Below are 144179 nucleotides of genomic sequence, written 5' to 3'. Positions count from 1 at the left end.
TACCCTTGCAATTTCTAATTGGCATAAGATTTCAAGTAGTCTCAAGTTTCAAACTGCACTCAGAAATATTCTGAAAGAAAGCGGCCATAGAAAAAAATGTGAACTACTTGTTTTTAACAGAATCTGGTGAAATAAGTGACTAGAAGGGAATTTCCATTTATAGTACTCTGTGTACTGCTGTGGCTGTAGGACTACCTCTGACAGTGGGATGATTTCACGTTTAAAAGCGTATCTATCATTTTTAATCCTGTTTTGGTACAATAACACAGTAAAATGTCAACATTTGGAGGAGGAGGAGCTGCAGCCAGGCAGTTTTTATGAAGTGTGATGGTCAATAGCTGTGAGCACCTGGCTGGGATGGGGCTGAAACCCACACCCCTGTGAAATGCAGCTGCCTGATAACTTTCTCCAGTCTACACCTGAGAATTCAAGAGTTTTCCTATTTTTGCACAGCAAAGGGAGGAACACACTGACAGTGCAGCTGGGATTCTGTGTCAGGCAGGATCTGAGCACTCTGCCTAGTGCAACAGGTAGTGCTCACACTTTTGGTGGTATAGTTTCTCTAGCTACACATCTCTCACTGCTCCCATAGATTTTCATTGCAGTCACCATCAGGTTACACAAACCGTTAATTAGATATTGAACCACACTCACAGAAGCAAAACCAACATTGTTATATGCACATTAACCATCACGTTACCTGAGACCATCAGAATCACTTGAACATGCAACTATCAGTGATATCAATGTTAATCTGGTGTCAGAAGGCACCTTTCAGTAACTTGGATGTACAAAATCGAACATAAGCAAAACTGGTCATAGAATGTCCTCGGTTGGAAGTGACCCATATGATCGAGTCCAACTCCTGTCCCTGCACAGAACAACCCCACAGTTCACACCATGTGTCTGAGGGTGTTGTCCAGTCTCTTCTTGAAAAGTGTCAGGCTAGGGGCCGTGACACCTCCCTGGTGAGCCTGTTCTAGTGCTCCACCATGACCACAATGTCCTAAAGCTCTGGAAAGGAAGTGGGGAGAAAGGACAGTTCCCTGTGACACAGACGACCAACCCTGGCAATCAGTCAAGATTGGATCCCCTGCTACAATAAGCATTTGGCTGCCTGAGGTCACCATCACCACCACCACCCACCCAACGCACAAACATAGGTTACAGGTGTTACATTTCTACTTAAAAATAAATAAATTAATAAAATAATAAATTAATAAATTAATAAACAAACAAATAAATAAATAAATAAGGATGAATTAGGAGTTCCTATGGAGGAATTAGAAGTTTCTACTTACAGAGTTGAGCCCCAGGAGGTTGTTTGGGAGAGAAGAGGTGACTCCTGACAGAATAGCTGTGGCCACCACTGCCCCCAGGCACTGGGCAATGATGTACATGAGCGCCTTGAAGATGCTGATCTGGCAGCTCAGCAGGAGGCCCAGGGTGACAGCCGGGTTCAGGTGTGCACCACTAATGTGGCCCACGCTCTGTGCCATGGTAGCGATGGATAACCCAAAAGCCAGCGAAACCTTCACGTTGTCCTGAGACCTTGTGGATGTTTTGTTGCCCACCACTGGGAAGCTAAAACCCAGAGCCGAGCCAATGCTGATAAAAATAAAAAGGCTCATGGCAAGGAACTCAGCCACCACTGCCCTCCAGAAGATTTTCTTTTTGAATTCACTAGCCATCTTTCCTCTCTCTCCCCTCCTCACTTTCCCTTCTCCCTCTCTCCCTTCTCTTGCCTGATATTTTTCCTTTGAGGTCTGTACAGAAATCTAGAGAAAAAATACAGTCCCTGGATTATTTATAGGGTTTTGGGTGGTCTGTAGGAGGGAAGGGGTGTTGCACAAAAGGAGGAAAGAACGTCTACATAGATGCTGACTGCTAGATTGATGTAAGGCACTGTATGCCTGCCAAAGTTTTTTCTTCCTTTTTTTTTTCCTTTCCCCTCCCTTAACAGCGTTCGATCTCTGCTGCCGTTTTTAAGAGGCTTTTTAAGATTCTTCTACAAGTCTTTAGGAGTGTCGCAGGAATTTTACCCTCACTTCTTTAACTCCTGTATCATCACTGAGCACAGGGTTTGGAATGAAAACTTTTTACGGGATTTCTGTCTCAAGCTGGACTGAAACAAAAAAAAGCAAAGTTATCTGTGCAGGCTGGTAAGTTATTCACGCTCAGCTCCACCGGTGGCAGATAACATCCGAAAGTAGTAAATAAACGTGACAACTAAATCCACATTCTAGATACTGAAGTAGCGCTGTTTTATTTAAAAACAGGTAGAAATGTCTCTTTTGCTGGCTCCGTGGGGATCGTGTTTCTGATGCCAAGCCTAACGGCTGTGCAGACAAACACACGTATTTACACAGGCTCACATAAGCTGGTGTTAACTGATGAATGGTAGGGATCAGTTTTAATCTCTGCGACCACCATGTAAATCTGACATAACACTGCAAGTAAGCTGGAAGCTTTATATGGATGCAGATTGGATGTTAAAGGGTTTGTTTTGATTTGGTTTTGTTTGGTTTGTTGTTTGTACATTTTTTAGTTTGTTTGTTTGTTTCTTTTAAGTTTACCATATTTCTTCACTTTTTTTTTTTTACTTTCAAACACAGAGGTTTCTCAGGGTTTCCCCAGACTTGCTCTCTTGCATTCCTGCTAACCAGCAGGAAAAAAGCCAATTTGGGGGTTTCCTAGCCCACGTCCTGCAGTGATCACGTATCTCACATGGCTCTGCTGAAGGTCGGCTGTCCTGATTGTCACCAGGGAGACTTGCCACTGCCACCGATGAGCCACGGGACTGGCCAGAGACAGAGACAGAAGGGGAGAGCCAGGGAGAAAGGAAATTACATGCTTGATTTTGCAGACAAAATGAATCTCCAGGCAGTGCCGAAGTGTCTTTCAGAGCAAAAGGTCTAACTGCCTCTGTTTTTATCACAGCAGGACTTGTATACACACCTCACGTTAACCCCTGTGTTATCACATCTCTGCCTATTTTAACGGCTGGTGGTAGATTAATCTTTAAATCAGAGGGTTTGTTGTGACTTCGAACCAGGCAAAATCTGTCTGTAAGTCAGAAACTGACTCCCCATGTGCAAGTCTTGAAAGATGGATATTTAAAATCGTCCTGCTTCTCTGCCTCTTCTTTTTTTTCTCCCTCTTCTTACTTTAATACACTAGTGTCAACTTTTAAATTGTACTTAAATTAATTCAAGATTTTTTACACTTGGACAATATGTCATTATGAAGATAAAATCAAATACACACCTGGATAGCATTAGACAGTCAAGAATGGTTTTTAATATATATTCACTTTTCAAAATATGATTCAGATATGAAGCTGAAGACTGTTTAAATAAAAATCCAGATGTCTGCAGCCTGTCATCCCCAAGTTCTTATTCTTTCTAGACATCAGATGTTCTTGATTTTCCCTATAAGCAATTTTATTTCCTTCTGTTTTATAATATGTTTACACAACAGAACTGTACCAGTGAAAAAAATGAAAAAGCAAAGAAATGGGAACAAATTAATTATTGGTTTGTTAATTAATTATTGGAACTGCTCAATAGGCAAATTAAAAAAAAAAAATAGCCAAACATAGTCATGGTGGAATTTTACTATAAGATACAGTTGATGCTGCTTGTATTCTGTTCAGTGAAGCTTTTTATAGACTGGCGTCTCTAAGACTTGAAGACCATTAGTGCCCAGTTTCTCTGGTCCTACCAAGCAGATGCCCAAGACACATCACACACCACAAGGAACCAGAGAAAACAGAGCTCTATCAATAGTTTACAAGAGTTTTCATGTGTCCCAAGTTGGCACCGGTGGGATGGAGCTGCCTATATGTTCATCTGTGTCACCAGGAAATTCCCTCTTTACTCACTTCTTCCTACAATTAGGATCTGGATGACCAAACAATCTCTGTACCAGGACTGATAAAGTGACAAGAAATCCCTCAAAGGAAAATTTCTAGGGCCAGGAAAATAAGCTGGTGAAGTATTACAAAATGCTTCCCTGATTTCTGCAGTCTCCCCTAGGTGCCCACTGTACCAGAAACAGGGTACCAGACACCTTTAGTCTGGCCATTGGAATTGCCTTGGCATACGTGAACAACACACAAATGTGCCTTGAGAGCAGCAGATCAGTTACCATCCTTGAGAGTTAGTTAACATGCTTATATTTTAATCTTGAGACTCTCCATTTGTCTCTTCATAACTACTTATCAACATTCATTTTATATTTTGGAACTAGATGCCACCAGAAAGGTATAAATTAATAAAAATATCATGCAGACAGGGAAAAAAAAAAGGCAGATGAAATAAACTAAAGACAAATCTGTTACATAAAAACAGAGAAAATACACATCTAAAAAAAAATCAGTGGAACTATTAGCCAGTCTTACCCATCTACAGTCTGATATGAACAAGATCATGATCACCACTGTTGTGTTGTTATTAATTGCTTGCATGTTGATGATACCCAAGGCCCCCACGCCTTCAGTGCTGCTCAGAGAAAGAAAGCAGAGACAGCCTGGTCCTGTGTGCAGAACCACCACCACATGGGGAAACAGAAGGACACAGCAACAAAAGAACAAATATTCTGCATGAGAAGCAGAGGAAATTGGTAGAGTGGACAAATTAAATCAACCATATAAGCATAATGAGGAAAGAGGATAGAGAAGCAGTGAGCAGAGCAGCAACATGTCAGTTGGATCTCTTCAGAAATGTCCTCCACAATGCATCGTGCCACATCTGCACAAAATGAGCTCCATCCTGCTTTACTCGGGCTGATGGCAAACACTTCCCTACTTGGCCAAGTGCTTGAAGGCCTGTATATCCAGTCTCCATAAATCACCAAGAATCAGAAAGGGTAAAATCCATCATCCTTCATATCAGACAAGCTGGGTTTTGTGCAGACAGCTTTTCTAGGCATGGTTTTAGCTTCTGTGTCAAACCACACTCAAAAATGAGGTTTATTTTTTTTCTGGAATTAGATATCTAGAAATAGAGAGAGATGACTGCCAATCTTATGTAAGTGTTTAGGACAAGCAATGAAGAACATATCTGATGGGAAGAAGAGGGAGAAAGTAGCTTTTGAGCTGTGGGCTGATTCTTCACAGATGATTTAAACCACTGTACTCTCAACAACTCTCTAATTTAGTTACACTAGAGACAGTTGAGTGAAAAATCAAGCTCACAGTACTGGATATTTAATTGCCAAGATCCCAGGGACAACTCATTTTTTGTCTGAAACAAATCAGGTTTTGAAGGGCTGCAGTGCAATCCTCGCTTAACATTTCAGTCAGAAAACGAATGTACTTGTTGGTTAAGTGGTAGGCTTTGTTCTCTGCTCCCACACGTCAAACTGCTTAGGATCTCTCTACTATTTGAACAAGAAACAAATGTCAGTGACTGCAAGTTTGGTCTTGGCTAACATGAGTTCTCTGGGAATTTTCCACGTAGGTGAAGGACAGTCAAAGTTGAAGGGCAGAAGGAACATATGTCAGTTCAGCAGCCAAATGATTAGAAGAACCAGGGAAACCTCAACAAACTACAATTATTCTTCTCTTGGAAAGAGTTAGTTATTCTGTGACCCTGTTAGCCAAGTCTTTTAGCAAGCAAGTGGCAATTGCTAAGAAAACCCTATTATTCTCAGTTTCAGAGACAACAGCAATTCCTACTTTTTGCCCATAGACTTTCATCCCTCTGAGGCATCACTGACACTTAGCACTGTGAAGAGCAAAGCCAAAAAGCAGGTAAGGGCTAGAGAGTCCTTGTGTTCTTGCCCCATCATCTCAGAAATTGAAAGGAGTATAGCACTGCCAATTGGAATTAAAATGTTTTTTTCCATGTTTTCTGTTCCACATTGACCATACAGAAAGTTGGAAGTCAGATATGGGGATTCCCATAAGCAAAATGTCACTGACTTAAACAGATTTACACCAATATTTGGGAGATGCTTCCTGGGCTCAGCTCACTTTCCAGCTAGAAGGGAAACCTGTCCCATTTTGCAACAAGACTGGTGAAGGGACTTGAACACAAGACCTATGGGGAGAGGCTGAAGGAGCTGGGGTTGTTTAGTCTGGAGAAGACGAGGCTTAGATGTGAGCTCAGCACTCTCTATAACTACCTGAAGGGCAGTTGTAGCCAGGTGGGGACTGGTCTTTTCTCCCAGGCAGTCAGCAATAGGACAAGGGGCCATGGGCTTAAGCTCTGCCAGGGGAAATTTAGGCTGGAGATTAGAAAGCAATTTTTTGCAGAGAGAGTGGTCAGGCATTGGAATGGCTGCCCAGGGAGGTGCTGGATTCACCGTCCTGGAGGTGTTTAAACTGAGATTGGACATGGCACTTAGTGCCATGATCTAGTCAATGGACTGGAGTTGGACCAAGGGTTGGACTCGATGATCTCTGAGGTCTTTTCCAACCCAGTCGACCTAAATTGCTTCGTGAAAGTGGACCTGAATTCTCAAAAACTCATCTGGGAGGATCAGCAGTGATTCGTCAGCCACATGAATCACCTGCTGCACCAGGAACCAAGATGATGTGTCACCCTCTAATGAGAAAGATCCAAAGGCGTAAAGTTCACATGATTAATTTTCATTTGGGTATTTCATGATTCAGTGAAATCAAAGCAGGTTCTAAAAACTAATCAAGTTTTTCCTTTTCTCAGGAACAAAAAGTATCTGTACATTCCTCTATGTTCATCTAGTTATCATAATTCTATTTTGATAGATTCTCTTAAAAAAAAATCATAAAGATCACTACATATGAATATGTGAGTCTCCCTGCTACAACTCTTCCCTGTTACTGCTCTTCATTATCCTTTTTCTTTTATTCTTTCCTTCAGGCCATAATAAAAAGTAGAAGAGAAAAGTTTATCAGTATACACAATGGGACAAAATCTGCGATTGTACAACTGAATGAATGAAATTCAATATCAGCAGAGGCAAACTTATTTATATGAATGACCAGTTCAGTCCAGATAGATGGAGAAGGTGATTTAAAAACCATTTTCTTATGAAGGAGGTATTGAAAGCATCTGAACAGAAAATCACTCATTAATGTCCTTGGAGAGTTTCCTTTAAACTTGCTTCACGTTGTTCTCTTTTCTGAGAGTGAAAGACTCTACTGCACTTCCTGAAAATGTACACAGTGCAGTGACAAACGTGTTAGCACAGCACAATTTTTTATCACAAGGACAACAAAGCCATGTAGGTAGCATTTGTCTCCCCTAATTGTAGGTATCTACCATGAAAATGGCTCAAACTGGGCTGATGTCCCTTGTCTGACTCATAGTGAGTGCATAGTGTGTGCATTTTCAGAATGTGATCACAGCCCTCGATTTTGGGCATCTACACTCCACTGGCTCCATTTACATAACTATTTAGGCTGTCTAGGTGGTCTGTCTCCAGAGTCAGCACTTACCTTTCTCTGAAAATCCCAATTCTATGGCCATGAGAGCTGTACAGCTGCCAACCTTGTCAGTGAAAGGACTGTTATTACACTTTCTTACACTTCTGGGACATGAAATTGTGAAGTCTTCCAACTGGGACAGAAAAGAGAATTTCCCAGATAACTGCTAAATCAGACAGCACATCAGGAACCAGATTTTTCTTTCAGCCTGATTATTTTGTACCACCAATCTGACAGCAGCACCCCTCCAAAGGAGGCGGCATTGTGGTCTTTACCACTGCTTCTGCTCCTGACACACAGCATGTAGGACTAGAGAAAAGATACTGAAAATTTGACTTTCATCAGGGTCATCTTTTGTCTGAAGGCATCTTCCAAAAAAGGTAGTTTTTCCCTCAAACTTGTGCTGGAAAGAGAAACCACACTCTGTTGCTTCGCAGCAGGCAACTTGCAGCAGCATCAATACGCCAAGCAATGTCCCTCTTGTAATAGAAATGGATGTCGACCAAACGACCATCAATGCAGTTAAGGAGCTAGACATTTGTGTGAGAAAGTGGCTATGAATTGCTTACCATTAAATGGGAGAAAATCTTAGGTTTTTCTCAAATAAAAATTCTCATATATGTATATTTAAACACAGTTTTCTTGTGGAATGGTTGGTTTCTCTGGCAATCCTAGAAAATGTCACGACATTGAGGGTTAAATTCCAATTATTAGTTTTTTTTCTAAGTGAGTATATTTAGCAACAATTGTCCTTTTGAGTTTCCTGTGCCCAGTGCATCACTGGGAGGTTGACCAATTTTTTTTTAATTATTATTATTTTTTTATGCCCTGCACATTGTGTTACATAAAATAACAAGTCTGCCAGGAATACTGGGCATGACACATCAGTGATTGTGCTAATTAAAGCCTTGGTAGTTCATTATAAACACAGGAGGTGAATAAACCATTAATATTGCTGCAGGAAAGTTTTCAGTATGCATCACAGTTCACTTGTTTTTTTTAATGTGCAAGGAGAAATCAGGTCCAACTTTCTACTGCCATAAGCTGCAAAGCTCCACTGGAGCAATGCCGATTATTTGGTTGTTTTGAGGGAGGCTTTTAAATTTAATTCTTGTGAATTTTGTTACCCAGATTTCATCACTGCTGTAAACTCTCTGCTCTTTTTCACCATGGCTCAGCTGCTCAGGCTCACAGCTTGTCTTTGGCACAGTCCGAGGTGCTGATTCAACATCAGAGACTTCTTTATAATACTGATTTTCTTTTAACTGCCAAGTGTTATAGGGCACTGGATGTTGAGCTGATATGAAAATAAAAGGGAGACCTTGAGGTGAAACTTGTGACCTATTTCCCAAGCAGGAAAAATCCCTGAGGTGAACTTTGTCAAGTTTATCGCACAGCCACAGTCTGTGGAGTGTCAGCTAGACTTGTCAAATCTATGAGATCACATTGCAGCAGTAAACTAGCTCACCATCTTAATACAGGCTGCAGAAATAAAGCAGTAAAACATAGTAACCATGGGCAGGGCACTTGTAATGTCTTACTGAATGCTGTGCCAGAACTTCAGAGTAAATGGATCATCTTGGGAGGTTCCTGCATCTCCAGTTACACTTACAACCCTCCTAACAGCGTTTTATCTAGTCTGTCTTAAAGATCTTTCTTGAGGATTGTGATTCTTGTACCCTTTAGGTGATAATTCCAGTGCTTACCATTACAAAGGTTTCCTAACATCCAAACTTCCCAAATCTCCCTCGTTGCAATTAAAGCTCACCAACATGCATCTAGAGCTTGTTGTAGTGGTTTAAGACATGCCTGTTGCCATCACTGCTTTGAACATTCCCAATCCCACAGGTAAATTGGACTTAGGGTCTGTGTTCAGAGGGCATTCAAACATGCTCACAAAGCAGCGACTTAAAATAAACCCTTTGCCTTGGGCAGAAATAGATGACAAATGTTCACACTGTGTGGTGGGTCTCAGCTGCCTGGGTAGAAACTTTCCTTTCACAAATGGTAGAAGACAGCCCCAGAGGATCCTACTATGGTTAATGTGGCATGAAGGGAGCTGGGCCACACCCTTAATTTGTGCATTCATTCCCTTCATTCAATGAAGGTTGGGATAATTATACCCCCCACCAGGGTTTGCAGAGCTCTCAGTAATTCCAGACTAAGTGTTTATATTCTGCTGTGAAAGTGTGTGTATGTGTTTATATCATGCTATTTTCTGAGCTTTTTCTTCCATTGGTACTATCGGAATATGTGTGAGGTGTTCAAATGACATCTTTGTATGTGCTCATTACTGTTCAGCCAACTACAGCATTTAGCCAAAAAAAAAAGTATTGAATGGATCTATTAAATTCCCAGAAAGTTAATTAAGAAGTAAAACAAAAACATCATTGCCATATGCCACAAGATTGCTTTAAAGGAAATAAGAGATTCTGAGAAATAAGGCTTGTAAAGCAAAACCTAAATAAAGTCAAGTCAGCAGTAGGCATATAAATTTAAAATCTGAATGTGTGGCAATAGAAAGAGTGGCTTAAATGAGCTGCTTTTGAGTGAATTGCAGGAGTTTGCAGGCTTTAGAGATTCATCCCTGCTCTGCATTCGCACTTTGTCATGTGGATCACATGGCAGGAACACATGGAGAGTGGAAAAATAGGAGGAACAATGACACACAATGACTAAGACTTTCTGAACAAGGAAGAAAAAAGAAATAATCAGACAGCTGTCTGGTTCATTTCAAATCTAACAGTTGGACTCCATGATATTGAGGGTTTCTTCCAGCCAAAATGATTCTATGATTGTATGAAATAGCAGTCCTTTCCCTCACAAAACAAGTCTCACTCCAATGAGATTTCTGCCAGAATAATATGGGATAGGATGTCCACAAGTTCCAAGACAGGGAGAAAAGGGAGAAGACTTTGTCAACATTCATCTCCCACTGATGTAAGAAAGGAGCAATGGACTTGGATGACAGTTGGATCAGACCATCATAGAATTGAATGGATATTGACTCTTTTTGCATGTACTGTCTCTGCATCTTCTTTGTGCCTTTGCTGGGCAGGAGAAGAGATGGGCATGTCCTAACAAGTCCCTTTGGTTGGCCTGAAGGAAAGAGGAGAAGCCTCCTAGTCTGGTGGCATCCAGTGTAACTATTCAGAGTTTGAGATTTAGCTTCCAAGGGATTTCTGAGGCAAGCATTTAGACCCCTGCCCCCTAGTCTGCTCCATTGGGTGGAAGAAGGAGCCATCTGGGATGGAAATATGGAGAATGACCAGGGATTTCAGCATTTTTGCTAAGATGTGTGTCCTGGAAGGACATGTCTCTGCTTGGGTGGTTATTTGCAACACAGGAGAGCACCAGAGGCTACACAGTGTTCCATAAATTAATTCTTCCCCAGTAGTTAATTTGCTTCCTCATAGTGACTGCAGCAATGGCAGAAGGAAAAGAATGAGACTGGGTGATTTTCTCTGTTCTGAAAGATGACACAAATAATAGAATTTGGCAGGTTTGGGTAAGCACATAGGTTGGACCAGTGGGTGAACAGCATGAATGTATATCGTAGCTATGGAGGCTTCTTATATTGACTGTTCTAGAATTCGAAGCCTCCCAAGGTTTTTAAGGCACAACTGGACTCCTTGAAAGTCAGAGAGAGTTGCCACTGTCACAAAGTAGTGACATTTATATTAGATTAGCAAAGAAAAAGCAGATCTGGATTAGGGTGTGATCCTGTTTTCTTTGGTTATCCACCACCATAGATCCAGGCAAGTGAAGAGCTAGGAAGGGAAAGCTAATAATCAAGCAAATGAGCATTGTAAAGTTGGGCTCAGCTGTGAATGTTTCATATTAGAATTATTCTAGGAATGAATATAGTGGAAGGAAAAATGTCAGTTTATCTGAGAGTGGGAACCTCAAGGGAAGTAAAAAAGGAATAGCTGGACTCTGTTTCTTGAATATGCAGGCAGTTTTGGCTGGTAATCTTGTTGCACAAATTGAGATGTAAACATCAGATGAATCTTAGGAGATCTCGCTAAATAGCTACTCCCAAAATCAAGAATGCACTGGCTCTCTGGGAATACCAAGTGTGCCTTCCAGACTACAGTCCTCTTAGTGCTCCAGAGGTATAAGACCAACCATAGCTTGGTTCGTCATCATTCTGAATCCATGTCTAGGTCATCAAACTGATATAATGATTTTGGCTCTATGGACAATGAATTGCAATGGCTGAAAGAGCATTTCCCTCTGTCTGGCTGACACCCCATGATGGGGAGTGGGACTCACACAGACTGATGTTCAAGTCATTTAAAATACATTATGCCAACTGTAGCCCTCACTCTTTCTTCCTCTCTCCCTGTGCAATGTGAGAAGCCTGAAATGGAACTGAGATGGCCAGTAAACAGGTAAACTGAACAATTTCACACCAACTAAATGCATGTTCTTCAATAATATTTCAGAAGCCAAGTTTTCCAAAGGATTGACAGTTTTCATTATTTTGTTTACATTTAATATCTTCTACTCCTAAAAAGTGAGAGATGTTAGAGATGTATTGTGGACACAGAAAAAAAGTAGATGGTTATCTCTAGAATATCTCCTGACATCTGGACAGCCTGAACATCCAATAAGAGGTAAGATTTGGATAGAAACTGCTGGTGCCTCACCCTATCCCAAAATATAGTTGAACTCAGTTACTTAAAGGTGTTAAGACTCTAGTGTTTATTATCATTTTGTATTTTCATCTACTGGAGAACCACATATTAAGCCTGCTACAGTATTTCTCCAGTTTGCTCAAAGAGATGGGGATGGTAGTTCCAGGTAGAGCTATTGGGACAGCTTAAGGTTGTGAGCCAAGAGTTTTTAACATCAGATGGAATTGTGCTTTAGCCTTCCCTGCAACAAGTTGAAAAAAATCAAGCTTTTTAGGCTTCATAGTGAAAGATTTGGTTTCCTGAACTGTCTTTGCAGTTCTCCTTTGAACTCTCTCCATTGTTTAGAAGTCTTTTCTGAACCATGTACTCCAGAGCTGGGTACATAATTTTACAAATGTTTTAAATAGTGTTGTTTATAGAGGTAATGTGATTTCCTATCTTCTACTGAATATTCTCCACGTGCATCAAAAAGCTGGACTCTTTCTTAGTAACAGTTGATGTCAAGACAGTTATTGATGCTTCATTTGCCACTTGCCAGATAAATGTCTTCCCTCCCACACATAGAACCTGCAGTCTTGTCTTTATTTATTAAAATAAATTTGTCTGGACTGTGAATATTTAGACATTCCTGTCCTATTGAATATTTATTAATCTACTTTAGTTATGATGCCAGCAAACTGATCTCACAAAGATATTATATTCTCATGGGGTGTTGCATTGGACCAAGATTATCTTCAGCTTTCCTTTTTTCCCTTAGGTGCTTTCCTGAAGCTCTGAGAACTTGAAAGGTTTCTGGAAAACTGGATGATGTAAAACCATTGGTTGACATGATAAATCACCTTCAATACAGTTCTGTCGGCTACAGGATCTTGTTTGTTCTTGACATAGAGTTCTTAATTTTCTTATCAAGGGAGAAGATAACTGTACTGCTGATGGCTTATTTAGTAACATTCTGCCCAGACTTTCATTTTTTAATATATAACCTTTATTATTTTACCACAAGGAGAATTTGTCTTTCATAACCAGTTCTGGAAGGCTTTTTAGTTCTGCCTAATGATACTGAGTTTAAGCTAAACAATTTCTCAGTTGTCTCATTCGTATCCATGTCTCTAACTTTTCCTATGGCAGGTTCTTCAGACTGTTTTCTACAAATGCTTTATTCATTGCTTCTGGTTTTGAAGATATACTTTGTTTTTTCCAAGTCTTATGTTCCTAATATTTGCATGTTCCACAGTCTGCCCTTATGTCTTTACTCTTTTGCCCTCATGTACAATCTTCAGCAGGATTAGGAAATTAACTATATATATATATATATATATATGCAAGTCATTCATTCATATTCTTTGCAAGGTTTGACTCTCACAGAAGTTTCCAGGATTTTCTGTATGAATCTTTATGTTGGAAGCTATAGTTACAAATAGGCAGGATCTTGTGCTAAATCAGACCTGCAGAACAAGTAATGGGTGAAATTACATCTCTGGCTTCCTGCACTGTGTGTACCGGGTATGGAGGGTGGGTGAGGAATGGCTGGGGTTCAAGTCTCACACTCCTCTCCTTCCATGTGCTCAGCAACACTCCAAAACTCTCCAGCGATTCCAGTGTTATGGGTTTCACTCGTGATAAGGACGGGAATCAGGGCACTTGAGAGGTGGGACCTCAGGGTCTCACAATGTTGTTGAGGCCCAGCTGAACCTGTTGACCTTCTAAATGTACATTTGCACTGACTTTTCCAGGATAGATGCTCGGAGTGGCTCACTCTAAGCATAAAATCTATGAAAGAAGGGGAGAATAATACATAATACAGAGTCCTAAATGATGAAGGTCTTTTATAATAACAAGAATTTTTGCTTGCGTAGTGGTGGGTACTGAATTGCCCAGAGAGCATATACACTGCCAATTAACTAAAGTCTTGATATCTTTGGCAGGATTGATTAAATAATATTTCCCCTAGAATAACATGTTCTTGAACTGTTTCGCCAGTGTATTTTTTGCACATATGTTTCCCATCAGTAGCAGACAGTGAAGTCTTACCAGAGAGCACTTGCATATGCAGTTTACAGAGATAAAAAGAAGAAAAATGAAAGATTTCTAATACCGTCTTTGATTCTGGTTTCAAAATGTTCTGATCTGCCTCATGCTTCTCTATTGTTGTATATGTGTTAAAGAACATGAAGCTTGTGCAAGACTTTGATGCTCTAGGACCACTTCCCACACTAGATAAATCTGTAGGTTAGGAGTTAAACAAAATATTAAATACCATTATCATTGCAATATTATTGCATCATAAAAAATAGAACCCCTCTACATCAGTCACTGTGAGGTAACCCCAGCTTAAGTGGATATGGAGGTAGAAAAATGCTGGTGGATTAGTAGGTATTTACTAGGAACACTCTGCATGGAAACTTCATATTACCCAATGAATTTAGACAGCACAGTCAGTGGAGTCTGGGGAGTCAGTCAGCAGATCAGTACATGGTGCAATTCTTCTGCCTAAATATAATTATCTGGCACCTTTTCAAGTATTGCAGTCTCTAGCCTGGCCTCCAGCAGCTATGCCAGAAATATGAGGTCTCCTTGTGCTGTCTCGCTGTCATATCTGCCAGCCTTATGTGGATATCTCCACTACCTAATGACAAAGAGTTTCCCAGCTTAAATGGCTAGCTAACAATGTGTGGGAATTCAGAATTAGTTTCCAGGTGTTGTGTGGGCCCCCTTTATTGACAACCAATATAAACTCAGTGAGATGGTAATGCACCCTGTCCCAGTAGAGTGACACAAACTGTTCTCTGAAGTAACAGTTTCTCCCTGGAGAGAAATCTGCTCCTTCATTTCAGATGGATGAAGGTGAGATGGATCCGAAGCTTTACATCACACTCAGCGAACATTTGTCCAATAATGTTGTACTTACCAGGAGAGGATGAAATGCAAGTCAGCCATAAGGAACCACTTCAGCCTCACCTAGTTCCTTTGGAAGCCTCTTTGGCACACACACAGGCTTGTGCTAGCACTTTCCACCCTGACAAACATACAGGACTGACACAATCTCATTCCAGGGTTGGAAACATAATTAATGGTGTGTCAGAATGACTCACATCATCACTTACCTCATGTTTCCCCTTCTACATCTTAACTGTGCATACTCTCATTTTCCAGCTGCCACCCCTGTGCAGGTGGCATACGGACCTGTCCACTCTGAATCCTCACCCTGATCAGTGTGTCTTCACTTCACTTCACTTCACTTCACTTCACTTCACTTCACTTCACTTCACTTTGAGGAACTAGAGATAGACTGTGAAGTTTCATAGTTTTCAAAATTCCCATGTTATTGGGAAAGACTCTCATGTAATTAGCTGTCCCATCTTGCCCCAGTAACTATATTATTGGAAATTACTTTTTCTGTCCATCCAGAGAAGGTCAGGTGTCATTTGGGCTCTTATCATCTTGTATCTCTTGTCTCAGATCTTAATCTATGCAACCTTACTTTGCTACTACACATCCTGAATTTTCCTCCACCTTTCATTTACTGGGAGTATTGTTATATCTCCTCTGATTCCTCGTCTCACTCCTTTTCTATCATATGAAACAAACTGCTTGTTTTCAGTCTCAGAGTGTTTCATGGAGGATATTTATCTTCTTCACTTTCAGTATTAATGAGCCAATACAAGCCTGTAAGCAGGTAGTGAGGACAAACCTCTTTATCTGTTTCATTTTCAAGTGATCTCATCTTAGACTTTTTTCCAGGTTATGTTTTGCACACCAAAAAATTATTTGTATGTACACTCAAAACATTTTCATTGTTTTTTTACTCACCTTTTCCCAGAATCTCAGAATAGTTGAGGTTGGAAGGGACCTCTGGAGATCCAACACCTCTGCTCAAGCAAGGTCACCTAGAGCTGGTTGCCCAGGACTGTGTTCACATGGGTTTTGAATATCTCCAAGGACAGATACTCCAAAACCTTTCTCTTTGAAACCAGTTTTCCACTATGAAGCCTGTAAAACGCATGAGAACAGATAGCTTTTGATAGGCTAGGAGTCAACCAGTCAGTGTCGCTCTGTAAGAGAGAAGCCACCTTGTCCTTTTCACAGCTATAGCCCACTCCATAAAGGATGGTTCAAATCTTCAAATATCTGTAACAATAAAATCAACAAAATGTGTCTTAATATTTTATTTGACTCCACATTTCAAAGGGTTAGTAACAACCACAAGCTCAGGGAACACAATTTCCAAGATCTCACTTCATGTGATGTACCCCTCAGATAATACACAGCTAGGATTTTGGGGAGAGACCCAATAGTGCAGTATTGTGATTGAAATACATACCTTTTTTTCCCCCATAGGAATTCATTTTTTTGTTATTGGTAGCCCTATAATTCCCCTTCCAAGATCAGCTAAGAATTAATGAGATTCACATCTTAAACTGAACATCCCAAAAAACCTGCCAAAAGAAACAAATCTGTATGTTTAAAAATTTATTACCTATGTCAAAATTTGTGCAGTTGTTAGGAACCTCATGATTTTTTTCTTTATTTTTTATTAATGGCTGTTTCTGGTGGCACTCAGCTCACATCTACATGTAAACTAGTTGCCTATGAATCCCTTACCTTGAGATCTGGGATTTAATTGTTACCTTAATATAGGCATCAAGGTGGCATAATTTTGTTCCAAGGGCATTTGAGATTCCTTCTTCCACCTGATAACCAATTGCCAGTCCATAAATTTGTAGATACTCTGTAATAACCACTGGTTCTTACTATCCTTTGTAGATTCATCTCAAATGGCACCAAACCCTATTTTTAGGCAACTGAATCAATTACTAAAACTAATGGAACCTACCTAGGGACTTCTGAAGCTTATGTGGTAGAAAATTAATACATTTGAGCAGTCAAACTATTCTGTAGACTTCACTGATTATATTGATGAGACATCCACAGGTTACGATGGGAGATGGGACACAGTTCCATGTAGACATGTAGAAATAAACATCTAAATATGAGAGTCTTAATCTCTGAGGTGAAACCCAACACGTATTCCTGGACAACTTGCTTCAGTGTGCTGTCTGCATCCCATTATATTTCTTGAGAAAGCACAGGTTCAAGTAACAGCTAAAAAACCCCACATGTAGAAGAAAAATATCAGATATTTTATATTTGTCAGATATTCTTTTGCAGGGTTTTTTTATAAGGTTTGGAGACCTTTCAAGGAGATCTTCCAAGGAAACTGTAGTCAGTATATATTAGGTTTAGTTCAACAACAGTTACTGATTATTCCAATCATAAACAAAACTGAAAGAATCATATTGAAAGGGTCAATTTATTTCTTGTTCCAAGAAACTCCTCAGAAATAATACCTGAATACAAAAATTAAGAACATTCACTCAGACTATTATGAGTCTCCTTTAATTGTAAGATTTATATATCAACTGTACACTTGCTTATTACAGTATTTTTGTACTCCTCTGTCCAAGCTGAATTTGGACCTCTTAAATGTGAACAGGTATTTACTAGCCTTGGAAAACTAAAACTGTTCCAGGACCTGAAAGATCTCGCTATTATAAAGTTGTTAATTGGACTAAATTTAAATTACTTTTTCCTTCCTTTCTGTTCCATCCTCTACTGCGTTAGTAGTGCAGAATCCTTTTTCCTCCTTTGCATTTATCCCTCTCATTACTTGAAGATTGCTCTCAGGCCCCTCAACCATTGTTGGATGAGGTTATTTATAACACTTTTTTCTTTTTTTTCTTTTCATAAATCTTAGCCCTTTCAGAGCCTTTGTTGTTTCTCTGAATTCATTACAGTCTGTCTCTGTCTAGATGTTTTACTTTTAGAATAACGTAGTTCACAACAGCTTTTCTAGCCATAGTATGTCATGTATAAATATTAAGTATTAAAAATTTTCTGTGGATTACCTGTCTGTATTTTAGGATTATGATGTTGCTACTTCCTACATACCTAGTGCCTTCCATTATTTGACAAACACAAAAATTCTAAGTGCCTAAGTTCTGTGTTGCATTTGTTTTATATCAAATGTTCTCTTCTGTAAGGAGCTGTATCTTTTCTGAAGAGAAATGAGAGGTTTTCCATCATGGATTTACAGTACCATTTGGCAAAGTAATATGCCAGTTATTCATAAGAACAAAAACACAGTGAACTCAAAATATCCAGCCTATTTTTTTTTTTCTTACCACAGGTTAAAATTAGAATAAAATAATCGGCTAGATATAAACTTGGTGAACTTACAGTTTCCAGCTACATTTTTCCTTTACCACCTGAAAATGTGAAGCTAACTGCCCTGGGTCTGCTTTTGAATCTGTTTACCCAGATGTAAATAAGCAATAACAGCATTGAAACAGAACATATGGAATGTAAGAATAGTAAGTTGGGACCCCTAAGTGATATTATTTGCCAACATATTTTTCCAGTACAATAAATGGAAATGATCCAAGAGAAGAAAACAATGAAGCTATCTATGGTGGTGTACTATGAAAGAAAAACAGAGAAAGAGCATTGTTGTTGGAGAAAGCAGCTGGAGTTGTAAGGCTGCCCTTCTCGCAATGTATTTGTGATGCTGTAATCAATTCTTTAAAAAACAGAGCGTTAATGAATGGGCTATTATACAGCAACTTACTCCAAGGCCTGGTTCTTTTCCAAGTGATTGTCAGTGTCACCCTGCCTACGGTGTGTGTTGGCCTGGGGCCCCGGATTCAAACCTAAAAGTACTCCTCAAAATGCTCCGTCGCAGCGCAATTCTCACATACACTACAAATTTCAGATTCATGGTTAGTTATTCTGCTGCTGACCACAGAAGGTCATGGTCTACAGCAAAGCCTATATTCAGAGAGATTAAATAACATTTAGGGCTTTCTTTAGGGCAACACTACACCATGCAAATAATATACTAAGACCTTCCTTGCTATGTGGCAAATCCATCCTCTGATTTATGTTTCCTAGCAGACTAGAACTCCTCTTGTCTAGGGTCACAAGAAAACATGCTTAGGAAGGTAACCTTTGATTTTCAGGGGCCACGTCATTTTTTCTGAAAATATTACTATAACCACTGATACAGATTGAAAAACTCCCTTTGATTTTGCTGCGCTTGTTATGAAGTACCCATAAAATGTTAAGTTACAGCAAAGTAGTCTCAATCACAATTTCTGAAATAGTGTCAATAGCAATTTCTGTTATGCCAATGCATGGAAATAGAATTGGAGAAAAGAGACAAAAGAGACTGCTAGAAGATGAGAAACAGAAATTAATCAGTGACACATGGCCTTGTTGAGCACACAGAGTGAAAGCAGATTTCTTGCATTGTTTTGAAGGTTTCAAAGAAGGGAAGAAAAAAAAAGCATATTTCAGGCTAGGGTTTAACTGCTGTTTGGAAGACTTCCAGTGGTCACTGACTGATTGAGCCTCGTGCTTTAAAATAAAATACAAATGGCTTGACAAACCACTAGGAATTTGTGTAGCCAAAAGGAAAAGAGGGGTAGGGAGTAGAGAAGGGGACAGAGGCACATTCCTAACTCTCATCTCTTTGGGTTGTTAAAGTGCACCAGTCTTTGCCTTATGTCAAACTTTTCTTGTAAAAGCAAGTCTGGGTATGTAAAGGACATAGGGACCACAGAGCTCAGAGTATTCCCTGCATGATCCAATACCCAGGGCTCAGTCTTACTGCTCTGCACATCCACTTTCTGTAAAGGCATTCAGAATTTCTGTTTACATTTTGAGCATGCTAAATAATAAATGCACAAGACAGATGTGCTTAAATGATAAGAATTCAAACACTGTTTTCTAGGATTACTAAATACTTCTATTCAGTATAGAGAATTAAACCCTGAAAATTATTCTTCAAAAGAAAATCGTTTAAAGTATTTAAAAAAACCCAAAAAGGACGTGAAGGTAGATGATGCAGATATCGATTTTGGTTGAGTTGTCAGTGCTAAGGGACAGATAGAATGCACTGATATATGCTAATAATCATACAGATCAGTTTTTAATACACTAACTGTCCACATGAAAAGAAAAGCATGATAGTTAATCTATTGTCACTTTCTATTATTTTAATTAATTGCTGCTGGGAAACGTGTATTATTGGGACCGTACTACACATTAGAAGTAGTGAGTGTTCAACTGATCATGACCCCATGTGATGAAAAAAAGCATATTTTTAACTTTCTGCTCCTTACTTTTCTGTATTCTCTTCTGTATTCAAAAGTAACTTTGAGAGTATAGTGTCACACTAAAATTGTGTACCTATACAAGTGTATACAGCATGAGCTGTTCAAGAGAATAATACATGAACCACAATCTTGTAGGCTCAATTTCTCTGTATGTTAAGTGGAGAAACCAAGACCAAGATATCATTAGAAATTTAGCTAGATGTCTTCAACCAATACAGGTGAGAAACCAGTGAACTACACATCCCATTCTCACAACTATGGGTAGGGCCTGCAACAACAAGGTTCTCATCTTCAGTGTTTCAGCCAAGAAGTTTGGTAGGTTGAAATCCTTCTCTGGTGTTTCTGAAGAGTTTTTAGCCTTCCTCTTCCAGTGGGGAGTCTGGGAATTCAGCTGCATCATGCTGGAGATGATTGTAGTAACTTAATTATATAAATGGTTGTCTGTTGAAGGCATAACCCAGGACCTGGACCCATTCAGTTTGCTAGCACAAACACAGGGAATTTCAGTTGCCTTGATCCAGAAGGTACCGTTACAGGAGATGAGGTGGTGCGATTTGTAGCTGGAACTCCTCTATGGACTTTTAGCAGGACAAGCTTTTAATTCACCTAAGCAGGCAGTAGGATGATGTGAAATATTCCCCATTCTAACATCTGTGCCACAGCAGGAGAACCAAGATAGTATCAGCAGCAAAAGAAATACTGGATGAACATCCTCAGGGCAGACATTTGATTTGGAGGATTCTTGTTACTTCTGCAGTTGAGGGTAGATTATGCAGTTCCTGTCCCAAAGGCTTGCTCCTAACTCCTCGAGGGAAGGATCTCTGCTATACCTCACCGTAATAATCTCTCATCCTTCTGAGTAGGCTGCTGTGTTTTTCCATTTCCATTAGTTGGGTTGGCCACAGGCCTTCTGCATTTTTTCATTTGCTTTTATGCAACAAGAATATCAGGTAGTTAGATCAAGTGGCTTGATGCCTGTCACTTAGGTTTATTAACTAAGATAGTCATTGTGGAGCATTAAAGGAAGAGGTGGGTAGAGAAGAGATTAGTCTGAGATATTATTTCCAGATTCTTTATCTTTGTATTGTATTCAGTGTTCAAAAGCAAGAAAAAACAGAGTCTCTCCACACTGTAAAATGAAAATAAAATTTCTCTACTTTTGACTTTTCTGAAATACAGGATTAATATAGCAGTACTAGTATACTAGCAGTATATATACTAGCAGTGTACTAGTAGTAGCCTACTTGTGAAGAGTAGAAATACAATTAAAAAGAACTAGAAAAATGTTCATGATGACAGCAAAAGATTTGTACAGTACAGGAGATAGGAATAAATGATCCTAGAGTCTGGCCTTGAAAGTCATGTAAGTATAATGCAGCTTGAAATCCCTCAGGTCCACCAAAGACTCTAAGAAGAACAGCTGTATTAAATTGGACTTAAAAGCCACCATCCTTGGCACTGACCAGTGGTCTCTAGCACAGAGGAGAGAGTAGTGTAATTTCAAAATGGGATAATTTATGACCTGCTTCCAGTTTTTACTCTACTATTTCAAATTCATGAGCTGATTGAAAAAATGGCTCTGATATTGCTGAATGCAATAAATTGGGCTGTGGTGCAATAGTCCAGGGTATACATCCACATAAATTAGACTGAGATAACTATGTAATTTTACAGAATATAAAACAGCCTCTTCATTTGCTGAGAACTGCAGCCTGATTTCAAAAGCTGTCCTCTGCTGAAATCTTCCATATCCTGTCCCTAATCTCCTAAACCATCTCTACCCTCGAGCACAAACATTAGAGAAAAACAGGGAGATACATTTTCATTCCATGTGCTTCCTCTGCCTGGATGTGAATGGTGTTCAAAATACCTCAGCTAGCCCATGTGCAAAGAGGACATGTGCTTTTGTCAGCATCTGTTTCTTGGAAGTGAAATGAGCTGCATGACCTCTTCCATCATCAATTCAATTCGCCACTGTTGAAAAGAATCTGTACTGTGTTCTTGGTTCAGTAAATACATAAAGCTCCATCTTACAAGCAGTTAGCTCTTTCTCTCCTTCCTCTGTTTCTCCCATTAGAATGCTGTTCTTGAACCTCAGTGGAAGTATGGCTAGGAGCATCTAATTTAAAAATACATGCATAACACTTTTTCAGATAATCCCCACTATGCCTGTGCCATGCTTTACCTTAAATAATTCTTCTCTTTCTCTCTTTCATCTTCCCTCAAAGTAATTGCAAAAAACAGCCAAAGCATTTCTTAGTAATTTCTTTTACGTAAGTTTTATACTCTCTACTCTGAAGCCACGATGATCAATTTAGAACAGACATAGAAATGTTCTGGAGAGGAGCTTTCTAAATTCGCAAGATTTAAAAATTTGTAAACATGAGCTTTGCCTCAAATTAAATTGTATTTCTATTAAAGTTCATCCTGTTTGCTCACATATCCATTCAAACCGCCTATAATTTCTGCAAGTCCTATGATTATCAAGTATTCTAGCACTGAACTTCGCAGTCAGTCTGGTTTCTCAGGCTAATCTAAGCTACTTCCATACAGGGCATCCTTTGGTATCATGTGAAGAACCTGACAACGTACTTACACAGTTTGGATTACACTTTATATGAAAAAAATAATTATGCTTGGGGAAAACAAACAAGCAAACAAACTTTCCTTGCTTAATATGTTTTCTTCCTTTTTTCCTTCCACTGCCCATGCTCCTGGTGATATTAAGGGTTCACTGTGTCCAGAGAAGCACCTCTTTGCTGGCAGGTTAGAGATGTATTTCTCTCTCTTGTTTTTCAGATAGTTGAACTAAATTATCAGCAAAATGCCTTTTCTATCCCCAAACTAAGAAAATTAGGTGGCCTGTTTCAGACCTAACCCGGTACTACTTTTTATTGAGGTGAATAAATCAATTTTCTTCCATATTTTTAACACGAATAAGAAAGAAGGATGCTGGATCAGATTCCTCCTGGATGATCTGAGCCAGATGATGGATTTGGGACCTGCACAATCTAAGCATACTGTGCAGAATAAAGTGGAAGGTGATGACCCATTAATGCGCCCCTGGATAAAATATCCCCATCTATGTGTTGTTTGCATAACTTTGCATAGCCACAGCTTTCAGACCTTTTTTCTCCTTGGCTCTCACATGTAGAATATAATTTTTAGATGTGCTCTGGATATTGTCCTTGGATGATTACCAAGACTGTCATCACTTTGTTGGTCTCAGAGACTTTTAGCTGTTCACTTGGAGTAAGTGTTTTCCACTGAGCAGGGGAGCAGGATATTGGGGTCAAGATGAAGTCCCCCCCATCTCCCAGAACTGAACCAAATAAAATCTTCTTCCACCCACACACTGCTGTCTCAGCTTAACAACAAAAACAACCTGCCAATCTCTCCCCACACAGAAACCTTCAGACTTTTCATCAAAAGTAAAGGTACTGCAAAATTTCTCAAGCACATCAGGCAGAAATTGCCATCATTCCTTTCAAATCATCTGCTATTGTTTTCATTGAAACCACTGGATGAATCAGTTCAGAAGAAAGGGAGTGGGGTGTTTCCTATACCAAAAACATGCTACAAATAAAGACAAGAAAGTTTTACTCCCCACTAGAGGAACACTTGTTGGCCAGAACTGTCAATGTTTGCTGTGCAAAAAACTTCAGTCTGGAAAGTGAGAGAGACAAATGTGAACGGTAGCCTTTAAATGCAGATGTAGGTATGGGGGAAACTAATATAGGAAAGGCTACCAACACACACACACAAAATAAATTCAAGAAGGACCTACTCTAAACAGGCACAAGAAAAGAGACAGGAAAATAACACAGAGATAAAGCTGAGATGACCAGGGAAAAGAAAAGAATCCAAAACATTAACACTGACAAGAAACAAAGAGAACTAAAAATGAATTGTCAGAGTATGATGGAAAGAATTTGGCAAAGCAAGGAATTTAGGTCTTCCCAAGCCTCATTATTACTGTAGCCATGGGACTTACCAGAAGCAAGCTGGAGAAATTAATGAATATTAATAAGGGACTCATAAGCTTTATTCAAGCTGTAGGCTGTGCAGTGCTTTGAGATATGTGTTAAAAAAACACAGTCAGGACTTCATTTGAAACATTTACATTATTTTAAACCTTCCTCAGCATGCATCTCTCTAATCTGCAAATGTGCACTCAGCCCATTGATTTATCTGGATCATCCTCATGGCTTCATTGGTCACATCCACACTGGTGAATAACAGAGAGATTAGAGATCATTCTCAGGACAAGATATGGCCAAAGCTAAAATCTTCATCGTCCTTCTGCTCCCTTGCTGGCTTTATCCCTATCACCCCTTGTGAACCTGTGGTTTGTGTTCCCCACCCAAAGAGTATCCATGCTGCTCATTCCAGACCAAAAAAACAATTAGGGATTGTGCTGGAAAGTTACTCAGTGTGGAGAATTTTTAGAAGGTTACTGAGTCCTTCTCCTAGCCCTCCACACCTCAATGGTATAGGTATAGTTTATAGGGTAGACATCCAGCTGTGTCAAACTGAGGGGCATCAGCATATCACAGTATCACAGTATGTTTGGGATTGGAAGGGACCTCAAAGGATCATCCAGTCCAATCTCCCTGCTGGAGCAGGAACGCCTAGGTGAGGTTGCACAGGAACATGTCCAGGTGGGTTTTGAATGTCTCCAGAGAAGGAGACTCCACAACCTCCCTGGGCAGCCCGGTCCAGTGCTCTATCACCCTCACTGAGAAGTTTTTTCTCAAATTTAAGTGGAACCTCTTGTGTTCCAGCTTGATCCCATTACCCCTTGTCCTATCATTGTTTGCCACCGAGAAGAGCCTGGCTCCATCCTCGTGGCACTCACTCTTTATATATTTATAAACATTAATAAGGTCACCCCTCAGTCTCCTCCTCTCCAAACTAGAGACCCAGCTCCCTCAGCCTTTCTTCATAAGGGAGGTGCTCCACTCCCTTAATCACCTTTGTTGCCCTACGCTGGACCCTCTCCAGCAGTTCCCTGTCCTGCTGGAACTGAGAGGCCCAGAACTGGATGCAATATTCCAGATGTGGTCTCACTAGGGCAGAGTAGAGGGGAACGAGGACCTCTCTCGATCTACTAACCACCCCCGATAAAGGTGACACTTCAGTAAGTCATCACAAGCAGCAATAGCCCTTATGGGCATGCCTTTTGCTGAGTGGATAGAGGATGCTGGAAGATGCACATGTTTGACCACAACTTCTCTCTCACCTGTCAGTCACTTACCAAATTCGGGTTTTTTTCCATGTCCTTTACCACTGCTATTAGACAAGATTAATTACAAACTGCATGGGATTATTCTTTGAAACAACTTTTTCAGATTTCTTTTTTTTCAGCTCTGTGTACTATGCTGTGATGCCAAGTGGACAAAACAGATCCTTCAAGCCCATTTCACCTGTTTCTTTTTTGGGTAGTTTTGATGCCATATGAGTGTGTGTATAAATTGCTGTACATGTGGTTTTGTTCATCTAAACATGCATTGTGTGGTTTCAACCAAATTTAAAATAAAAGTGGAAAACTCAGAGATGGTAAATTCCTCAAACACTTATTAAAAGAGGCAGCTGGGTATAAAAGTCCTCTTAGTGAAATTTAACTATGTTTCTAGACCTCATAAAAACTATGTATTGGGGAAAATAAATAAGAAAACGTATACAAACATGATGGGTGCAAACCAATCTTTATCTGTTCTACTGCTCATAGAACAAGTACTTTTTTGCTTTAAATTAAAGTCTCATTGCACCATTAGTCCTTTGGTAATTCATGCAAATTGTCACACAGGAAAGTACATTAATCTAAGATTCCCAACTGTGACACAGTTTCTGACATTTATATTGAAGTGAAATCTGTGAGGAATATGAAGCCAATTGCTAAGTGTGTTGCATATGTGAGAAATAAACTGTATCATTAACATTTGGAGTGTTTTAGACCTCCTTTTCTGCTATTGACATAAGATAGATTCTATAGAACCCAGTTGTAATTTGCTGACAGCTTTCTACTACTTAAACTTAGAAACTGGAAAACAGTATTTCATTTATTCATCTAGGACATTTTCTATTAACAGTGCTGCTGAAAAGTAGACCTGCACTTAAAAAAAACCCAACCAACCAAACAAAAAAACCCACAAACACAACAACAGAACTAGTAAAATGTATATATACGCATGTATATAAATAAATATATAAATATAGATATAGATATAGATATATGTACATCCTTAGGAAGAGAAAATCTAGAACAAATTATCAAGGTGGATGGGAAACCTTCCCAACAAGACTAAGCAACCTGTCACCGTGAGCCTAGAGTGGAAGTGATTAATACCATGTAATATCTGGCTGTACTATCCATGCTGGTCTGCTATAAAGACCTATGCCCTGTCATTTACAAAGAAATTCATTAATTTCTTATGAATTTGATAAGGAAAATTCAGATAAACAAAGATGAAGAAAATAAAAACTGATGAGGCATGGCAACAACATTTTAACTTTTTTTCCAAATTTTCTTTCCATTGCATCTCTGTTGACCACCCTATCTCCAGGCCTTGGTCTGCAACCAGATAGCCAAGAGCAGTAGCTCTGCTCAACAAACAAGCTGTGTACCCACTGCATGTGTGTTTTGCTTGTGAATCACCTTCTGATGTTGTTCCAGTTCTTTTCTGTGCATTTATTAAAAACTATTCCAAGACTGGGATGGACATCAGATGAAAGATGGCTTGGTAGAAAAAGCTGTAATTTCATATGGAATTGCTTCAGGACTTATCAGTCTGAGGCAACGGCACAGATGTTGGATTTCCAAGCATTAACTTATCACCGAATAGGCACCGTTTCAACATAATTTATGTTTCAGTCTTGGGATTTCCCTGACAACCTCCTCCAAATCATTTCTAGCTGTTAATGTCCTGTCAGATTTAATGACTCTGGCTTCTCTGACAGTTTTATCCTTAATGTGAAATAAATGTCTTCCTGATGCTTCACTCTGTGTTGCTAATGGGGTGATAGCTTAGCATTTTTATTCATGTTTGTCTTTTGGTCTTCAGAGGCTAATCAAAGCTGACCACTGCAGGTCATGAAATGGATCCTGCTCGCTTCAGTGGAAGTTCAACAAGTCTCCTGGCCATGTGGGACCGCAATGGTCACTGAGGCAGATGTGGAGGGGAATAAATCTCAAAGAAGCCACTTTTACTGGATGACTAGAGATAGGCAAGTTACTTGAGAGACAAAATATTTTTACCCGAGGAAGAAGAAAGAAGGGAAGGTATTGGGGCTCTTAGGACACCACAGGCGCAGGATCAGCTACATTAAGTATAGACTAGGGGAAGGTAAGTTTTTGCTCACTAAAATGCCTTTCACTCTACAACCTAATATCCAGGTTTCACAGTGCACACAATCTACTCACAATACCACATCCTGAATAAACAGCCCTCATGTATCAAACACAAGGATTTACTCCAGACACAAAGAGGTCTGGCATTTTGTTTACTTAGGTCAGAAATCCTCCACAAGACTGTACTTATAACCCAAGTTTCTGTAATGTAGGAGAAACGTCTTTCCAATTGAGGAGAACCTTCTTTCCTTTGAGATGCCAGAGCCTGGACCAGGCTGCCCAGAGAGGTTGTGGAGTCTCCTTCTCTGGAGACATTCAACCTCCCCTGGACCTTCCTGTGTGATCTGCTCTGGTGAACCTGCTTTAACAGGTCCAGAGGTCCCTTCCCACCCCAACCATCCTATGATTCTATGAGAAAACCTGTTCAAAAGCATTTTTAACCTACACTTCCCTGATCTGTGAAATATTTGATTCAGCAAGACTGGGTCCATTCTGATGTCAGCAGAAGAAAATCATCTTCTCTAGGAAGTTATAATCTTTGCAGAGACTAAATCTGTTCCTCGACATTTCCCTTGACTGGCCTGGAAATCTCTATACCATAGTCCCTAGGGACTAATTATTATGGGAAGAGGACACTAGTTGGACTTGTCTCCTAGATGGCTGGTGTAAAGAGAAGTTCCTCCAGAGGTTGTCACCAAATACTCATCCCTCTCCTTCATACAGGGAGAAATACATGGAACCTAAACTGCTGACTTTTGTGCCAAACTTTGAAAATCAAGTGATATGAATATCTCCCTCTCCACAGTGTCTCTGTTACAATCAGTTTTCATAAGGACCCAGAAAATCTGAGATCCTTAACCACAGTGGTGGAAGAGAGTGTTTCCATCAAGAAAATGGTGGTCCAGGTGACACAGATGTATGGAATACTTGAAACATTGGCAGCACACTCTAATATTGATAGAAGACAGAAAATTCTAACCCAGATTTCAAGGAGTACAAATTCTCTTCCCCTATATTATGCAGGCTACTGAGGGATGGCCCTTGTTCTACAAACACAATGAGAGAAAAGCAAGACACTCAAAGAAACATTTTTCCCATGGAAAGACTTGATTCTGCCTTATTTGGGTGATTTTCTGTGCCTGCTTAATGTGATCAAAGCATCTTGAGACCAAGAAAACAATCTGGCCCAGAAGCACAAAATGTGAGGTACAAAATGGACTCTTGTCTCTAACGAAGCAAATATTTTGGAGAACTTCATTTTTCATGCTCAACATTTCCTTCTCTGATATTTTAATCTTTTTTTTTTCTTTTTTTTTTTTTTCTTTTTCATAGAATAAGCCAGACCAAAAAAACCCTCCCAAAACCTTCTCAAAAGGTCAGAATGAATAATATTTCATACTGTAGGTTGTGGAGTCATTGCATTCCTTTTCAGCTACACCAGAACCACATGAGAAAGTTTGCAAATAGCATTTAAGATAGCAAGGAATGAGTCGTCTTACATAGGACCTCACTGTCTTATTTAGGTAATACTCAGCCTCACTAAAATTGTAATAACTGGTACCAGCTATCACTATTAGTAACAAATACTCCATAGCCGAGTTATCCCTTAATCTGCGAGTGCCATTGCCAACATTTAATTAATCTGTCTAATGATCTGGTGCTGTCTCAGTGGGGTAAAGGAATGTTTTCTCATTTATTTAAAGCTAAAACATAAACTATTTGCCATTTTTGGTCACTTGAACACTGTCTGATTTTCCAGATGGGCAACACCATTCATTTCAATTGCACAGCCAGTTAGCTGATTTCTAAACAGAATTGGAAGTCTAATTTCTTGAGCTGACAACAAATTTTTTTTGTAATATCTGTAATGTTTAAATACCTGGCACTCCAAACATCCTGTATCATCATTATTTTTCTTCATTTTGTATATTAATATTCGTGAAATAATTAATTGCCAGGGCACAATGGTCCTATAAACTACTTGATTCACATGCAGTTTATATACATGAGAAACTCCAGGTTTACAACTTTTCCTTCTTTCCCAATTCATTTCTCCTACTGGATGGGCATTTGTTCCACAAACCAGTCTGGTATGAAACTTATTCAACTCATAGGCTGTGAATGGAAAATACTGATATCTATATGAAGTGCTCACATCGTGTGTCCTTATGTGTTGGCCCATTTAATTTTTGAACTTAAAAGACACCACTATATGTGTAGTTACTGTTTTGTCACAGTAATAGTCGTGTGTGTGTGTGTGTGGTATAAGCGGCATGTTCAGCAATCACAATAACAAAGTGAAGTAATTTATGCCCACTATGTCTCAATTTCATACAAATCCTTTCTCAAACTAATTTCTGAATGAATCTTTTCTTTCGAAAACAACAATAAGTAACGTTATAATATTCTTGGGATTCTCTAACAATCGGTAACTCAGAAACACAGGAAATAATAACAAAATTACTTCAAAAAAAAAAGCATGTAGATTTGCAAACTCCTCCGTTTCGGCCACTGACCACACCCAGCACAACCTGGAGTTCATCCTGTGTCCATTTGTTTAAACAACCAAAGAACAATGAAACATTTCTGGACATTCCTGCAATTGCCTTCGATCCATCAGCTCTGGCAGCTGCTTGGCAACTCTTGACTTGGACTCCAAAGCAAACCCACCCTCTGAAGAAAACACTGCAAACCTCTACAGCCAGCCTGTTTGCCTGCAAAGTGATTAATTTTTGAGCGTCTTGAAACCAAAGCCAGTGTGCTGATAACGTGAAGCAAACAGAGGGAGCCGAGTGTTGAACGGCGCGGAACAAACTGTTCCTGTTTTGCAAGCCAGGCTGATATTCTCACCACACATTAGGTTTTCAAATGGATGGAAAATGGGCACCCCGGGTGAGTTTGAAAGGCTCGAGAGGAGATTTTCCTCGTTATCCACCTCCTCATCTCTGTGATTGTGGAGACACTCTTTGATAAATATACATTAAAGCTCTTCATGTTTCTAAAGATCAAACTCTCTGCTGAAATTCAGGGGCTTCCCTTTCAGAGACATCCCTGAAAATTCTTTCCATTATTCTATTGATAAAACAGGAATATTTCATGTAATAACATATACTGATAAGACACAAAGGTTGAGATGAAGAGGCCTCTTATGAAACCCAGTTAAGAAACACTTGGGTTATCTCAACCAGATGTTATTAAACTCAGCACAGGAATTACTGGCTTAGATATGCTGGCCTGTGTTAAGAAACATTCAAGCCACATGATTAAAACAGTCTCTTTTAGCTTTAAAATCCACATATCTTTGCAGCTATTGAACTTGCTGACTCCGTCTCTGGAATTCATGGGACAATGTCAAGTTATACCTTATTTTCAGAAAAGTGTTTGCAAAGAAAAGCCTAAAAGCATAAAGAGAACAAAAGATTCCCTTTTCCTTTAATAATTTTCAAGTCAATGTTACAGTCTGGAGGGATATGCCTCAGGATTTATGAGTGATATGAAAAGTTAACCTACTTACCTACCATGTAAGCTTTCATCTAATGCTCATCCCGTAGTTTCTGGACATGACCAGTTCTAGCCAAGGAAAACTTAATTAATCTTGACTTAAGTCAAGGTAAACAATTTAAAGCATTTTAAAATGCTCTCTGAGGCTGAAAAAAAAGCAAACAAACTTCACTAATGGAATACATGATTTCATTCCACAAGCCGCTGCCGAGGTTTCTTCAATTTGGTTGAACATCTATCATGATTTTCCAAAAATAAAGCAATAACTTATTTGTACCTAGAGGGCTTGTTTTCTTGTCCTGTCTGATTTTTCCTGACAGTCCTCAAGATTCTCTCCACTCCTTCCTTCATGTACAGCAAAGCATCCTGAAGAATCATGACAGACAAGGAATGGAGGTGTCACCTGCTTGCTTGTTTTAACTGTGCACTCACAGTATGTTATACATGACATCAGAGGCATGCATGGGGATGGTATATGTAAGATCCCTCTAGTACATTGAGTTCCTCTTGCCTAAGTGTTTTTGGAAGGACACCAACATGATGTATCGTTACAACCAGCTTCCAGCATGCACCTGTGTTTACTTAACTTCAAAATGAAGTCTGTGCTGGACATTGCTGGGTAAGGTGTTATCCTCTAAAAGCTAGTTAAACTCCTTGTTCTCCTTAGAAAAACACTGAAATTGAGTTGTCCTGAATACATTTTGGAGCATACTGAAGGTAATCTAAGTGGGTGGCTTACAGTTCATCGAACTATCACACATTTGCTGGAAAGATTTCCAAGAGATACAAACCAGAGAGACAGGACGGAGCAAGAAGGTGTCAGAGAGCTCACCAGGACTGCTTACATTGCTGTCAAGACCCAGGCCTGACCAAAGGCAAGAGAGTGACCTGAGAAAGGTGCTCACATTGAGATCGATGAGCGGGGGCCAGAGACCATCTATGAACAGCAACTTTAAAAGCCTCCAATGACTTTTGCTGGCATTAGGTGATGCCATTGGGAATCTAATAATGGCTTACAGCTCCATCTTTCCTATGCAGATAACAACAATCCATTTCTGTTTTGTCTTGAACCTCAAAAGTACAAGGTTCATCTCATCAAATTACCCCATACAAGGCCATCTCTTAGAGAGACCGGAATACAGCTCCTAAGGGACTCAAAGGAAAAAGTTTTATCTACTGGTCTGTCTTGGGCCTTGGCATCTTGAAAAGGTTATGGAAACTCTACCCTAAGCAAAATTTGAAAGCAGGTAAAAGATGTTTTTTTGTTTGTTTGTTTGTTTTCAAATGTAAAATAAAGGGAATCCCCTGTTGGCTTATGCAGGGTTGTACAGTTCTGGGCAACGAAAGCTAGTGACACTCAATTTCAATGCCCAGGAAATCACATCTTTAAAAGGGGGGTGAAAATTCCCCTTTAAAATTCCTAAACAGTCTTAAGATTTGCCATGCACAATGTCAAGATCATCAGAATAATAGCTGCAAACTGCTCTTCCATGTAAAATATCTTCAGGGAAAAGAAACACAGAGATATTATTTGTCCTCTTTCTGCCAGATATGGAAAGGAGAAGGAGAATTATTTTAGGGTAAAGTGACATTTTCATTTTGAATAAAAGTCCACATTCTGTTAGTCATCATAAAGGAAATATGGTGTAGATCAGCCATAGTTAGTTGAGTTCTGCATTATTCTAAATTTTGTTTTAATGAAAATTGATTTAGAAATGAAAGAATAAAAAGAAATACTGTCCTGGTGGCATACATATGCTACACTTCTGAGCACTGTTATTCATTCATTTTGATAAAATCTTTTATTTTAAAAGACCGATTAGTTAGTTCTGACAGGTGACATATGCCCTGTTTGTTTTAGGATTCTTTTTTTAAATGAACTTAAGGATGCTTTAAAAATGTAAATGTAAAAGATGTCTATGAAAAAATAAGATGAAAATGTAATATGAAATGTCCTGTTTCTGTGGAATTATACTCTTCTGGATAAAATATCAGACCTACCATTGACTTTGTGTTTCTTTTACTTCATGATAACTGTCTAAGCCATAAACACACACAATTCTAAAACATCAAGAAAATATCCAACCTTTGCTGAAGAAAAGTTTCCTGTTTAGTGATGTAGAGGGGGAGGAGAAAACATTTATCTATTTCTAACATGAGCTGTAAGCTTCCAGTGTCACAGCAACGGGCACTTGCTTGAAAACAGTCCACACATTTATTACAGCCTATAAAAGCAATGTCCTGTTGCAGCATGGAGCATGTTAGTCTCTTCTCCCAAGTAGCAAGAGATAGGACAAGAGGAAATGGCCTCAAGTTGCACCAGAGGAGGTTTAGATTGGATGTTAGGAAAAAAATTATTCATGGAAACAGCTGTTGGGCATTGGAACAGGCTGCCCAAGCAAGTGGTGGAGTCACCATCCCTGGAGGGGTTTAAAAGGTGTTTAGATGAGGTTCTTAGGGACGTGGTTTAATGCTAGAGTTAGGTTATGGTTGAACACAATGATCCTGGCGGTCTCTTTCAACTGAAACAATTCTATGACTCTATGAGCAGTGAATGCCAGCATAGCAGCATTGGTGTGTGGTGTACCAGTTCAAAATATCCCTTGGCAGAATAATTACCCTATGCTGGGCTCATGGCTGCTTCACCTCCAGAATGAGAGCTGGCTTGGCTGAAGGTGTGAGCTACACTGAGTGTATAGGGTATAAATATGTGCTGTGACACCAGATGTGTCTCATTTACAGTGCACAGGAAGACTTTAGAGTCAAATTTCCGTTTATGCATTGCAAACGGGGGTTTACTAATGTAAGGAAGCTGTTTGGAAGGAGATTTAAGCAACCAGCATTTCACAGTAGGAACTGAAGATCTACATTATTGCAACATCAGAAAGGGGAGGTTTGGGATTCCTAAAATCTCAAGTTCGATCTACATATAGTGGAAAGTGGGAAAAGAAAATGTGAAAGAAGTTTATTTTCCAAGCTGCCCACATATCATCCTTGACTTGCCCTTCCTGTTCATGGGTGCAAAACTTTTCCCTCCATCCTCAATGAAATGCCAGAAGCTCCTATAAACCTTCCACCTAGCAAAGCCCCTGAAACAGGCTGCTATCATTTATTATTCTCCTCCTGCAAAAAAAAAAAAAAACAACTCCATCCATCTGTTCTACTGTACATCAACAAAACAGATAGTAAAGATGCCAAAAAATATTATTTTCTGATTTTTTTTTTCTTCCCATTTTACACAGCTTCTGTGAAAACACTTGACAGGTGGTTTGAATAAAACATCCCATGTGCTTTCTCTTTTTCATCCAAAGACTGACAAAGAATGGCTTGTCTGTCATATCCCTCTTGCGATGTCACTACTGTGAGTGGCGTTTTTGGAAGCAACAGTGCTCCCAAGCATTTCTCGGTGGCTGGCCTAAACACCATGTATGTGGAGATATATATATCAAACTGTTCTGATGCAGTGCAAGCCAATACCTTCTCTACAAGTCAACCAGGGCTAACATGGATTTATTACAATTGAGCCTTGGCCAGTGGGTGTCACCAAAAATTAGCTGTAAGGGAAATTAAAAAAAAAAAAAAAAAAAAGCATGAGGGCAAGAGAACTTGAATATTAAAAAAGCATTTCCAAACTTATTTTTGGCCCCAAGCCTTGTTTTGAATCCTTCCTTTGGTCAAACAATGGCAGTGAGATCAGAGCCAGGCATCTAGTGCCCGCTAATTACTATCTGAACTGACGCTTGCAGTGAATAGCTGGTAGGCGGCCCGGATAGGATGGGAAATGATTTGGCTGAAGTATCCCATGTGGATTCTCTGGTGGTGGTGGCATGTTTCTTCATGGGCTTCCTACGCTGCTCTCCCTCACGCAGTGGTGGAACGCCAGCCAGGTGACTCACTGAGATTCTGCCCCGTGTTTACTTCAAGAGCTTTCTCCACAGGGACTTGCTCTACTGTGTGGAGCCTGATTTTCCCAAGAACACCTCAAAGGGCTAATTTTAAATTAACAAAAGCTTTGGAAGGCAGGGAGAAGGCAAGGGGGAGGGGGATTGCAGGAGGAAAGAGATGGCAGAAATAGACTCCTTCCTTTTTCCTTTCTCTTGTCCAAGATAAGGAAACATCACACACTAAAGGCAATTTAAAAACAACTTAAAAGGCAGATAAATTTAGTCACAAGTATTCTGCTGGGTGGACAACCAAGATATAGAACAAGTCTTCAGCCATGTTTTTAGGAAAAACTACCTGTGGTCAAAGTAAAGGGGCAAAAATCAAGGAAATCAGGTTGATATTAAAACTACAATAGAACCAGGCCATAAATCCCTTCAGAGAAAAGACGGTGTAGTAGTTAACACAATGGAATTTAACTTATGCATTCCACCCAGGTCTCCTGGTCCAGTCAAGGCTTCCTCTTTGACAAAATCACTGCAGCTTTTCTGTGGCTTCTTTCTCTGCTCATAACATAATACTATTAACATGAATATGGCCAGGACCAATGTATGAACAACTATGACCCTGCTGAAATTATCATTATATTAATGAGAAGTTGCACTCAGGTCTCAAGATGCTTATTGTACCATAAAAAAATAAGAAAAGGTTGGAGGATTTCATCAAATAATACATTGGGGATTTTGAATATTCCTGTTACTTTCCAGTTCATAGTCCAAGTTTCTAACTCATTAATATAGACTAAAACATGAGACCTGAAAAGTGGTACCGTAAATGATTAGATTTGCTTCCTGAGCATATGAAGCTAATGGCATACTTTCATTGTGTGTCTCCTGGAAAGCTGGAAGCCAACTCATTCACCCATGGAAAAGGAAAGCTGAATTGGGATGCCTTGATGTATTTTGATTGGAAATGCCCTTCTGTAGAAGGTGTGGACTGGCACATGATAAGCATAAATGTGTAATCTTTAAAGAGCCTAAGAGACGTCCTCTATCATATGAAAGAGTTCATGTTCCAGTTTTATCAAGACTGAAACTTTTTCAAATCTCTAAAAAGGTGAAGAAATTCTTTATTCAAGGAGACAAAAACTGATGAACGAATTTCACAGGCGCTGCTAGAGTCTGATGGTTCTTCTGTCAAAGCTTGAAGAGACTTGTAGCTCTGAGGCAAGATGTCATCAAAAAATGACACTGGCAGCTACTCAGCAGAAGTAGATGTTTTGCATGGAAACACATCTAATACAGTCACACTCCAGATTTAACACAAAGATTACAGTAAATTCCTCTCCTTTTATGTCCTTGTCAGCTGTCCTTTTGCTACTATTATTGACTGTTTTTTCAGTGGTCTTTGGGTAATATACAATTTGAGCCAACTTCTAAGGTTCAGTGGGCCAACAAAGATATTCTATCCATTATTGTGGTAAACATGTTTTAGCCACAGGTCAGCACTAGCTTGAGTATGTCTGTATAATGCTCCATTGCACTAAGTAAACATCTATTTAATCTCTCTGTACCATCTGGATAATAATATTTATTTGATTTTTCCCTTTCGATTTTCTTTTCTGTTGAGATTACAAATATTAAAAGTCAAGCTCTTTCTCTTGTTACACAAGGATACATGAATACAAGTAGGACAAACAGGCCAAGACCTCTTCTTTGGCCTTGAAGGCGAATGGTGTGATTCATCTCATGGCTGTATGGCTGAACTTTCCTCCATGTGAAAAAAGCATGGCCTCACCCATACTGCCCGTTGGGAACAGTCTCTGACCCGTGATATTACTTGAACCATCTCTGAGCATTTCCTGGAAAAGAAGAAAATTGCATGGAGCAAAACTGTTTTGGGGAGGGAGCTAATCGTCGATCGCTATGGAAGAGTGCAAATTCAGCCCTCATCTTTAACATCCTAGACACAATTTAGTGTACAATACCCAAGACAAAGGGCCACAAGGGTGATTGGGGGCCTGTAGGTACTACCATAAAACAAGAAACACCAGTAGTTTTCAAAGTTACTTTTTAATTTGACTTCTATTAGTTCAAATCACTAGTCATGAGCACTTCCCTGAAGGAAAATACTAACTTGAAGGCAATATGAAATCTCTATATAATCACGCCTCTAGCAAATGTTCTTGGCCATTCCCAGCAATTCTCTGCTAGTTTTGCAGCTGTGTAAAATCAGCACGATATGTTACACCAGTGTATGAGAGGAAAATGCCATTAAGCACATGGCTCTCTTGACAGAGAGGTAGAGCTGTGTATTGCTTGGCTTGACTATGGTACATTCCTTTGATGCCTTTGAAACTTGGGACTGTGAGAGAGCATCACTCAGATAATCCTTCCCAAGTGTAGTGAGAAGGAACTGCTAGTGCCACAGAGCAAAAAAATGTGTCCAAATCCTGATTCTAATATCCTCATTTTTAAAAATAAATTGTTCATCTGCAGCTAATCGTGTTTGCACCTTTTGTTGTCGCCAAGAGCAACATTTTCCAAGGTGTTTTTAATGAACTGAACAGCCTCTCAAAAGCTCATGAGAGACAGAGAGACTGTCAGAGACAAATTGCTTTACTTGATTATGCTTCACAAGATCTTGGTACATTCTTAACTGAAAAGAACACAACAAAGATTGATCCTCCTCCTACTCAAACAAGTTGGACTTTTTCTCTAAGGTGGAATCAGAGCCAGGACGTATTAATTAGAAATGTGTTTTGATGAAATGTTGCCATGTAGTGTGACCTGTGTAACCAGAAAAGCAGATCAGATTACCTCCTGATGTAGCTGGAGGTGACTTCCAGAGGGAAAAGGGACAGGAGAGGTCAAAGTGGTGGGTTTCAGGATGGAGAGCACAGTAAGGACCATCCACACAACCTCAAACTCACCTCTCGTGGGGGCTTCTGACTGGTAGGACATAGTTCTATAACCCCACCTACATTCTCAATAGCTTTGCCAATAGATAAAGGCATTTATTTGTAATGAACTATTTCATGTGCCTTGGCAGAAAAGCACATAGCTGCTGAACAGTTGGGAAAGTGTTTTGTCAGAGCCAGTCTGGCTGAAGACTTGCCTATAACACTGTTTGCTGGAGCTCTGTTGGGCTATATTTCTCATTTACAGTCTACTCTGCTTTTGCTGGTTTGTTGTCTTCTATTATTCCTTTTAATCTGCCTAAAAGAGTACTCTTCCCCAAACTCAGATGAAATTTTCAAAATCTTAATTTAGTTCATCAGTAAATTCTTCTAACTGCCCACAGGTAACATGGTCTTGATAGCAGGAAATTTCACAAACTTGACAGAAATCGCAACAAGAAACCTGCAATTCTAGGTGCAGTCTGTGGTTTGTCTGTCAGTGTTTCTCTCACTTTCACTCTGTCTCTTTCTGGAAGCCAAATATTGCACAAAATTTGAGCATAGAATTTGAATCACTTTGACATAAACTGAAACATTGTCAATAGTTTGTTCACAAGGTATAGATTCAGTCCTAGAGAAAAAATAGACTTTCCTTTCTGCTCCATCCTTTTGATGATAAACTGCTTTTGTACAAATTAAAAACCACTTAAGTTTTCATCTGTACCTTTCCTGACAAGTGAAAAATTGACACATTCCATGAAATAATGTTTTCTCTTACATGTTTTCTTTCTTTGGTACAACTGAGATTTGGCCAGGACAGAACATCAATCTGCCAGAATTATGCGGAAGGCGTAGGATTCATGGTATTTCAGATCCAGTCAACACAATTAAGCAAGCTTTGTTCTATTTTAAATTCAGAGAACATGTCCATCAACTTCCAGAAAGTTTTGTTTTGTTTTGTTTTGCTTTGTTTTGTTTTGTTCTTAAACCATGCTAGTTCCAGGCTGATGTCCAGAACATTTATAAGAACACAAATAAGAACCTCTGAGGAATCATCTGAGCTGAACCTCCAGGTCTTTGACAAGACTTACCTGTTGAGAATAGACAGATGTTCTCCGCACACAGAGTTCTGTTGAGCTTCAGGCCTCCCTGTAAGATCTTCTTCCATCACTGCAAAATTAAAACTTTCAGCATTATCTAGATTCTCTATGAGAAATATAGATCAAAAAGCTTCAACAACCGCGACCAAGCTTCTTAGGCAAATGAAAGATAAAATAATCTCAATTCAATGTTCCAACAGTGCTGATCTACGCTGATGTAAAAAAATATCTCAGTTGCCTGCATTAAAAAGTATGAGTCATTACTCTATGTTTTTGTATTCGATTATAAACTCATTCAAACTGTATCAGGTTAAATCTAACTCAGCCTTTTCAGAGCTATAATAACCACAAAGAAAATTACATCCTCAGTTTGCTGACAGGAGTCTTAAGGGTCGGAACTCTCAATTCCATCACTTTGGTGTAGCGCCAGGGATTTTGGAAAGGAAAAAGAAATCAAGTAAGCTCCATACGGCTCTTAACAGATGCAAGTAATTTTAATAAAACTAAACTGTTGCCTAGGACTATGTGCACCCTGGAGACCCATCTATGTTTTATTCTGACATGTAGCATAAAACCTAATGAGAAGTTACCATAGATTTATGAGAAGAGAAAGGAGATCATTATTTTTATCTAATTTCCAAGCTGTTGTGGAGCTTGTAAGGAACAAGAATGATTTGTGCCAGATACTGTGATGTACAGTTTATACTGTGGTTACGGAATGTTGGTTATTATATAATATCAGCAGAAAGACATGGAGAAGCAATAATTACAAGGCATCTTCTGGGCTTGCTGTACTCTGAGTTTCCAGAAGATTTTTTATAAGCATTATGAATTTAACTGCTATTTACCTACTCAGTCTTAATGGTTCAAAATTACAAAGCAGGTTACCACATTTTCATTATCAAATATGTCAAGTAAAAGCCTTATCTATATATATGGGTAGGTAAATGTTCAGGAAGAAAGGCACTTCTGAAAGTCATATCACTTTTCTTGAGAGGTTTGAGTTTGGAATAAAGCATCTAACTCAAGAAGTCAAATTTTGGTCAGTGTTTTTGTTTTTTTCATTATTGGTTGGTTTGGGGTTTGTTTGTGGGTGAGGTTTTATTGTTTGTTGTTTGTTTTTCCTGATGGCAATTTAACACTGGCATGGAGTGTTTTCTGATATTTGTCATCCATGTTTTCCCTTACAATTTTCAATCAATTGTTTACAAAATGTATCTTGTGGCATTTCCTAAGCTATTAGTGTATTTTAAGAAAATTATTCAGATACCACTGACCCAATTTGCTGCAGGTGACAGAAATAAGGGAATTCTGTGAAACTTTTTGCTTACTTATGTTTTTATTGGAGGAAAACCCATGACATTGTGATTCAAAGCATGGAAGCTGATCACTTGGACTCCATTATCTGGCAACAATCTTATTGAGAATGTGATATTTGAATGTGATATTTGAATGGGATATTTGAATGTGATATTTGAATAATTTTTTTGACATAATACTGGAAGCATAAGGCAACTATACCATAACTTACATAGCTCAATCAGATGTTTAAGTGGAAATGGGATCAATCTGGTCCATTGTTTCCCAGCACAAAGGTGGAAAGCGAGGGAATCCTGTCATTTTAACAACAGCCCCTATAGCTCTCATAATCTTGACCGCTCTAAAGTTCTGAAAACAATTTTTAAAAGTCACTAATTTATCCAGAAACGTCTTTAAAAAGGAGGGAGCTGGGTTGTCTTGAGGATTCTGGTATTAAAGTGAATCACGTGTGACAGATTTCTGTTCTCAGTTCTTATTCTTACAGAATAAACCCAGGGAGAGGCTGATTAAATGCAGCAGATACAGAGTAATGATTCTTTTTGCTCCTTGCCATGAGAGAGCTTCAAGGATCATCCACTCCACACAGCTTCCCTAAAAGGAGAGGAGTAGAACATGCATTGCTCTCTATAAATTGCTTCCCATGGAACATTAAGTGAGTGTTTAGGTAGTAATGATTCTCTTGTGCCTCCTTGGACAGGGAAGGGTCACGTTTGCTCTGGCCCAGACTAATTTTTCAGCGCATTTGCCTTGGTAGCAGCACTGCCTTTTTTCACATCCCTATTTTCTGTTGAATCAGTGATTTGGTTGTTTCAGTTCCAAGTTTTCTTAATGTCTTTTTTTTTTTTTTCTTTTCCCGTGAACCTTGGTAAACAATCCTTCATTTGTCAAGTCATGGCTGATTATTTTCACCTGGCTGATGACTCTGCTTTTTTTCCTTCTTTGGTAAAAAATGCACGGAGGTAGCAATGTGTTCCCTGTTGCAAAAGTTTTCATTCTAGTTAAAGGATAAAAAAAAATATCTTGGTGTAGCTTTTTCTTTAGTCAAATAGCCAGAGCTTTTTACATCAAATGAACAGAATTTTCCATTTAAATCAAGATTATATTTTGTCTAGGAATCTGTAACTGCTCGCTCACCCAATTAATCCATCTGAAAGTGGCCATATGACCATTTGTGTGGGGAACCATACATCATTGATCAGGATCCTCAGCTCAGCACTGACAGTGCACCATGGCCATAAAACTGAATTCATCTGAACTAGACTAGACCAACAGACTAACACACAGATCTTCGACTTCAGTTGGCTTACACACTATTTTATTTATTTAATACTTCAGGAGCTTCCAAATTAAGAACCTACTCACAGTTACATACTTGTATTTGATTCCATGTACCTCATAGCTGATTTTTTTTTTTTGTGAAATCCCATTAATTTTTAAATCAAATCATACAGGAATGGAATTTCACCTTAAAAGCCTTTTAATGCAACATTCAACCTTTAAATGGAGTTAGTTTCCTTCATTCCTTGTCATAACTTGGGGTTTTTTCATCAAAGAAGCACATGGGTAGAGATGCAGTCAGCCTCATCAGCTGGTCATTAAAATGTGTAGGCCTGTAAGGCTCTGTTATGAATTACTCTACACATCTTATGCCAATATTGACAGGAGGTATTTAAGACATCATGATACTGATGAACACTGGAAAGTGCTTATACACAAGTCAGAAGTTCTCTGATTAATTCCCATAGAATTGTTCAATTTCAAATTTTACACTATCTGCTCAAATTCACACAGGATATTTTTTTTTTTATTTTGCAATGAGATCCTTCTTGTTAGAGCACAAAGTTGTTAGTTTTATTCTCAAACTCCATGTTGTCAAGAAATAAGAAAGGAAAAAACAAACTCAGCCAAAAAAGGTTTTCCTGGATATCCTTAAGTGTATCAGGACAGAAATGAACATAAGATAATTGAACAATAGTAGTCTATAAGTCCTTGAATTGAAGTTAGGCTCTTCTCTCAATTACCCTTCACCTTACTGGAATCATATGTATTGTTATTGTAATTATTTTTTTTCTTGTATTTTTCAAAGTACAGAAATGCAACCAGGAAGTTTTTGTTATTCGCTTACAATTTTGCTTTTTTATTTTACATATAGCAATATTTTCATTGACATTCAACACAGACTTGGTTTTCCTTTTGCACATTTACTGTGAGTTTTGGAGTGAAAACCACTAAAACATCACAGCTTGTTCATCTGTTCATTTTAAATGGGATTCTGAATTGGTAGTATGGAACTGCTTAAAAATTTCTGAGATTTATTCATTTTCTCACCACCAGCTTAGAGCTCCAATGCTCTAAGCAAATGGTGTTTGCTTGGAGCTGTTCTGCTTTGTGACCTGCTGTGCTCAGGGATCATTAAGAGCTTCGTCTCTCTGAATTTCTCAGGTACAGAGGGCTAGATGGACAAAATGATTAATTTTGTGTACTGTGACTATCCTAGCACAACTGCTTGCTGTTATCTACTTAGGTCTTTGTATTGAAGCTGTTAATTTCAGATGTCTTTTCTCTTGCTTGCTTCCCCAAGCTTAATAAACTATTAACAAGTTAATAATAAACTGTCAAGTATTAACAAGTTAGTAATAAATTGTAGTGTCACCTACAACACGGGTGCAGTCAGAAACACATACACCATCTTAAGTGGGGATGCCACAGGTTGTTAATTTTGGATAAAGCAGCAGTTTTATACTTCAGCTCCGGGGAATGTTACAGGCGTTTACGGTTCTCACTCCTAATTTGCACAAAGGGCAACTGCAGCATGGTTTAATTTATTTGTTATAGTAGCAATCATTTTGGCACATGCTGGCACTACCACTGAAAGCAGAATAATGTCACCAGAGGCCGTTTCCTACACCAGGCACTGGAATTGCTCAAAAATCTCAGCTGGAAAACAGCCCGCTGAGGCCTGAGATCATAAAGGGCTTCTCGTGCGTAAATGAGGCTGATCCTGATGCTGGAACAAGGAGTTAAACCCTTTCCAAGCTCAGAAAGAGCACGGAGAAAAAGCCCAGAAAGTTACACTCGATTTTGTAATATATATATTTTTTTTTTCACCCAACTATTTTCTGCACACAGATGCCACTGGCTATGATCCCTGTAAGGAAAGGGAGAAGATTTTAAAAAAGTCTTCTATAGCCAATATAGTTGCAAGCAGAGAGTCCCTTGAAACATCCTCTGAAGTAACAATTTGTCTTGTATGATGTGCTTCACTTTCAAAAATGTATTTATGTTTTGCTAAAGTAGCTGTAAATGGCAGGTCAGGAAGAGGGATCCATTCATCTGACCCTAAAAGATGTCTAAGGTGATGAGTTCAGATATAACATTTCAAGGATAAAATTGAGATTGACAGCTTCCACCTCAAGAAGAAAATAGCATTTAACAAAATTATGTTATTCGTGTGTCAGTCACTGTTAGGGGTGCTCCAGACCAGACCCTCACTTCACACACACTCACAGCCCAAGATAACCATGTCTTTCATAAGGGGATGAAAAAGTAAAGCTTTTTCCCTCCTTTTGCTCCCTTTCTGGTATACAATGGAAAACAGACTAGTGCTGTAGTAAAAAAAAATGTAATTTTAACTTGAAGGGACACTTATTTTCAAGCATAGCAGTGATTACAAGAACGTGATAGACATGGTTTTAGCTCAGAAATTGTTAAAATCTTCTGCATAATTATCACTTTCCCTCTTGGCATGGTTTGTTTCTCCAGTCATTCTTTGTTTTCACACCTAATGTTTTTATGATTCACAGACTTATATAGCAGAACAACTGACCATAAGAGCCTTTCTGAGAAACTATGATTGAGATGTGTTTCTGAGTTTGTTCATTCAAAATCCTTAGAAATAAACTGGAAAGCAGAAACCACACATGAAATAAAGGTCATGCACTGGTAAACAACAGATAAGCACATCTAAGCATAAAATATTTCCGAACGTGAAGAACAGAAGAAGAAAGCAAATGTGCATTTACTGTAAGACCATGGGCAGTGGTTTAACTTTGGATTTTGATCATAGGCTAAAGTTAGCCCTGACATAAATTCTCTTTGCTTGACTCTGCCTAGATGTTGAAAGTTTTCTGGTAAGGAGAATATTTTTATATTATATGCCATTAAAAAGCACCCTCCAGTAGCCAACTTGCTGGTCTCCATGGCCATGGTGTCTCCCATGCCTGGTTCCCAAGCCTTTAACCTTGCTCTCCAGCTATTCTGGTTTCATAGAATCACAGAATGGTTTGGGTTGGAAGGGACCTTCAAAGCTCATCTACTCCAACCCCTGCCATGAGCAGGGACATCTTCACCCAGATCAGGTTGCTCAGAGCCCTGTCCAACCTAGCCTGGGATGTCTCCAGGGATGAGACATCTACCACCTCACTAGGCAGCCTGTTCTGGCTTGAAGCTTGCTAAAATATTGGGCATACCCACATGCACACACACAGGACTGCGGTTCCTTAGGGAAACACTCACCCACCCTGGTCTCTCCAGTTCCTGGGCCCACAGACACATGAGCCCTGTGAGCTACGGCCCCTTCTCCAGCTTCTGGCACCCAGACCCCATACACACATGTACCCAGGGCACACAGAACCCTTCACCCAGGAAAATATTGGGAAATAGAGTTTAACAAGGAAAAAGGACAGACTGAGGTGAGCAAGCACAGAGCACAGCCAGCCCTGGTTTATACATGTTCAGCTGCTTTTATCCCCTTATCCCTCTGTTTTCCCACACTTGCTCCTCCCCAGGACACACTGATTGGTTCTTCCCCAAAACATGCTATGATAAGCCTCACACACTCACACAATTCCTGTAGAAACATCCCACAATAAGTTTTACACAGTCTTCAAATGCTCCTCCCCTGCATCCCACCATACGTCCTGTTCGGATGAAGTCAGTAAACCATGTGGCTTTCAAGGCCAGTTGGGAAATGTCTCTTTGGCCAAGCCAAGCCATCTAGGTGGGGCTCAGCCCTGCCCATGGGCTGATCACCCTCCCTGGGCAGCCCCAGGAGTGACTGAGCCAGAGAACTCCATTGGCATGAGTTATGTTATTGGGGTTTCTCTACTTATTATAGTTCCTCAACTCCTTGATGAGCCTTTGTGTTTATGGTGATTAGCTCTTAATCACAGATGCTAATGGATTAGGGAAACATCCTGCCTGCTGATGAATTTATTGCTCTTCTGGCCAGTCCTTGCATGGCGCCTGGCATGATTTGCCCACCTGCTGCTCCAACAATATCACGCTCTGCCCCCTCCCATTGTCCAGGCTCCTTTGAGTTCCCAAGGTCTGGGGAACCCTGTCTGGTCACCATCTCACTGTGCTTTCTTCCTTTCAGCCACTCTGTGTTAATCATCAGCTTCTCCTCACCCACATCTGTGAAAGTTTTGAGATTCTGGTATACAAATTCTGTCTCATTTGTTGTTTTGTGCCTTTCCCTTTGTCTCCTTTCCTCCAATCGAGACACTAGTCTTTCCTCTGGGTTTCCTTCTCATTTGCTCAAAAATGTGTGACTCCTAGAACTCTGACTCATTCACATCCCTACTCAAAACACCATTTCCCTGGAAGACTCACCAAATCAGCTAGCGAAACATCTTCTCCCCCTGCGCTGTGAGATATAAGGGCAAGAATGAGTAGATCAGTGAAAAATAGATCAAGCAGGTTTTCTAGATTTCACAGATTGGTTTTAAGGCAAAGAAATCAGTTTTGAAGCAGGGTCCACATGAATAATTTTCCCTTTCCCAAACCTGGTAACAAACATGAAGGTACATTCTCTTTTCCTTCCAGATGCCACAGAATCCACACAACCCTTCTTCTGCCCCCAAGACCAACCGCAATTGGGGCAAGGCAAAGAAAAAGGTCCACCTCCAGAGTCATGTATCATAAAATTTAGCAGCACCCCAACATACCTTCTCCAAAGCTAATACTTTGAAGACCCCAATAAGAACAAATTGTTCAGTTTCGCTCTTTATTTTACCAGCCATTGTAGGGCATACTTTTTCCATACTCTTAGAATCTCTACTTAAGCAGGAACTATGCTCTGAGGTGTGGCAATGGTACAATTCAACTGAAGTCAGAGGATTTACGCAGACCTGGCCCTACATTTCACCTTGGCCTTTCCAACATGCTGATTTAATTTAACCCAAGGCCAGGAATTAGAATAAAAAACAACAATTCATGCCTGGTTACATTTGTGCTTGTGACCTACGCCTGTCCGAACAGGAGTCGGACAGGACAAAGCACAATGCACTTCCTCGCTTTTATTGCTTTCGTTCACTTCATGTCATGCCAAAGAAGGTTGATTTAGGAAGTTCTAGTAATTAACTGCTGATGTTTTTGACTGCTGTTCCCAAGAGACTTAGAATGACTTGTAATGGTTGTTCTGTAGGAAACTCTTTCTGGAATGATTGTAGATAACATATTCTCCGCATGGCTTTACTTTTACTTGATTATTTTTTTTAAGCAAGGAACATAATTTTTCCTTTAAGCAAAAGTCACCTGTTCCCTGCATCCTGGAAACCTTGTAAATCACCCTTCTCCTCTCAGACCACACAGACATTTTGCTGTCAGAGTCCACAAAAGAACGAGACTTCCTAATTCAGCTACACATTAGACATAGGATATGTAAAGTGGACAAAATGAGCAAGGAAAGAGTAAAAATTAATGCTGCCTTTATACTGTAAGTTATGGATGCCTTTCATTGCTCTTAGCAGTTGAGAAAGTTCAAAAGGAGCAAGCACAGCAGCAATGTGCTTTTGGAGAGCACAAGTTCTTAGAAGAAATTAGATCCAAGCTGGTGCAATTAAGCAAGATTCTAAGAGCCCTTAACATGGTCTAATGGCTATTCAGTCTCTCACTCTTTAGGATGCTGCCCTGTATTTTTAACCCACTGTTTTGCTAAAAATTAGTGGATGCCTCAGCACTGTTGCATAAAGCCTAACAAATTACATGCAAAATTAAAAGAAATACAATAATTGTCATTCTAATTAAATTTTCTGTGTCCTCTGCTACTCACACACAGAGGTATTTCTCAAAGCATATGGCATGCAGCCATTGGACAGCTATTTTCTCTCCTAGATAACTAAATGTTTGCATACCCATGGCTATGTTTCATACTGTAAAGAAAAAAAAGGCCTGCTTTTCAGATTTTCACCTACTATGTTCATCTACGATGCCTGAAAAATAATACCATAAAAGCAGGGCAGATTCTAATGCATGTTGTATTTGTCAGGTTTGCAAACTAGAATCATAATGTTAATAAAACTGGAGTATTTCTTGCAGAACTGACTTGACCAAGAGTGACTCAGGAAGGATATTGTGCATGATAGGAATCCAGCCCTGAGAAGGATGTCAGTAATAATAAATCTGTTCTGTATTGAAGCGCTCGTAAAAGAAAGGCTTTCTTCACACGCCATTGTAAAGCATTATTCATTTGTCACACTATCTAGGACTGACATTTACCAGCTACAATTTGCTATTGTCATATTTTCCCCTTTTACTTCCATTAACCAAGCGCAAACAACATATGACAGCAGATTTGAAATCGTATCAACAATGTATTACAGCCACTTAAAAACAGGAATACAGAGATGTATCATAGACAATAAGACATTAAGACACAAACTGTGAACCTTTTTCTCAGCCAAAATGTAATAGCGTGCAAGACAGTTATCTTCTGTGTGAGATAAATGGAAATATGGAGCACAATGAAAACAGTATTTAGCTGATTTGCACTTGGCATGACTTTGGCCCTTACTATGTTTTTCTCCTGAATCTAACAGTCAATAAAGCAAATTAAGCATAGGCCTAGAAGTGCATCACAAAGAAGAAAAAAAATCTGAGTAACACAAAAATCAGTGATTCACGATGTCCTGTACTTCCAGATTAAAACTATTAGTAGCCCCTTCCATGTTCAATTCTTGAGATGGATTTTTCCTTTTTACTCATGTTACTTAAATTCATTTACTATTGCACCTTGCACATCCACTTATAAGGATGCCTTTCTAATGTTTAGGATTTAATCCCTATCAAAACTACACTAATGTGGCCCATGTCGTGCACAGCTGACTGAGTGGCAACTCAGTAACTGTGATTTTCAGTTGGGGTTTTAACTTCTCTTTGGAAATAACCTTGAAGAAACCTAGACATCCTCAGGGAAATACGCCATACAGATCTGGACAGGTGGAGACTATGGACCACTCCCTTCTCTTAGCCAGAACTTATATTTTTCCATGTTCCTTGCAGCAATGATCCAGAATTCAAGGTCTGGAGACCTTGGCTCATATCCACAACACTTAACAAACTAAGGTATGTTTGCGGAATGTAACTTTTAACCTCGTAGTCTTTGTGTATTGTACAGAGAAGAGATGAACAATTTTATACTTTTTGTGGTTACACGTTCTTTGCTAGTGTTTTTTTCAATTAATAAATATTTGCTGAATTCCAGTGCACGAAGTATTTTTACAAATGCCCAGAATTTTTCTTAGATTAATTCGGAAGTCCTTTGCCAAATGATAAGATAATGATAAGAAAATAAGCAGAACACCACCACAAGGTACAGATATCTTGTGTGTTTTACCAGGATTTAGGATTGTGACACAGTCATAGTGCTGTTATCCAAGACATTTATGCTTGAAAAGTCTCATGTGCAGGACACCTTCCAGGTCTCAACTCTGATATACCTCCTGCGTGCCCACATGAGCAACCAAATTTAATCAGCAGCTCTTTCTCCAAACACTGGTAAATTCCTGCTGCTCAACCCTGTGATTTCTTTCAAAAGGAGATGTTTCTCTATCTGACAGCTGTGAAGTGGAAGACAGAATGGTGCAGGAGCCAGTAGGAATCTCTAAACCAATCATCTCATTCCCTTGTTTTGTCAAGGATATGGGTCTATAAACATATTCTTCCTCTTTTCTGACTTCACCATTCATACACAGTGGGATTAATTTGAACAAGTCATCCCAGGGCCCCGATAGTCAATGTAATCGGTGGAGATACAGCCAGCAGCAGGCTGGAAACTGAAAAATGCAATTCACTTCACAGACACCTAAACCAGGCCAGATGGTTCTTGCCCATATTGTGCCTATTTCTCAGCGGTAGCTTTAAAGATAGTCCTGGATCACTGCTTTCCATGGATTGATCTACCCTGTAGACACCTCTGACTAGATTAGATGGATCCTGCCTGAGATTCGCAGATGAGATTGAACTTCCTGCAGCAGGAAGCTGCCTGAGCAGAATTACTATTGCCAAGACTGATTGACAATGCTGGAAGCTTTTGGGTTGGGATGACCATTTTCAGACACAAGAAAGACATTTGTTTTGAGATTTGTGGATGCTCATGACTTTCCCATGCCCTTATAGGCAATGGTACATCAACCAAACAAATCGTGTTACAAACATCCCCTAGTAAGTGATGCATGGACCAGCTGTGAAAATGAACTATGTAGCATCAGAACTCATTAGCCTTGCTGCATCTCACCCAATTAGTCTCCATAAAAGAATAAGGGTTTACAAGTTCAGCTTCAGACCCATATTAATATCACGCTCTTGCTTCCAGGTTTACTATCTCTGAGTATCTGAATCCATATTCTCTGCACATCTCAAGCTCACGAGATGAAACACTGATGCCAAGAGCCAGAGACCAACAAAACAGTTCTCTGGTTTGGGGGTCTAGCAAAAGTCTCAATGTTATCATTCTTGTGGATACCTAAGAGTTGTGGCTTTAAGCACAACTTCCATGAAATGTCAGCTGTTAAAATTTTGCAATTTAGCATAATTCCTTCGAGCAAACAAAACCAAAACAACAACAAAAAAGAACTACAGCAGATGAAATTTGAAATGTTGGACTACTTATAAATATTTATCTTAGAAAAAAGTCACTTTGCATTCTTGAGAGGGTTTTTCTTTTTAAAATCTGTGCTTGTTTCCATGTTGATATAGCCAACAGCTATTGTTAATGAGGGACATCACAAAAATAGGTTGTTTTTCACTGTAACAATAATCCCCCCCCCACCTTGGTTGAAATGACAAATAAAATGTCATTGAAAGTGCCCTTTTTCCTTCTCTGGTTTTATAAACAAAGCTCCTAAGGAGAAACTGCTTCCTTATTTCAGAGCTAATGTTGGATTTACTATCTTTTAGCCAATGAAAACAAATAAATGAAGAGCGCTAGTATATACAAAGTGTTTTTAATAGGATGAGTGTTCCTTAGCTTATGCAGCAGACTGGGCCCTGGATCGTACAGACATGCAGGAGGAATCGTTTTCTCTCCATGAAGAAACCTCTCTATTTCCTTATCTTATTGATGAACAGAAAAATAAAATAATGCACATCAGTGATAAAGGCTTTGGTGTTTGATTCTTAAGTTTTATGTGTCTACAAATATGAACTGAAAAAAAATATACAAGCTAAACTTTGGTGTGGGTTAACTTTTTATCACCTACTCCACATAACTGTTCATATACCAGGTGTGGTCAATGTCAAATAATTCAGGGCAGTTTCCTCCATAGTAAATTTGCCCTGGGACAGGAGAATAAAACAGAGTTACCAAAATAATATAAATCTATATTTTGTGTCACATTACACTTTTGTGAACATACCCAAATTCATGTAGGCACTTCGAAGAACTGACTATTTTAAGCCTTCAAAAGATTGGTACCAGCATTTTCAGTGATTTGAGGTCCTTGTGGTTTAATGAAGGTCCCAACCACCCCCAGAAAATTGTGCCTTCTTCAAGTACTTCTCAGCAACTGAATGTTTAGAGCCCATAAGCCACTCATCACTTCTTAAAAATCAGGTTTTGGCTGTGTCATATTTCCAAGCTCTTCAGCTTTTCTCTGATTTCTGAAGTGACCATTTCCTGTTATTTCAAATGAGCCCATTAGATAGATCAGGAACAAAGCAAAAATAAAACTGCCTCTGAAAAGAGAAGACTTGCAAATCAACAGACTCAAGCTGTCATATTTACCTTGGAACAAAACACATAGTGACAGCAGAGATTCATTCATGATAGTCTTCATATCTCAAAGTTTTCCCAGATTCAACCAGCATGATAAGGGCAGATATGTAGAAAAACAAACACCACTATGGTTCCTCTCAAAGAAGAGAAGGTTTACCTGTTGTTATTATTCCACTGACCTGATGAGGCCCATGAAACATATACACTCTAATATCCCAGAATAATTTCCACTAACAAATGAATTATTTAAAAAATGAGAGGTGTTGCTATTAACATTGCTTTAAATGTTTTATTTTTAAGGAACATTCTGTACAAGACAAAGTTAAATATACATACATTTTGTACAAAGGTGACATATGACACCTTACCAAAACAGTGCCTCTGCTTAGATATTAATCTACTTACACAATATGCCACGTCTGTTGTTAGCTATGGGGTCAATTTTCAGCAAAGAGTACATTTATTTATGCCACAGAGGAAAAGAGAATTAAATTAAGACATCATGCAGACCAAGTGCCAATGTCACTGGTGTCTTTTCACGCTTGGTAATCAAACAGTTGCTGCTTTGTTTATCTCAGGAAGTCACATTCATTGGGCAGTGAAAATGAGAAACAATGAAGAGGAAAACATAATTAAAAAAATACATACATGCTGCTGGAACAGGATACGATTCTACACTGATCTGTGCAAATGTTTTTGCATTGCTGTATAACATTTTGCATTGCCTTATCTGATTGACTTAAAAATCCCTTTAAAGTCTTAAGCGAAATAAATTCTGGTGCTTTATGTCAAATGAAAATATGCAAGTTTTCTTGATGGAGACCGTGACCAAGGTAATGCTCTGTCATTTTTCTGCAGAAGAATGAGATCTTAATGAATGTTTTAGTTGCACATTTCCTTCTTACGGAAGAATGCGCTAGCAAATCTCAGCAGCCACCTCTCTTGCTGATTAAAGGCATTGCCATTCAACATGCTGGTTTCAGGCTCCACCAGGCTTGGTGGAATTACCCTACACATGTGGTTGATTGTTGAAGTGATCCAAGTGCTTTATTTCATTTGTGGGTGAGAACACAGGTGAATCTGGAGTTGTTTAATCTTAAACAGGCAACAGGTGGGGTTTGCAGAACAAATGCTCGTAGACATAATTACAGATAATGAGTAAGAAAGGTCTGTCTCTCTGAGATACTATTGTCACCAAAACTAAGTTTCAACAAAAATACTCTACATCACCAGTGAGGAAGAAGCCTCAAAGTTCTTTGGAGCCTATTTTAAAAAGAAGGTCATAGTGCAGGGCCAATCCTCATTGTCATGTATCCTCTAAAATAAACCATAAACCACAATCTATTTCCAAGCCATGTGCACTAATCTATACTCTTTCTTATACCCTGAAAAATCCTTCACCCATCTTCATGGGTGAAACCCATTTGAGGTGATCCTCTTGGGCTCCCTTTATACTTACCATCCCACAGTCTGGAGCATAGTTCTTCTCATCCTAAAGCAAAGACACATCACACCCTGATATCTCCTCTCTGAACAGAGGAGAACAGTTCCTTTGAACACGTCTGCACTGTAGATATCCATATTTTAGCTAGATGAAATCTCGCCTGTCACAAAGCAGCTCCCTCCTTCCCCACATGAACACTTATCTCTGCAGCCCTTCTATCAGGGAGTGGAAGGTTATCTCCAAACTGACATACTTTAAAGCAGTGATTTAAAGTAAAAGCAGTGCTTTAAAGTATATGGTGCACATTTGCCTGACTGGAAAATTTAGAAAGGAATTTTTTCTTAAGCCTGGTTCCAAAAATCTTCCCCCATTTTTCATCTCTACACTATTTGCTGTTCAAATGCATTCCGCAAAAAGTCTTATTTCATGTTATACATGTCCTGTGAGGTAAGTGGGGAAATCAAACTATATTTGCTTCATGAAATAAAGTGTAGACTGTAGGTTATAGAAACTTCAAGAGGAACAAAGGTTTTGGATCTGGGATCTTTGAGTGGAATCCCCCACTCCCAGAAACACTGAAGCTCACACTGAGCCAAGCTCTCCCAGGGGAATCTGCAGTGCTTGAAGAATTGATGATGAGAGTATCTTAAAGGCAGTGTTGAGTCCACCTATAACTGACAGTGCAAACATATCCCTATATACACAGGGATTAAAGGGTTTGCCAAAGGCCGTGTAACATCCCTGCAGTAGAGTCAGGAATGACCTCAAATCTGATGTGGTCTCTACCTCAGAGGCTGAATGGGAGATCTTAATCTCACAAAATTTAAAGAACTTTGCCTATCTGATCTGAACCAAATTACATTACACTGAATTAAGTAAAATTAAAATAGCTGCAACTCTGAGATGCTTCACTGCATACAGACAGTTCGACATGAATGGAAAGCAAAGGGGGAGACAGATGTTCATTTGAAGACCATCTAAAGCTTTCTGGTACTCCATTATGGCTTATATTCAGGTTGGTTTCCAAACGTAGCTCAAGTGCTAAATCCCCGAGATTCGCATTTGCATAGCAAGCTTGGTATCTCCACACTACACACACATTAGGACATTGCATTTTTATTGGAAACTGATTTTGGAAAGAGCAACTAGTTTATCAGGACTCGGAGGAGTTTGAGTACTGACTAGGAAGAATGTGCTATGAAAAATATCAGAAAGTAGAAGTTCTTTATTAAATTCTCATGAAATACTCACTCTCAAGAGAGAGAAATAATTCTAGAAACACCATTTATCCGCCTTTTTTTCCAATCTTCAGTTCAGTAACTTGTTCCAATTAGGGTAAAGTGTTGCCAAAATATATCACTTAAAGAATTCATTTCAGAACACAAACTGCTGTTTCAGTACCTTGTGATACATCTTCACAGTGCATCATTTCAGTACATGCACTTTATTTAATAATGAAAAATGGTATCTGTCACAGATAGGCACCATTTAAATTTCAACCCTAACAGCTCTTCTGTTTTGTGGTAATTATGAAGAAGCAAACCACAGATCCTATCTATCACTTTGGTGTAAATAAACCCTAGTACATAAGTAGTTACCATAGTATAAATGTAAAGATACTGATACAGCTGTCTCCCATCCAGAAAGAAAAATGAGCTACATTAGTGTGAGGCACTGTCACACACCAATTGCACTCAGTATAAGGAATGTACTAGTGTTATTATTCCGGTAACACAAAACCACAATCCTTACTGCAAATATTATGACACAACAAAAAACTTGTAGAGGTCAGGCTTTATCCGAAAGGCCGTATGGTTACCAATCTGTTCAGTGCAAAATGAGACTTACTAATATCAGGTAAAGTAGAGAACATAGATTTATTGGATGATATCTTATACTGGCACTTGAGTTTTGTAGGTGAAGAACTAGGCAGCATGGAGAAGGCATGAACAGGGACAGAAATCTGGGTTCAGCGTCTTTTATCAGATTTTTTGAAACAATTGCAGGATACAGAGTGGATCCAGAAAGAGACCTCAAGGGGACGTTGACAACTTCGCTGATTCATCTGTAACCTTGGTTTGGTGGTGGGAACTCAGTCTGCTCTCAGAAGCTGTATGTTAAAGGCAGTGACAAGGAATTTACGTAAGTGTTGTTTATATTATAAGCAAATATCTGAAGCACGAGGTGATTGAGGTGAAACTCTTCCAGCCTGCAAAACATGTCGTTCTTCCTCATCATAAACTGCAGAACTCTTGCCCTATTTCCTGTATTGGTGGGAATAGGAATGTGCTAATTCAGTCAGTGCAGGTCAGGTCAGTCACAAGATTGGTTCTGTGCCATTCCAGTCAATAGCAGCTCCTTGCCACCTAGAAATGAAAGCAATCATTTTACATCCATCAGGTAATCGTGTCATTGGAAAGGTAACCCAACACCACCCAACCACCAGGCAAACTTCATGGAAAGTAGGACGGACTCATTTCAGGTAACAAATCACATCTCAAACAGAAAGGAATGGAAGTGAGGTACTTTTGCTCCCTAATTTTAGATGCCCAAGTTTGGAGGCCAGCCTCCTTACCCTTCCTCCAGTCTCTTCAAGGCAATACAGAGTCCTCAGCAGCAGCTGATTTAGAACAAGTACTTTTGTGTTGCAAAGGCTGTAGGGAAGCCCCAAGATGGGTACAGAATTAATCCTAAATAACCAGAATGCTCGGTCTCAGCTGGTACTAGACAATCTGCACACTCCTGTATAGTCAGGCCTCTGATTAGGAACTCTGTGACTCACCCTTAGACCGGATCATTTCATTTAGGAGCAATTTTTGCTCCTGACGTTGGTGCCTTTGAAGTATTCAGGGGTTCACTTTAATGGCAATGTTTTGCTTTTCTTATGCAAAGGTTTTTCTTTTTTCTCTGCCCTCATTCCTTCTTCAGAATAACACATGCAATGTCTACTGAGAACAGTGTTTCCAAATGAGTCCACACACAAAAACCTTCTATGCTTTTAATTCCTGGTTCTATATTGGCTGCAGCTGCCCACTGCAGGAATGTGACCAACCCTGAATGCAAAGAAGGAATCAGTCCCACATTTGGCATCAAAATGTGTCTTCAAATCACGGCACAAGACAAAGATCTGAACCAAGAGTTGGTAAAGCAGGATGATGCTCTCCAGTGAGCTCATTGGGTTGAAGTGAGTCAACTTAATGTACAGTCAGAGTCATTCACTGCATGAATTGCACCCTTGTCTGTGGTATTGCTCATGTTCAGAAGTTCATGGTCCATATCTTCTGAGAACTAATCTATTGCATTCCCAGTGTCAAGTATTTCCATTCAGTTTGAAAATCTGTCTCAGAGTGCATGTGCACAGGAGTAAGAGGTTGGTGAGGAGGTGGAGACAATGGTGAGTTGCCAGAGTGCCACATTCTTCCTGTCACCGAGGAAAGAATGTGTCAGCAAGGGTATGGCAGCTCAGTCCTTTTGCTGAGCAAGTCAATTAAATGTAAAACAAAACCAAAAGTTGAATTCATGCTGTATTCAGCGCAAAGTCTCAAAGGAAGTGACCATCTGAGGCCTGCTGTGAAATATTTCCTTCTTTTTTTTTATTTTATTTTATTGGAAAATAAAAATTAAAACAAGCAAACAAACACCAAACTGCAGAAAGACTTTCCCCATCCCAGGACTTAGTAGGGGTACACAACTGTGATGCCTCACATCTTAAGCTAAAAACAGAATATGTTCTAGCTGGGGATACTTAACCTAGTCTGGCATTTGCCAATGGTGAGAGTCAGAGATTCAGAATACCAGCCCCAGAACAAACAATTGAAAGTAAGAAGCAAAATTGCCACCTTCTGATTTTATTTTTTTTCCAGATTTTTCATCAAATCATCTGTTATCTTGCTGAACAAGTCTTTTCTTTGCAGACAGAAATAAAACTTTCTAGACAATTCAGTGTGATCATTTCCCTAAACTATCCCACCACAGTGAAATTCAAATGGAACCCAGATGGTAACTGCTTATTCAATTATAATTTATCGGATTAGCAAACACATTTCATGCATTTGGTTCAACTGCAACCTCACCCAAGGGTCACGGATTTAATGGGAACCCAAGAGGAACTAGTTAAAACCCTGAACAATGCTCAGTCTGGAATAACATTCAGAGTGTATCTATCTCCTGTAATAATCATTTGGTATTGTTTTAGAGCACACCAATAACTCAGGATGAAATGCCCATCCTCTCCTCTTAGTCACTAAATTTCCACTGGACGTCTCACTTCAAAGCCAAACAGATGAACTAATGTGTCACACAGCCCCACTACCACAGAGGAAAGTTGATGCTAGAGGGTTAACAAAATATACCGCTGAATTTGGATTAAAATATCAGATCAAAGTTTTATTACCCTCAGGCAGAGCTAATAGAAGTTATTTCCGCCGGTGTAGAGAGATGCTGAGGATCATGACTGTGATATAAGAGTATTCTTCAGGGGAGAATGGGACAAGACGTCTGCACGGCATCTCCCAAACAACCCAGGGATGCACATTCCAGACATCTCTTGGTCAGAATCTGGCTGCTTCCTCAGATGTCTAGGGCTGAAAGCCACGATAAAATCACATGTAGTTGTACTGACTGTGGCTGGAACCCTGCAGGTTCTACCCGTCTGATGTGTTACCTGCTCTAACCTCAAATTTTGCTCTTCTGACATTTTGTAGAATAGGGACTAAGAACATGAGCTTCCTTGTCCTGCAGAAACAAAACAACCCTTCTCCTCTGATAATAATAATAATAATGAAAAAACCTAAATACAGAAACAGTCTATTACATATGCAGTTTTCCCTTTGGGAGAGGATAATGGAACAAACAGCAGACAGATGTTAGGCATATAATGCAATGCATCACAGGATGGTGGTGTTCAGGTACTGGGGTAAACAATGGGTAAGGCTTTTCAGGGATTAAAACAGAACTGAATCATGTGAATGAAAGGAAAAACTCCCACCAACATTTGGAAACAACACTTAGCAGTTTTGATTGTTCAGACTGTGAAATTCTCCACACTGGCTAAGCAATTCTCCTGCATTTTTTGATGAGAAAGGTTTGATAAGAAGCCTCATCATGCATGTTTTGTCAAAATAAGTCACAGCTCTTTGCTAGCTTGCTTGCTTTACTAAAAATTAGTTCAGGACTGTTTTCTATGCATGTACGATAGAAAACATTTCTTTTTTTATCTCCCAATTTGTTAAAATACTGGTTAGTTTGGTTTGGTTTTACTTTTCCTTACATACTGTTTCATAGTTGAAAGAAAAGGTTCTTATAACAAAAAGGAAAAATATAACACAAAAAACCTTCAGCAGCAAGGCCATGCTTAAATAAATACGCTCAAAACAAATGGAGAACACTGAAAACAAGGAACCAGACTGATCAGAGTAAATCAGGCAGGCCTGAGAAGGGTACAAACAAAATAAATTGACACTGGAATTTGCTGGTAATTTACTTCTCCAGTAGATCAAAACAGGGAATTTAAAATAAACAAACCTCACAATCACAAAAAAAAACTATTACTTTGATAAAATGCCAGGAATGCAAGATGTTCTAAGAGCAATTTTAAGTAGTTGCATGCATTATTTACCCGCAGTGTGTGGGTTTCTGAGGCTACGTATTATTTATTTTAGTATTTAGCCATGCTTATGTGTCAGTGGAGCAGAGGAATCAAAGGAATCAATACAGTCTACATGTGCAGGAAGCCTGGACTAATGTCACTGCTGTCATGTTACAGGATGCCTCTTCTAGTTTTCTGTAACTTTATAATGGCAGCCCTGCATGAACACACTGTTTGGCAGCCATTTGCCTTATTTTTTTTTTGGTGTTTTTTTACAGGACAAATTGTGGCAATAATAGGAGGGAAATTACAAGAGAAATCTGAAGCTGCTTGGCTGGCTGATTTAACAAATGCTACGGTCTTTGACAATAAGGCCTTTACTTCTTGCTCCAAAGATATTCAGAAAACAGCTTTAGAAGTCATGCTGATGGAGTTCATATAAAGTTGATTTTTCTGCCCGAGTAAATTTCTCCATTTTGCTTCTTTCATGTATCACTAAATTGAAAATGTTCTCCTTAAGTTCAGTATGACTTGGATAAATTGCTTAGAAGCTCATCATTTAACAACATAAAGACCTCAAAATGGTCGCGGAAATCCTAACATGGCAGGAACTGGCCTTGTATTTAAGGAGAGAACATGACCCAAGAACTGTAAAGAATGATTTCACAAAACACACTGTTCTGTGATCTTAAGCAACTCTGTGCTGCCCATAGACACGTGGCACGTTTGAGAAAACTGAGACCATTGATGACAGGTCCTTATGCATCGAGAACGGTATCCAAGTACCTCAGTCCAAACATATTTTTCAGAGAACACTGATGAAAATGGAAGAAATCTTTTCCTTTTCTCATCATACCTCTGCAATATGAATCAATCACTTTCGGAAATTTAAATTTATGTCTATCGAAATCAAGTTGTGCTCTCAAACTGAATTTGGCTCAATCAGCTCTTCATCATGTAATGAAGGTTCCTTTAAGAATGAAGTGAACATCTTAGCCAGTTTGATGTTAACTACAATAACACACACTTAAATGTGTAATACAAAGTACCACAGCTTGGCTTATTCAGATCCTTTCTGATTTTTAAGCAGTAATTTTGCAAGATTACTTGCTGCAATATTTTTTACCACATTCCAGCTTTACATATATCATTTATGTCAGTAACTGTATATATCTGGATCAAAAACTGTAGTTTCACTTACTTGGTCCTAATACAGTGCTCAAGTGGAGGAGTAAGATCATTTTCTTTATCTTCAGTGCACATCTGAGCCGTGTCTGCAGAGACATATCAGATATAATAATTAGTGCCTGGGTTACATCTCTGTTCATATAGAATACCACAGTAACTTGTAGGAACCCCACCCATGAAAGCAATGGATGAACATTCATACTGTAAATCTTCTAGACTACATTAGGCACATATCCACTTGTGATTGAAATACCCTGAAAGATGAGCATCACTGACACTTGAACAACATCTCATTCCCACACTGAAACCAAGTGGCCCCAGACAGGACCAGGAATGCCCAGAGTAGATACCACAACTACAACTCTTTGAAAATATTACAGAATCATGGAATCACAGAATGCCAGCGGTTGGAAGGGACCTTGAAAGCTCATCCAGTGCAATCCCCCCACCGGAGCAGGAACACCCTGATGAGGTTACACAGGAAGGTGTCCAGGCGGGTTTGAATGTCTGCAGAGAAGGAGACTCCACAACCCCCCTGGGCAGCCTGGGCCAGTGTTATGATACCCTCCCTGAGAAGAAGTTTCTTCTCAAATTTAAGTGGAACCTCTTGTGTTTCAGTTTGAACCCATTACCCTTTGTCCTACCATTGGTTGTCATGGGCCTTATGGCTGACCTTAGAGCGGACAGTCTGGCACTCACCCCTCTGCCATCTCTTAAACCCTTTTAGCTCGTGGTCTACTGCCTGTTCATGTGATGGCAAGCTAAAGGTTGAAAGAAAGTAACTGAATGCAAACTTGTTGTTGGAAATGATCCCCAGACAGTGCCCAGTATTAGATACTCTGAGTCAGAAGCTTGCCCAGAATTGTGCTGACTACTTAACAGTAAGAATGATTGTGGGCAGTGTGCAGACTCATGCCCTGACCTATGTCAGTTTACTAAAATTCAGACAGTTTCAAGCAAAACATGGATGAGAAGGTGAGAGAATATACTGGAGGCCTGTCATGAAGTTTTTCTTGTGCAATTGATGTCACAATTATCAATAAAGCAATTTTCATTCCTCAAATAATAAGGACAGCAGTAGTTGAGTATAAAAGCCCAAGTCCAGTCCAAACTGGGTTAAGATTCCTTCACCCTGGAAAAGAAGATTGTCCCTTGACTGTCAAGAAAGCAGCACACAGGCAGGGAAGACTGAGTTGTGTTGGATATAAGAGAGCTGCCATAGGCTCTGAGCATTCCTTTGGGACAGAGAGGCAATTGCACTGTTCCGGGGCAAACAGAGAGATCGGTGTCTCAGACACAGGATCTGTCAACAGCGAAAGTAGTCACTGAACTTCCCAGGGAAAAAACATCCTGCGACCAGCTTGGATGTCAGTCTGCTCAGCTGCTTCCTGTTTTGGAGTAAAATACTTTAAACCACAGTAGATCAGGGGGTTTATTCTTTTTCTTCTTTTCTGTCTGTCATCCAGCCAACAGGCAGGTTGTGAGCAACAAACGATGCCAAGATGGGGTGTAGGATACGGATCTGCTTCAGTAAGACTGGTGCAGACAGGATGGGAGGCAATTGCTCTTAAATTCACAGCTGCCAGTCTCAGAGATATCTGGCTTCCTTGTGTCATATAGAGAACCTGGCTCTCCCTTGGCTGTTGATCTAGTCAGTATAAACACATGGAGAAAACTCTAAATGACTGTAAGGGATGGAGCAGTAGGAATTGGACAGTACTTACAAGTACGTAAAATACTGGTGGTTTTCTCTTATATCTTTGGGAACTTAGAGGTACACAGGAATCTTTTAAGTTTCAAAGGGTCTCTTTTATCCTAATATTGAAGAGTTTATAACAGTTCATTAGAGATGTCCTACAGTATTTCGATCCCTCTAGGAAATCCTTATATCGATGTTCTGGATCGTCTCATAGCAAGAACAAACAACCACTGTCCTGGTGGTAGTACTGGTAGCAGGACAGACATATGGTTTGGTTGCCTTTCCCAGTCATTGCCAGTTTGCTGAATGTAGTCATTTTTAGGCTTGTGTTCTTCCATCAAGAAGGTTTGAATGGAGGTTTTTCATACAAAAGAAAAAAAAGTATGACTAAAGGTGTATCCTACAGGAGTAGGCAAGGAACATTTAGCTAAGTTAGTTAACAGACTGTGTTAAAGTGTTTCATACAACTCATGTGGAGCAAGAAATATTGAAGTTACGCTCTTCCATCCTGGAGTCATCACCAACAAAAAGGATGTGGATATGATCTCTTATATCTTCCCTTATATCCGAAGCTAAATGTAGGGAGAAACTGAGTGCCACCACAGTTACAGAAAACTTTCTGTTCTGGAGATACGATCCGTACAGGTTCAGAAAAGTGGAATCTGTACAGAAAATCACTCACAGAAGTGATAGTACTCATAATTTAAATGGCAACCTTAGGAAGTGATGCTTTATTAATTACTTTTCCAGAAGATTTTGTACAGTGGCACAATCTCATCTTAACTGTGCAAGAAAAAAACTGTTATGAAAGAGTCATAATCAATACACCAGCCTTCCCTAGAAGCTGCCTCCACGATCTGGATCTCTGCTAATTCCACTTTTTGCCCTGCCTTTTGTGGGCTCTGCAAAGGGGCTGAGGATGGTTCATATGACTGGCAGATTCTTCTGAGAAATTCAGTTATATTCTTCTCAGCAATTATTCAACTGCTTTTTGAAAACATTTTTAAAAGGATATCGGGTTGAAGATATGCGAATGATTTATTAAAACAGATTGTACAAAAATTCCCTGTATCTTCAGTTGGAGAAAATCTATGGTAAATATTAAGGTGTTAACTGTATATATTAGAAAGAAGGAGCATTGTCTCTCTGAGCACTACAACACACTCTTTCATCCAAGTGCTCCCTGTAAAAAATAACAAAAATCCCAGAATCTCCCCTCACTCCCTAAACAGTTGACAAAAGAAGAGCAAATTGGAGAAGGTTATTAATTTAGATATACAAGCTTGTTTCCTTTCCTGCCTATCAGAAATTCCTAGCCCAACGGAAAGGACTGAAGAACCTTCATGTATTTAGGATAGTGTTCTGTGTTGTATTCACTAGCAGGCATTGCCTGCTTTTACAAAGATACTCCATATTTCTTGTCTACATTTTAGCAAATAGTTATGAGCGTGAGAGGAAGGGCAAATTCTCAATATAAAGTGTCCATTGATAGGACCTCTAAAATATAATTTCTTTCTGTCTTTTTCACCTTTCTTGCCCAGTGTAATTTATTCCTGAAATCTGACCTTGATTATAATCTTCCTAACTATAAACAAGATTCCCACTTCAAGGAATTTACCTTGTTGCTAGTGAAAAGCAAACTTTGCTAACCAGCACCAGTGAGATGTGTCTGTGCAGTACGCAGAAGCTCCTATTGTATCCCTAGATAACAGTGCCTAACCATCACAGCTTCTTCATTTTTACATAATGGAAATACCAGTAATGCTTATCCTTCTGAGATTTCCATCTGGTACTGTATACATGGTTTAGATGCATGATCAATGTTACCTTTTGCATGTAAAGTAATTCCAGTTTTTCTCCTGACCTAACAAAGGATTACTGTACAGCCAGAAGTAGGAAGGTGTTTGCTTGGAATGTTGAAATTATTTGCATTTCTCAGCCTTTTTCAGAATTTCACAGATAACAAAAGATTTACTAGGACACACGCCTGGAAGAGACTATAGCCACAAGAAAAAGGTATTTACCGTTCAATGCAAGTTTAGTCTTTAAGGAGAAATATAGAGATATGCCATGACAGGTTGAACAGTAAACAGAGATATTTATACAGACTCTGAGAACTTTCTCATCCAGGGTTCTCAGAGTGCTTGGTAGCTCTGGATTTTGGAAAGATTCCTGATTTATTAATGTTGAAAAGATAGATAAGGACACCTGGTTTGGACTGTATGTTACATGGTACAACACAACAGAAAAAATGTGTCATGATCTCTCTAGTCCTATGCTGAACTACATCATCTATCACTTACAAATTATCTTCTATCTGGGACAGACCATGTGGGAATCAGTTGGCAACCATAGTCCTGTAAAGGTTAAGCAGTTTTTTGAGATAATATATAATGTGATCACTTCAATAGAATGACAGGGATTTCAATTAAAATAAGAGGATAAATAACAGGCAGAAAGACAACTGAACTCACTACCAAACCTTGTGAGATGCTAAAGGCCCCAGCACTCCTACCATACAAACAGCTTTACCACATTGACTCAATTAGAACACACAATACCTGTGTATAACTCATCCTGTTCAAGAACCAGAATGTAGGTTCAAACAAGAATATAGACAGCTTATTTTTAAGGAGTGGATAACAGTACTGTGGCTCCTTAAGATTGAAAAGGAATTTGATTAGATTGTATAAATATACTGAATGAAAGAAAACAAAAGATAAGTAGTATATTATTAGTAAATAAGAATTTAGTAGTCAAGAGTATCTTAATATGGCAATAAGTAGAGCTCTCTAAGCACCAGAATACTTCTTGTCTACATGCCCTCGAGTTGGAGAAATACGTAATTACTGTAAAGGCAGGCACATAACTTGGCATGGTTTCCTGAAAGAATGAGTTTAACAAGTCAGATCTTTTGTATGCCTGTGTTTCCAGGTATGCTGACAGGCACATAAAGGGACTAGATTTTGTTAGCAGATTCCTGCTCTCTTCTGAAGTAGCTGGTTTTGTAGGCAAGGATTTCGTGCTTCCTCACCCTCTCTGCTCATTTTACTACAGGCATGCAGGGTTGTGGAACAAGAGACTTGCACTATCTGTCTGTAGAAATGATGTGAGATGTGAAGGAGGGTGGAAGTAGTTAAATATGATTTATAGTCCTGGGGGCATGAATCAGCCAGATCACAATCCGCTCCTTGGAAATCAGTGTTACTGAAACATCTACCAGTCTGTATAAAGTAGAATATGCTCACTTTTAACACTTTCAAGAGCTTATCCTCAGAATTTCCTTGTGAAATCTAATTTCCCAATTAATCACCAAAATTAATTATGGAAATTAGGAAACAGACACATAAATTCTATTTAATGGCTGAGATCATCGCTGCTTGTATTATTGGATTATTCTTTCTGATGTGATGCTGTTGCCACCACCAGAGACAAAACGCAGAGTTACTGAGTCATACGTACCAACCGTTAACCGTATTTCTTCTTCCTGGTTGGCCAAGCCATCATAATAATACAGATCAAATCTCCGCTCTGTTTTCCAGTCACCTAGTAAATCCTTCTCCAAACAAAACAGCACACTGAAGTGGCTTTCACTGCATACCAACCAAATTGGATATTTAGGGGTCTTCAAGTAACAGCCAACCTAAAAGAAAGATACAAAACTTTAGGACATCATGAGGGGTAGAGGGAGAAATGATTCATTATGGAAAACATGAGATGTATAAGATCACCTATTTATTACAGTCTGCAAACATTAATGATGGCTCATTGTATACTGCTGATGAAACAGACCAGGATAGCTCTGGTAAATCACAGAACATATAAAGCAAGTATCTGTCCTTGAGTTATAGGCAGGTAATGAAATCCAGCTGTAGTATCCTTAGAGTAAAAAGATCATATCCCAGATGATCTGAAACAAAAGGAACTCTCTCCTCTGCAATAGCTATCAAACCACAGGGGGTGCAGATCAGGAATCCTACACTAGGTCAATAGGAGACCATGCTCTTATGCAACAGAGCCTCGGAGCCAAGCAAGAGACTTCATAGGATCTCAGATGACATGAGACACCCTCATGTGGGCAACTAAACTGAGCCAAAAATATTTTCTTGGCTTAAGAATGTAATACATTTCCTTCACTTTATCATCTTCTAGCTTCATAGTCCAGATATATAAAATATTTTCATCTGCTGGAAGAAAGCAATAACAGAAGCACTTGTTTTGATCATTTTTATAACTTTTTTTCTGCTGCTTCACCCCATAGTCTTTAAGGTTCAAGTTCAGCAATAGATTGAGGTCAGGTTTAGGTATATTTAAGCACATATATAGTATTTCTCATGGAATTTATGTTTTAAGGCAGACATACGTATGCTTTAATACCTGGGAGAGTGTCTCTATGATTTTGAAATGTAATAGATGCTGATACAAAATGAGTCCTGGAAGTTTCCTGCATGTCCTGATGTCAGTGAATATCTTGTAGTATTTTCTTCACCTCACAATAATGTGTTCTGAGACAGATCCAATCCTCCTATTGCCTGCATCTACTTTAAAGCCACTTGAGTAGTAAATAACAGAGTAAAAATAGTGATTAGGTTGCTTAATGTAGCAAGATATCTTATTTCTTTGAGCTAAGATTTTAATATTCAGCTACAACAGATATTTATATTAGCTATATTGCTGTCAATGAAAGCTGTGTTTTAAGTTCAAAATAATACTGGTTTTTTTTTCCCCCACATTGAATTGTTGGTTTTTGTATTTTCGATAAATTAAAAACCAAAATAGAACTTTCTGTTTTCAGTGGAATGTTTCTGCCTACAGCTATGCTTATTATTCTTCTAGTAGACACAATCACTATTATGCAGGATGTTATATATAACCATCTTTATTTTATCCCCGGGTTTATGTATCCTTTGCTAAATAGATGATGCACTGCTGGTGTGCTATCAATCTGCAAAACAAGGAATGACAGCCAAGTGTGCAAATACGTGTCCATAGGTATACTTATTAGTTTCTGCCTCCATAATATAGACACATGGATCAAAGAAATTTTGCTGATTTAGGGGCTCAAGTAGTTCTGAAGAGGTTTGTGTAGTAATATGCAAATAACCTACAGAAATCATCGCTACCTATTGCTACCTTTACCACTATCAGATTTAAATGATGCTTCAGCATGTGTGGTAGGTGCTAGTGGAAACTGGAAGACTTTTAACAGAAAAATTCTTATACATGTTTTCCAGGTACAGATTGACAGACACAGATTCTACAGTGCAGTCCTCAGTTCTCCACTTTGGGCACACTGGTGCAAATGTCACCTAATACTCTGATAAAAGGCAGAAGCCAACATATAATACATGCTGTTGTAATTGAAAATCTAAACAGTATCCTAAATGATAAGGAGAGTGTGTTGCTGGGGTTTTTTTATTATTATTATTGAGATTTAGAATTTATATTTGAAGTGTTATATGAGCGCAAAATCAATTATCTTCCCCAATGAGAATTAATTCTGATGTTAGATAACAAGTCTCTAGCTATTAAGTAACTGTTCCCTGACTCATTACTTTGCTAATATCTATTTAAGACAGGCCTTTTGTACAACAGTTTTGCTTTTTATGTAAATTCTTGGCTTAGAAGTAAAGAAATTTTGTTACAAGCTTACAAAAATACTCATAACAGAGTTATCAAAAAGGAAATACGCAGATGCAACAAAAGACGGCAAATTAGAGGGATATGGATGAAAAGATTCAGTCTCACAGACATGCATATTTTAATCTGCAGATTGATCAAAGCCAAAAAGGAACAGCTAGTCTTCTCCTAAAAATGTGTTTTTCCCACATATGTCTGCTAAAGTAACATCCAAGCTTCATCAAACAACATTTGGCAAAACAAGATTAGAGAGATAGAAAGCTGTTTCAAAGCACACATTCACTCCCATTCTTACTCACATGAACAGTCCTATTGAAGTTAGGACAAATTGTTCAGATGAGCAAGGTCTGTAGGAACATTTTCCAGTTACGTATAGTTTTTAATTACAATGCTTGCTGAAGAAGGTGAGGGCGTGAACTTTAAGACAATAAGGAGAGTATAAAAACATTGCAGGTCAAATCCTCATCTCTCATAAAATGGAAAAAATGTTCATTTCAGTTGCATCAGTTATACTGGTTGAAGATTAGATGCTGCCTCTAATTTCAAGTTGCGTTCCAGCTGTTGGTTGATCACTGCAAGTTTGTTTCTCCCCAAAACTACTGCTGACTCCATCCCACTATTATCACCTTTCCAGAGGCTTCTGGTTCTCCAGATACCTCAGGTTATTCCGACACTACAGTTTTAAGTTCAAGCAGACTGGAATGTTTTTTATCTACAAAGCTAAAATTCTTTCCTCTCCCTAAACATATTACTTTGTCTAGACTTCCTATAAGAAACTTCCCTTTCCAATAGTGTTCCCCAAAATATGTCTAGAGTTCTTCTGCAAAATAAAATAAGTATCTACGCTACTGGCAAAGGACGGACAATCCTCATTGTGAGGATTCCTTTGCTCACTTCTTCAACCATCAATTGTTGAGTGGACTAAAAGGATGTCCTGATTTAACTGGTCCACCTGCTGAGTGCTTCTTCCATTGCCTGGCCAGGCTGGTCGCTGGCAGTGATCCTGGAATATAACAGGACCTTGAAGCAGGACAAAGAAGAACAAGCATGAACACCCAGTGTTCTGACTCCTCAGGAAACCCTTCAAAGTCCTTCAGAGTGTGTGTCATCCAAAAAGTGCTTGCCAGAAAATGAGGCCCTTCTTTCCAGCTGTTGTTTAATGCCCTATGAATGTAATGCTGGCTCTGACTTCCAAAAGTAAATCAGGGGTATGTGACTTGAATCTGTATTATTAAATAATATTATTATTTTTGTTAAGGGCTCAACGGTTGTATTTCTACTTTTCAGAACATAAAAAGGATATTTTTTCTTTTTTTCTTTTCTGCTTGCATTATCATAATGCATTAAAAATAGTGCATTACTATTCAAATATTTGTTTTCAAACATGCTCATTAATCTTCAGGAAAAAGAAAATGTAAGGAGGGAATTAATTAGGCATCTTTTCATGCTGCATGTTTTCTATTTCTATGGAGACTTCACTAACCTAATCCTCTCTCTTAGAAATCCCTTAAGAATGCTCATAAATTTCAGAGACACAATTCTCATCTTTGGAAAATGTCGCCCTTTCAAAAACAAGCACCTTCAAAGGGTGCATTTTCAACACTACGGGTGGTCTTTTTCCACATTTGACTTTAGTGTGTATTCGCACAATGGTGAAATCAAATCTACAGACAAATATTTATTATTGGAGAATTATTCCAATATATCTGCCAGAATGAGTGTATGGTACTTCACTACTGAGATTTTATTTGCCCATTGAACAAGACTGTCTTTTGCCACATTTATACTAAAAGAAAAAAGCAAGAATTATAACCAAAATTCGCTGTTTCTTGGACTCCATCACACAATTTACCTTGAATAGAAACAAACATTATATTATCACTCCTATGCAGTGACCATGATTCAAAGAAGAAAAGATGATATCAAAACCAAGGGGATCACTGGATATAGCTAATGTGATGACATCTCCCTTCAGGAGTTTTGTTATCACTTAATATAATTTCACTTCCTTGCTTGTTGGACTTCATTTTTTAAAAATTAAACTTGTATTCACACATTTCTTGCTTTATGTTTGTTTGGCTGAATACAACTGTTACGGATGCTTATTTTCTAAAGTAATCATAGAGTGCAGATCTGAGACCCATGCGATTCCAGAGAGGTCTGGGTTCTGTCAAACTGAGTAATTGCTGCTTGCACTGAATCCAATAGGATTGATAGAAAAAAAGGATAATTACACAAAGCTTTCACAGTTACAGCCCACAGCCTATTGTTTTTTCTGTCAATGTTTTCCCCCTGCAATTGCAATGACCTTTACTGAATTAAAATTAAACAATGTTCCAACAGTGTTAAAACTGATGTGTCAGTGGTGTAAAAACAGATACCCTTGCAATAGCCCTTGGGTGACTCAGTTCACCAATTCCACCAGCACCATTAAAACAGCAGGTCAGCCTCATTATTATTATATTTGCATATAGTTAAGGGACACTGTGTGGGCAAAGTTATTGCCATTGTTCTGTACTTGATTTCAGATTACAAAAAATAAAATTAATGCTCACAAGATCTGACATTCAGAGTATGCAGAATTTAATGACTATGCAAGGTTAGGCAGAAATCGAAGAGGTTTTAGCCAGATATTTATAAATTGTCATAGAAAACACTACTGTTACGCGGGAACCCTAGATAATTTCTCTGAAGCTTTGAATACTTTTTGTTGCAGAAAAGGAAGCCTTTCTGCTTACGAATTTGGGTGAAAAAAGGAGCAACATTAATGAAGAAGAATAGAAAGAGATGTGTGTTCAATCCCAGAACTATCAAACCAAAGAAAGGACTCCTGGAAAGCACTCGCTTGTGACTAAAGTTCTCTGAGGATGCCACAAGATAAAAGAAGATAGCAGTAAATAGATATCAGAGCACCAGATACCCTCAGGATCTCTATCTTTGTTCCATTCTGCTGCTTTTCTGTTATGTCCCATCAAGTGAAGAAATGTAGAGGGGAGATTCAGACCCTCACTCAGACTTCAGCACTTTACTATTCCCTCAATACACATGAAGGAGTTTATAATTCATTTCACTGTATTACTTTGCTGGCAAACGTCAAGATTCAGTCCACTTAACTCCTCAGCATCTATTTCCAGGCCCTCTAACTTAGGTTGGCCCCTAGGCTTTGACTGTCTATAAAATCAAAGAAGGCAGAGATGGGTATTGACAGGTCAGTAATTTAGACACCCTGTTCATCAGCTATAAAGTGCTGGACTCTTACACAAAGATTTTCAGCCTGTGAAGGACCTAAAGTCAGATGGGAAAAATCCAGATCCAAATGCAGGTATTTATAATCTAGAGAGACACGTGGAAAATATTTGACTTACCATTTTCTGGTTTGTGTGTTTGAAAAGCATGCAGATTTCTTTTAAACATGTGAGGTTTGTTATTCTTATTGTCTTAAATAAAAACGCTGTGATTCTATTTTATTTGGAAGGACGTTGACAAGAAAGCAATGCCAATATCCAGCAACAGTGACTGGCCTCTGGGAAAATAACTGTCCATGGATAAGTAAGAGGACAATAGGACTTCATTAAAGAATATTTCAATTCCAGGCTAGAAAGGGAGATGTAAAAACAATGAATGAAAAACAGATCTTTTTAAATGGCCAATGCTTTGTCAGCCTTATTTCAGTCAATCCTGTATGTATCACATTTTTTTGCTCACAGTGGCGCTCACATCTACATGATGCGATATCTACTTCACGGCCATTACTGAAAAATAAGTGGGAAATTAAAACCAACCACCAGTTTCCATTTTACATATGTGTATTTTTCTTGTTGTTTTCTTAAACGAGATGGTTAAAAAAATTCTTTCTAAACCTCCCCCTCTGCAACCCCACCAATGACCTGGCTCAAATCCAGCCTATCTGACTGGGGAAGGCGCCTGTTTAACAGACATATTTCTCAGCGAAGAAGGTTACAGGAAGGACTTTCCACAAGGCAAATAAACAGGTAAGGTGCCAGAAGATGGAGTATGTGTGCTGAATTTAATAATTCAAGTCGGTCTTGTTATAGCACAGAGCATGCTGGTTTTATCAAAAGAACCAAAGATAATATTTCCCATCTGTGGAATTTTAATGAATAAATTCTGTTTATTTATGTTTCTCTCTCTTTTTGAAAGGAAACAGGAAAAATGAGTGTAACTTCTTTGTCAATGCCATGTTCTTTTTTCATTTTCAGAAATGCAAAAACTAAAGAGCATTGGTATCTTGAAATGCTGACAGCTCGGGCAGAGACTTGGACATTGACAAGAATCAAGAGTAGGGTGAGTTTGGGAGGTCAGATGTTTGGAGGTTTAACTACTGTAGCAGGATAAGTTAAAAGCAGGAGAGAATCAGTGAAGGCAAAGAATCAGAGTCAAGGTTCAAAAGAAACAAGTAACCTTGAATACTTCCATTAATTCGTGTACAACAGCACATACCCAAAGTGGTTTCAAAAAGCATTTCTGAATGATGGCCAAATTCACCTGCCAGTAGGTATCATACTAACATAGAAGGAGAGATTCAGAAGATCTGTTCTCTCTTCCCAGTACAGATACCAGCTTATTGGATGACTTACTGGGATAAGCACTTGGACTTTTGTTCATCTGTTACCCCCCCAGCCCGTAAAATCAAAATGACATTTGCCCTTATTGCAAAGCACAGATCGATTAGTAGGAAATGACATATCAATATTATATATTATGATTGCTATTGTTATTATAATTTTTGATTATAATAACGATAATAGTAGCATCTTTTCAATTTTTCAGATGATAAGGCAGATTATTTTTCCCTTTTGCCACTGTTAGTCTCTTAAGTGATCTGGTATAAATATGAGGAACATCTGTTTCCATCTGTTCCTGCTTTTAACGTGCAATAAGTTTTGAAAAGAGTATTTCATCATTCAAAGCTTTTTGCCTTGTAATTTTAGTGTGGCATTTAGGCCAAAGACTCTGACTCAAATGCAGGGAATTTCTCACTCACGACTGCTATAAACGGCCCTGCCCGCTTCTGTTCCTCACCCCTTACTCTGAGGTCTTGTCCCTGCTGCAGAAATGATTTGGCTTCCCTGAGATTGCTGCTAAACTGCTGTATGCTGCAGCCTGACAAACAGAGGGAAACCTGTACCAATTTTATGTGGACTGATCAGCTTCTGGAAATTTTTCTGTTGTTTAAGAGCTCTAAAGAAATCCCAGGAAACCTAAAATCATAACTCAGGCTTCTTAGTTAAATGTGTGAGATCAAATGGAATATAGCTTAAATATGGGTTTAGCACAAAGAAATCCAAAGGCGCTTAACTTGCCTACTGAAAAGTAACAGAATTGGACTTTTAGCTTTTTTGCTTTGCAATACAGACTCTCACAATGAAACTAAATATTTGCATATGAAATTGATTGAATTAAGCCATTTGTCATTGTGAAACAATTTGTGACAAGTAATTACACTACAAAAAATATACTGAGTGTGGTGATATGTTAGGACTACAAGTGATGCTTAGATATTAACCGTTCCAGGCCAATTACATGAAGCACACATTTTTCTAATCAGTAAAAATAACACATGACCCACTGAAACAGATCAATGGATCAGTGACAGAGGGATTCTTCAGGCAACCACTGAAGAAAATGGGACTGATCATTTTATTTTGATTTGCTCCTGTTGAAGTCTGGTGGATTAATTTAGTTGTCATGCCCTCATGACATTTTCAACTCAGAAGACATGCCAAGGAAATTGTGGATTATACACAAATACTCCATATATTAGACAAGGGAGGTAAAATGGTCTAGAAACCTTTCTCCATGTGGATTTACTTCGTCTAGCCTGATATCTTGCATATAGCTTCCTAAATACATTGGTAACTTGGAAGAAGTTTAGAGTAGAGCAACAATAATAAGCTTTGGACAGGATATTCTGATGAAAAAGGGAGGAACTCTTACATCAGCTTCCAAATGTCTAGCGGATGGGGATGAATTGTTTAGGGGGTGGGTTGGATTAGAAGTAAGAATGATAATTAGAGGAAACTGAGTAAATGAGCAGTCAGATTTAATATTAGCCTATCTACAGCACAAGCTGTGTACTAGATATTAAAATCTACACATTTGAGGTATCTACCAATCTGTATTTGCACTTCCTCACATTTTAAAGTTGAGACATTTGAGAAAAAAAGGTAAGATCACTACAATTAACTAATAAATGGCCATCAGAACAAAAAGGAAGAAACTTTATGGATACAGATTTTTAAAAGAAAGACTACTATATAACAGGATATAAAAATATCCTGAATTATCCCCTGAGAAATTGCCTGGATATGACCTAAAAGGAGTTTTCCAACTCAAATGTCTATGATTCACCGTATGTCACGCTCAGGATTTTCTTACTCCTGGAAACAAAAAAAACAACCCACATGATCAAAACTGACAGTCCTTTTCCATTACTGGTTGTCGTTGCCATCCTCATAGCCACAATGTAATTGGATGCTGCATCCACTTACCAAAACACTGAGAGGAAGAAAAGAGTCACTTTGAAAGACTTAGAGGCAAATGCTATTCTCCATTCCGCTACTGCAGACTACCCATGACCTTTACTTTTTCTGAATTGTTCTAAACTTGTACCTTTGCTAACAGAAAGCAGAATCTGGCCTCTCATGCTGAAACCACAGTGGAGACTCCCCAGATGTGAGCCCAAAGACCACCAGAATCTGACTTTTGCCCTAAGGCGTTGCAGAATGCATCAAGACATACGCACTGAAATGCGGAGCACTCACAGATGTTCTTAATAAAAAACAAGACAGTTTGCATCAGACGCCTAACTAGTGTAGGCTGAAAAAAAGGAAACTACATCTCCTGGAGTTTCTGTAACTGATTAAGTCATTGGCTTGGAAAACAGATCCCATGTGAGAGAACAGTAGTAGAACAAACAGATCCCCTCCACTGAATATTTTGCAGAATAAGTGGAAGGCAGTGTCTGATTCTCTGGGTAATTTTGTATTTTCACTTTAGACGGCAGATGGGAAAGAAATATATCTGCTACCTGCACTGACCTCGCTTGCCATTTTGTTACTAAAAAGTCATTTTGCTTACTAGAGAATGGAAAAAAATGCCACAGTGATGCACAGTCATTTTTGAGATTTCAAGTGCTACATTTTTTTATAGAAAAGGACAGGGAGTTGAACTAGCCACAGAAGTTAATTTACTTCTAGCCCAGCTTGTTCTAAATTAATCTGGTTTGGATACACTGATGTGTTGTCTTGACTGAATTTAAGCCTTATTATTATCTTGTGACTAATGTATAGAGTTGTGTTAATTAAAAATAACAAAAATTAGAATTTTTCAGCAGTAGGAAAATGTAACAGAGTTTAGCCATATGGGAAACTGTTAAAATCAAGCTTTGTTTCCAGTGACACATTTATATTAGATCTATACACAGGAATACGTTGCAAATCACTTTCAAATTTTTACAGAGGCACTGACTGAGAATCCACATGGGACTATTACAATTATCTAATCTAGCACAGAATCATAGAATCATTTCAGTTGGAAGAGACCCTCAGGATCATCGAGTCCAACCATAACCTAACCTAACTCTAGCACTAAACCAAGTCCCTAAGAACCTCATCTAAACACCTTTTAAACCCTCCCAGTGATGGTGACTCTACCACTGCCCTGGGCAGCCTGTTCCAATGCCCAACAGCCCTTTCCATGAAGAATTTGTGCCTAATATCTGATGTAAACCTCCCCTGGCACAACTTAAGGCCATTTCCTCTTGTCCTATCACTTGCATCTAACACAAGCCAGATTGTCTGTTTAAGAGAGTACATACCTTCAGGAAAGATGTCCGCTTGACAACAATGTCTGTTGATGGAGAATCAGCGAAATCCTTACACAAGTTTTTCCAGAGGTAAATTAATGGTTGTCACTCCTTTGACATTTTTAATCTATCTTTTAATTTTCATGATGACTACAATTAAAATACTGTTTTCAAAGATGTTAAAGGGAACATTCCCATTATATTGAAAGCTTTTTAGTTGTCTATTATTTTCTTTCCAGCTACTAAAATATCACCACCACTATAGCAGGGAGTACAGGATTCAATCAGTCTGGCTCTCGACCACATAGGAACCCATGGAAAACTGAATACTTAAAGTGAGTTTCAGCTCCAGCTTCAGTTTTTTATATATACATAATTAAAATATAGGTGTCGACATATGAGCTGGGTGTCTCAACTTCACTAAAATCAGTGGAGATCAGCAAATACAGTCAGGGGAACTTGTTCAGCGCAGCCTGGAGTAGACAATTATGTTTAGTCAGACAAACAGCTTTCAGCTCCACAGATTTCACTGCGCAGGTCCCAGTTCATATACACAGATCTATGCAGTAGTCACTTAGACAGAAGTAAGTTAGTCTGTAAACTGACTTTTGCTTCAGGAGGTCGTTTAGTAAATGAAACAAGCACATGAGATCTGAGATGCTGTAGACTACCCAAGTCATTTACCAAGGGGTGGCAGTTGTGACCCAGAACCTGCATCCAAAAGGGAGACAATACTCTGCCGTGGGGTGTCTCACCAGCACTAGATGCCTCCAAATAAGCAACTGAATCAAGCCCATAATTTACTAGCTGCTATACTCACTTCAAGCGAAATTTAAATTTACTTGTTTCCTTTTTAATTTAAATCAGAAGAATGGAAAGCATACCTGACAAACATTATAGTGCTCGAAGAGGGATAGTAAACCAATGTCACTGCGGCTTGTGATACCTTTCAAAATCGTGATATTGCCATTCCCAGAGTCCAGCTCAATCACATTGTTGAAAACATTGGACACAGCTTTGCCAGTCAAAAACAAGTTCACCAGTTCCTGTTTGTGACGTTTTAAAAAAAACAAAACAAAACAAAACAAAACACAAACCACATAGTTAAACAACTTGTCTCTAAAGATGTCAGTACAAGATTGATTCAGGATTGATAAAGTTACACATACATGAGATCCTAAACTGGTGGGGTGACTTTAAGTTTAGGGTTAAGATTAGGATTGCTTACAAAACTCCAGATATTTTGGGGAAAGTCTACTCCTAAAATAAATTGAGGAAATACTAGCAGGGTTTTCAATGTTCATTTATCCAGAGGCAAACTGCTGATAATCAATGTTCTCTCAACCTTAGTGTTGCTGTGTGTTTTTTTAATTAAAACATTTTGGTAGCTCTTTTTCTCTACAATGAACGTTACAGCATGAATGATAGAAATTAAAAGCCTATGCAGTAGTATCTGATATTTCTGCATGTGCTGGATGATGTATTATGAGTGTTGGACAAGAGTTGTTACAAGATTTTTTATTTTCTCACTGAATATTTCTGGATGAACTTAAGTCTCATTCAGTAAGACAGTCAACCATATGGCTTCACATCTGGTCCATATCACTAATATACTTGCCGCAGCAGATTGTTGATTATTTCCTCTGCAGTTGAACTAGAACATGGGCATGTCAGAGGGTAAATACATGTGAGAGAGTGGGTGTGTTTGCATGTGCACATGTGAGTGTGGCTAAAGTTAGAGACATCAGACATTTTCCTTGGCATAAGACCTTCCAAGGGCCAGCTAGGATGTAAGAGCGCATAACAATATCTAGCAGCAGACTGCGCTACAGCAATGAACCAGCTAGCTACTAATAAACAACATGTGTCAAGAAATTTGAGGTGAAATAATAATAAGAAAGTTTCCAGGAAAAAAAGAGTCCAAACTACCATGCCTGAAGACATGAATAACACTGTTATTGCCAGTTTGGACTTAATGTAGGATGTATGTAATGTATATGACTGTGCACATTTATAGCCACATGTTTCTTCTGGATTCCCTGGAGTTTATAGGTTCTTACGGGTGTTTTAGCACTTCTAATCCACCAGTGATGTTCCACCAACTTCTTGGGGAATCACCATGTAACCACAGTATAAAAGAGAAGAACATTTGTTTAGGGCAACAAAGATGATTAAGGGAGCGGAGCACCTCCCTTATGAGGAAAGGCTGAGGGAGCTGGGTCTCTTTAGTTTGGAGAAGAGGAGACTGAGGGGTGACCTTATTAATGCTTATAAATATATAAAGGGTGAGTGCCACGAGGACGGAGCCAGGCTCTTCTCGGTGGCAAACAATGATAGGACAAGGGGTAATGGGATCAAGCTGGAACACAAGAGGTTCCACTTAAATTTGAGAAAAAACTTCTTCTCAGTGAGGGTGACAGAACACTGGCCCAGGCTGCCCAGGGAGGTTGTGGAGTCTCCTTCTCTGGAGACATTCAAACCCGCCTGGACATGTTCCTGTGCGACCTCACCTGGGCGTTCCTGCTCCATGGGGGGATTGGACTAGGTGATCTTTTGAGGTCCCTTCCAATCCCAAACATACTGTGGTAACATGAAGCTTGTGTTTTGCAGCCAAAATGGCAGTATATTTAATAGCTGTGGACCATATTCAGAACACAAAACTGCCCATGTCCCAGATTTGGGGGAATCCATGTCCCAGAATTTTGGGATCTACATTCCACCTATGTACCCAAGGCAAAGGGTTTCCAACTGTGTGGTTGCTTCTGCAGTCCTAGAGCCAGTGGGAGATGTTTGGTACAGAAAATGAGATGAAATTTAGACTACATAAAGTTGTGGTCCTAAGTGTCAAACAGGAACAGACACACACAGACCAGAAAACCAAGCCAAAAAGCAGAAGCAACAAGATACTAAAATATAAAGAACAAAAGGATTAAGGTGTTTTACATTACAGGGGAAAAAGAAAAATAAGGAACTTAAAATAAGATACGTCATCTCTTCCCAGAGATCAGTATGCAGCTCTGCTTGCAGAACATCCCCAAGGTCGCACACTCAACTTACCTGAGTACAATAGCCGTGGCTGCCAATCAATCGGTTTGTAAGTACATCAAAATCATTGCGCACCCTGAAAAGGAGTAGAGAATACAATTAAATTAAGAGTGGAGAATACAGTCAAAGTGTTTTCCAACCATAAATACAGTTCTTTCAGTTCTTTCAAGGTCATTATTTGCATGGCAAAATGGAAGTGTATATATCAACTAAACCTGTGCAAAGCAAAAGTTTGTTAGAGCTAGACTAATGAAAATAGCTGTAGAGGAGACAAGAAGTCATTGTCACTACTAGTTAGAACTTTAGAAATTAAAACTACTGGACTACTTGTCCATGAAAGAAGAAAATATATATATACATATATATATATATATATATATATATAAAAAGACCGTGTACACATTTACAATACTGCTGTGTCGTCCCTTCTTCTATTTTATGACATCAAAGAGAAAAGTCTGTGAAATTGCATTATTGATGAATATGGAGTAATATATCCACAAACTAAGTTCCCTCTCCCATACTCCTGGAACTATTTAATTAGTAATTGGTTGATGACCTCAAAAATAAAGGTTGTAACTGTAATCATTTTTATCCTGCAGATATAATGTAATTGCAAACATTATTTTACACATAAATAAATGTCTAATCTATTTTTTTGTGAAAAAATAGTGTAGTATAATTTGGGACAGCTATGGCAGTAAACCTCACGGATTCATTCTATGGTTCATAAAAAGCTATTTCCCTTCAGTATAAAATAAGTTCATCTAAATTGTTTTGGCTATATCCTTATCTGGGCATTGTTCCAAAGGGAGAGACAATGCCTGATTGATCACCAATTAAGAATTATTAATAGCTATTCTACATATACATAGCCTTCTCACTCCCATTTGACTAGTAATATCTTCAACACACCCAAATGTTCATGTTTCCTTGCAATTAGCACAATTATTAAACAAACAAACAAATAAACAAAACCCATAAAGATTTGTTCATGACAAATAAGAACTGAATCATTGTGGTTAGGGTACAACTGGCTAGAAATTTCCCTTCAACACTGCTATATATGCTATGTTCAAAGTTTATTTCTTAAGTAAAAAGTTGAGACATTACCAGTTTTCATCCCAAACTTTACATAACTAGTTTCTCATGGGTTTTCTTTGAACGTGAAAATAAGAATGTAATAATCATTTAAATCAAGTGGCCACCATTGAATCACAATTCCCTTATTTAAAATTTTATTTTAAAGATAATTTAGTCTCAGTCATAACAAACAGCCACAATAACATCTCTTGCTAGTGTGAAATCAAAGAAAAGACCACGGAAAATGTGCCTGTGATATGGAAAATTCTCTCATGCAACATTGCAAGGAATGGATGAGGTGATAATAATCTTTGGATTTTGGCCATTTTTCAGTTTTAGAAACAGTTTCATCTTGAAAACACCATAGCCTTGTTTGAAATGAGTAGACTATACAATATGCGTCAGTTAGGGACAATGGGACGTACGACAAAGACAATAGGAGGAAGTTCTAATTTCATCTGTAGGTACAAACAATATGGGAGTTCAGAGGTGTATCTCAGATTTTCAAGAGGAACATCTGCCATTCAAATCACCTCTGCTAATGAGGAAATAAACACTAGGTATATAGTTAAGAGGTTTACACCTATTCTAAATGGTTTTAAGATTATTATTCATACCTGCCAAAGACTTACCAGACTCTGTGCAGGTGTATTTATTGTGTTATAATAAAAGGCATCTCCTTCTAAGTGCAAGTACACTTAATGCAAAAATATCAGATAAAGATAGCACTATATGTTTTGTTTTTTGCCAGGCTGTGAAGGCATTCATTGATGACAAGCAAATCTGAAGCATTTGTTCATTCTGGTGTCTTGGCTATCAGATGTCAAAACAGACGTAATGAATAAATCATTACTACTGAAATATTTCGTCCCTGCGTGAAATTTTCCATTTATACTCTTTAAATGACTTTAAAACAGAAAACCCCATTAATTTTAAGCCAGGGGACTTTTTAAGTATCCCTGTCATCATCAGACAATGAGTTAAAGAATTGACTTTACTGAATCCCTACTTATGCATGCTGCTTTGACAACATCACAGGTCAATAAAAAGACATGACCAAAGAGAACAGTTTTATCAGTAAATACTTCTTCCTCATCCTATAGTATTGGTATTTTTCAGTGTCATGGTAGTGCATAATTCTAACTGGAGAGTGAACTTGGAGAATGGTGGGTTTTGCCTCACCTAGTAATACTGTAAAATCTGTGAAAAACAAAACAAAACAATTCATTCAGAGATCAAGATACTGTTTTTTAATATCTCCTGGACAAATATTAAAATTAAGCATGTTTTCAAATATGCTGAAACACAATCTTCCACAGGAATAATTTCCTGAGTTGATATAATTAAGAAGTTGACAGTGAGATGTGTTAAATTTCAGATCACTCTAAGATGTCCCAACTTAATTTTAATTTTAGCTGTACTGTGTGTAATGTGATGTTGCTTATGTCTATACTGAAACCAGGGAGGAAAGAGTTTGAATTCTGAAAGGAGTGAGCAAAGCTGTGGTTTCAGCAGCAAATACCCTCAGATTAACATACTTCCTAATGTGCATAAAGTTTCTACTTCTGCTGTGTTTCAGTTTTTGCCCTGGGACCCTTGAATTGCTGAGTTCTCCATTCAGCTGTGCTGGAATTGCTTAGTCCAGCTTTTCTGATATCTTGAGAAAATGTGGAGGTATTTTTACATGCACACAGAACCTAAATAACATGGCAAAACTCATCTCCATATAGATTATTATTTTTTTCTACTGTTCTTTTAAAAAACATTTATATCTTTTCCATAAGAAAGTGATCAGTGTGAGATACCTGTATCCTAGAGCTCACCTGTCTGTTCCTTCAGCATGCAATCTAACATTTTTTTTCTCATATTATTATTGCATAAAATGAACTTAATTATGTGGCAAAATGAAAAGATGTGTAAGGTGGCTTCAGAGCAAATATTTACTTTTAGGAAGTGGAGAAATCTCGTCATGACAGAAACCAGCAAAATACATCTGGTGTGAATTATACATATTTTTTCACATTTTCTAATGGTACTGGTTTTAAGGCAAGAACACCTGAAATAGCCTTTCCAAAAAATATCATTCCATATTTAAAATCTCATTTTCTCTCCATGGTCCTGTTGGTGATTCTGTGTTAATCTTCAGCCTTGTTAAAATTGTTAGTTTCAAGTTACAAATAATGTAACATTAAGGATGTAGAACACTGAAGATGTATTGGTGTCCTGAGCCAAACCTTTGACTGCTCTGAATTGTCACAGCCATCCTGACATAATCTGGTGACTTCAAGGTAGCCTTGACAGTTCTTATTAGGGATCTGCCCCATGTTTTCAATTCATTCATCCATTCTGGGATGTACAAATTATCACACAGAATCCCAGAATGTCAGGGGTTGGAAGGGACCTGGAAAGCTCATCCAGTGCAATCCCCCCATGGAGCAGGAACATCCAGATGAGGTTACACAGGAAGGTGTCCAGGCGGGTTGGAATGTCTGCACAGAAGGAGACTCCACAACCTCCCTGGGCAGCCTGAACTATTCTGAGAGTTTAAGACAGAGGGACAAATACCAGAGTTATAAGAAACTGTCATGGCAGTATAAACCTCAGCACTGATGTTGCATCGACAAAATAAACTACAGTGATCTGACTGGATTCTACTAAAGTTTTAAAAGTGCATAAATACAAAATGTAAGTATTTTAAGCACTGGATGCTACAATATAGCATAATCTGTAATCAGACAAACTTTTTCTTAGCAAATAACCCTGAGCTAGATAAATAAGACATTTTAAAAATGCTTCATACACATTAAATTCTCAATTTATTTCCAGGAAAATTCTTACCAAGTCTTAAATGGAAAACATCTGAGCATTGAATATTAAATATAAAAATCACATACAAACTGTAGCGCTAGGAATGACAAAAGACTATCAAAATATGAGTTAGTTCATGTCAGTTATTTACCCTAGATATTGTTTGGATTGATAGCAGAAGAAAATAAAACAATATAAAACAAAATGTGGTGTATTCAAGTAAGTGCTAGCTGGTTTACAGTTCTTAACTCTGTGGCAAGGCTGTAATAAAAAATTGGTGACCTCATTTTGTTCATGGCAACAGACAGCTATATTAACAAACACACAATTACAAGTCTAGTCCAAAAATAGAATTTGGGTTGGGAGGGACAAAAACTTGTCTTCAAGCATAAGGATTTCAAATAATTACAATGGGGATGTGGAAAATGACAGGATGGGTGACTGGCTTATTGTGTAAATGTTCCATAATTTTCCTTTTTTTTTTTTTTTTTTTTTATACTGGCATACTGCAAAGTTTTCAAATGAATGTTCAAAAAATAAGGGAAGAGCCCTTTTGAAAGAGAAAATATATTAAAAAAATACTCTTTGGGATTCAAATCAGTGAAAGCAAGGAAGTGGCTTCATTCTTCATTTATCACTTCTTTCACATACCTGCTAATTTAACAAAGATCTTAAAATGTACATGTACTGAGGTAATAATGCACATTTAATATACCAGCTCTGTTTCTACAGGGTGCTAACATACTTTAGAAAGTATTTATATTTCAGGAGGACAGTTCTGATGTGAAAAGGGATTAATCTATGAGCACATTCAATCCACTGTTTCATTTTTTGAAATAAATTATGTTTCTCATTGAATGCAATATGTCTTCCTGAGCTCAACACATTAAGCAAAGACGCTAAACCAGAATCTGCCTAAACATGTTGGCCTTACATTTAGCAAACAGCTGAATACTATATAGTATTGTAGTACACTGGCTGAAAATTGGCAAAAATATGACAGCATTTTTGCTACTGCTCTATTTTGTAGTAGAATGACACTTCTTTCACATCTTTGGAGTCTTTTTAATAAATACACTTTATATCCCTAAAATCAAAAGAGGACATTTCTGAAATGCTTTGATTTTCTGGCGGAAAGGGAAAAAAAACCAAAACCAAACCAAAACCCAACTAAACAGAAAACAACAACAAAACCAACAAATTGAAACAAAACAAACAAACAAACAAAAACAAACTAAACAAAACAAAACAAAAAAACAAGACTGAGAAGAAGACAAAGCTAATCAATCACTTAGGGATGGGTTTCACATCAATATTTTTTATGTCTAAAGATGGCCATATAAACATCAGCTAACCACTTTGGGCTTCTTTACATTTTTGTATATGGAGAGAAAGTGGTATATCCTGAAGGTAATTTATATGACTTTGTTTAGATAATTTGCAGAGCAGAGGAAGAAACTACTGGAAAATGCCTTTTCTCCATCTGAAGAACATGAGGCAAAGGGAATCTACCCTGACACGGGCATGGCCATGTAATTGCTATATACCAGGGACTGGACAGATAAATCACATTCACAAATATGTGAGGACTTCAGATAGGCAGAATATATATATATATATATTTGTAGATTACAAGCTGAGAAATAAGGTTGCTATAGAAATGACAACACCTTGTAGCCACCCTTGAAAAAAAGACTCCTCAATTGCACAAGGCAATTAAAAACAATGCATGAATACCAGTTTCAAACAGTCACTTTGTTATAAGTTTTAGTTCAAAAGTAACAGGATTTGAGCATTTAGATGTAGTTGGATCAGAGGAAGCTCAGATGGTCAAAAGAAGCCACAGTCAAGAGGTGGAGCACCTCTCCTATGAGAAGAAACTACAAAGACAAGGACCATTTCACTGCAAAAGAGCACGCCTGATGGACTGCAACCAAAGTTCAAAAACTCCTCATTGGTAAGGAGAGGATTTACTCACTGCTTTTCATAACATATACCAGGCAACACTCAATAGACTTATTGGGCAAAAAGTTCAAGCAAACAAAAGGAAAAACTCCTTGGCAGAACACATAAGGGCACTGGGGAACCCCTTGCCACAGGATGTTGTGAAAGACAAAAGAATTAAAGGGTTCTAAAAGGTTTTAGAAAAATTCATGGAGGATAGGTTCATCAAGGGCTCATGAACTCAGTGGTCCGGATACAACTGCCAGCTTAGGAAGTCTCTTAATTACTGACTATCGGAAACATAGAGAATATACCAGCCAAAAATTGCTCTATATTCACCCCATTTCTTAAGCAGTTTCCTTCAAGCAGCTTCAGCTTTCCACTACCAAAGACAGGCCAATAGGTTAGATGGACCTTTCCTTTGATCCTATACAGACAGTCTTAAAGAACGCAGGGGCAATTAAATCCCTGTATCTCAGATACTTCTCAGAACAATACTCTGAATTTATATTGGCCATGGTGTGGACTACAGACACATCCCATACTGGGATAAAGCTGAGTTGTGGAGAGGGGGAAGAAAGGAAGATGATGTTCTCTGCATCTGGCAGGTGAAATCCAGTTGCTCTTTCATAGAAAACTACATTTCTCCATTGTTTTCTTGGCTCTCCGTACTTTTCACAGTGGTAGAACCTGAAATCTAGCCATAACTTGTGTGTGTTTATTGAGTCACAGGGTAAGTCTACTAACACATTTTAATTTTGTATTAATATTGTCCTTAAAATTAAGTAGCTCTTCTCAGTCCCTCTTGTTTAATTACAACTGCCACCCTCCAATTTTTTAGAAAATAGTTATGCGCCTTCTCAGAAATTGTTTTTTAGGCTAGGAAAGATAAAAACTTCTGTTATTCTTTTATAAGACAGATTTCTCTTTCCTTTGGTCTTTCCTTTACCTACACTTCTCCATTTTTAATGGGCAAACTCAATTTGACATGGCATTTCAACCAGGACACCTTAGTGCCTTGCACAATCTCTTAATATTTCTTTACCTCTTAAAAATATTTATGCTGATACACACTAAGAACAGGTCCAATGTTATCTTAGATCACTGTGTGCTCCACTACTCTTCTCATCTCTTCATCCTGCCATTTACAACTTATGAACCCCCACAGTACACTAGTGAGTAGTCTATGCATGACCTTGTAGTTTCTGCAGTTAAAATAAATTCCTTTTTTTATCACCCTCATCCTGGAGCCGGGCCAACTCTTTTTGTATAACATGATTTATTCTCTGTATTGACGGTGCCTTTCAACTTTCGACTCATCAGTACATTTCATTAGCACACCACTCCCTTTTTCCAGCATAACTGGAGGGAATAAAAACTAAGTTTAATCCCAGGCTGATCACTGAGGAACTCTATCAGTAACCTTCCCCACACTGATAATGCTTTTCCCTTTCCTTTATCACCTTTACAATTCTTAAAAGATCTCTTATTTTCACATTAGCAAATGACTTCTCATTTCGCATGATATCAATTACAAAAACCTGTTATTACCTCTCCATTAACTAATTTTATTCTAAGGGGTTTGGTTTTTTTCAGTTCAGCTAGCAATTGTCTATTCACTACTATAATTACATGCTTTAGTGAAGTTCAGATAGTATTCATCTATTTCATCTCCCAATTTGAAAAAGCTGTTCTCCTCTCGAAGAAGTATATTAGTTCAATCTCGTATAACTCCTCTAGAACCAGAGTGCATTCCCTGCCGTTCTCCATTTACCTCTGTAGTTAGTTACTCACTTTTCAGAAGTTTGCCTACGGCTTTTCAACCTGCTGAGATTAAAGGCTGTTTGGTCTGCTTTTCCTTCCTTCTTAAATGTAAATATGTTTGCTATTAAACTGTTATATGATGCCTTCTATTGTGAAGTATTAAGCATCATTGTCATTATATCTGTCATGTTAGTTATTTCAGTATTTGGAGAAGGAGAGCATCCATTTTTCCAGACTGATCTTTGGAGATCAGAAAATTCTCCACAGAATGAGCTAATAGCCTTCCTTAATTTCAGGCAAGTTCCCCAGCATTATGATTTATCCAGATCTGTTCTACAAGGAACTGGATGTGCCAGGAGAACAATCTGGATTTTTTCCCGTTGTCATAAGAAATCTTTCTGGTACATACCCACAAGAAATTTGCTGTCACCCAGAATATAATCCACTTGCCTGCCAGTAACAGGCTTCCTGAATTCTCTCAACAGAGAGACAATGGTGACACATCTCTCTCCATTATTTGCGCAAATCCCAGTTGTTCTCCCCTCTCCCACTTTTTTTTTCATTATTTTCCAATATACCAATCCCTTACCTAGCAAGATGTCAAACAGAATCACTGTAACAACCTCTTCGTCTTCTTGATTCTTTCTTTTTTGCAGAGTTTGGTTTCTTTTTTGTTGTTGTTGTTTTTGTTTCCTTTATGACTAAACTTTATTTCTTGTTCTTCTGTGCAGTAATTTCTTCAAACCTAATTCAGCTCTTCCTTGCCTTTGTGGTTATATTTCCACTTGGGTCACATTCCTTATCTAGCAGGCTATGTAGCTTCCTTATCTTCATATCTTATTCATCGGATGCCTGCATATTTGTGTTGTGTCAGACCCTATTCTCCTTTCCTGTATCTTGTCTTCAAAATCCCATTCTACCATCATCTCTAGCTTTAATCTTCTGTCCGTGGGTCCCCTCTTTCTCAAGTGTTATAAGCTGATGTTTCATATATCAATATATTCCACTGCATATCCACTTTTGAAAGAATGTAAACCTTGTAGTTTCAAACCTTGGTTTCACATCCTCCTCCAAATATTGCTAGGACTGTCTCATTATTCTTGTCTTCCTGTCTGTCTTTGAAGGAAAACCATTCACTTATTTCAGGCAAATTCTCTTCTTTATTGTCTCTTAGCAGCTGAAGCTGCAATCTGTGCTTCATTAAGGTTCTATGTTTATTCATATAATTATCAATGTAGCAAGCAATTTTTGCCCAGTGAACACTCCAACTAGAAGGGCCTCTGTCTAATTGACACAACAGAGCCTCAAAGACAAAGATACTGAAGGTTATGAATCACATGCAACCTATCAAACAGGAGCCACAGAAATTCACTTACCCAAACACACAAGGACTCAGTTCTTCCCTACCAAGCACTGTATCCCACACAACTCTCCTATTTGCTCTCCTTCCACTGTTTTGGGTAAATCTAATCTTGTGCTTCCTCCATGTTGTAAAATCACAAATAGGTCTTGGAAAGGTCTGAGACTCAAATGTGGATTTTTCAGTTAGGTCAAGCTGACCGTTTTTTAGCACTGTAACGTATTTGACAGCTGTTTCCCCTTAAAAATAGCTGCTTCCCTATCTTTTTCAAACACCAAAAGACTAAGCCATAAAATACATGATGACATGTATTTATATTGCATAACTGTAAACACTGAGTGAAACCTGCTCAAACACGTAATTTCCCCTTGCTGTTGGTCTCCCAGGCGTATTCAAGTGTGGGGAACTACATCTGAAAAAGTTTTCCCAGAAAACTGGCTCATAGAAAAATATATTTCCATTAAGTAGTAAGTATGCTCTGTGTGATAGGATCTTTTATGTGAAGTTGTAATTGCTTTTACTGCTGGACAAGCCAAATGGCTATTCCACAGAAACCTTTTCTTCACCAGCCAAATGGCATGAGTAGAGTAGGTGCATTTTGTGGGAACTCTAAATTAGAGATTAGCTCTGAAAGAGGAAGGAATGTCAGTTAAGAAACGTGAACTGAGGGTGGAGGACCCATTGTTCCACCCACAATTCATATGTCGACAGAGCATCACTTTCCTCTTCAATGTTCTACGTGACTCAGAGCTTAAAATCAAGTCATACATCAGAATCACAGTTATTTCACAGTAAATGATAAAGAAAAGGACACAGAAGTGAGACAGAAAAGGACACAGAAATGAGACAGAAAAGGACACAGAAGAAAATGACTTGATACAGGTTACTAAAATGATGATTATCTTACACATCTCAATAAATTCTTACATTGAGTAAAGGTAGTCCTCCCAGAGCATGGTTTTCAGTATGTTTTAACTGCACTAGTATTTTACCATTTTAATATTGTTACTTGAGATTATTTAAGATTATCAATTGTAATGAATTGTACGGTGAATTAAGAGTGCTTATTCTGTCCTTGCAGCAGTATAAAATAATCCAGATGAAAATGGACCAGCAAATCACGTCTGAAAGGCAGGTAACATCATGGTTAGAGATGCTAAAGTACAGTATTCAGCTTACAGTCTCTTCTCTGGTTTGTGGCACCTCGTTCTAGCCACAGTAAAACAATGTGCTCATGTGTTTATAGCACATGCCCAACAAATTATACATATCTGGAAGCTCCTTGATAAATCAGTTCCCACAGGCTTCTGCTTCCCATTTGTCACATGTCCCTCCTGTTCTATGAAAACTCTGTAGAGCATGAATTGAGTGGCACAGGCAAACAGCTGATCTTGAGGTCAGGTAGAGTCTGACCCACAGTAATTGAATATATACATTGTCTTACCCTGCAGTAATTTAGAGATAACTTTTTCCTGTGTGAAACAAGGATGAACATATCTCTTTGCCCTATACGTCAATGCACATACAGTCAGAGCTATTGGGGAGCAGCCAGTGGCAGGCTGAGGTGTCTCTGGATGGGGCTTTACTCTTTCTGACTCTTTGGCAAGGAGAACTTCTGTTTTTTATTACAGTCCATAGGTATTACTGCACTATAAATAGACAATGTACATGTATAACAGTATGTCTCACGGTGAAATGCTGTCCTATGGAGATGAGTAAAGACAGAACTGTTATGTATTTTTAAAAATTGACAAAAATAGTTGGCCAGTGGACCAAAGCAGGAAGATTCTTGCAATATGGCTTGCAACCAAATAATTACAGAAGTAAAACCAAGTTGATATGTGGATATATACGTTGAAGGTAGACACTCTTCATAGCCAGAGCGGGATTGAAGCCACTGGTCCTTTAGCCTGTCTGATCAGGCTTTCCTCTCACACCAAGCTCAAACATGTCAAAACTTCTCTCCCCTATAATATGCCAAACGTAGCTCAGCTTAATTTATTACGGAAAGATAATTTTTGAGATGGAATAGCTATACTAGAAAGGTATTAACATGATTTGATGCTTGTGTGTGTTTATTTCAAGGATGGATTAGAATGAAAGATGAAGGAAAGTTAACTGCCCTAGTGCAGTGAAATGGTGCCTCACAGATGAAGAATAAGTCCTCCAAGGCACAGAACAACATTGTTTTAATCATATTATTCCACTTAGTAAGCAATTGTTAATTGACGAAGATTCCAGAGAACTAGACAAATTACTTGTAACTAATGGCAGACTTATTTGGTGTGAGAAGTCCTAGACTGATAAGGAATCAAAATGTGATTTATTCCCTTTAATAAAAAGGCAATGGCTTTTGGAAATAGAAAATCACTCTCTTTTTTTTCTTTTTTTTTTTTTCCCCACAGATAAAGCCATTGTTTCCTTTATTCTCACAAGAACACCTCAGGGAATAAATTGAAAAGATACCTAAATGACCAACATTGGCTGCAGAATTACATTTGTGCTCTGTTATCAGTGAGTGATAAAGTGTCCCTAGGTTGACAAAAGAGATTGCAGATGCTGGTGTTTTAATTCTATCGGTTCTATTCTAATTTGTGAGTTACACAATGAGTCTGTTTTTGGGAGGAGGCTCTATTTATGTTCTCTGGGTAGTTTGAAAATAGCAGTACACTGGTTTTCTACAAAGGAATTTGACCTAAGGAATTTTCTTATTCAACATGTTCTTTGCTACAAGAGGTTCTGGTAATGATGGTTTTAGGCAATAAAATTATTGCACTGATTGTGAAAAATATGGCAATGAAAAGAAACAGTGTGACTGGTTGGTAAGAGGCTGGAATTTAAGGGCAGCTTTTCAACAAATGAATCAGAATCAGCCACATCCCAGTATAGCAATGGTTTTCATGAGCAAGCACAGTGAGGAAGGTGCAAAGTGTTGGAGGTGATGAAATAGCATCTAGCAGAGAAAGTTTGTACTGCAGTTCCAGTATGTGTTGTAACTTAGGCAAGACTGGGGGGTTTACCGAATCTGCCATTACTGAGTTAGTGTAAACTCCCGAGCATTCACAACTTTCCTACATGCAATGTGCCATTCTCGCATGCAGTGGTGAGACCCACATGGGGACCTGCAGCCCACCTTTAAGTTCAGTCTCTCCCAGGTATGTGGAAAATATCTGGTAGCTCTAAACAACATGAAGATTTTAGTACACATTCAGGAAGATTAGTCCCCTGAGCTAGTACAATACGCCCACTATTTTTTTTAATTTTACACTGGTTGTAAAAAATATATTAAAAAAAAAGATATTACAATGGTTAGTGACCAGCACTCCTTCCTGTACCAGAAGCAACAACACGTTCTCAGCAACTTCCTCAGGAATTCTCGCTCCTCTTTGGCCATTTGTTATCAGTTCTACCAGTGATGATCATTAGTGCGTGGAGTATGATAAACTCATTACCAAAATCTACAAAGCAGTGCAAACCCCTGCATTTCCTCGCATGCATTCCCATTAAATAAAAATACTCAGATGGTCAGTGGTTTAGAACAACTGCCAAATAGATCAAAAATCAGCCTGTCCCAGCATCCAGTCAGCAACAGCATCAGCAGACATCAAAGCAGAACACAAAAACAGGGCACATGGAGATTACATCTAGACAGGTGTGTTTAACGGTACTGAAGAATGTATGTTCCAGTAATTTGTCTAAATTTATTTGAACCTCTTAATTCTTCTGGCCTCCTCGTCTCCCAGCACTGAAAGCTATTTATGCTGTGGAAAAAACATACTGGCATTTGTTTTAAAACCAAAGTCTGAGCATTTCCATGACAGCTCCCAACTGTTTAAATAAAAAATGTATAATCACTCCTTATTCAATATTATCATGGATGTCTAAATTTTTGTCACATCCAAATTATTCCTCTTCAGTGCTGAAGAAGAAAGATTTCATCTGTGCTCACACAGAAGCAAGTCCACACTAAAGGGAAACAGGGTGTTCTAGTTCTAATGTCTCTTTACTGACCTGCAGGACAAGACTACACGCAAGATAAAGACATGAGAAGATTTTATATATATATATATATATATACACACATATATGTACATATATATACAAAGACATTACCATGTTTTTATTCTGTTCTGATTTCTTATCACTACAACTTCCAACATATTACTTCTCTTTTGTCTGCCATAGAAAGTTGAACTGATATGTTCAGATAATTAAATTACTAGTAGTGGTGCCAGAATTTGTCTCCTTTTTTATAGTAGCCTGTTTAAAGCTCATCACTACATTAAGTACAGCCAAATCATGAATTATGTTTCACATTATTAACATTTCATCTCCCATTTATTGATCAACCACTATAAGACAGAATTCATTTCACCACTCGATGTTTACAGTGTAAATTGTCTAAATTAGTAGGTCATTTAAATTTTCTTTTTATATAGGGGAGATAAGTAAGCATTTCAGGAGGTGCTTCAGGATGTAGATATTCAAAATAAGTCAAATGAATCATGATGTTTTTCTCTTTTTTTTGAGCACAAAGGAAGCCTAGATACAAATATTTCCATAGAAAGTATATAAAGATACATAAGGTAGATCAGCACTCTCAAAGTAGTGAACATCTAAGAAATAGGAGTCTTAGCTAGTAGTTCTCTCTCCAAAATCAAAGGAAAATGATAGGTACTGCCCACAGCAATTCTCCTCACCTTTCTTGACACTTGTTTTCAAATGAGATGGCTTCTCTCTTTTCACTGATTATAGAGCTGAGAGGAATGAGACTTGGTGTAATTTTTAGAAGGGAAAACTCAGATGAGATTATTCAATTTTTGGCACTACGAGATGCTTCCAAACTGCTAGAACTTAGTCAGAGATTTAAGAAGGAGCTAACAGGTCATGATCATTCTGGACCACATCAACTACAGCAGCTATCATTCCTGAGTTGCGCTCACAACCGCATCTTCCATCAAGACAGACATGAGCAGCATCTGTCCACAGCTGGGACTGCTCTGAGGAAGTCTCTAAGCCTCATGGTCTCGTTATCCTGCGCTCCTTCTAGATCAGTTCTGGATGGGTTGAACTGCACTGGTCTTGATACAGTGGTACTTCTCCTTCAATTAATTAATTAACTTCATCATTTAGTCCTCATTGAAAAGACTTTTAACTTATAATTAACGCTTCCCCCACCATATAAATAAAGTATAATTATTGTCTTCTAATTATATCCTGCAGTGAAAGCTTCAGTAAACACTGGAATTATTTATGGAACAGAAAACACTGGGAAGAATATTTTTGCTTGAAAAAAATATTTCAATATTCATTAATCAACAATCAACCTGGAAAGGGCTGTCAGGCATTAGAACAGGCTGCCCAGGGCAGTGGTGGAGTCACCATCCCTGAAGGGGTTTAAAAGGTGTTTAGATGAGATTCTTAGGGACATAGTTTAGTGCTAGAGTTAGGTCATAGTTGGACTAGATGATCCTGCGGGTCTCTTCCAACCAAAATGATTCTATGATTCTAACATATCAGTCTTCTCTTTGTTTAACCCAATGTAATTTTTTTTTATTTGCTTCCATTGGACATACCTCTGCATCTTACACAATGCTGGTTTTTGATAACCTCAGTTCAAAACTATTCCATCCTTAGTCTTTAACTTGCTTCCAAGAAATGTCAATTATTTATAGAAGAGATATTTACCGAGGGAACCCAGAGAGTCAGCACTGTGGGCATATGGTGAAAAGCTGATCCAAACAGAAGCATTTCAACATGATTTCAGAAACTAAAATATGTCAAATTCTCAACTAAAATTAAATAATCTATCTAGTTTTTTCAGTAGAATATGCACACAAAAATGAGGACAACTGAAACTTCTATGGATCTTTCCTTTGTGTATATATATATATATTATAAAAAACATACAACAACAACAAAAAACCCAACAACAACAACAAACCACAACAACCACAAACCAAACCAAAACAAAACCACAAAACACCCACTGATTTTCTGCATAAAAACTTAGAAACTAGGAAAAAAAAAGTCCCAGGGAGATCTATTGCTGGATGAAAATTCCATTACCTAAAATGACTCTTATTTGTCTTCAACTATTCATCCGAAACTATGCCAGTTATGTAAATAATTGCTTATAATGCTTGTAACACCCACTAGATGGTACATATTTCTTGATAATATGAACAGTGAGTTATTTGTCTTGATATTTGTAATAACCTAAGAGAAGTACTATGGCAGAGACATTCAAATCTGTTACTGAAAATTGCATAAAAGAAATTTAGTTGACACTTCTAAAAAAATTTACACAAAGGTCTGGAAACACATTCCACTGTATCTAGTGATAGAGAAAAATTCCTGTTTCTTATAAACAAAAGATAGGTACCGATGCAGTGTATTATACAGCGCTAGTCGAGAAGAGTAACTCTACTTTAAAATGAAGTTCTGTGAGTAAGTCATCAATCTTCCTCAAAATAGAGCTTCATTTTATAAACAATTCTTACACTGTAGACCAGAATTGTAAAAATATTTAGAGACATAAAAATGCAAATAGGCACCACAAGGAATGTTCATGTTCACTTTAGACACTTTGCTCCCTCAAATACAAACAGAGATGATTGATTTGCCTTGTCTTAATCCATCTGTTAAGAACTGAGAGGTGATGGAAAAAACAAGCTCCTTGCTTATCTTATTAAGGAATATTTACCATTTTACAGCAAGCAAAGCAATGCAATCAATAGCAACTAGGAACATTGCTGTTTTGGGTGATCCTACCAAATGCCAAATCTGTCGTTACTTGCTCAAATACCTTTACTAATCTGGACCTCTCCACTGTAACTAACTCAGCAAAATGAGAATAAATGACATGTTATAAAATTATCACATCATTCTTGTTAGAGTGCAGAAGTGAAGCCAGCAGCCTGTAGTGTTACTGTAAGCAAAAGAAAGGAAGAAATGACAACAAAACAAACAAAAAAACCCCAATCTCTACACATTTATAGGATTCTCAGTGGGTTACTAAATGAATATCACCATTTCAGACTAAGTTACTACTTATTTTCAAGACAATGCAGAGATGTAAGAAATAAAAGCTTACACAAATCAACCCCATGCTGCTTTCAAGTGCAGCTGCTCTTTTCATGTCAGTTGTTATTGCAAGTTGTCAGGGAACAGTTCTTTTCACTTGCAGATAACTCTAGGAGATTTTTATAAAGGTGGAGTTTGACAAATGAAGAAAGCTTTTCTATTCCGACTCACTCTGATATTCACAGTACCACGGGAATATATTTAAGCTGTATAAAAGCACAGTTAAACACGACTGTGCTTGGGCAAGCCTTGATGAGTTTTAAAAGAGGCTGTAACAACTACCCCTTAGCCAGAGCTCAGCATATTTATTACACCGATTAACTGAGACCAGATTTGTCACACCTTACTTTTAAACATCTAAAATTAGGTGTCTAATCCTTTTTATACTAGGCTTTTTTTATCATTATCACTGATGGAGGGATTGGAGCATCACAAACAAGTTATTCATCCCTACTTAAGACAGATACCTGAAGTATGTGAAATAAATAACCCTCTAAATAAGTCTTGCTTTCCACTATCAAGACAGGGAGCATAATCAATGCCTAATGTTTAGATGGAGTCATTTATATCAGAAACGGCAGACTGACCACTGTCAATTTAACAGAATATATATATGTGTGTGTGCGTGTGTGTATGTGTATACAACAAAAAAAGCGCCAAGATTAGGTAAGTAAATCTGCATAACTTCTGTATACTTATCAGAGTAAACATCAAAATAGATTAAAAATAACAGAGACTTAAGTACATCATGCTTGTTTCCTCACTTTGCAGAGCTTGTTTGCTTTGCAGTTTATGAAAAGACACTCACAGATTGATAGATCTTGATAAGATGACAGACACAGTCAGAAGGATGCACCCACAGGGTCCAATTTCAAACTGGAAAAGAAAAAGATTGGTTTTATTTTGTTTGTCCTGTACATTTTTTGCCCAAATCTAACGAAAAGCAAATCAAACTGGAAGCAGAAAGAATTGTTCTTATTTACTTAAACACTAATTTTGTTGCTTTGCTTGTTAAAATGTGAGACATGTTCACTAAGTATTTGAAACAATGCTTGGAAGACATAATATGAGACTGATAAACACAGAAAGACTGACAGCTGAACTGCAACAGGTTTAGTACATTGTCTATACACAGTACCTGGTGAATATTCTGCTGAAGAAATACAATCAGATCTTCGTATCTTGTGACACTATGTAGTATTAGCTGGGGAGAAAAGTAAGAAGGAAAATAAGTAACTGAAACAATAACAACTAATTTTTATAACCTGAAATCTGAATTAATGCAGCCAAAGATTTAGATCTGATAGGAAAGATTTCAAGTAACAAATTGAGTAAAGATTTTACAAAATCTACCTCTTATTGTTCTTACATGCTACAGTATAGCATAGTATTTCATCTCAGAACCTCGTATATTCTGAACTTTTAAATACTGCTTCTTGGTTTTAAGTTCATAGAACAGACAGTGTGGCTCAATTTTAAGCATTGTTTATGCAATGAAAAACAATACCTAGAACAAACACATGAATTCTATAGCTTTAAAGGACACAGAATGGGCAGGTAGCTCAGGAGTTTGTACCAATGTGGTGAGGAATCTATAGCAGGCATGTATTAGAGCACTTCTTATCATACTCAGAAATTATCCCCTGAATACTCCTATTGAACATGAATTACAGGAGAGTTCACAGATCCAGGCCTTGACTTCAACATTCCTTTTCTAATTTTTTTATCTTCAGATTTTGACAGAAATTATTGTCTTGCGGATACCACATGAGGAAAGATCAAGCAGTCTGGATTGTATTCCTTTCCATCATATTTTCACTGTGGTCACATCCACATGATCTTTGACAAGTGATGATTAGAAGCAGCACAATGGTTTTAGTTCGAATCTGAACTAGCCAGCAGCTCAGAATTATGTTAACATATTAATTAAATAATCTGTCTATAGCCAAGTATATTATAACCAAGGCTTTATGCTGCATTTACCGTATTTATACAGGTTTCAAAGCTGTCTGGTTCTGAAAAGTTTTTGACACATCTATTCCTCTATTTAGGTGGCTGGTAATATTTCCTTAAACCAGTAAAGCCTGGCTTATGGCATCACTGTTTGCAAAGCCATTTGAGATGGAAATAAAGGCATAACTGGAAAGTATTTTTCCATCTGGAGCTTCTAGAGGAAGAAAAAAAAAAGGCAAAGAATTCTGTGTAAGACAAGAAGAAAATAGTTTCTTTTGGTGCTCACGGCCATGATGGTTAACTTGAAAAGATCCACATTCACTTTTACTGCATATCCATAAAAGCGGATACAGTTTATAAGCTTGAAAGGTAGATGGAACAAAAATAACTTCAGAGAGCCCAATTGCCCACAGACACTGGGACGAGTCAGAGCCAGTTAGACTATGGGATTTTGTTATTTCCTATTGGTTTTTGGACCACAACTAACAAATTCGATATAAAAGATTTTAAAACACTCAGAGAGCAATGGAAATCAAATTAATTGCACTGAAATAAGAAAAGCTATTAAGAGGATATATGGAGAAAGTTACTGTGAGTCCCACAGAGCCTTACAGTTTCTAAGATTCCATCTGCCTTGTATTTTCCCAAGGGAGTGAACTGTTGCCTTCCTGACGGCCTGGAAACGAGATTCAGACAAAACCAAAGATCTTGTTAAAAGGACAAAAAGAGAAATCATGGCATTAAAGAGAAATCAACATGTTATATTAACTGAATGATGAGCCAAAGACTTTGTATTATTTTTTTAACTGTTTTTTTTTTTTTTTAAAAAAAAAGGACCTCTTGCATAATAGGCTTATATTGCATATTAAACAAATTTTTATCAATTAAGTTTATATTTTAGCTGTGCTATTGCAGAATATTTAATATGAACTACAAGTTTCTCTATATAGAAAGAGGATAAATATATTTTTACGATGTTAATGACAACTTTTAATGGAAAATAATATTAGAGCAATGACATTAAAACAAGTAGAAGAACATATGTACCATATCATCACAGGAAACATTTTATGGATGTAAAATATCACTCAAATGTCTTTGAATTTGCTGCTTCTATTTCAGGTTCAAAGAAAGACTTCTGCACCCAAAGGCTTCTGTGTTATTTTTCAGCTATCTTAGTTGATTTAATAAAAGAAATGACCTATTCTCACAAAACCCAACTCACTTAAAAATATGCAGGAACCAGTACAGCCAAAGTCAGCAATTTAAAATTTAGACGTCTTGTGTACAGGCAGTTTTGTGTTTCTCCCTAAGACATTTCAGAATGCATAAATGCACCTTACAAAACTTTCATTTTATAAAATAGGTACACATGTAGCAAACACAAGTATAGGAGCACTGTACAATAACTAAAATTGCTTCTTCTACTTACAGCGCCACAATTGCTTTTTCATTGCCTCCTGCACGCCACAATATGTCTGCAATAGCCATGGTGAGGCATTTGGTCCTGTGAGCTTCTGAAGGCTGAAGGCAACTGCGGTGTGGGAAATGCAAAAACAGAGAAGTATCAAAATGAGTATTGGGGAGTTTATTCATTAGATATGATATTCATTAGATATTATGCACAGATTCATAGCAGGTTTGTATCTAAAAGAACAAAAGCATATTTTTAAAGACAATTTAGTTATCGTAATGCCTAATAGCAAGGCTCCAGCAAGTTGCCTCAGAAAGTTATAATTTAGGTATCTTGGTTCCTTCTATAGTCAAGAAAGACACAGCTTAGATGGCCATCTCAAAAATATACTGTGAGTTGAAGAGGGAGCTATTGTGACCAAGAAGACATACCAGGTATAAAGATACAGAGGAATCTGACCTTTCTCTGAGGATGAAGCATCTGGATGAGATGCCAAGGGAACACTGACTGGGCAGGCAGGATGAAGAGTTCTCAGCACTGGACTGAAGATGTGGTAAGAGGACATGGTGCTGCTATTGAGCACCAAAAGAGGTCTAAGAGGGAGAAGCAACTAAAGTCACCACTGGAATTTGGGCTTTCTGGAACCATTCTTTGAGGTGAACCACCTTCAATATCATTGTAGTAGGCATTTAAGAAGGTCTTGGATCTTAATGAGGATAATCAGATCCAGTCAATAGAGCTGTATCTAGAACAATTTCCCCTTTAGATTGCTAGTAAAACAAACTCTGGGCAGAGTGGGTAGGTCTCTTCTCCAATCAGAAGAAACATGGAAATTTTCAGGAATTTAAATTCATCTAGGTCAAGTGTTAACAGAAGTGTGTTGCATTTGGGGGATCTGGATGAGCTTATGTTGCTCACAGCGATAGTTGGACTGTTGTGATGGGTACATAAGCTAAGCAATTGTAATCTTGCTAGCCTATGTCTATATGTCCTATGGCAATACCCTTGTACTGCAGACGAATTTAAAAGATGACATGCACAATCTCCACTCCTAGAAGATTAATACTAAAGATGGTGTCTGATTAAAAGACAACAATTAAAACTATTATTCTCATTGTGAAAATGGATGAAAATCATGAGAGGACTAAATGAGGTATGATCAACAACAGGAACTGATCACTGAAAACTAATCTTCTAAAAGAAATAGTGGATGTTCTCTCAGAATACAAATGTATAATTGACTGAGCAAAAATCAGGTAGATGTACTTTAGGAAAAAATACTGTATTGCTTAATAATGGACATGATAAACTAATTCCTCCTTAAATCTGTAACAAAATTGTTTTAAGATTCTATAACAGGATTGCTTTCTATATTGAACATGATTTTCAGTTTATAAAGACTCTCATACTTATTTTTTCTTAACTTACAAATGTACACCCCAATGTTCTTACCTACTACTGAGCTTTGTCTAAAGTATCATCTGCAATAAATACTATGCTTGCAGTCTTTTTAAAAGGCGAGCCCCAAAGTGGTGACATAAAACATTATGGTAACTAACATGGTATTGGTCTGTGGAGCCCCACTGTTTCTGAAAAAAATTCACTTAAATGTTTGGCTTGGAACTTACACAATGATGTGCAAAACTATGAAGTGTTTACATGAATCTATTGATCCCAAACATGTAATCAATGCTGGCAACACATTTCCTACAAATTGTGTTTCATGAAGTCTTCTAATACCTCCTGTTCCTCTAACTTCCAAGATGTGAATTGAGAAAAAATGGAATATGAGGCCAAAAGTCACATCATGGAAAGCTGGTAAATTTAAGACTAAAACCCCACATCCATAAGCTTGAAGAAATGAACAACAGCTCTATGCCCCTGGGAAGCACAGAACTGGAATTTCGTCTAGTGGCTTCAAGAATGGCAGTCTTTGAAATTCAGATCTTATCAGTTTTAGAGTGTTACCAGCATGGGAGGTGATGCCAGAACCTGTTCCCAGCATTTGAGTAAAAGATCTAATAATGCAAAAGACTAAACAAGAAACACCAAACATCAAAAAATTAAACAGACTTTCAAGTTCAATGTCTGCCTTGAATATAATGTTCATGTAGCAAATATTTCCATCTCTGAAGGATGTGAGATATGGGAAATAATTGGTGAGAGTTCTCAAGTAAAAAAAAATATAATCACAACTTTCTCTTATCTCTGCCTCTGTTCTAATACAGACACTCCAAAATTTATGGGAAGAATAGCAACCACTTTATGTGCCTGAGAGAGGCAGCAGAGCAAGGAGACATGATATTATTTCTGGAATGTCGAAGCCTGAAGTCAAACACTTACTGTGAAGTGGCTAATAAGTTTAAAAATCAGGTTAGAATTAGAAAGAAATATTAATCCTCTCATTTCAAGCTCCAAGACTTCCCTTCCCTTCTGCCTAAGAGTTCCTGCCCATGGCAAACACATCATGAGAAAAATGTATTTATCTCATGAATAAAATAGCCCATCTTGCTATTCATTTTTAGGAGCCTGGCAGCTCTTGGCATTTCTGTGCATAAATATAGAGATCTCACCTGCTAACCTGAAATTCCTTGGAGACTTCAGCAGCATTTGTCATATATACATATATTCATAAAACCAAAATCTTTTAAGATCATGTGGATAATAGGAGGGGAAAAATAAGAGAGGCAAATATTGCCCAGTAAGCAGGATAGGTTGTAGTTGGCATGAGTTGGGACACTTACAGTTTAAACAATCTGGCTGCAATCCATTTATTTGTGTGTCACATAATTTTGTGACATTAATGATCACTGAACCATGTTGAAATAGGAAAAGGTTAACATTTCTGTTTTTCACTAAGGATGACCTGAGACTCAAAGGCAACGAAGAGCAGAAGATCAAAGGATGCTCTCCAAGCTGAAGTAAATTCTTGGTTTTCACCACCAGAAATAAGTCTTCAGTGAATTCTGTAGAGATTCCTGGTCATACAACCTAAATATGTATTGGACCTGAGTGCCTGTGTAGACCATCTAGGGCCTGGTAATCCTTTGATTAACTGTCACATCCCATCTTGTGTGCTAAAGACAAATAATGATGTTCTACAGGTGCTTTTTTCTTTCCTTTGTTGATGAAAATAGCCCAAACAATGAATTTCCATTAAGTGCCAGTAGCCAAAACTAAGGAAAATCAGCAGAGACTCAGTCATTTTCATAAACAGTCACAAGCAGAAAAGTGTGTATTTAAGGCCGAATTTTTATACATTATGAACATTTTTACATTGTAAGGTAATGAAGTTCAAGAAAAATCTCAGCACAAAAGCTTTTCTTCTCACTAATCTGGAGTGAGTGTTTCACCCACAAATAATACAAGTTGATGGCAGCATAAAGCAGTAAAATACTGTTATCCCTATTCAAAGAACTATATCTATAAAGTCTAGGGAAATTTCTGAAATTATTCTTTTGTAATGAACTTAATTACTTATTGGAAACTTAAGGTGAATAGAAAACTATTTTTTTAGACATTATTTTCCAGCATTTCATTGAATAAGCTCTTTCTTTAGCATAATGACAAGTACATTAATATTATAGCAGTCCAAGCAATTTTCCTTTACACTAGCAATATTATACAATATTCCTTTAAAGTAAGGAGAAAATACACGCACAGAATTTAAATTCCAATTCTATTATGGAGTTTAAGTCTGAAAGATCAAACACAGCAGCAAAAAAACCCCACAACAAAACAAAACCAAAAACAAACAAACACACACACACAAGACAATAAAACCCCAACAAACAAAAAACCCCAAACCATTATAGCTGTAACTTAAATGTTTCATTTTTCCTGAGATGGTTAGTGTCAAAACCTGCATGAATTTCATGGTCTTTCAAACCTTGATTGCATTTTCTTTTAAATCATATCTCCATGGGATCTCAAGGTTAAATAATTTTCTCTGGCTTCAATTCAGCTGTTGGATTTTTTTAGAAGTTCTTGGATTATTCACAGGCAAGTAATCATACAAATAAAACACCAACCTCTAAATTCCTGCAGTTGAAAGAGAAGTGAATACAAGTAAATCAAATGCTACTTTTTTTCTCTCTCAAAGAGAAGTTCAATAACTTCAAACTCAAAAGGCTCCTGAGTGGCTGCATCAGAGAAAACAAATTTTTGCTTCTGTATGGAACAGATTTCTAATGTCAATTGCTGACTTACCGAGTGTCTTTATTCCTGTTACTGTCTGCAAAGATAAGCTGCTGTAGAACACAAGCTTGAACTGCAGCCAGAACTCCACACGGGCCACCCTGAGGGGAACAATGAGACACTCCATGAGCAATACAATTTGCACTGTTTGATGCTGGTGAAAACTTTCGCAAGTCATGTGTTTCCATTCAGGCTTAAGCCATTCTTTCATCTCTTTCTTTCCATCCATGACTTTGTAGTGCTCTGTGTTGCTATTTTTTTTGCAAGCCAATGAAAACCAACTGCTATTGTGCTTCCCACCCATTTTTTCCTGAAAATGCCTAGACATCTATAACATCCAAGGAAAGTTCTGTTCTGTTCTGTGATCATGCAAACAAATGAAATATCTCCTGATCCCTATCAACCCATAGTCTACCTCAGCTTCCAGAGAGAAGTCAAATCTGACTGTTTTCCAAAGGGTGAAAATAAGCTGTTCTCTTTTACCTCCTCTGAGCACTATGTGTCCCCTGATGTTCCCACTCACATCACTAAACAAAGATTTCAGTTCTATGTGTAGCCCTCTGCACTAGGCAGCTGTCTCACATTATGTTAATGTTGGAAAAAAAATTGCAATACCAACAAATACCTTGCTAACTTTAAACTTCATGGAAAATAGATTTACAGCTGTTTTGAAAGACCGTGGGATGGGGTAGCAGTGTACTTCCTTCTCCTTGCTTATTGCCAGCCAGCTAGCCCCCTGACTCCATTGCATGACCAAGACCTGTTGCTATGGGTTAACTATATGGCAGAGATAGCTGCACAAGTTATCCTGAGAAGCAGAACATACATCCTCTTCTTGTTAAGAAAACTTAATCCAGCATAAGTCTCCTTCCCTTGTCACTCGATTCTCCCCCAGGTGGCTCATACCATATTTACTCAAGTAGTTTGCTGAAGAGACAGAGAAAAGCTTTCATTTATTTGGAATATTTATGCATGAATGCAGCAGGCTACGCAGAACACAGCACTAACATTACAGATACAACACGTCACATCGGTAGTACTGGGAATTACTGCAACTAAACAGAGGATTCAGCATATTAAATCCCACAGATGCTGTCCCATGTGTCTGTCAGCTCACGCTGCCATTCTCAGAAACGGGTTTTTTCTTAACATTGGGAAATCCATTAGTTTAACATAGGTCATACCTAAAACAGCATCCAATAGAGGTTGATGTATGAGTGCTAGCTTTTTCTACCCAGGTAAATTAAGAAAACACTGAGGGTAAGAAAATATGGACCACTCAGCCGGTTTTCTGGAGAGCGTGTGTCCTGATTTTAACCCATGCCAAATATACGCTGTTGTTACTCTCCATAGAATGAGATTAACCCAGAATAACACTGCTGTCACTTGCTACAGTAGCACCCCTGATTTCCTCTGTAAATCACAACCAGGCTGTGGTGAACCAGTTCAGGACCTGTCAAACTCCATTCAAAACCCTAGAGGAGAATGAAAAGTGCAGCCAGCATTGCTATTTTCAAATAGCAATGTGATCAGTTTAATTCTCCATTTGTCCTAAGTGCAGCATCACACCTAAAGGAATGGGACCTGCAGGCACACAAAGTGTGCAGAGAATGCAGCCTTGAAAATAAAGGTCCTGTGGTCAGAAAACAGCTTAGATATTGATACCTTCCATCTTCTCATTTATATTACACACTTACTACCTCTCTATAATTACTTACATAACTAAAGAGTGAATAGCCTGAAATGTACTAAGAAAAAAAACAGGTTTATTTCAGTCCACCAGGGAAAGCCTCCCAGACAAAGAAAAAATTATAGGAATCATTCTAAATATCTTCTTATAGCAGCAGAGAAATTTAACATAGGGAAGAACCAAACAATTGTTCAGATCAAATGAATTTTGGGAGTGAGGAGGAATATATTAACTATCTGAAATAAACACATCTAAACAAAACACTCTGGTTTACCATTTCTGTTGTGTAATTTATGATGGGGAATTTAATGGCCAGTGAGTCGCTAGAAGTGATCAGACACTCTGTCTCTCTAGCAGCAGGGTCTGGAAACACCAAAGTAACATTTACTGTGGACCAGTGAACATTACTGCCACGGTTCCCTTTGAAGTTTAAATTAACTTTTAAAATTAATTATCTTTTTTTCTGCTAAGTTTTATTTAAGCATAAGTGGCTTTCTTCTGAGATCATTAGACAAAATATTTAACAAGACAAGGTAAGTTGATTAAACATCTTGATGATATGTTTATTAGCCATTATCCTTGCCCCAAAGACTCTCTTCTTCTCATTTCTGTATAGTACATAATGGTCTGCTTCTCTCGGGCAAGATAAAGATTTTCTGCATCAGTGCAGAAACTTGATGAGCTTGATGAGTGTTTTGTTAAGAGGAGTTTACTCCTCCCTACTCTTTACTGAAGTCATAGAATCATAGCGTAATTTGGCTTAGAAAAGACCTTCAAGGTCATCCAGTCCAACCGCTCTGCCATGAGCAGGGACATCTTCACCAGCTCAGGTTGCTCAGAGCCGCATCCAGCCTGGCCTGGGATGTCTCCAGGGATGGGGCATCCACCACCTCTCTGGCCAACCTGGGCCAGGGCCTCATCATCCTCATGGTGAAGAATTTCTTCCCCACATCTACATGAATCTTCCCTCTTATAGTTTAAAACAATCACCTCTTATCCTATTGCAACAGGATTTGCTAAAACCTCTGTCCCCATCTTTCTCATCGGCCCCTTTTAAGTACAGAAAGGCTACAATAAGGTCTCCCTGGAGCCTTCTCCAGGCTGAACACCCCAACTCTCTCAGCCTGTTCTCCCAGGAGAGCTGTTCCAGCCTCAGATAATTTCTGTGGCTCCTCTGGCCCCTCTCCAGCAGGTCCATGTGTGTCCTGTGCTGAGGAACCAGAGCTGGACAAGCATTGCAAAGGGGTCTCACCAGAGTGGAGCAGAGGGGCAAAATCACCTCCTTTGACCTGCTGGTCCTGGTCCTTGTGATGCGGCCCAAGACACCATTGGCTTCTGGGCTGCAAGTGCACATCGCTGGCTCATGTCCAGTCTTTCATCCACCAGTACCCCTAATTTCTTCTTCAGAGGGCTGTTCTCCATCCCTTCACCCCCAGCCTGGACTGATACAGGGGGTTGTCCTCATCCAGGTGCAGGACCTGGCACCTGGACTTGTTGAACCTCATGAGGTTCACATGGGCCCACTTCTTGAGCCTGACCAGGTCCCTCTGGATGGCATCCTGTCCATCAAGTATGTCAACTGCACCACTCAGCTTAGTGTCATCTGCAAACTTGCCGAGGGCGCACTCAATCCCACTACGTCATTGATGAAGATACTAAACTGTACTGGTCCCACTATGGACTGCTGAGGGATATCACTTGTCACCGGTGTCCATCCACCCTGGACATGATCATCCAGCCAATCCCTCATCCATTGAACAGTCCATCCATCAAATCCATATCTCTCCAATTTAAAGAGAAGGATATTGTGAGGGTGTCTTCAGATCTGTGCTTTTAGAAGAGACCTGATGCATGGATATCCCAGAAGCACGTCACAGGTCAGGGACAAAAGCATTAAGGTGCATCTGAGAAGGGCGCATTTTTATAGTTGATCTGTTTGATTTTGCAGAAAGCTACATATCCTGTGCCTTGCATGTTGTCCTTGGTCTGAGTCTATGCATCAGCCATCTAAGAAACAATGCAGGTGCATGTGATCCCTTTTAATTTAGGAAGGAGCCCCACCCTCTGACTTCTGTATCTTTAAGAGGCAAAAGTCTCCTTGTGATTTCCCTGGTACTACAGGCAATTCTTGCTATTTACCCCCATTTCGAGACAGATCAAGCTCCATCTTAAACTTGTTAAACATTTTCCTCACATATTCTTTTCCTCTTAAACTCCACCCTTGATTTATGTCCTTTGATTCTTTTACCATCACCAGCTTTTGGCTAACGTGGCTTGTGTTCCTCCCTATAACTCCCCATCACACACACATTATGCACACTTTCTGTAGCTACTTTAATTTTCCCTCAGAAATAATCTGTCCATCTCAAGTCTTGTTAGAAGACTTGACAAGGTGACATCATTCAGTGGTAACCAGAGAAGTTAAAGAGAAGAGTCTTTAGAAGACTTTTCTCTCTTTTTTTTCTACTGAAATACACAGTCTTTGTAAACCCAGTAAAAAGCAAAGATCACTTTAAGGAAGTCATTTACAGTACCTTTTTTTGCACAATGCCATATTTTAACTGTGGTATGCTATTAAATGTAAAACTCTGTATTTTCCATTCTTCACTGAAGCAACATAGACTAGAGCCAAACAAAAGGATTTTTAATTCCTATAGAAAAAAAAGATAAAGAAAGAAAGACGTTCTCATTTTAACAACAAAACCAAAACACGGGTATGTTTTCTTGCAGTAATTTGTAGAAAGGAAAGGAGGAGTGTGGAAGAGTAATGACTAACTCACTGTAACTACCCTTTTCTGTTTTATACATACTGTAAATAGCAACACTCAAATGAAAAGGAGCAATTTTTTCCCTTTCCTGCAATATTCCTTGAACTCATAATGCTGTGTCCTCCTCAGTGTAGGAAACTCTTTATGCAGATTGTCTGGGGCACAGTTTCCCATGAAATTATTACAGAATATTGCCGTAAATTTAACAACTAGAAGAGGAATGCCTACTAATGGTTACATTAGGGAAAAAAGGACTTTGCTGGTCACCGTATGGAGAAAAGGCAGCCTGATTTGCCTATCAAAGTTGCTGCTATGAGACAAACATTACTCAAATGTTTCACTGCTGTGTGTCGGATGGAATATCAGCATATGCCAAATTCAGATTTTGACCTTGAACAACTGCAGACCACTACTATTCAGGAATAGCTAAAGTAAAGAAATTTCATTCATGCTAAAGTAAAGCTGAGTAAATAAGAACAGATTGCTCAGTGTTTGTATAGTTACTTGGACTTCTTTGGTCTAGAAACAGTGATAGCGGAATAATAAACTTGTTCTGAACCACTGTCAGTTTAAAGCAATGGAGAATAAGCACATGGATGACTAGAAGCATTAATAAAACAACACAAGTTTCGTTAATGAAAAATATTATTAATGCTTTAAATGGTCTGATGCATTCTGACATGCTCTTCTGGTATTTTTTGCAGTTTTGGACAGGCATCCCTACATTACTTTTTCATCTGATTACCTAATAGGGAATACACTCAGAAATGAATATGGCACATTTTAAATCACATACAACACAGAGAAGGCCATCTCACACATCTATTGGTATTTAGCATCACAGTTAGTCTTACTTTTGCAAGAGAAAAATCAATTGCTTTTGATTCGACTTGAAGCATACACAATGTTGAAAGATCTGGGTTCCTTCTAACTTCTCCAGTTGTTTCTTCATCCTCAATATCAACTGAAGGACAAAAGAAAATCATATAATGTGTTGGATGTAAAAAATTGCTTCCCCCAGGCTCAGTGCCAGGGGGTCATAAGTATGACAATTAACACTTATCATCTGTCTTTATAAAAAAGAATATGTAGTTTTGGCCAGAAATGACAGATAATACACAAGTCACCCATTGTTCGAATGCTTTTTAATGACTTCTTTAGACAGTGTTACCCAAAAAGCTAATAGCAAATGCAATTGGTCTAAATCAACTAAGAATTACAAAAGAAACAACTCCTATTTGGTTACAGCTGCTCTGAAGACCATGATGGCAAAAAATAAACTGAAGCTTGAAATAACTTACGTAATTCTAGGGCATCTTTCATCTGGTCTTCTTTACAGTAAGTGGATGTTGGAGACTTCCTGCATTAAACATTAATCAAAAAATGAATGACCAAATGTTCACTTTTAATGAGAACAGTTTTTTTGAATAAACAAGAAGAAATATGGTATATGGCCACAGACATATATTTTTTTACATATGTATATATATAATTGTACATATATGTATATGGGAGGGAGTGTGTAAGAGACAGACAATAAAAGGTGCAAATAGATAAAAACCATATTCAATGGCTTTCACCTTTAGCTTTTAAAATGTTCTATACTGAGAAGCTCAGTCTCATTAACACCTTTGTATAAAGAAATAATTGATGTTAGAGCAAAAACTTTTCAGTGGAAGAAAGCTGAACTTCAGGAATTCACCCGGAAAAGCAGCCAGCACAGAGCAATGCACTGCAATTGACTCAGAACTTAAATAGAATGTTAGATTTTCAGAGATGAGTTTATTCTTCCTGTTGAATTCACACCAAAATAAATTCAGATCCAAGGAAAAGTTTCAAATAACTACTGTAAAAATATGATATTTTTTCTTTTTTTTTTCTCTTTTTTTTTTTTTCAAAAGAGTAATACTGCAGAATTGGGCTTGGTTTTGGAAAAAAGGGATTGCACTGACAGCCCTTTCAAAAATAGTAGGGAATAATTTCCTCAGCAACACTCTTTGTATGCACGATATTATTATAGCAACAACTACTGTCATATCACATACTTTCCATTAACTTAATTTCCTTTTTCAGTGTGTGAAAGTTGAATAAAAACAGAACACAGACAAATCATGCTCAAGGCTCACAGTTTAAAAGCATTTTGGTGTCTTTCTCACTGATAGTATTCGATACTACAAGAAAAGAAATACTTCCATTTTCTCTATAAACAATTTAAAGGATTTATGCAATGAAATGTGGATGGCCACAATTCAGAAAAGACAGAATGGAAATGAATCACCCACGTTACTAGGAACTTGATGTAAAAATAAGTCATATGCCCAGCAGGTCAATATAAATAAGAGAAGCAAGATCAAATTTGTATAGTGACATAAGTAGTACTGAGCTCCCAATATAACAGTACTTTCATCGTGATAGAGAGGTTAATATAGTTGACTGTGGTATATTTTAAAACACAAACAGATCTCCCCTTGCTTTTTGCTAATACTGAATTTCTGCTGAGATTTCTTTCAGCTAGCTGATTTCTAGTATTTTTCATCCCTCTTGCTCAGGGAAAGGGTCTCAATGATATTAAATTTCCCAATATAAGGGTTTTCAGCCAAGTACTCATGTCACTTAACTGCATTTAGACTTAATCTCAATCCACATTTTTGTTTTGCCTGAGATTGCACCCTATTGTCTCTTGTTTCCTAGAGGATAATGTGTTTCTTCCTAGGTCAACTCATTTTGATCTAGTTTTGCACAAACAGAGCTCTTATGAACGCAGCACCATGGGTTACAACATCACCCTTAGTTGCTGCTTCAGAAGGGCTTGGATCTCCTATACGTACCATATCATATCTCCCAGCTTTATGAGATGTCTTGGATATCTTAGACTCTCAAATACCACTATATGCCCCTGTATAGGCATGCAGATTTCTCCCTACATCAAATTAGTACCCTTGATTCATTATCGTCCCAAACACTTAGTCTCCTTAGTAGTGTTTCATCTGAAAGATCTACACATGAAAATAAAGTTAACTATGGTGCAATTCATACATAGCTCACCTGGAGCCAGTTTTGGTAACATTATTGCTTCCTGGAAAGTCTAAAAGATCTTGGTTCTACACCCACTCCAGGAAAAACGAAGCCCGGGATGCAAAGTGCTTTGAATTCTCAATGCACAAGGAAATTCCCATCAAGCTGAGGAAAGTGCTGACATCAAAGATTGATGTAGGTGTTTTCTCATTAAGTGGGATATTTTCGCAGGTGTCGGTTCCCTCCTTAAGGGGAATTTGTGTTTCTCAAAACACTGTCAGGACATTTATTGCAATTTCCATTTATGCAGATGGTTACTGTTCCAGGAAAATTTATTGTACATGTAAAACCATACGGTAAGAACACTTAGGAAGGGGGAAGGCATCCATCATGGCAGAAAAACAGGACAGGAAGAAAATATTTTTCATTATAAACATACTATACTGTACTTTCTCTAAATATTTGAACATTCCTATCTGCTCTTCATGCATTGCAGAAAACTGAATTTACGCAGAATAGCTGAACTCGCAGAGAAAACATTTCTCAGCACAACAACGCATGTACGTTCCACTGTTTCCTATTTATACTACCATATACAACAGGTCAAATAAACAAAGGGGATGAAAAAATAAACACTGATCACCAGTGGCTTTAAGGTGACTGTGTTGGTAAAACTTATTTCCACTGCCTGACTGCAATAACTTTTCTACTGGACATATATCTTTTCTGTATAACAATTTAGTGTCAGAAGGATGCCTAGAAGCCAAAATGCAATTGCGCTGTTATGCCATATAGTGATATATATGATATTCTTGGTATAGTGAGTAAGAACTGGTGAGTAGGAAAGTTACTAATTGCAAAAGAGTAAACAAGGCCAGTGTATGTGATGCTGTTTGCCACTGTTTTGGGGCAAAATTAAAAAAAAAAAACAGAATTATTAAAAGCTGTTGTAAAGATGTGAAGGAAATTATCATAATCAATACCAGGCAACATATTTATATGGGAAAAAGACCTTGTCAAGAAGATTTAATATAAATTCTGCCATGTTTGCAAGCCTGGTTGATAAAGGTAACAGAGCTCATGCACTTACTTTCTCCAAACTTCCTTTTTAGTTAAGCACTGCATTGGATTTGATTGGCACATTAGCAGTATGAAAAACTAATTCATAAACATATGGCTCATTGACCAATATATATATACACATATAAAATAAATTGCCATTGAAAGGGTTATTTCTAATAAGCTCACACATTAATCTGCTTCTGCCCTGCTGATTTATAATAACTGTAGTGACAATTCAGGAGAAAACTACATCTTTGTTGGGAAGGTTTATATATGAAAAAACTATGTTAATCACAGGTTGAGCTACAACATGTTTTGAACTGCATGATGAGTTGGGCTCATCTGAACAGAATGCTGCCTCATAAGTAATAAATTATTATCTCCAGCTATAAAACCAAACCTACTATAACAAAACTATAGCCCCTTTAGTCATATTGTACTCTATCAAAGATTTTTTGGTGCAACACCCCCATGCTGGCATTTTCGAGGAGCACAGTATCTCTTGTGTGAACTGACCATTACATTCAGCAACTCAAAACAGTTGCCAGCAAAACAAATGTCAGTAAAATAAAACAGGGAGCTAATATTCCATTAAATAAAGATGCTTACACGACACCAGCTAAGAGACACTACGTAAAGCACTGAGAAGGGTTCCCAGATGTCAACATTCCATCAATTCACATCAGTGAATACAACCCTCCTTTCTGTTTTTCATACATAAAGTACCCACTCTGTCTGGTTTTGGCCTTCAATGTTTAGGCCATTTATTTTTAAGGATGTGGAGTATTCACAGCCTTACATTTCCTGTCAGAAAGCTCAGATTTTCAGCAGTCCAAATCACTGTTACCTGACAGATTTCAGCAAAATAGATTATCTTCCTGAAAGCTAATATCAAGTGTTAAACTGGAAGAAGACAAAAGCTTACACTGAGGAGTGAGTAGTTCTCTTATTTTATTATTACCAAAAAAAAAAATGAATACAGATAACAGCCTATTGGTGAGCACAGGTACAGATTTACCACTCCTGCTAAAGTAATCTTAGAGAGTGTAACACATAGGGGGACAGAAATTCCTTGTGCCACCTGCAAACAATGGATTGGTTTTAAGGACCAGGTAATTTCTTATGCTGCTTCTTATGCTACCCTGGATGTTCATATGTAGACACGGTGTAAGGAAATGGTGGGAAACTCTACCAGGAAAATAAGATGTATGCTGTCTGTTCTTGTTTGACATTTGAGAAAATCTGGAGTCCCTCTATGTTTGCATGAACAAGGCAAAGTCTCAGTTGACTGAATGTGTTTTACGCAATGAGCTGGACATTTCCAGTTTTGCGTCCTTTCCAAAAATAAAGAGATGATACAGATGCCATTTGCCATTTCCAGTAATTGCAAAGTGCTTCTTCCTATGGAGTGCTGGAAAAATACTAAAAGGGCAAATGGCAGCACACACAGATGTTATGTCGAAGGCTCTGATGCCATAAATCCATTGGCACAAAACAAAAGTCTCAACAGTTACTTTTATTTTAGGTTCTTTTTTCCGGTCCAAGCATTATGTTAGAAAAGGTGTTATGCAACCCTAGATACTTGAAGTTTTTCACTGCTGAGTGATTCGGCATCTACAATCTCTCTCTTTTGTATATGGGCTAGCTAAATTCATATTCCCCAAAGATGGCCCCATTTTTTTTGACAGCCATTCTTCTGATTGCCAGTTGCAAGAGTCAAATAGTTATTCCCTGGCTGGTTGCCGAACACACTCCAGGAAGGTTTGGTTAGTCTCTCAGAGATGGTACCGACTGCACTATTCTTACTGTTCTTCCTGTCTACAAAGACACAGCAAAGCTTTGACGAAAACTTGAGATGACGCCATGTGCATCTTCGTGTGGCTTTTAAGGACAACGCCTGATGCTACGCACAGATCACAAAGATGGAAGGAAACATGCAAAGGCAATTTACCATAAGGCTGCTCCAACTCTGCATTCCTTCCCATTCTTTTATCTGAAATGTTGCACTCTGACTAACTCCTATTTCCTAAAAACGGCACTATTGCCCAATGCATCCTCTTCCTCTCAGAGTGGGAAAAATTTAATGAATTCTTCAGACGTTGCTCATTCACGCTGCTTGTCACTGAGTTTGCTGCATATACGGAAATCAGTTGGGATTTTCTGACTGATTTTACACAGGCTCTACTTTATAACAACATGGCCATCTGAGCTCAGACCTCATTACACAGAATAGGTGATGAGTACTTTTAGGAACTGCTCAATATCTCATAGGAGCAAAACTTTATTACTTACCAGAATGCCAGATATTCTTTTAGAGAAAGCAATTTCATCTGACACGCCAAATTTGTATATAACAGTGAAGTATTATAGCCCACTGGGCAAGCAGTACAGACTTAAAAATACTCCTAGAAAACCAATTTTTACACCAAAATGCACAGCAGAGAAGACTGAAGCCAATCATAACTGTTGGGTAAATTATGTATGTTAAATAACTTTGCTGGAGCTATTTTTCTTTTGAGTTGGAAATTCAATTTTATTTAAAAAATAGAATTAAAACTGTAATGTTGATTAGCATTCTTTATGAAATCTGACAGTCATCTATTAACCTTCATTAGGCACTGTATTTTCCTGTTTCAGTGACAGCCCATATTTAAATAGGGGAGTTGCCCTGCCTCTTCTCTCCTCCTTCTCCTCTCCTTCTCCTTCTCCTTCTCCTTCTCCTTCTCCTTCTCCTTCTCCTTCTCCTTCTCCTTCTCCTTCTCCTTCTCCTTCTCCTTCCCCTTCCCCTTCCCCTTCTCCTTCCCCTTCTCCTTCTCCTTCTCCTTCTCCTTCTCCTTCTCCTTCTCCTTCTCCTTCTCCTTCTCCTTCTCCTTCTCCTTCTCCTCTATTATTTATACTGATTTGGGGAATGTCAAATCCTGCTCTGAACTTGCTCAGAAACTCATGGCCAATGTTCTCTGCCAAAGTTCTAATGTAAATCAGCACAGCTTGTAGCCAGGAACGATGCAGAGGAAAAATGTGTTGAGAGGATCTTGGCAGTTTTAAGCATTCAGTCACATATAACTGACAGGTGTGGGTTTGGTCCTCACATAGGTAATAAGATGGTTTATTCCTGTTAATAACAGAAAGCATGAGTACTAATCCTTTAAGGACCACTGCACTTTCAAATATTATTTTGAAAGTCTCAGATATCTAAAGGAATATAAAAAACCCCCTACATATATTTTTGCAGGAATTAAAGGATTTATTGAATAAGATTAGTAATTTGTTTTCATCTAAGGATGCCCTAGCTCCATAAAAGTGCATTGTTCAGGGGTCTTTTATTGGAACACGTGAAAGAGAAAAGGCAGGAATTTTCAGTAACACAATAGATTCACCTGTACTGGTCTCTGTTCGTGATGAAGAAAACCATGGATGGTTCAGAAAGCAAAGGAAAGCCATTCACTCTTTGTCAGTCTTACACAAATGCAGGGAGCTGAAAGGAGGCATTTTTTCTATCAGTACATAGGGACACATATTGCCTTACCAGAGAAGATTAGACTGAGCTTATAATTATATTATAAAGGTCATTTTGGAGGAAAACACACTAAACCACTGAGGAAACATTCTACGTTCTACGTGCTTGAAACTGAAACTAAGCCATATGCCAGTGATGCACTGCAGTGACAAATGGGCTAATGCGATTTTATAGTGCTGAGAATCATGCCATGAGCAGCAGGTGACTGTTCTTACCCTGTATTAGTGAGAGTCTCAGTGCGACAAAGTTAGAGCAGTCCTTAGACACACGGAAGGAATATAAAACAAATCAATGAAACCTAACAGAAAAACAACAGCAAAATTTCAGAGCAAGAAAGATAAAAACACAAGCAGACAATACAAGCTTTAGATGAAAAAATGCCTAAAGGAGCACGAAAAATATTTAGAAGTATTTTAATAGAGGCGAATATGTAGCAAGGAACAGAAAGATCAGCAAAACAAACTTCAGCTATGGATAAAAAGGCAGGAAAAAAGCAAATGCAAGGACAACATAAGGCAAAAATTCCTAAGAGTAAGGACTGTTAGACACTGGAATATATTCTCAGGGGAGAGGTGTTGGTTGAGTCATTTAAGACTGGACTAGACAAAACCCTGGAAAAAGTGTTGCAGCAAATATGTATATATAGTAACAAATAATCTTCCATAGAAGCAAATGACCTTAAAAAGTCTTTTCCATGTGTAATTTCTAAGATTCTATGAAATATGAGTAATGTTCCACTAAGGAACTCGGTATCTATGGCAATTCACTAACCCTACCCTGTTTGTGTTAGAATGCAGAGCACTGCTAGAAAAAAGGCTTATTACCAAATAATGAGTGATATTTTGGGAAACCACTAAAGAGTGCCCAGCTAAGGCAAACTCAGTAGAGAGGTTATTGCAGGAAGAGAAATTCTGGCTCCAAACTTACTGGCACTTGCTTTCCTGGTGGTGGAGATGAAGTGCACCAGAGATACTGAGGGTTTGGTTGGAAAAGGCATCTGAAGCCAAGGTACACACACATAAAACAGTCCTTGCTGTCTGAAATATCCATCTGTACTGGCAGACTTCTGAGAGGAAACCACTAGCTCACATTCAGTTTGAAGCCAAGACTGATGGCAAGGCAAGGGAGGGTACAGCAGACACAATTAGAAGAACGGGATAATTAGGGTGATTGTTCACAATGAAAGAACGAGTGGAGAATCAATTATCTTCCTTGCTCCTGGAACTGTAATATAGATCTCTGCCTTTGGACAATGGGATCCACTGCTGTATCCTTGTGCTCACTAATGGCAGGAAGAAATTTTTGTTCTGATGTAATGATATTACCATTTCTTTTTGCCTGATAGTCATTCCCTTTCAGTTTCTATGAAATAGGAAAGATATAATATCCTTAACTTCAGGTTCTGCATGCCAAATCCTTTTGTTCCCTTGGGCCTTTGATTCCAGTTTTGCAGTTTTTTCTTCTTTTGCTTCTCTGATTTTAGTTTCTATGCTATTTTTCTTGGATTTATTTTTTTGGGAGGTGGACAGCATGGTTGGTTTTATACAAGTAAATGACAAGTTCAAAAATCTCAATATGTTGTTTATCTTAACTACCAGAAGTGAAACTGAGGTCTGTAGACAACATCTGCCCATCTTGCTCAGCAGAAGGTGGTTCTACTACACTTCAGAACCACCCAGTTAAAACCAGGTGGCCAGCTCAGATTTACTCATTTAGAAACTATTCAGCTGAGGACTGAAGGGTTTCCACATCACTACCACACCTTACACTGATAGAATTAAGGGGCATGGAAAACTAGGAGAGCACTTCAACTTCAGAAGCTGCATAAGCAACCACTTTAGTACGTCTCTGCAGCCGAGATGAACTGTTTCTCAACTGCTGTGAAGTGGTTTTGCTTGCCTTTCCCCAATTTTGTTTGCTCAAACCATGAAATATGGTGAAATCTTGACCTTCTACTGTCAAATACACCTTCCCAAATAACTCATTATTTGCAATGTTTTTTCTGGAAAAGCAATAGAAAGATTGTAATCAAGGTCAGGCATCAACTTCAACAGCTATTTATTTTTTACAGTTCCTAAAGATCATGAATTCCATTCCACTATAGACCCTCATTCTTTATCCTACGTGTTCAGTTTAGTGATAAATACTTCCTTCTTGTACAAGATTCAGCATAAAGGACAATCACAGAATCACAGAATGGCTGAGGTTGGAAGGGACCTCTGAAGGTCCTCTGGTCCAACCCCCCTGCTCAAGGGATGGTTGGCCTTACCCCAAGGTATTAAAGGTGGAAGAGAACCTTTCATCACCACCATTCAAGGCTCTGACCAGGCTAAAAGTCTTAGGAAAGTCATCAACATTTTACTACCTTTGATCTGAGTATGTTCCTTCAACATAGTCTCTCCCAAGTTCCAGTGGAACTTGAAGCATTTAACAAAATCATAATTACAGATACACCAACCTTTTAGTTGTAATCTTGGGTTGTGTATTTTTAAACATAATTTCAGATTCCATTGTAAATCTCAAAATTCAAAAAAAAAAAGAAAGTAGTGAGTCATCCACATTTTGCTTGTGCCTTGCACTCAACTAACACTGCTGAGAGGAACAAGGACTCAACAAGAAGGAGAATAATGAGAAATACACCTTTGAGAATGAGCTATAAACAGCAGCAACAAAATGACCTGAAAGGATAGATGAGGTTTCAAATTCTCCAAGTGGTGCTGAGACATAAGTGTCTTCTTGAATTTGTTCAGTTAAATAAATTTGCTATGAAGGGGCATGGAGGAATTACTGACATAATGCTGTATACACGTGTGTGAGTAGTTTGGTATCAATATACAAATACTGGATTATGTACTTGCCTCCATATGTTCTTGGATAGATATTTTTCATTTCCTTAAAATAGAAAGTTCTACAGTAAAATAATAGGAGTGCTGTCTACGTTGTATGAGTTTATACAACAAGAAAATTCATCAACAATCTACCTTTGCATGGTAAAGTCACATAGGAAAGTACAACAAACAGATTCACTGTTAATTACTTCTGCTGCATGACTTCTCTTTCAAAGCAAACCTTTACTTTTCCTTATTTACTTGATATATCAATGACTGAACTACTATTCTGTAGTTTAAGTAGAAAAGAAGACATGTACTGTGTCCACTGAAACATTATATCTAAACTGTTACAACCTAAAGCCACGAAATATGAAAAGTCAGATGTCAAACTCCTGAGAAAATTAAATTGAAATACTGTCCTTATAATAACCTCTTGTACCTAGGGCTTCCAGCAACCAGCACGGTTATCATTACTAACAGAATATATACTGTACAATAAAAGAACCAAGATGAATCAAGATATTAAATTAGCTGCTGTTTGTTTACAGCTGAGGATAAATGAAGATTTGCTGCCACCTATATATTGTTTTGTTTTGATTTTTTTTTGATCGACTAAAAATACAGAAATTAAAAAAAAAGGCATATAGATTGCAGTCACAATTACATTTGAGTAGTTATGCAAATTGTACAACATATTATACTTTCTTTATGGAATAACTCCTAGTGACATGGAGCAGAATACAATCATGACACAGGGAGCTGTCATTGACCCAACAGAACAAAAATTCCTATTCTCCCTGTAATACAAGGAAGAAGATAATCCTTTTGTTCTAATTCTTTGTGATCATTATTCTCCCTTTTCTGTGGCAGAATTCAGACATCATAATGCCAGGGACTGTGCAGATATATGAAGATGCAGGTGAACAAATTGTTCTTCATCTCTACCTTTCTGTGATTAAAGGAATGTGGTGCACTCATTATGCCTGTAAGGGGATAAATATTAACCCTGGAGGATGCAGAAAAAAAAAATGTGTTTTTCTATTAAAAGTCAGTATTTTATTACAATTATGAGCAATTAAGTGATAACTGCAGTTAAGCACAGGCCTTTTAAACCTTTGCTAGTTACTTCAGCACTAGCAGTCCCATAAACAAGCAAAGACTACATCTGCATCATTAGTCTCCAATTGATTGATTAGCTAACTTGATTCAATTTTTCTAAAAAGAAACAAGGAATTGCAGCAATAGCATAGCAAATAAATGAATTTGCATTTTTTTTTCTCCTATCTGTGGTGGGTGTGTTTGTCTGTCATTTTGGAAAACTTAGTGCTCCCTTTGGAATTACAAAGCCCTTTTTGCAGGTAAACATTTAATTTGGATCATCACAGAAATCCAAATGCTTCCTCACTGTCAAGATAGCAAAATGGTACCTATTTAAGCAAAGACAGAACTGTCAGTTCCTAATGAGGACAAACTTTTATGGGGAAATATGGTACTTGGAGATCTAACTTCATGTTGATACTATAAGATTGAAATAGCAAGTCACAAACCTGGCCTCTCAACACAGTTTCCCTGCTGCTCACATTGTATGCAGTAGCTAAGAATTAACTGATGAAGAAAAAAGCACGACACTTTCTTTCATTAAAACGTGTGAGTCAAAATGCTGCGGATCTATATTTCCCCAAGATATTTTTATATCTAGGTATTTCTGCCCACTCAGTTTGTAAGCATTTATTCGATAACATTCAGCTTGCCTTTTGAAGCGTGGCAGTGGTTTTGTTTCATTTTTTTTACTCATATGTAGACAATGGATGCCTGAAGCTGGTATTCAACAGCAGCATTTTTCTAATATGAGAAAAAAGAATGAAAAAGTACAGCACAGGGAAGGGAAAATAAGATTTTTATGTCTTTAGTTTTCCATGGGAAACAAAAGCAGAATTGCAGATGCCTGTGGATGAATTAGCTGTGGTTAATCTTAAACAGATTTTCAGCTACTCATCTAAATACTTAGAGCCGTTAGGTAGCAATAACAGAGAATGGAAGAGGATCCAGACAAATCTCTGCTCCTACTTTGTAATTTTTCATGCCTCAAAATGCTCGAGCACTCTGGTCAAATGCTGAAAGACTCTGAAACGCCGCAGGGTTTGGCCAAAGGGATAGAACAGTTTCACAAGAGCCAGGCCTTATATTGGAATGGTGGATGTTTATTTGGAGTCTCACACTCTCTGTTACTTCCACTTAACTTCAGGAGTATCACCAGTCCTGCTGATTTCAGTGAGAGTTTTCAGGAGCTCAAAGCTCAGCGTGAATTCGAATGCTCTACTGGCTTTAACTCAGATCATCTGGCAGGAATGTCCCCGTTTTGCTTTGGAAACAGATTACGTGGACTAAGCTTAGGAAACAGCTCCCTCTTCTGTTCTTGCTAAAATAAAACCAGCCCTCTGAAGGAAGGAAACTATTTCAAACCACCTGCTACAGCACTGGAGCACAGTACATTGCGTTAAATGGTGGTCTGGGACAGCCCCCTTTCAATCCAGCATCTCCTTTTCTTCTTACTGCACGATTACTGCATAAGGTTGTGAAGTGTCACCACGTCCAGCTGAGTGAAGTAGGTACAAGAGATGTCTTGGTCAAACAGTCTTCCCAAAGAATTTTATCCAGTCCAATATGCCTTTGACACTCATAAATGATGTATATTCACTGATTATCAAACACTAGGAATACACTTATTCTTCTCAGCTTATTTGGGGAGCTGTCAAAAGCTGTATTTTCTAACTCAATCCTGAAACTGGAAAGGATGAAGTGCTGGGTTAGCACTACCTTACGCACTCTGTCGAGATATAGGAAAAGGAGTTTTATGAAGTTGCTTCTTCTTCCAAAGTGACTTATGAGCTGGGTCCGCATTCACACAGAGTCACGCAAGACTTAATAAATCCTTCTGGAAGCAGAATATCAAAGGTGGCCCTGAAGGCACCAGTTCAGCAACTACTGAACCTGCATTGCCTGGGTTCAGCCATTATCTGACATAGCTCAGCTTTCCAGTACAATATGTAATGGAGAACTGATTTCTTGTTGATTGTAAAATTTAAGACTGCAGCACTTTGGCCTGTTACTCAATAATCTACCAATGAAGTTAGATAACACAGGTAAATAACTACATAATGCTGATGGCTATTTTCAGCTGCTTTCTGGTTCCAGGCAGGAATCAAGTGCCACTCTTGGCCCACCTGCAACTCCAGTAAATCCCCAGTTTGTTAACTGCCACGGCCCTAACATCAGTGCGGAGAGACCTAATAGAACATTGCTTCCTCATTATATCAATGGGGCTGCAACACACTGTGGCTCAAGATTTATAAGAAATTAAACAGGAAAACAAAATAATAATAATCAAAAGAAAAATCCGTGGTTCGAGTTTTAGCATATTAATGAGGTTTTTCAGCAATTTAAAAGAAGCAACAAACCTGGCTGCTGTTAAATTTAGTAAAACAAAAACACCACATGGCCCACAGAAAGGGATAAGGGCATGTACCTTAGTTTATGGACCAGCAGGTGATACGAACTTGAAAATGTTTCCACCAGTTATGACACATGCTCACCTCTGCCACTGGGGGTGCACCACAAGACCAACACTCAGGGTGCTGAGCCTTGTGCATGACTTTACGGTTAACATGCTGTGTGACCTGTAGCATGCAGGTTTCTCTCTACTCGCTTCAATTTTCCAGTCTGGGGCATGGGCAGAGTGATACTCACTCCTTGCTTAAAGTTGTTTGAGAGCCGCTGATGAGAAGTGCTAGATAATGAGGCAGTAGTTTTTTTTATGCAGATTTTGTATATGAATGGACACAACCACAGAATCAAAGAATCACAGACTGGTTGGGGCTGGAAGGGACCTCTGGAAATCATCCAGTTCAACCCACCTGCTCAAGCAGGGTCACCAGAGCAGATCACACAGGAAGGTGTCCAGGTTGGTTTGAATGTCTCCAGAGAAGGAGACTCCACAACCTCTCTGGGCAGCCTGGGCCAGGCTCTGGCACCTCAAAGGAAAGAAGTTTCTCCTCATATTCAGATGGAACCTCCTATGTTTCAGTCTGTGCCCATTGCCCCTCATCCTGTCATTAGGAACCACTGAACAGAGTCTGGTCCATCCTCTTGACACCCATCCTGAGATATTTATAAACACTGATGAGATCCCCTCTCAGCTTCTCTTCTCCAGCTGAACAGCTCCAGCTCTCTCAGTCTCTCCTCACCAGAAAGATGCTCCAGACCCCTCATCATCTTTGTAGCCTGCTGCTGGACTCCCTCCAGCTATTCCTTATCCTTAAAATTGGGCTCACAGTTGTAATGCACTGCTCAAACCTAGAGTATCTTTAGTGGTTCAGAATTCCAACCCCGCAAATAAACAAAATTCCCTGCCTTCCACTCGTATCAAATTCTGCACAGAAAAAAACAACAACAAAAAATAATCAATTAAGAGGATAAGTCAGAGAAAAGCCAAAAAATCATATTTGGAGTTCATGGAAGGAGGCTCTTCTATTCTTTTATATTGATGTGAAGCAATGGAGCACAACTTTAAATAAATAAATAAATAAATAAATAAATAAATAAATAAATAAATAAATAAAAATCTGAGCTAAATTTGAGTGAAATACTTTGATATACAAGAGCTGTGTGGCTGCAGCATCATGGTGCACAGAACACTAATTACACTTAGTCTAAATACTGCAATGAGAGGGGTCATCCTGCCTCAAAGACACACCACAGCGTCTCCACATGGCACAGCTCTGTGCTGGTAACTAAACCAGCCTGTTCGGATATGACTTGGACATCTCGACACAGCAATACACTGAACCACATGGAGGTATGTATGCATGCGGCTGGTGTTCTTTAATTGTTATTCTCTGAGGTTTTCTGGATGTACTACTGCAATATTGAGAGAATATTTCTGAAGGAGCAAGCAATGTCTCCATGGAACACTGCAGATAACCTCCACAAGTAGGAGTCACTTGTGCTGCTTAGATGTCTAAGTGGTCTAAATCTGAACTATTAATAGTAACTTTTGAAGAAGCAAAGAGAAACCAACACCTGTAGGGTCCCTCTACTGACCAAGAAAGGAGTCTAGAGAAGTTTGGGATGTTAAAAGTTAGCAAGTTAAAGCTTAAAACTTCTCTTTGTATCTTCACCTCTTCCAGCTATTTGCCCTCAACAAAATCAGAAGGCGTTATCTCAGTCACCCCTAGTCCTGCATGAGATTTTCTCAATGTTTAGTATAATAATCTTTAAAATATTCTTACCTATGACCTGACAACCGGCTCTCATTTTTCCTGAGAGATCTTTCTCTCTTCTCTCTTCCAGCCCCTGAGTGCCTGTGGGAGGTGCTGACTTTAAGGCTTTTTTCATTGCTGTCTGTACCAAAGCTTGGAACTGATTTTCTTTCTTCTGTCCTGGGCCTCTCTCTTTCAGACAGCAGTTTGGCAAAAGAGTCACCTGTATCCTTGGGCATGTTTCTTAGTTTTTCAGAGGCCGAACTTGTGCGTGAGCTGGGCATAGTCTTTGGTGCAAATTCCGTATTTACTTGTGTTGAAGATCCTTTGTTTTCTTGAATATCAGCACTAGGGACACTTAGGTCATTTTCTTCATGTTCTTCACCCTTGAACTGTGCAGTGCTGCATGTGCTAGTGGATCGTTTGGAAAGCCTCCTTTTTTGAAGATCCTAGAAATAAGAGCCATTAAAACCATAGATTAAAATTTGAGCATCTTTAAATAAACACGAAAAGCAAAGGACAGCTCTGTCACTGATTTCCGAGCTAAGCAATTTGTTCATTATTAGTAATCACGTTATATAGTAAATAATTTTTTTTTTTAATGGATAATAAATAACACAGACATATACATTTCCTTATAATTTGAACAGTATTAAACATGCTCTATATGGTTAAAAACTGCTTGCTTGCTTGCTTGCTTGCTTTCAAGAACATCAACAAAATATCTCCTAAAAGCTTCATTTTGGGTTGTTACCAACTCAGGAAACCAAAACATATAAGACCTTCTACTGGAAAGACTGTGGCCTACTACATGTATTTGGTCTTTATTTCCAAATAAGAGATATTTAGAAAAATCCAGCTAATTCATTTAACTTCCATATTGTCTTTAGTATTATCTAAATTATACATATAAAGTATTTTAATTTTTCATTATTACAAGCTTAATTTTACACAGGGAAAATTCCTGTCTATATAAAAGCAGCATGAAGGGAAAAGAAAAAAACAAAAAGAGGAAATAATTCCAGAACTGCATTTTGAAAACATTTACTCATGGAATATAGTCTGATTAGATCAACTGAGAAACATATTTGTAACTGAAAGTGATTTTCAGTTCCAAACTACTCACGATTAAATATGAGGTTTTGAGAAAACCTGAGTAAAATATATACCCATGGCTAAGGAAACTTTGAAAGCTGTAGATAGTGCTAAAATAAAAAACAATTTTCCTAGGAAAATGGAAAATCTCATCTGTCAAGAGATATGAAGAATGGACAAGATTTATAAAGAAATTCTGCGATCTAAGTTAATAGACATGCAGTGGAAATTTCACTTAGTGGTTACAACTGAAACAATTTGAATTTCTGAATTAACCAGAACCACTTCCCTAACTTACCACATCTTTTCAGACTGCAGATATAATGGGTTAGCAAATGACTTTATTGCAGAAGGTTAGATATAAAATCCACAGCCAAGCCAAATATTTTGTAAGTGTTGGAAATTACCTCTGGTGAACTTGCTACAGGTCCAGCCATCATTCCTCTGACAACAAGACCAGACCTGGGCTTGGTCTTCTCCTTCACTGTGGATTTCAGCTCCTCAGAAGTCATTGCTGTTTTTAAATCTTCTAGACTATCTTTTAATTTCTTATCCCCATCAGAGGGTATGTGGCTGTTGTGTATTGTCCCTGTGTGGCATTTTTCACTTTTGTGCTGATGTTTTCTGGATGGAAGGATTTTATCCGGTGGATTCTCAACATCATATCTACAAGAAAGAAAGAGGTAAAACTTCAAACAGCAAAGTAATGCACAATGAAATTAATGAAAATATCTGCTTGAATAATTAAAGCAGTGCTGTCAATTATCTACTGATGGCAATAAAATATAATCACTATTCATTTAAACATCTATGTGTAGGTCTTCAGGACATTATTTCAATATTATTATTATGTGTCACAATGGGTTATGTGTAACACTTTAATCTTATGCTTACTTATTTTGATATGTACTACATGTATCATACCAGACAGATCCTAAGCTACCACCAGCAGTTCCCATTCCTTCTCCATCTGCTTGGTTAGCAGTTTGAAAATTTGTTAACATTTTAGCCGACATCCTCTGTTATTGTGTAACTTATAAGGATCGACTCTACTGACCCCTTTCACTCTTTCTTCAAATGTAGGACACTTATTTTAGTTCAAAATGGAAGGTACTTTTGTATTTGGGCTTTTCATTGATAATACATTTCTACATTGCTGTCATTGGACCTCTTGAGCATGGTGCTCCAGGTAGCAACACAAGGTGTAGTTAATTGCATCTGTTTTCTACACATATATAATGCTATAAACAAGCTTTTCTGAAATGGAAGTGAGATTCACCTGGATCTGTGACTCCATTTGTACACCACAATGTGCATTTTCTTCTTAAAAAAAGTCACAATTTGTGCCAATAAGAAATCATGACAAGTCCAATTTTCTTCATCAGGATCTGTTTCACTCTCTGCACAATATTAGATCACCGTTAAACTGAAGTTTTATTGAGTAGTTCGCACTTCACTGATACCTCTTGTGTCAGTTGATAAATCTATATCCTGTGTAACCTGCAAATGCTGGCCTTCTTTAGGATAACTGTCCTTGAACTTGTTTTTCTCCAATCTATTTCATAGTGAAGCAAATTCTGTGAGTTGAAGCATCTTGAATCATAAAAACATTCCCTTATTTAACTAGGTAAAAATTGTTTTTTGAAGTAAGCAGTGAGTTTGGTGCATATAAAGGCATGAAAATTACTACAAAATCACACAGGATTTAAATGGAAACCTGTAAGGCAGTACAGGATTTTGCCCTCTCCAGAGCTGGCAGCTTTCAGTGTGTGGCTGAGTAACATCTCCAAGCTCATACACACAAAAATTTGGGCACTTCTGGGTTTTGTTTTCTGATTTTCCTTTAATCTGCCATTTTCGGCTCCCTCTTGTCCCACTGGCTGGGGCAGCAAAGGGGAAAGCTTCACCCCCTTAGGGACAGTGCCTGCACCATGTTGGTGAGGGGCTCTTCCTCACAGCACCACACCAGCACCCACCCTCTCCCGTCACCAACACATGTTGCTTCCATGTGTGGGTCTTTATTTTGCCTCATGTGTGTACATGCATGTGTATATAATGAGTGTGTGTATGTATGCAGGTGTAAAATCATAGAATCATTTTGTTTGGAAAAGACCCTCAAGATCTAGTCCAACCATTAACTCAACACTGGCACTAAGCCATTGTCCTGGTTTTGTTAAAAACAAGTTTCTCTTTTAGTGATTTTTGCCTGTCAGCTAAAGCCTTCATATTAGCTGCATTTTCCTGGAGAACCAGACACATGTTTTGGTAAACCTAGCAATGGAATGCAAAGTTATTGATAAGCATGGATGGACATCTTGCGAGAGGGGCGATGAGAAACAAGCAACCAAGAAACTGACCAGCTGTGTATAACATTCCATTCACGTGAATACTTCATATAAAAGTGGGAGATCATGAGGATCTCGTCCCTTTTCCCTTCTGCTTATGGCCGACATCAGGAGAGGACCTTGCTAGTTGTCCCTGCGAACTGAGGCCTATTGAGAGACTGAATCCAGCTCCAGTTGGCTGCAGAATCCAGTCCAGGACTTCGGGTGCCGGCTCCGCAGTTGCTGAGACTTTCAAGATTGGTTTTGTATATTTTGTATTATTTTCTCTACTCTTATTAGTAGCATTAGTAAAACATAGTTAATTTTTCCAACTCTCTTCTCTCTGTCCTTCTTTGCCTCCCAATCACCTGTCCTTAGTGGGACAAGGGGAGAGGGAGGGCAAAAGGGGGAAGTGGAGCCGGGGAGAGGAGGTTAACAATACATCTGCCAGGGTTTTATTGTCACCTCGCAATCTTAACCCTCGACAGCCATGTTCCTGAGAACCTCATCTCTGCATCTTTTAAACACCTCTAGGGATGGTGACTCCACCACTGCCGTGGGCAGACTGTTCCAATGCCTGACAACCCTTTCCATGAAGAAATTTTTCCTAATATCCAATCTAAACCTCCCCTGGTGCAACTTGAAGCCATTTCCTCTCACCCTATCTCTACTCAGGAGAAGGGATCAACCCCCTCCATGGTCCAAGCTCCTTTCAGGCAGTTCAGAGATCAGAAGGTCTCCCCTCAGCTCCTGTTCTCCAGCTGAACCCCCCAGGTCCCTCAGCCGCTCCCATCACACTTGTGCTCCAGACCCTCACCAGCTCCGTTCCCTTCTCTCAACTCGCTCCAACTCCTCAAGGTCTTTCTGGTAGTGAGAGGCCGAAAACTGAACCCAGGATTCAAGTTGCATCCTCACCAGTGCCCAGTCCAGGGGACGGTCACTCCCCTGGTCCTACTGGCCACACCAGTGCTGGTACCAGCCAGGATGCTGGTGGCCATCTTGACCAGCTGGGCACACACTGGCTCATATTCAGCCGCTGTCAATCAACACCCCTAAGTCTTTTTCACCCAGGCAGCTTCCCCGAGCCTGTAGCACTCATGGGGTGGTTGTGAGCTGCAGGAGGTGGGCAGGACCTCCATTTTGTTGGAGGTCAGTAGGGGGAGTGTGGAGGCAGATTAACATTGCTGGGTGATGGTACTGATGGCTCTATTAAGTTTAATGGAATTTTGCAGAAGGTCAAAGCAGGCCATAAAACAAAGAATAAGATTCAAACAGAACAGGAATTCATTACTTATAAGAGGAACTTGAAGGACAAACCCAGAGACAAAGCAAAAGAATATGCAGAGTAACAAACCATGAAATTTGGCAAGGACTAGTGGTATATTGTGAACTTAGTGAACTATGCTCATTATGCACTCATTTTAATAGAAAAACACACCTCCACATCGAAGGCTACCTGCTTTCAGGAGAAGGCCCTTACTCATTGAGCGTGTGTAGAATATTTTATGTTTACTGTACTTTTTAAACCAAGGCGAAAAACATTTAGACCAACAAACTTTGAGTAGGCATAAATATGTCTAAGATGTTAGGAGTGGACAAGAGTTAAAATGTATGAATATGTAACTCAGTTTGCCTCTAGCGTGCGAGCTTTGTGAAAGATTGCCTAGCACCTTTTCCTGTGTAGAAGTGCAAACAAAGCAAATGCCTCAACCCTGTGTATGAATTGGTATCTGCACACTGGGTAATGATCCCACCTTTTGGAACAACAATATTCGGTGTCAGAGGGGGGTGTTAGTGGATTCCTCTGTAGGAAAAAGCTTTTTGCTGTAGTAAGAAAGGTCTGCAGGCACCAGAAGGATTTGTAAGGTGGAATGGGACAACTTGCAGTGTCCTGTAGGGTAGAGGGAGAAAATGAGGCAGGTCTGAGGCAGCAGCATCAGGTGGGATAGTATCAGGGGGAGAGATCACTGACAACATGCTAAAAACTCCTGTATCTGAAAAAGAGAAGCAAATAACTCTTCTTTTGCACTGCCTCCTTTTCAAGTGTTGCTTCTCAGTTGGTAGCATCAAAAATCTTGGTTTTCTTCTCCTATTAAGAAGGAGTTTCTGGGGCTGCAAGCACTGATTCTCAGACTTAGCTACTATAAGCATGCTGTGTTTAGGATGAGGAATAAAATTTGATTAATTCCCCAAGAGTCAAAGCTGGGAAGGTGAATTACTCTTCTGTGTTCATTTTAAAGGCTTTCTGGTGAAGCACAGGGCTGTTACTCCACCTTGAGGCACTAATAAATGCAATTGAAAGTCTTGGCTACATGCTGCTTTCAGACATTTTGCAGCATGGAAATAATTGAACCTATAGTGTTTGTAACAATAGTGAATTTAAGATAGTAGGCCTTGCTTTTGGCTACGTAAAGCATGAATATCCTTGTAGTTTGAGTGCAGGTGTTAGTTTCTCATCAGAATACACTTCCATTTGACTATTTTCCAATTTACAAGGCATAAAACTCAGATTTCTATGTGCTTCAGTGACTGAAAGAGGCAACTGAGATTATCAAACTTTGTAATTGGCAGGGAGCATAAAAGCATTTTTGGTAGCTTGCATAGTTTGTTTTAATAATCTGGAGATGTAAGCTTTGTGTTACTAGGGTAACTAATAAAAGGTGGTGTAGATGATGGCATAAATGATAAAACTTTAACACTAGTACCCTTATTTTATAATTTAAAAGTAGTGACTAGACAGGGCAAAGAGAAGGAAATAGGACTGTACCTGTAAACTTGAGTTTCGCTCTCATTAGGCACAATGGAACTCCCACGGACATGATCTTCATCCAAGTCGTGTGGGTGAGATGTTGAGCTCTTACTTTGAGGAGCTGACAGAGCAGAACTTGAACTGATGCTTCTGGAAGTCCCACGGTGCTCAAGGAAGTAATTAGTAATAATTTCAAGGAGTGTTTTCAGTGGGTTCTCCTTTGCCTATCCAAAAATAAAACATTCCTGGTGACTATTGAAACTCTTTGTTAGTCTTGCTGCAGCCTAAAATAGGATATTCATTTTATGCTGTGGAGTAGCTGAACAGGTTATTTGCTTTCTAGAGATAGCAGCTTGAGGGTTTACCCTAAATGTGACTGCATAAACAGTATAGGAAGGTCAAAGATGTCAGCTAAGGAATGTGAAGAGCTCAAAGGTGTGTTAAATGAAGTAGCCATTGATACAGAAGAAACAACCTGTTTTGCTCATTCCTTATTCTTGTTTCAGATAAGCATTGCAAAGTATCATAACTGTGCTAGAATACACCTTTTCTACTGTTAACCCGGTCAGTTCTGAAGAATGTAGACTGAACTGCAGGTATTTTTAGTACCTGACTTCAGTACTTGTGTTTTATCAGAACTTGGTGAAAAGCATTGAGTTTGGAACTCTAGTCATGTGCATGAGACAGCTCTTTATAGGATAATACTCCACACCACTTGTTTTTCTGTTTTTCAACAGTATGGTGGAAAATGTGTCCTGTGTATATAAGCATTCAATTGGAAAAAAAAAACAAACCAAACCAAACCAAAACAAAACAAAAACCAACCGAACAAACAAACAAGCAAAACCCCACACACCAAATCAAACCAAACACCATAAAAGTTTAGAGCTTAAGAAAAAAAATCTACAGTGTCTGCTATAGTGATATAACTGCACTGGGACATGTTTTACAAGTTACTTATTACTGGACAGTCTTATGCTACTTACCAAAAAAAATGCAGTGTCTTAAGTCATGAGTGGACAAGATGGGGTCTAAGGACTAAATCAAAATTATCCATTGATCTCCATGACATTAAATATTGTGGTCTATATTGTGTTTCAAAGAATAAATGCTAAAAGTGTAATTTTATCTACCAAGTCTTATATAAAGTTGCAAGTAGAAAAAGGGATGCAGGAGCACTCCCAAAATTGAATAATCTAGCCATAATGATGGAAAAGGTGTTAAAGTGAATAACCGCTCCTGGTTTACTGGAGGGGGTTGCGGTTTGTAATAGGGGTTCATGAACTGCCAGGTTCTCAGCTTTGTCCCATGAGCTGCAATGCCACCTAAATTTCAAGCTCTCTGTTCCTCAGAGAAGTGTCAGGGTGTCCACAGCAATGCAGAACCAGACAAAGGGCAGAGTTTTCTGCCCTTTGACATGCACCACAGTCTTGATCTGGTTTCATAGGATCTGATAACATATTTTGGGAAGCACAATCCATTTCCTTACCTTGTTCTGTTTGTACAAGGAGTGCAGATGTAGGACATTTCGAAGTTCATTCCTGTTATTGATGCTATGTGCAGAACGTGGGTGCTCTCGGTCCATGGTAGTGATGGTTTTCTTCAAACCCTGAAAAGGAAAAGTGTCAGAATTCAGAATACGTGAGACAGTACAACTTACCAAAGCTTTTATTTTTGACTTCTTGAATGTAATATGAAATGTCTGGATATGTTAAAATGACCGTAATTCATGACAAGCTAACTCTCAGAACCTGTACTTTAATGGTGTAACCTTGCATTACTAAAGCCCACAGATGTGAAAGTAATTAAGGTGGCAATGTTGCCTGTGAGGTTGAAATTATTGAACTTTAGAAAAAAAAAAAGACATTCATGCAGGTGACTTCAGCTGCTAAACAGCCTCATAAGACTGACTGGTCTGTATGAAGGGCCATGCTAATACCGAGGCTTCTGGTTCAAATAGTTCCAGAAACAATGTTTGCTTATTCCATTAAGATATGATACAGCTTTTCATAAATGTGATTCTGACTTGGGTGATTGCAAAGGCTGATTGTCAGATGTATTCTAGCTCTCAGAGGGTTCAGAGCAGATTTCAGAACCCTTATCATGGGCTGAAGTTATTGTCAACAATCTCAGGTTGGAAATCAGTCAGATCTCCATGGCATCAGCTGGTTTGGGGTCTTCAGACTTCCTCAACTACTTGGTATCTGTGTTCAGCATACATGGGTAATTCACAGAATCATAGAATTGTTTTGGCTGGAAGATACCCTCAGGATCATCGAGTCAAACCGTAACATAACCTAACTCTAGCATTAAACCATAGCTTAACTCTAGCACTAAAACTTAACTCTAGCACTAACTAAACTAAAACCTAACTTTAGCACTTCAGAGACAAAATGTGTGAGCATCTCACTTTTTGGAGGGAGAGACTGATTCATCGTGAAATGTCAGAATCAGATCCCAAACTAATTGTCGCGGTTGAGACGGACAAACGACATGGACCAAGTTCTTCCAGGATGAAAGTAGTAGATGCCATTTATTGCTACAAGTGCATTTTTATACAATTCTGCCAGTTCATGTGTCTTTTCATTATTAGTTACAAGTTACAGCACTAACATCTCATTGGCTAATTTTGCTATCATCCATGTTATTCTTCTACTCTCTTCTCTCTCACGGGTACATCCCTTCTCTCTCACGGGTACAACTTGATATCTCCGAATACTCCTTTACTCCCATCCTTCTCAAGGGTAAACCTTAATATCTTCAAGGCTGATCTCTATTCCCACACTTTCTGTCAAGGATTCCACAGACCCGCTGCAGTTTCCCACAACTAATTTAAGTGGTACAACACCAAACCACCATTTGGAGAAAGTCCCATTTCCTTCTATGAAGAGTTATTGTCACATCTGCAGGTGGATTGTCTGGCTCAGATTTAGGGAACTAGAGACAAGTCGTAGTAAATAATAGGTCTTTATCACAGTTGGCTCTGATGTGTATTAAAGATTTGGGGGAAGCAGGGGACACTTGTGTTATAGTTGAATTAGTTTTTAAATCTTATAGTCGAATTAGTTTTACATCTTATAGTTGAATTAGTTTTTGCAAGATGTATTCTGTTTTGCAAACTGTATCTAAGATTCTTAGTTTTGTAAACTGTATAACTGTATCTAAGATTCTTGGTTTTGTAAACTCTATCTAAGATGCTGTATCCAAGATTTTTACCTTATCTTGAAGTTTTCGGACTGTGTCCAAGGAGATGTGCATTCAAGCATGGTCTTATATAACCATACCCTATTCTTAAAATTGACATAGATTTATGACATATTCTCTTAAAACAGGTAACTTAGGAATAACTGATAAACATGCAAATGTTACTTAGCATCGCTTAGATAGACAGTTTGTGTTAGAATAGGTGTGGAATATGCTAATGGTTGTCAAGAGTTGTGATGAATATGTATGTAACTAAATTGTATAAATGTAGTGAACTTTGAATCGGTGGTCGAAGCCAGCTTTGGGTGCGAACCCCTGGTTTCCCGGCGCTGGAATAAAAGCACCACATATAACTACGTCCGTGGTTATGTGTCCTTTTTGCTAACACTTGGACAGAAGCATGAGGGACTATCAGTGCCCCTTGTTTCAACTCCTGAGTATATAGTATGAAATCGATGTGGCAATTCAAGTATAAGTTACTATTATGAGCTGTATAGTCTGTTTTCCCAGCAGGGCATTGCCTTTCTTTCTATGCTTTTATTCAGTTTTACCTTTATAGATACCTAAATCAGAAATGTAAATGTCTTCAATTTGAAAAATCTTTTCAGTCAGTTGAACTGACAGACTTGAGCCTCTCATACTTCTGGCAGTAAACGGCAAATAATAAATTCTGCATCTGAAATTCTGTTGGCAAATGTTTCAGCTTTGTTCACAAACATTGAAAATGTGCATTTGGAGACTGGATGCAAAACAGATGAATACAATTGAGGTTTGTGTAGCACTTCGTAAGATAGTGGCTGTGTAATTTCTGATACAAGCTCATTCCTAACACTTGGGGACTGACTGGGCTGGACATCAGCAATATTTCCTTAGGACTGAACGTAAATACAAAGTGGTAGGTACTTTCACCTGGAAACATGAAAGTGCCTTTTCTACTGCTCAATCTCACACTCCCCGCACCTACGCATGGGACAAAGTTTCCTTTACAGCATTAAGTTTGTGAAAAGTACAATAACCTCTTTCTTCCCCTTCTCCCTGAATTCTTCCCCCCAGATAAATCTGCTGTTACAGAAAACCAGAAAAAAAGCAATTTAAAAAGAAATTGTTTTAGGTGTTTTTCCTGGGAAGTTGTGCGTGCCTCTTGTAAAAACAAGGATAATAGTAAGACATGTAGCTAATGAAAAAAAAAAAGAAACTGCATTTAATTTTGGGTTTTGCAGGGGTGTGTGGGTAAGAATCAGGACTTCTCACAGGAGGAGGAAGCTGGGTTTATATTCAGCAATAAAAAAGCATTGTGGGAAATGTAGTGCAGACACTTACCCGCCAGGCTCGTCACGCTTCAATTCTCGCTGCTTTAAAGCTGGAATAAGTCCCCCCCCTCCCAGCATTCCTCAACATTACAGCGCTTTACATTTTTCACGTGTCATTCTCATTTGCACTAGCTGGAGAAAATCAAGACAAATTACCTTTTTACTGAGAAATTCCCTCACCAGTGATGCAGCCACTTCTTCCACAAAGGAGTTGTCCATTTTTTTTTTAGCCCAAAGCGTGCTTAGGGGGGTTATTCTCTGCTTCACCTAACAAATCATTCAAATCAGACATTTCAGCTCTTCGGGGCGGCTTTGGAGCACCACGGGCCTGAAGCGGCGGTGGCTGGACGGTGGCGGAGCAGTTGTGTGCAGTCCAGTTGCGGGAGGAATGTTGCTGTGGAGACCATGTCATCGGAAACGGAGAGAACTCCTCCCCCTGGGAAGGAAGCTCATGGTGCAACGCTGCCGCAAGCAAGTCGGGAGTTGCTTTAAAATGAGAACATTTTTGAGAAATCTGAGACAGGGGACAATTTTCTAACTTATATTTTTTTTCAAGAAGCGTTGTTATTCACAACCTATTACTCCTGTGGTATAATGCAACTTTTACTTTGTACAAGACAATCATCTTCCCAATATAATAGGCTCAGGCAGGATCTCTCAGCAAAGCATATTTATTAACAATTTTGCAAGACCGGGTGTTCTACCTGAAAGTAGACACATGGAATAGGGCAAACAGCCCCTGCTTATATCCTCCCAAATCACGGCCACAAATTCCTTCCCCTGTTCCCCATTGGTTGGCACTGCAGGTTTACAGACAACCGAACCTGCCTCAGTTTACCTGTCTCATTCATCTAATACTATAGTATAACCCTCTCCCCTCACTGATTTATTTAAAATATGGATTCCTGACTTTTTCATCGCCCTTCCCCTTAGCTTAATGTTTTAAATAATCAGTTAGCATTCCGGGGTTAGTTTGAACAGACTTTGTTTTACATCGAGGATTCTCAGCCTGATGTCTCTCGGTCCTTTCACTCCACTCTGGGCCCAGATGCCAGGTGCCCAGTTCTGTAAAAACATCATTCCTCCTTCAATGGCTTCTTGCATTTGCAACCTATTACTCCTGTGGTATAATGCAGCTTTTAAAACTAGATGTTTCTTTACTAAAACTAAACTCTTGTATAAAACAAACAAAAAATGCAGCGGCTAAATTAGGCTTAATCTCTGACACTGGCAGTATCTAGGGTGGGAGCATCCATCAACTGCATCTTCCCTTTCAGATTGCACTTACATTAGCCAGTTATACAACATGCTAATGGGAAGGATTGTGTTAACACTTTGGGCTTGGGGATCTGGTTTAGGTTGGAGAGGTCACATTGTAGGAAACAGTTACCTTCCCAATATAATATGCCCAGCCAGAATTTCTCTGTAAAGCATATTTTATTAACAATTTTGCAAAACCGGATGTTCTACCCAAAGGCAGACACACGAAACAGGGCAAAAAACCCCTGCTTATATCCCCCCAAATCGCAGCTGCAAATTTCCTTGTGGGAAACTGCAGCGGGTCTGTGGAATCCTTGACAGAAAATATGGGAGTAGAGATCAGCCTTGAGATATTAAGATTTACCCTTGAGAAGGATGGGAGTAAAGGAGTATCCGGAGAGAGGAGAGATGTACCCGTGAGAGAGAAGGGGATAGAAGAATAACATGGATGACAGAAAAATTAGCCAATGAGATGTTAGTGCTGTAACTTGTAACCAACAGTGAAAAGACACATGAACTGGTAGAATTGTATAAAAATGCACTTGTAGCAATAAATGGCACCTATTACTTTCATCTTGAAAGAATTTGGTCCATGTCGTTTGTCCATCTCAACCATGACATTCCCTCCTCTGTTCCCCATGGGTTGCTACTGCAAGGTTTACAAACTACCCGACGCCTGCCTCAGTTTACTTGTCTCATTCATCTAATACTAACAACCCCCTCCCCTCATTGATTTATTTAAAATATAGATTCCTGACTCTTTCATCACCCTTCCCCATAGCTTAATGTTTTAAATAATCAGTTAGCATTCCGGGGTTAGTTCAAAGAGACTTTGTTTTACATTAAGGATTCAGTCTGATGTCTCTCGGCCCTTCCCCCCCTGACTCTGGGGTCAGGTGCCAGGTCCCCAGTTTTGTAAAAACAACATTCCTCTTTCAATGGCCCTTTACATTTGCAACCTATTACTCCTGTGATATCATGTATGTATGTTTCTTTAGTAAAATTGCACTCTTTTATAAGGCAAACAAACAACAAATGAAGCTGCTAAATTAAGTGTGATCTCTCACACTAGCAGTGTCTGGAGTGGAAGTATTCATCAACTGAATCTCCCCTTTCAGATTGCACCTACGTTAGCCAGTTACACAATATGCTAATGGGAGGGATTGTGGTGACACTTCGGGTTTGGGGATCTGATTTAGGTTGGAGAGGTCATGTAGCAGAGCACCCTGCTCAAAGCCACATATTGTCCAAGGATGGACATTCCACAACTTGGGTAACCTTTTCCATTGTCTGACCACTTTTAGGTGGGTTACCTATTTTTCTTAACTAGTTAAAACTTCCCCTGCTACAGCTCCTGATTGTTTACTCTTACCGCTTTAATGTGCCCTCTGATACGAGTCTGGTTCTACCTTTTCTTTAAACCCCCTTCAATAATTGTATGTATAGCATCTAGACCCTCACCTGGTCCTTTCATCTTAAATCTGATCATACATTACCCTCTCAGTTTCCCCTTGTCTCATGTGCTTCAACCCCTTAATAGCCTCACTGGTGCCTTGCTGTACTTGGTCCACTTTATTAATCTCTCTCTCGAACTGAGTAGTAGGAGAAGCAAAATAAAACACTCTTTTTTTTTCTGTATGTAGCCTCTGGAGTACTTCACAGAGGGGCATAAACCCTTCTTTTGATGTGCTGGTTTTGTGCTTTTACTAGTGCAGCCCAGTATGTGGCTAGATGCCTTTGCTGCAAGTTTTCAGCTTGTCTACCTGCTCTCCACAATCCTTTCCCACAAAGCTGCTTCAGAACCAACACACTTAGGCTGTGCTATTGTGGAAGTTTATTTCATTCTTATTGCAGAACTTTGCATTTGACCTTCACGTCACCCATTGTTTCTGCCTTATGCAGATCAAACAGAGCAACCCTATGCACAGATTTGCCTACACGACTTCAACACATTATTGTCAACACACTCCAGAATTCTCTTTGTTTGCTTGCGTCAGTCCATGTTTCTATTCTGTGAGATGCTGAGGTGCTTAAATTCCTCCATAAGAAGCAGAACCTGGTGATTGTGGTGCTTCTTCCAGTACTCTGAAGAAGTTGTCATTCCTTCTCTATGGGGCAGACCATGAGCAATGGCCCCCATATGCTCATGGGGACCATGAGCATGGTCCCCATAGCAATGGCTCTTTTGTTGACCTTCCTTTTGGTCGTGACTCATAAGCTCATCGGTTTTTTGCATAGTAGGTCTGTGTGTATTTAGGTCTGTGTGTATTCAGGCCGCTGCTTTGCACCCAGCACAGTTCCCTCTCTTCCCTGCATCTCTTTGCTTGAAAACCTGTATCCATCCATTCAGGTAAGCTCTTTTTAGCTACTTCCAGACCATGTGTTTTGCTTGCTTATGGGTTAGCTTCATGTCCAGAGGTAACATATAGTATAATAACTGCAAGAACAACTAGCAGGTTTTTGTATAATTTTATTTGGTAGGGCATCAGCTGAAATCTCAGGTTTAAATCTGCCACACATGCATGTCAGCTCTGTGACTGACAAAGGGTTGAATGTGACTCACTGAATGAACCTCTACAATGGAAGAATGGTGGGTGGAGATGGGTAAGGCGGATGTGGCCATGAAGCTCAAGGAATAACGCAAAGAAGCTGACTTTATCTCAACACAAAGGGGACCGGGCGGGTGGTCTTTGTTTTAGATAAAGAGCTATCAACAACTGAGTGGATCAACTGATGGTGTGAGTGTTCCTCCCTGAGTTCATGAAAAGAGTGTGAATGTCTCCCTGAGTTACCCAGACCAGCATGGAGGGGAATGTATACACGGATCAGCCCAACAGGGACTATAAAAACTAAACGACTTAGCAAAAGGATTTTGAAGAGAGCAATGGGCTTGACCTGGCTTCAACACCCTTATTTTTTCTCAGTTACAGGGGATGCCCAGTACATAACTATGAACATATACAGACCTGTAATGGGGATCATATTGGTATTGTGATTGAACTGCATATTACAACTGCTTACGTTTGTAACGTGGTGTTAGTATATCACTCTGCTAAATCAGAAATCTCATGTAACACCAAATATATTCAAATAAGTACATTTGGTATTAAACATTATACCCTCCGTGTGTGGAATATCTCAAAGAACCTGGTCAGAAGGTTTTGAGCTGTGACGGACTCTTGGAGTGCTTGGGGAAATATTATTTTGAAAAAGTTTTGGTTAGTTTCTCCAGGTCTTTTGGGGATATCTGGTGAAATGAAAGTAGCTGTGTGGTGTTTTTTAACTATCATGTGCCTGCAGGATACTAGGGGAGGTAATTTGCCATCCATTCAAAAAATTGGACATGCAAAGGGTCTGACTGTTCCTTACTGTTGTCAGTACTTGTTGACTGCCATGCATTGACTCACGGGCATTTTATGTGTTCCTAGAACATGATGGGGCCTGTGAAAGAATGCTTGTTATGGTATACATGCCTCTGTCTCCCCTTTCATTCCAGGACACTATAGTGCAAAATGAAAGAGGAACATGATTTTGCTAACAACAATTGAGAAGTAAAGGTGGATAGGTCTAGATTAAAGACAGAGAGATCACACACCAACTACTGTCACGGACAAAATGCATTCAACTTGGGGAAATTTAATGTAATTTATTTTCAATTTAAAAAATAGAGCACGATGGTGAGAAACAGAAATGTTTCCCCTGCCCCTCCTTCTTCCCAGACTCAGCTCCTTCATTCCTGACCCCTTTATAAGTCCTCTTCATCTAGTGGCACAGTGTGGAAGGGGAATGGGGGTTGCAGCCAGTCCATAGCAGCTTCTCTGCTGCTCCTCACCCTTCACACCTTTCCCTGCTCCAGCACAGCATTCTCCACCTGTAAGGAGCCATTGAAAGAGGGATGTTATTTTTACAAAACTGGAGACTTGGTACCTGACCTCGTTGTGGGGAAAGGACTGAGATACATAAGACTATGAACCCTTAATGTAAAAGTCTCTTTGAACTAATCCCAGAATGCAAACTGATTACTACATTTAAAAAGTTAAACTGGGGGAAGGGTAGTGAAAGAGACAGGAGTCCTTATTGTAAATAATTTGATAAGGGGAGAGGGTTCTTAGAATTAGATGAATGAGACAGGTAAACTGAGGCAGGCGTCAGGCAGTCTGTAAGCCTGCAGTACCAACCCATGGGGAACAGGGGAGGGAATTTGCAGCTGGGATTTGGGGTGATAAGTAGGGGCTTTGTGCGTGTTTCTGTGTGTCTATCTTCAGGCAGAACACCCGGTTTTGCAAAATTGTTAATAAATATGCTTTGCTGAGTTATCCTGCCTGGGCCTATTATATTGGCAAGGCAATTGCTACATACACATGGCTTACATACACATGGGTTACACAATCATTACATACACATGGGTCGTGGTGTGGATATCAATTGGGATGTTTTACTTGAGCTCGTTTGTTGTTCACCACTCTGACCACGATTTGGGGACACAGGGTGAGGAGAAGAGAAAACAATTAGAGAAACACTTTTTTCTTCCTATTTTCCAGTCTCATATTACCTTATTTTTGCCAAATGATGCATTCAGTCCATCAAAATTTCTGCGATGAATATGGACCATATGGAAATTTGAGGCATTAAGTATAGTGGTTCTTGCTCCAGCATGGTGCCATCCACAGGCTGGAGCTCTCTCAGTAGCATACCTGAACTGCCATGGTGAATTCTTTCCCCTTGAAAGTTCCCTAAAGATTTCCAGATGTTCTGTTAAATATCTTTAAGCTCAAGTACTTCTTTAATTTGATTAAGTTTGGGCACACAAACAATTTTTCCACTGTCGTTTGATTTGGTTTAGGGCAGCCTGGATGTTATTTTTCCTGAGACACAGTGGTTTGTGATATCCTTTCTCAGAAGTCACTATTGTGGCCTGCTCCTTCTTACAGCCTGCAACACTGCAAACTCCATCCCTCCTAATCTAGCTTGTAGAGATTATCCTAAAACAGAATCAATTAGTTTCAAAAAGACATTTAAGATCGTCAAGTCCAATCATAAACCCTACACTGCCAAGTCTACCACTAAACTATGTACCTCCGTGCCATCTATATGTCGTTTAAATACCACCAGGGATGGTGACTCAACCACTGCTCTGGGCAGCCTGTTCCAATAACTGACTAACCTTCCATGAAGAATTTTTCTTAATATCCAGTCTAAACCTCCCCTGGTCCAACTTGAGGCCATTTCACAGTATCACAGTATCACAGTATGTTTGGGATTGGAAGGGACCTCAAAAGATCATCTAGTCCAATCCCCCCAATTTCCCCTTGTCCTGTCACTTGGGAGAAGAGACCAACCACCTCCATGCTCCAACCTCCTTTCAGGCAGCTGTAGACAGCAATAGTGTCAGATTTCTTTTCTCAAAAGGAGTTCAGAATGATTTTTGGTTGCATTGTGTGACACTGTCTGCCAGGGTGTGATGCTGTTGAGGCACAGGAGTGCCTGCTCACCTCATCTGCATAGTCACATAAACATGATTATCAGTATCACCTGCAGCCCCTCCTAATGCAGCAAATCCAATTTGGCAGCAGGGAGCTGTGTAACCTACAGATGGGGCACCAGCTCCCAATGGTTTAACTGAGTTCTGACCTTTCCTCCTGTGCACTTAACTACTTTTTTCCTAAGCCATCAGATGCATCTCACCTGCTCCAGTTTCCCAGCATCTCCACAGCTGCTGCAGAGGGGTTCCTGAGGCTGTTAACTGCAAATTTCCCACATATCCTTTATCTTTGTCTGAGCAAAGGGCTGCTGAGCGGTCACACTCTGGGGAAATGACGCTCCTGTCTGTACGGGTCTGTTAATCAACAGTAACTGGGGCTGCCTTACAGTTTTCTGGTTTTAATTAGTCATCAGACTCACAAATATCACTATCCTGGCTTCAGGATCCCAGTTGGTGACAGTCATAGTAGGCACATTGAGCTCACCGACTGTTCACACAGCAGCTGGGGTAGCCTGGTGTGTAGTTTAATTTGGCTGGTTCAGCACCAGTAGCTACTGATTGTATGCGGTCTAGAAACATTTTTCTGGTTGGGGGCTAAGGGAAATACTGACAGTAATGTGAGTGACAGGTTCAGCAGTCCATCAAACATGAGGTCTGGAAAGGGTTCTTAAAATATTCTTTGAGCATCGTGGTGTCTGAAAAATACCATTATTTTCCAAAATGAGTAATGCACAATGAGATCTGGCTTTTAAAAGGCACCTGGAGTTAGTTGATATCTTTTTGGTACAGAATTTGGAATACAATAAGAGTCTGATATCAGTGCGAAGTGATTAGAACAGGTGATGTATTACTTATACAATTGCACACAATTATGTATGTGCTGCAGTTTGTTGACTCCCTTTGTTCTCTGCTCTGTGCTGTGGAGAACATAATTGCACTTAAGCCTGATGTCTTATATGCTCTTCAAAATGATCTTTATTTGTCTAGTTCATGTTCCTGTGTTTCTTTTGTAAAAATGTAAAACATTTTGTTGTCTATTAAAGGAGAAAGATGCATAAAGATTTTCTGAGTGTGAAATGCATAAACTTTTTTTGAACAAAAGGCATCTTTTAAATAAGGTTTTTGCAGAGTGATTATTTTGTACAGGAAAGGACCTGACTAGTTTTTGGGGTGCTAAACAAGAAAGCTGGTTGAGCTCCTTGTTGCCGAAGCATTTTTAGCTCCACTTTTGTTTCATTTTCTGTTGTCTTTTTCTTTTTTCCCAGCCTTTAATTGAACCAGAGGTGTGAGGAAAAAATGAGTTAAAAGCACAAGAAGGAAACAGATGACTCAGAACTCTGTGTACACACATAGCTGCAGATTAGAGAGACACTTAACAGGACTTTAATTAGAAATAAAGTTTAATAAGGAGACAAGACAAACTGTGCTGGCAAACTGCAGAAAGATAAAGGTACTGACCAGCAAACACACATCCAGACCTTTCTAACTCCTTACCTTTCTATTTTCACATATGTAATCTTTCCCAAATGACCCTGATCCCTACCTTCACCTGCCAGCGGTAAACCAGGTTCCTTTCTACTTAAAGAAAAAAAAGCGCTGTACGTAGCTATGATTTTACCCTACAGTTTAAATCTCCTTTCTTTGTGTCACCTAACATAATGGATTGATCTTTGCATGTCTGCATTATATAGGTATAATTTTCTCTCCTTTGTGATTCATGTTCTTTTATTCACATGAATAATTGTCTTTCCTTGTTCTCTACATTTTTTCCAAGACAAATTGTTACATGCAACGGTACTTGAAATGCTACTTTTAAAGCATTAAATTAACCTTGGATGTGAGACATATATCAGCCACATTGTACTAAGAAGGAATTTCTATTAAATAATTGACAGATTCTTTCAAAGCAGCACTTAAGCTCTTGAATGCTGCGACACCCACTTCAATTTATAGAATTTGGGTTTGAGCAAAACGATGCATTTAGCTTGAACTTGGCTCATTAGTGCAGATATTTGTTAGAAATAATTTCATTTAATATCTACAACTGTACATTTTATTTAAAAAATGTAAAGTAGCTTGTGTTGACTGTATTCTATTCTAGAGGGGCTGTGAAAAGGAATATAGGAAATAACTGCTGATATCTGGAAAAGTATTGAAATGCATAGTAGAAAACATGCTCGTTGACAAGTCCTGGTTATCTTCTTTCCAACCCTGAGGCAACATAGCTTATTAATGAGAAGTTACTATGTTTTTAAAGAACTTTTTACTATGAAGATGAGTATCCATTGTAAGGTGCTGGTTGAATTAATTTCCATCCTCTTAATTTCTTGTTTACATTCAACCTGCCATGCTGTATGGCTTTTCTATTCTCTGAATGTGGTCAAGCTTTCCATTTCTTTAGATTCTGACCTTTTCCTTCTGACAGCCTTCTTAACTCCCTGTGGAGCCAAGCAAGAGGTAATTTCATTTTGTTTTTTTCCTTTTTTGCCCCTTTCATCCATATTTTATCCGGGCTTCTAATGCAGTATTCTGTATAGCTTCTGTATTGCTTGTAGATTTCATTTTTCTTGCTTTTGGGGATGTTATTTTCATCTTTTTCTTGACTAAAAGCCTTGTTCCATTTCTTCACATATTTTATCTAGTGTTTTCTTCTCTCACCTGCTCTCTTCTGTAGTAACCTAATTGTGATGTGATCACCACTAAAGAACAGCTCTTTCAGCGATTCCACTTGAACTGGTTCCCAAGCACCACTTGAGCCTAAACCCAAAATAGCGTCTCTCCTGTGGATTCTTATACAGGTTCTTCAAGGAGTTTTCTTTCTGCATCTCCTGATGGGTCACCGACCAACTCTGTGTGCAGGTAATTTAACTTGTCTTATTACTACCAGTCCAAAATGTACCTTTTGTGTGCTCAGCATTTCATGATCACTGTCATTTCCCTGATGGGGTTCAGTAGTATCCAGTTCCAGTGCTAAACTGGAATTAGCTTATTGGATTCCAAACCTCAAGGATTCCTCCATGCTTCTCTTTTCCTTTAACGTCTTCACGCTTGTGGCAGGATACAAACCCCCCTCTCTCCCCCTTCCTCCTTCAGTATGGAAGGAGTAGGCAAATCTCCCTCTCTCTCTGCTGTTTGAGGCTAACAGCTTCTTTTGTTTGGCCCCAGAGACCCCTGGCCAGGGCCATTAGGAGAAGGGAGTGTTGAGGAGCCACTAGGCACCTGCGGCCAGTGTAGGGGATGTTTGGAGGCTTCAGGGGCACCCACAGACAGTGTGGGGGTGCAGAGAAGCTTCTGGAATGCCTGCAGTCAGATCTGATCAGCCAATATAAAAACAGGACTCTCACTGAGACTTCGCCCATTGTCACGGGTCTCTCGGAACACGAACAAGATGCTGCCGCCGAGAGCCCCCCCGGGATGGAGACTCCGCTTGCCGTGCCGACACGGGTGTGAGTAAAACTTCTCACAGGATTGCGAGTATATTTATACTTTCCGTGCACATTTGCACGTGTAAAATTCCGTGCTCAATATGAGCACGTGTAAAATTAATCATCGCATAATCGCGAGTGTATTTTCCTTCTGTGCTTCCACATAAGCACGTGTAACTTTCCGTGCACATTTGCACGCGTACTTTCCATGCTTAATACAAGCACGTGTGCTTTCCGTGCACATTTGCACGCGTAACTTTCCGTGCTCAATACGAGCACGTGTATAAATTACTTCCTCGCACAATCTCGAGTGTATTTTCCTCCCGTGCTTCATCATAAGCACGTGTAATATTCCATGCACATTTGCACGTGTAAGTAAATTAACCCTCGCAGGATTGCGAGTGTATTATAAATTTACCCTCGCAGAATTGCGAGTGCACACTTTCTGTACTCACTTCGAGTATGTGTATCCCTTTAAAATAATCCCACACCGTGTTCAGGCAAGTGTGTACTTCTCCAGGACTCAGGGACGGCTCCGGCATTGTTTTGGGTGAAGCCACATGCATGCACTCTGTGGACCGCCTGTTGTATTAGTTGCTGCCCCTTAATTTTCCTCAACTGATATCCAAACCTGTATTTAAGTCACTTTTGGAGTGCTAAAACCCTGCTTCTCACTGATTTAATAGAAGTTGTTTTGAACCCTCTTGTCCACTAAACTAACCTCGGGGTGCCTCCGTGACAATGCTGCTACACTAAAAAGATATACATTTTTAAAAAATATATTGGAAGACATCCACCATACATGTGGCTCTGATACTCTTGCAGAATTGATAACTTACTCCTATTGTTGAAAGACCCTGTTTTCACTGGGTCTTTGGGATGTCTCTTGCTATTAGGGTAGTCATTAGATGTCAAGCATTTCATTTGACCCCCAAACAGGTCTCCAGATTCAGTAATTTGACCAGAGCACATCTACCTTATCGAGGATGCTGCAGTCCCAGCCCTGGACTTGGGAAGGGGGACCCAGCGCTCCATGCAGCCACATCTTGCTTCATGGGCTCCTGTCTAATTCAAGAGCTCTTCCATTCACACCGAACATCACCATTGCACTGATTTACCTTCTTGGGCTGCACCTCTGGTCCTCTTACTATGCTAACCAGTTAGTCCCTGTTTGTACACCTTTGTGTCTATGGGTAAGTAACAGGTCTGGTGGAAGACAGTGTCATCTCCCTCTAGACACCTGAGTATCTATCATTTAGAGACTTGAAACAAATATCTTCTTGTTGCCTGTTTTTATCAGAACGTTTATCTGTTAGAAATCAAAAGTAGAAATTACTGAAAAACAATAAGTACAAGAAATTCTGAAAAGCTTTTCAAGGGCGAGATGCTAAACTCTGATGCTCAAAAGCTGTTATGCTGCTTTTCTGCTCAGGACTGCTGCTGTAAATCAGTGCTGCAGAAATTAGCCTGTCAAAAATTATAGATGAAGAATACACTCTTAGGAAAAAAAAAACAACACACAAAATTACCACTCTGTGAATATTTCAGCATCAAGGTAGCTTTCTGCTGTTTTGTTGACTGAAACCAGCAGAATGTGCTTGGTCCACAAGTTTATCTTGCTACGTACTGTTTAATAATCATATTAAATCAAATATTTAATAACTGTCTTGTTGGAGATGGTTTGGATTCCTCCAATGTGGTTTTGCTAATATTTTCTTAAGTACTTTTTTGTTATGAGATTGAAAAGCTGTTTCATTTTATAAAAGGAAAAGAATGGGACCATGTTTTTTTAATCATCATTCTTCAGTCCCCATCAGTTTAAGGAGGAACTGGAACAAAGGATAGGGCTTCAAAAAAGCCTTAATTTCTGTACTG

The 144179-nt window shown here is 38.7% G+C and overlaps 2 protein-coding genes across 2 annotated transcripts in view; both read right to left on the bottom strand.

The window, feature by feature from the left end:
- AQP1 (aquaporin 1 (Colton blood group)) overlaps positions 1–1691 on the bottom strand; it is a gene marked incomplete at both ends in the record, with an annotated part of 18240 nt that extends 16549 nt beyond the window's left edge. Inside the window, one exon of the mRNA XM_080340105.1 lies at positions 1302–1691. Coding sequence (XP_080196231.1) covers positions 1302–1691 — 390 coding nt within the window. The remainder of the gene's footprint in view (positions 1–1301) is intronic.
- A 53344-nt stretch (positions 1692–55035) lies between these two features.
- MINDY4 (MINDY lysine 48 deubiquitinase 4) lies at positions 55036–132356 on the bottom strand (the record flags this gene model as incomplete). The annotated part of the gene is made up of 18 exons (XM_080339945.1): positions 55036–55084; positions 59507–59579; positions 64655–64835; positions 75545–75706; positions 77718–77781; positions 94559–94626; positions 94889–94954; positions 96316–96379; positions 97136–97237; positions 101327–101415; positions 105539–105655; positions 106627–106736; positions 107074–107132; positions 121486–121904; positions 122958–123216; positions 127642–127847; positions 129113–129232; positions 132294–132356. 18 exons carry the CDS (start codon positions 132354–132356, stop codon positions 55036–55038), a joined length of 2271 nt encoding a protein of 756 aa, XP_080196071.1.
- Positions 132357–144179: the final 11823 nt, after the last annotated feature.

Source organism: Nesoenas mayeri (genome assembly GCF_963082525.1).
Source record: "Nesoenas mayeri genome assembly, chromosome: 2".
NCBI classification, from domain to species: Eukaryota; Metazoa; Chordata; class Aves; order Columbiformes; family Columbidae; genus Nesoenas; species Nesoenas mayeri.
This window is presented reverse-complemented; position numbering and strand designations above follow the sequence as displayed.